The sequence below is a fragment of the Vulpes vulpes genome, chromosome 8 (genome assembly GCF_048418805.1).
Source record: "Vulpes vulpes isolate BD-2025 chromosome 8, VulVul3, whole genome shotgun sequence".
In the NCBI taxonomy this organism is placed as follows: Eukaryota; Metazoa; Chordata; class Mammalia; order Carnivora; family Canidae; genus Vulpes; species Vulpes vulpes.
In genome coordinates, this window is record NC_132787.1 from 34,801,756 (window position 1) to 34,922,879 (window position 121,124).

General features: G+C 36.0%; 3 protein-coding genes across 4 annotated transcripts; all 3 read left to right on the forward strand.

The window, feature by feature from the left end:
* The first annotated feature begins 7,755 nt into the window (after window positions 1–7,755).
* LOC112917497 (NKG2-F type II integral membrane protein-like) lies at window positions 7,756–25,795 on the forward strand. Its single transcript, XM_072765098.1, has 6 exons — window positions 7,756–7,984; window positions 8,384–8,461; window positions 8,937–8,999; window positions 9,356–9,507; window positions 20,711–20,811; window positions 21,041–25,795. Exons 1-6 carry the CDS (start codon window positions 7,798–7,800, stop codon window positions 21,171–21,173), a joined length of 714 nt encoding a protein of 237 aa, XP_072621199.1. The 5' UTR covers window positions 7,756–7,797; the 3' UTR covers window positions 21,174–25,795.
* A 29,735-nt stretch (window positions 25,796–55,530) lies between these two features.
* Window positions 55,531–80,357, forward strand: LOC140599829 (NKG2-F type II integral membrane protein-like). Of its 2 annotated transcripts, none has more exons than XM_072765100.1 (6): window positions 55,531–55,672; window positions 57,989–58,066; window positions 58,531–58,593; window positions 58,945–59,096; window positions 76,273–76,373; window positions 76,603–80,357. In XM_072765100.1, the coding sequence occupies exons 1-6, from the start codon at window positions 55,651–55,653 to the stop codon at window positions 76,733–76,735; spliced, it is 549 nt and encodes a 182-aa protein (XP_072621201.1). In that variant the 5' UTR covers window positions 55,531–55,650; the 3' UTR covers window positions 76,736–80,357. The 2 variants fall into 2 exon arrangements, with proteins under 2 accessions (XP_072621201.1, XP_072621200.1); XM_072765099.1 differs by lacking the exon at window positions 55,531–55,672 and adding an exon at window positions 57,138–57,372.
* A 22,776-nt stretch (window positions 80,358–103,133) lies between these two features.
* On the forward strand, window positions 103,134–106,306 carry LOC140593730 (NKG2-A/NKG2-B type II integral membrane protein-like). Its single transcript, XM_072718796.1, is given in 5 exon segments — window positions 103,134–103,320; window positions 103,706–103,801; window positions 105,118–105,269; window positions 105,613–105,700; window positions 106,233–106,306. Coding segments are annotated over 5 exon segments (597 nt in total).
* Window positions 106,307–121,124: the final 14,818 nt, after the last annotated feature.

Genomic DNA, 121,124 nt, shown 5'->3' on the forward strand with positions numbered 1-121,124 from the left:
AACCTGAGTTGAAATCGAGAGTTGAACACCTAACCTACTGTGCTACCTAGGTGCCCCATAACCGGCTTTTCTAACACACACAAAAAAAATGCAGAGGCTTTGACAAAATGCCAAGATAAAGTGAAAGAAGAAGATAAGATCACAGCCAGAGATCTAAGCAAAACAGATATAAGCAGCTTGCCTGATGGAGAGCTTAAAGAAACAATCATAAGGATACTCACTGGGCTTGAGAAAGAAATGGAAGACATCAGTGAGACTCTTACCACAGAGATAAAAGAGTTAAAAAGGAGTCAATCAGAGATGAAGAATACAATAGATGAGTTTGGAAACAAACTTGATGCAATGAAGAGCAGGCTGGAAGAAGTAGAGGAATGAATTAGTGGTCCAGAAGACAAAATAATGGAAAATAACAAAGTTAGAGAAAAGACAGAATATGCAGCATGAGAATAGAGTTAGTGAACTCAGTGACTCCATCAATATTTGCATTATAGGAGTTCCCGAAGAAGAGAGAAAGCAGAATAGAAAATTTATTTGTGGAGGGATGCCTGGGTGGATCAGCATTTGAGCATCTGTCTTTGATCAGAGTGTGATCCTGGAGTTCCAGGATCATGTCCCACATTGGACTTCCTGCAAGGAGCCTGCTTTTCCCTCTGTCTATGTTTCTGACACTCTGTGTGTGTGTGTGTGTGTCTTTCATTAATAAATAAATAAAATATTTTAAAAAAGAAAATTTATTTGTGGAAATAATAGCTAAAAGCTTCCATAGTCTAGGGGAGAAAACTGACAGCCAGATTCAGGAGGTACAAAGAAATCTAATCAAAATTAACAAAAGAAGGCCAATAACAAGACATAATGTAGTGAAATATAATGGTAAAGAAAAAGAATCTTGAAAGAAGCAAGACAAAATAAGTCCTTTACTTAAAAGGGAAGACCTATAAGGCTAGCTGGAGATTTCACAACAGAAAGTTGGCAAGTCAGAAGAGGGTGTCATGATATATTCAAAGTGCTGAATGGGAAAAATCTGCAGCCAAGAATACTCTATCTAGCAAGGCTATCATTCAGAATAGAGGACACATAAAGATTTTCTCAGACAAACAAAGGCTAAAGGAGTTCATGACCCCTAAAGTAGCCCTGCAAGAAATATTAAAGTGGACTCTTTGAGTAGAAAGGAAAGACCAAAAGCAACAAAGACAAGAAAGGATCAAAGAAAGTAGCAGAAAACAATGATTAAACAAGTAAGAAAATGACAATACATATGTATCTATTGATGATTATGTTGAACGTAAATGGACAAAATGCTCCAATAAAAAGACATAGGGTGTCAGAATGGATAAAAAAATTACAAGACTCATTTATACACTGCCTACAAGAGCTCATTTTAGACCTAAAGACACCTGCAGATTGAAGGTGAAGGGATAGATAAGCACTTACCATGCCCATGGATGTCAAAAGAAAGCCAGAGTAGTTATACTTTTATTGGATAAACTAGACTTTAAGACTGTAACAAGTTATAAAGAAGGGCATTATATAATCATAAAGGGGATAATCCAACAAGAAGATATAACAATTGTAAATAGCTATACACCCAACATGGGGGCACTCAAATATATATGTAAAACTATTAATAAAGGAACTAATTGATAATAACACAATAATAGTAGGGGACTTTAATACTCCACTTACATCAATGAACAGATCATCTGAACAGAGGAAAAAGTAAGGAAATAATGACATTGAATGGCACAGTGGAACAGATGGACTTAGCAAATATATTCAGAACGTTTCATTTTAAGACAGAAGAATACACATTCCTTCAAATGAATGTGGAACATTCTCTAGAATAGGTCACATAGTAGGTCACAAACAGTCCTCAACAAATACAAAAAGTTTAAATCCTACCCTGTACCTTTTCTGATCACAATTCTATGAAACAAGAAGTCAACTGGAGGAAAAAAATTGAAAAGGTCACAATTAAATGGAGATTAAACAACATGCTACTAAAGAATAAATGGGTTACCCAGGAAATCAAAGAAGAAATTTTAAAAAATTCACGGAAAGAAATAAAAATGAAAACACGTAGTCCTAAACCTTTGGAATGCAGCAAAAACCAGTCATAAAAGGGAAATATATAGTAAGACAGGCCTACCTCAAGAAGCAAGAATAATCTCAAATAGACAAATTCTACCAAAATATTAAAATTAATTAATACCTATTCTCAAACTGTAAGGCATTTCCTCCTTTTCTTTCTTTCTTTCTTTCTTTCTTTCTTTCTTTCTTTCTTTCTTTCTTTCTTTCTCTCTCTCTCTCTTTCTTTCTTTTTCTTTCTTTCTTTCTTTCTTTCTTTCTTTCTTTCTTTCTTTCTTTCTTTCTTCTTTTTTCTTTTTTTCTTTCTTCTTTCTTCTTTCTCTTTCTCTCTCTGTAAACTGTTCCTCCAATGTGCAGTTTGAACTTGCAGTCCCAAGATCAAGAGTCACATGCTCTACCCAGCCAGGCATCAAAGGAGCTAGAAAGAACAACAAACAGAGCCTGAAGCCAGCATAAAGAAGGAGATAATAAAGATCACAGCAGAAATAAATGATATAACAACTAAAAAACAATAGAATAGATTAATGAACTCAGGAGCTGGTTCTATAAAAAATTAATAAACTTAATAAATCTCTAGCCAAACTCACCAGAAAGAAAAAAGGATCCAAATAAATAAAATCACAAATGAGAGAGGAGAGATCACAATCAACATCACAGAAATACAATTATGAGAATATTATGAAAAAATATAAGACAACAAACTGAACAATGTGGAAGAAATAGATAAATTCCTAGAAACATATTAACTACTAAAACTGAAACAGGAATAAATAGAAAACATGAATAGACAAATATCCAGTAGTGAAATTATATCTGTAATCAAAACAAACAAGTTTATAGGCAAATTCTACCAAAATATGAAAAATAATTAATACCTATTCTTCTCAAACTGTAAGGCATTTCCTCTTTCTTTCTTTCTTTCTTTCTTTCTTTCTTTCTTTCTTTCTTTCTTTCTTCTTTCTTTCTCTCTCTCTCTCTCTCTCAACTGGTCCTCCAATGTGGAGTTTGAACTCACAATCCCAAGATCAAGAGTCACATGCTCTACAGATTGACCCAGCCAGGCATCATAAAATAGAAAAGAATAGAAAATGTCCAAATTCATTCTATGAGACCAGTATTACCCTGATATCCAAAACCAGCTAAAGACTCCACTAAAAAAAGAGGACTATATTCCAGTATTCCTGATGAACATGGATACAGATTTTCTCAATAAAATGTTAACAAACCATATACATCAATACATTAAAGGAATCATTCACCATGATAAATTATTCCTGGGTTGGAAGGGTGGTTCCATATTTGCCAAGCAATCAAGGTGACATCACATAATAAAAGAAAGGATAAGAATCATACAATCATTTCAATACATGCAGAAAAAGCATTTGACAAACTACAGCATCCATTCATAAAAATCCTCAGTAACATAAGGATAGAGGAAACATATCTCAACATCATAAAGGCCATATGTGAAAACCCACAGCTAATATCATCATCAATGGGGAAAAACTAAGAGCTTTTCCTCTATCATCAGGAACAAGACAGGGATGTTTACTCTTACCACAGTTATTTAATGTATTACTGGAATCTTATAGCAATTAGACAACAAAATTAGACAACATAAGGAAATAAAAGGCATTCAAATCAGCAAAAAAGAAAGAAAACTTTCACTATTTTCAGATGACATGATACTCCCTATAGAAAACCAAAAAGACTATGCCAAAAAATGGCTAGAAGCTCATTAACAAATTCAGTAGTCTCAGGATACAAAGTCAATATACAGAAGTCTGTTGTATTTATATACACCAATTATGAAGCAGCAGATAAAGAAATTAAGGAATCAATCCTATTTATAATTATACCAAAAATGATAAAATACCTGAGAACAAAACTAGCCAAAAAGGAGAAAGATGTATACTCTGACAATTATAAAATACTGATGAAAGAAATAGAATGACACAAAGAAATGGAAAGATATTACATACTCATGGATTCGAGGTACAAATATTGTCAAAATATCTATATTACCTGAATCAATCTACAGATTTAATGCAACCCCAATCAAAATACAAAATACCAATAGCACTCTCACAGAGCCAGAACAAATAATCCTAAATTTGTATGAAACTACAAAAAACTCTGAATAGCCAAAATAATCTTGAAAAAGGAAAGTGAAGCTGGAGGCATCATAATTCTGGACTTCAAGTTATATTACAAAGCTAACAGACACGTGAAAAGAGGCTCAGCCTCACTCATTATCAGGGAAATACAAATTAAAACTACAATGAGATATCACCTCAATCCATCAGAATGGCTAAAATGAACAACACAGGTAACAGCAGATGCTCACATGGGTGTAGACTAAGGGGAACCTTCTTCCATTGTTGGTGGGAATGATAATTGGTACAGCCACTCTGGAAAACAGTATGGAGGTTCCTCAAAAAATTAAAAATAGAACTTCCCTATGACCCCGTAATTGCACTACTAGGTATTTACCCAAAGGAAACCAAAACACTGATTAAAAGGGATACATGTCCCGATGTTTATAGCAACATTTTCTACGATAGCCAAAAAATGGAGCAGCCTATGTTCACTGATTGATTGACTGATGAATGGGTAAAAAATGTATGAGATTTTATATATATATGTAACATATATTCATAAATTATATATTCATAGTATATATATTCATATATATGAATATTACTCAGCCAATAAAGAAAATCTTGCCACTTGCAATACTATGGATGGAGCTAAAGAGTATTATGATTCTAAGCAAACTAAGTCAGCTAAAGAAGACAAATACTGTATGATTTCACTCTTATGTGGAATTTAAGAAACAAAATAAAGGAACAAAGGATAAAAAAGATGGAGGGAAAGCAAGAAACAGAGTCTTAACTGTGGAGAACAAACTGATGGTGTGGGGCTGGGTTAAATACATGATGGAATTAGGAGTGGACTTCTTGCAGTAGTGTTGTATGGTAGTGTTGAATCACTATACTTTACACCTGAAATTAATATTATATTGTATGTTTACTAACCAGAATTTAAATGAACACTTAAAAATAAATAAGGGATATTAATCATAGCATCGGAAACATAGGCAACAATATTGTTATAACTTTGCATGGTGACAAACGGTAATAAACTATACAGTGGTGAATATTTTATAATGTATATAAAGTTTGACTCACTATGTTGGACACTGGAGCTAATATAATATTGTATGTGAATTATGCATCATTAAAAAATAAAATTGTCACCCAGTGTTGCAAAGAGAAACATACAGATCAATAGAAACATAGATGCAAAAAATAAATAAATAATTGCATTTTGAAAGTACTTTTTCTGCCTCCTCAATTTTTCTAAAAGTCTAAAAATACCTTCACCTTTATAACTGAACTCTACTTCTGAAACTAATGATACACTAAATGTTAATTAACTGAATTTAAATAAAATAACATTTTAAAAAATTGCCTTCATCTTCCCTTATGTCCTTAGGTTTTTGTCATTTAGAAGAAACATTTCTATTACTATACAACTAGTTATCATGGGAGGATGAATCAATGAATATTTGAGTAATTACTTAATATTTAAATCTCTGCCATGGTGTTATTGTTCAATATTTTTTTATATCCTTCCCAGAAATGTATTCTATTCAGCAGAAATCTAAATAATGTATTTACAGATAATATAATTGAATGCAGGTGTATTAAAAACTAAGGCAGAAAAATAGAGAAGTTTGGAAATTGATGTCATTGTGACTGTGACAATAAAGTTGAAAATGTAAGTCTTCGGAATTAGTGTCAAATATCAGTAAATACCTGTTACTGGGATGATGATTTTAGAGTATTTTCAGTATAATAGAAGTGACACAGCAAGGGCACAAGAAAGAAGTATGTGATGGTAATTTAGCAAACTTACCTCAAATTAAAACTTAAACATCAAAAGACATTTCTCACAAGGTCTAGATTCTTAGTGTTTGTGATACAGATGAAAGTAAGTGAACAGCCTGGGTGGTCAAGTCTCTGACCCCAATATCAACTGGAATATAAAAATTTCTCAGAGACACATGCCAATTAAATGACACAACACAAGCTGAAAACTGTTACATTCTGGAGGTGTGTGATGAGATAAAGTGTCTTCAAAGTAGCCCAAGTGTAAGAATTTCCTGTTCAAATTTTAAGTGACACATTGATAAGAAATCAACTTTTTCCACTATTACCTCACTCTGAGCTCTCACAGGGTCGGCAGTCTGTGAAGACCACAGATATTACCTGTTTACAAGAATAACAAGGTCTCCTACTGGAAGATGCATGACTTCCTGGCCAACAGAAGGTATGTAGCTCTACTGGCCTGTCTCTCTAATAGCCAACTTTTAGTGAGAGATTCCAAATGCTAGATGAGATGTATCCGAGGTATAATTAATATACAATCAAATCACAAAGAACGTTGGTATTTTTATTCCAACAATTCAGGGTGAAAAATAAGAATAAATATGAAATATCTTAGAAAATTTCTTAAAGTATTTAAAATATTACCTATGGTGAAGTAATCAAGTGTATACAAACACACATAGCTGGGTCTATAAATCAATATAATGTCAAGTGAAATCGCATAAACATCATGATAAGAAACAGTTAATTTTGGATTTGTCATCAGTCTAGATATAATTACATGTAAGATCTGATATTTAGCTCAGGCTTTAAAAATGAACTCTTAAAATGAATTCATCAAAGAGTGAGGTAAAACATTATTCCTCATGCACTTACTTAGGTAAATGAAACCAGTTTGGTTTTTTATAAAAAGCAGGAAGAAGTTCCTTCTGTAAAATGCTACTTTAGATTTAACTATGAATAGTCAAAAGACTTTTTAAATAAATTGAGTAAAACTTGGCAAAAAATTCCATACTGAAAGGTACTACTGTCTAATGAGTTATGTTGCATCATCTAACGAATATGAATTAGTAATTATAATGTGGCTATTGTGTTAAACATTAAAATAACTAATATATTGTTGAGTTTATGAAAGCCAAATTGAATATTAAGTGATTTGTATGCATTATAAATTATACCTTTTTACTCCAATTTTAGATTAGTAAACTAAATTGCTAGAAATAAAGCAACTTTTTAAAGATCACATTTTGTAAATTTGAGAGCCAGAAGTAATTCTAGATCTCACTGACTTCAAAACTCATTGGTGGAATTATTAATTTACATTTAGATGATTTGTTAAAATTGCTTACACAACCAAAGCTATCCTCACAACCTAGGACAGTCATAGGATCTTTCTGAAAGTTTGTAACAACAGTGTTCTTCCATAAATGATCTACATTTTTATTTATCATTTTATGGTTTCATATTTTGCCATTTCTCAGAACTCTACAATTATTCAAAATAAAAGATCATTGATAAGAACACATCACCTTCCAATAAATAAATGTCATCAAATAAAAGTAATTTATTATAGGAAGTTCTTTTATGTACTAATACTATTTCCCAATCAGTCTCCTCAATGTTTAAGCATGACTGGATTTAAAGCTCTAAGGGAACTAGTACCAGATTTTACATTATCAACTGCAAATGAGTACTATCACCCACCTCATGCTCCACCCAGTGTGACTGTCCTGGCAGTTTTGTCATTACATACAGTCTTCGTCAAGTCCTTCAGTTCAGTTCCACTTGGCACTGTGCTTGCCACTACACAGCTACAGAGATGAATAACCAAGGATGTACCTATGCAGAACTTAATTGGGTGAATAACTCAAAAAGACAGCAAATGAAAACTAAGGAAACTAAAAATTCCATTTCAGTAACTGAGCAAGAAATAACCTATACAGAATTAAATCTTCAAAATGCTTCTAAGGATCATCCAGGGGAGCGAAAGAACCACCACTACAAAGGTAAAACATTTAAATCACACACAGTGTAACTGTTCTAGAATGTGCTCTGGGGCACATTGGTGGAGAGAATGAGCAGGGAATGATGTCCTATATTTTTCGTTTGTAAGGATTAGAGCTTGGAGTTGGTAAATAGTATTGTAGACTAATAGACTAAGTTTACTCAAGCGTTGTTGTAAATCATAGTCTTTGATAACTCATGTAATATTACCTTTCTGAACATGAGATAGTATATTCTGAGAGAAGATTTCAATGGTAGATACAGTTTGGGGTCCAAGTTTCTATATGTGGACTCCGTGTGCATCGTTGGTTCTCTTGTATGTAAATTTCCTAAATGATTATTTTCATCCATCCTTTGTCAGTGTTTTCATTTCTGTTCCTAATATTTACTACTATTTCCAGGGAAGATCCTTGCTAGGATGCTGGGAATCATCTGCTTTGTCTTGATGTCCACTGTGATAACAATAGTTCTTATTCCCTGTAAGTAAGTGTTTGAATGACTACCTGGGAAATTTCATTTTAATGATTGTCACTGCCTCAAAGTATCTCATACTGTTATGGAATAGATCTTTCATTTTAACGCATGTTTGCTATAAAAGTGGAATGATTATTCTGAATTTGTCAAAAGTATAAATAACAGAATAGTTGTAGAGAGTATTTACATATATTCAGTTTCATTACTCAAACAGGTGTCCTAGGAGACACACTGAGAAATAAATACAAACTAATTCTTAAGACTGGTTAAACCCAATACTGTAAGAAATGGAGAGGTTTGGTTTTTAATAGGCTTTTGAAATATTTTCTCCCAAATCTTCATTTCTTTGTTAATATTGCTTGGTTAAATACATTTTATTACAGAATTTTGTAATTCTAAATAATACTCCAAGTTCTAAGTTAAGAAACTGAAATCATAATTTATTTATTTCAGTTTAAGTTTTTATGATGATTTCTTTAGTTTTTTCAGTTACTGAAATACTGGAGCAGAACAATTCATCCCTGAAAACAAATATTCAGAAAGGTATAAAATGATTTTCAAAATTCTGATATTATTGCTGTTTCTATTTGCCTCAAATTTCCTCCTGCTAAAACATGATAAGAAATCATTTTACTATTCTACAGAAGTCGTTTTATTCAGTGCTCTTAGGGCAATCTTAGATTGATATTTTTGTATGTTTACTTTATATAGGTACATAAATTAGGGAATTAAAAGGTAACTATTCTCTGTGAGCATGTGTGAGCGTATTTTATTTATATCATCCTGAGAGTGTTCATAGATATGTATACCTATGTATATACCTATGCAAGTATGTAAATCAGTTTGAATTTGTCAATATTCAAATATGTTTTGTATTATATCTCATAATCTCTCTTTAGCTTATCACTGTGGTCATTGTCCAAAAGAGTGGTTTACATATTCCAACCATTGCTATTACATTAGCACTGAAAGAAAACCATGGAATGAGAGTTTGGCATCCTGCGCTTCTAACAACTCTAACCTGCTCTACATAGATGATGAAGAAGAACTGGTAAGGTTTCAATGTTTCCAGATTTTATTAAAGCTTATCAATTAATGTCTTTCTAGAGCTCATCAATATTTTTATATGTATTTGTAGCTTATTTTAAAGTTTGCTAATATTCCATAGCTTGACTCTATATTTTATTTATATTTTTATTCCTTTGACATACATTTGATAATTTTCAGTATTGCTTTTCATAGAATACCATCCTTCTATAAATGCTCTTTTGCCTGAAATAAAGTTTACTAATTAATTTTACCATAAACAAGGAAACTAAATGTATGATTGTGCAAATTGATCACAAAATAGAACCATGTAATTACAAATTGAATCGTAAAATAAAAGTTTAGAGCCTCTATCAGCCCTGTCAACTTCAATAATATGAAATATCTTCACTTACTTTCAGACTTTATATGAATGGAATCATTCAGTACACATTTTTATGTGTGTCTCCTTTCACTTTCATAAGATATTTGTAATCCATCTATATTATGACATTTGTCTATAGTTTGTGAATTTTTACTGCTATCTGATACGATTATGATATTTTAAATCTATTCTCAGAAATGTAGTTCCTTTTTAGTATGTGGGTATTACGAATAATTATTTTATGAGAAGCCCTTTCCATGTCATTTTTCACATATTATATTTATAATGATATATTTATATAAATATTTATTTATATATGATGCATAACTACATAGTATATGTATATTTAGGCATATAAGTATTATATTTATCATAATAGAATAATGATCTAGAAATATAACATCATAATTGTAATTATTATAATTATAATACAATTTCTTCTAAGCATGAGAATGAAATTACATGGTCATAGATATGTGCATATATTACAATTTATTACATTATTCCAACATTTTTCTAGATTATTGTATAATTTTGCTGCATAGTCAATGGTTTTCAATGGAATAATGCACAGTGTCTAAAATATCTTTGTCTTCCTAGCATGGCTTTTTTTTTTTTTTGCCATTGTTTTGATTGGAGAGAAAAAAAATATTTTTGAGGCTTTTGTCTGTACCTGTTAGTGTCTGTCATTTGCTCCGTCTGGAATATGTGAGGTAAAGAGAAATTCCAATGCATTCGCTGCCATGTCATTCCCTGGATCTGGAGTGCCTGTTTCTGTCAAGTTTCTCATCATCTGTCTAAATCCTCTTATGTTGATTTCTATATATATATCTCTAGTTGTTTCGATTGGAGCATTTAGTTCATTTACATTCAGTGTAATTATTGATAGGTATGTATGTAGTGCCATTTCGTTGCTTGTTTCATTGTTGTTTCTGGGGATTTCTCTGTTCCTTTCTAGTTTCTGTCACTTTTGGTCTTTTTTTACTACTCAAAAAACCACTTTAATATTTCACGAAGGTCTGTTTAATGGTCATGAACTTCTTTAGTCTTCGTTTGCCTGGGAAACGCTTCATCTTTCCTATTTGGAATGATAGCTTTTCTGGATACAGTATTCTTGGCTGCAGATTTTTCCTATTCAGCAAGTTGAATATATCATGACAATTGGTTCTGGTTTACCAAGATTTTTGTGGAGAGAGCTGCTAACTTTATTTCTCTTCCATTGAAAATTCGGGTCTTCTTTTGTCTTTCTGCTTTTAGATTTTTTATCATTATATTTTGTAAATTTAACTACAGTAAGTCTTGGTTGCTTTTGTTGCTTTCATTGGGAGTTCTCCGTGCTTTTTGGCTTTGAATGTCTGTTTCCTTCCCTAGATTAGGAAAGTTTCCAGTTATTACTTCCTCAAACATGCCTTCTCCCAGTTTTTTCTCTTCTTGTGGGGCTCCTATGATATGAATGTTATTATATTTGATGGAGTCACAATTTCTCCAAGTTTACTCTCCTGATCCACTATTCTTTTTTCTCTCTTTTGTTCAGCTTCATTACTTTCCAGAATTCTATCTTCTATCTTCTATATCACTTATACATTTCTCTGCTTCTTCTATCCTTGAAGTTATTACATCTAGTTGATTTTCATATCTCAGTTATTATATTTTGAATTTCTGACCGATTTTTTTAGCTCTCATTTCTCTGTGGCAGGTGTCTCCCTGAGGTCTTCCATGCTTTTTTGAAGCCCAGTGAGTATCTATATGATTGTTGCTTTAAATTCTGTGTCAAGAAGGTTACTTGTATCTTTGTAGATTAGATATCTGGCTGTAATCATTTCTTATTCTTTCTTTTTGGTTGAATTTCTCTGTCTTGGCATTTTGCCTCGGTCTCTATCCTTCTCTGTCTTATAAAATCCTGTTGTTTCCTCCTCCTGAAAGTAATGGCTTTTGAAGAAGAAGCCACATAATGTCCAGAGCCTGGCACTTCAGGACGTGTCTGTGGTGTGTACTGCTTGTGCTCTGCTGCTGTGTTTTGGCTGCTCTATCCCTCAGGTAGACATCTACAGAGTTTCTTCTTGCCTGCAGTGGGCAGTGTTTGGGCTTCGGCCAGGGCGGCAAGTATTAACTAGGTGTGGTTTCATCTGCTTGTTAAATGAGACCTGATGCTATTTCCTCTAGAACTGAAGGATGGCAGAAGCCTATGATCAACAGACATGGTGCATGTGGGGATTTGTGTTGATCTTCTGGGGAAAGGGCCCACGGCTCCTGGTCCTTAGGCACACTTGCCCAAGAGGAGTACCAGCAAGGCACAGTGAGGTGGGACTTGGTGCATGCAGCTTAGGTTGTAGCTGTGCTATTTACTGAGGTTGGTTTATGCTGCGGGGGAGGGGAGGGAAATGGTGCCAGCTAGCTTCTTCATCTCCAGAGAGGAGAGTCTATGCCTGCTCTCATGGAAGCCCTTCCACAACAATGAACAATTCCCTCTTGCGCATCTCAGGCATTTTTCCAATTGCTGTTTTCACATTGTCTGTCTCCAGGTTGTTTGCCTGCCTGGAGTAGCACATGCACTTTGGACTTTATCTCAGCCAAGCCTGCTGACCTTTAAAACTCCAATTTTGGGCGGCCTGGTGTAGCAGGGACCTGGCTGGTCTTCTGGGGGATGTTCTTGGCATGCAGGAACTGATGCAGGTTTGACCCATCATGGCAGTCATGCCTGAGCACAGGGGCATGGGATTTGGAGCAAAGCAGGCTAAACAGTCAGTGTCCACGTTAGTTGCCCTCAGTTGGTGTCTCTGTGCCTATGCTGAGAGGCAGAGGAGGGAAATGGATCCTGCCATCGCTTTTGTCTCCAGATGTACCATGACACCTCTCACAGATATGCTAATAGAAGTGAGAACGGATTCTCCCTGTGCACCTTAGGAGATACTCAGATCATGCCATCTGTCCCAGGGTTGCTTGCCTGCCTTTTCTCCAAGAGTAGGGCACTACGCTTAGGTCTCTATTCAAGCCGAGCCTACTGACTGTTAAAATTTAACAGTCTTCGAGCTGCACTGATGGCAAAAACTCATGAAAAACAACCCCTCTTGTTTTCTCAGTCAATAGCTTTGGGAAGTATTCTCCTTGTTCACTCCCCTGTGCATTCCTCTCTCTATCACGTTTCTCTATGACCAGGACTCCCACCTCTCTGCAGCACCTATGACCTGTTGCTCCCCCAAACCACATCTCTACACTCTCCATGTGTTCTCTACACTACCTCTAGCTGTGCAGTTTGTTTGATCAGTCTTCAGGACAATTTCTTGGATATGCAGATCTTTTGCTAGTCATATAGCTGTCTTCAAGGGATGAGGCAAGCCTAGGGTCATTTTACTATACCATCACCTTAGTTCCTACCCCCCAAGAAGTCATATCATTTTATCTTCTTTACTCTGCTAATGTGATGGATTAATTTTATGGGATTTCAAATGTACATTTAGCATGGTATTGCTTCAGTAAATCTACGTATGTCGTGGTCTATTATTTTTTATATACTGTTAAAATCTATCTATAATTGCCACGGACATGTAATTTCCTTTTTTAAAAAAACCTTTCAAAACTACATATTTTTTCCTACCCCACAAAAACTTTCTTTTTAAAAAAATTGAAATTATATATTTCTTTTACAGAAACATCTAAATGCTCTATAACCTTGTGGAAAGTTTTTTGACTTGCATATATAATCTTGTTAGAAATTATAAAACATTTCTGGTATTTTTATTTCTTTTTGTTTGGGTTTTTACAAGTTGTAGTTTTTAGGATTTTTTTCTCTTTTATATCTATTTTTAAAGGTATTTGCATATTTTCAAAATATTATATTTTGGTAATTTTACTGAAGTATAATATGCATACAGATGAAAGCACATGCTAACATGCCAACAGGTGACTGAATGTTCAAGTATCACCATGGCACAGAATGAGGAAATGAATTGCAAAATGTCCCTTTCATGTTCTTTTCTGATAAAAAGCACTTCAATTACATGGAATATTATAGTATGTATACTTTATTTTTGGCTTTCTCAGGTAAAGCTAAACTTGTATTATTCATCCATATAGTTGCATGAAATTGTCCATAGCTCCTTGTTCCATTATCTGATTGTACTATAATGTAAAATCCATTCTGATGATGATATCACTGGATATTTGAGTATTGTCCCATTGGAGGCTACCATGAAAAATATTTTACTATACATATTTCAGCACCAGCTAAAATATGTGTTTATCATTTTTTCCTTCTATATCTTCAATTAATTTCTTCTTCTAGCTTCCTGAGAGGTGAGGTCCTCAGATCATTCATTTCATAACATTCTTCATGTTGAGTATAAGTGATAAAGCTATAAAATTATCTCTAAACACTATTTTAGTTCCAGCCTAAATTTTTTGATATATTCTCAGTTTAATATCTGATATAAATAATCATTAATAATCATTAATATCATTCTAGTACAAGGTAATTTATATCTTCCAGTACAAAGTATTTTCCAAAGTTGCATCTTTGAATTGTAAATTTTCAGAAGTATATCACTTTCCAAACTGAAAAATTTCCATATTTCTTTCTGTTGTTGATTTCTAATTTACTTTTTTTCTATAGAGTATGTTCTTTGGATTATTTCACTTATTTACTGTTTTTAAATATTTATTTATTTTAGAGGGAAGTGGGCAGAGGGGAGGAAGAGCAAGTCTTAAGTAGACTGCACTGAGCATAGGCCCAATGAGGGGCTGGATCTCAATCCCTGAGATCACAACCTTAGCAGAAACCCAAAGTCCAATGCTAACCAACTTCACCATCCAGGGACCCCTCACTTATTTAAATTTTTTATATTATTCATGAACTAGAAGGATACTTTCTACATATGTCAGTTATGTCAAGCTGGATCCTACTGTTTTTATAGTCTTCCATAGTCCTTCTTATTTTGTGGCTAGTGTTCTATCACTTATTGAGGGAAGAGCTTTTAAATCTCCAACTATACTCATTGAATTTTGTATTCATCCTCCTAAATCTGTCAGTTTCTACTTCATTCTTTTGGGGGTTCTGTTGTTAGGTAAATAATATATATTTTTTAAGAAAAAATTTCATTTATTTATTTATTAATAAGAGTCACAGAGAGAAAGGCAGAGACATAGGCAGAGGGAGAAGCAGGTTCCATGCAGTTAGCCCGATATGGGACTTGATCCCCGGACTCCAGGATCAAAGTGGGGCCAAAGGCAGACGCTCAACCACTGAGCCACCCAGGCATCCCAATATATTTTTATATTAATTTTTCTTCCCTTTATCCTGATATATTATTTCTACTCTAGTCTTAATTCTCATTTCTATTTATATTTCTATAATTTCTTCTGATTATAGTATTTATTTCATTCACATTAATGCAATTATTTGTATACTTGAATTTAAGTCTGTCATTTTGTTGTATGTTCTATGGATATGTCTTATTTTCTTCCATCTTAACTGATATCTTTTGTATTAAACACATATTATTTTAGTGTTCCATTTTCATCCCTTTGTTGATATCAAAGCTCTAATTTTAAATTATATTCTTGTCATTCCTGTAAGTAGAACAAATGTATCTTCTGTTTGTTTTTATTGAGATATAACTTACATATAGCTTTGCATATATTGCAATATGATTACCGTCATAATATTAGCTAACATCTTTGTCATGTCACATGTTTATCATTTCCTTTTGTGTTGGAGACAGTTAAGATTTAGTCTCTTTGCAACTTTGAAGTTTCTAATATGCTAACGCTGACTACAATCACTATGTTGTACATCAGGTCTACAGAACTTATTTATCTTCCAGTTGTAACTTTGTACACTTAAACAACATCTACCCAGTTTCCCCACCTCTTAGGCCCAGGTAAACAACATCTGACTGTATTTTTACAAGTTCAAGTTTTTTAGATTCTACATACAAGTAAGATCACACAGTATTTGCGTATCTCTGTCTAATGTATGTCACTTAGTACAATGCTTTCAAGGTCCATCCATTTGTCACAAATAGCAAGACTTCATTTTTGGGGATGGCTGAGTAACATTCATGTTTTTGTGAGATATATATACATATACATATATATATGTATATATATATATATATATATCATACCTTCTTAACCCTTTATCTGTTGGCAGACGTGTTTGCTTTCATTTCTTGGCTGTTGTAAGTAATGTAATGAGCATGGCTGTGCAGATATTTCTTTCAGATACTGATTTCAGTTCCTTTTAATATATACCAAAGAATGAGATTACTGAATTATAGGATAGTTCTGTTTTTAATTTTCTTTGGAAATTACCATATTATTTTCCATTGTGTCCACAACAATTTATTTTCCCACCAAAAGTCTTCCTTTTCTTCACATTCTACCAATATTTGTTATCTTTTCTCTTTTTGATAAAACCCATTCTACTAGATGTGAGGTGATCATATCATTGCTTTATACTCATTGTTTGCATTTCCCTGATGAATTGTGTGGTTGAACACCTTTTCATGTACCTATTGCCCATTTGTATGTCCCAAGAAAAATGTGTACTCAGGTCCTTTGCCCATTTTTAAAATTGGATTATTTGTTCTTTATTATAGTGTTGTATGAGTTCTTTATATATTTTGAAAATTAGTCCTTTATCAGATATATGGTTTGCAATTATATTCTCTCATTCTATGCTGTATTTTCAATTTTTTGACTTTTCTTTGTTGTGCAGAATCTCCTTATTTAATGTGGTTTCATATTTTTATTTTGCTTTTTTGATGTCTGTGCTTTTGGTGACTTATCCTAGACAGCATTGCCTAAACCATTGTCAGGGATCTTTTTTTCTTTTGCTTGTACCAGTGATTTTACACTTTTCATATATTTTTATTTTATTAATTTGTGTGGGTTTTATTGTTTTTTTTGGCTTAAAGAATTCCCTTTAGCATTTCTGGAGGGTACATCTAGTGCTTATAAATTCCTTATGCTGCACGGCTTTAACAGATACCAGCGGAGTCATGATGCTGCAATCCTGTGATTGCCATCCAAGGCCAGAGTTGAAACTTTGATTCACCATCCCCTGAGATGGTGTGAAAATCTTTATCTCTCCTTTATTTCTGAATGGTAGCTTTGCTGAGTAAGGCATTCTTGGATGACAGCTATTTTTTTCTCCTTTGATCTCTTTAAAATATGATCTCAACTTCTGGGGAAGTGCCAAGTAAGAAGCTTACCTCATCTCATGGATACAACCAGGTAACACCTACATCACTGTTAATAACCTAGAAAATGACCCAAAGACTTGTAGAAAAGACTATCTACTGCTGATTATAGGGAAAAGGCAACCTCCAAGAAGATAGGAATCCAGAGATTCAGTCAGGAGCTAAGCAGACCTGCAGAACTGTTCATGGGAAGAAGGGGTGCCATGGGGTGTATAGAAAGAAGAGGAAGAAATCCTCACACAAAGCACCACAGGCCTGGAGAGCTCATTCAGGGAAAAAGAATCCCATAATATTGGATGAAAACCAGAGTTTATTTTGTGAGTTCTTATAATCAATGGGATCTAAGACCTGGAACGTTAAAAAAGAAATGAATAGTCTCATCTCTAGGTGAGGCTGAGGGAGCTATAGAAAACTCAGTTCCCGCCCTTAAAGAGTCCGCACCACAAACAACAGGCTGAGACAGGCCTTCTTGGTGACCCTTCTGGCATGCTGACACTCAAAGCCCTCAAAGCAGCATTGGAGCTATAGTCCTAGGATCAAGTGCAAGTGAAACCACCACGATGCCAAGTCCAGTAGCACAGCTTCACTTGTCACTATTGCACTGATGTCTAGAGTGGAGGCATATGCCAATATCCCATGGACACTGTACTTGGGTCTCAGAGGATAATCCCTGTGACTCAGGCTAGTAAAGAAAATGATTCGGTGACACAGATTCTGGGATTATGAGGTTCAGTGTTGCTTGGGACCAGAGGCAGGGTCTAATAGTCTAGGATGGTGGAGTCAAAGGTTCAACTCTGGCCTAGGTGGCAGTCTGGGAATGCTCAAAAAATTCCCATATAAATTAATGGTATTAACTTATTCAATTTGTACCATATTAGCCTAAAAACTGTTTCATAGCAATATTTCAGATTCAGATAGCAAGGGAAACCTGCACTTCTAAAAATGTGCTAAAGCCAGTTAACACCGGTTTCTGAGCACCAATTATACAAATATTTTTCAACACTGTGTTCATGATTTCATGTTAGTGACTTGAAATAAACCATTCAAGGTGACTTTGCACCACAAAAATCAACAAATGCTAAAAAAAAAAAAAAAAGGCATAAATCCCTTTCCAATGTGTTCAATTACCAGCACAAGGTTCTATCCATATATGGTATAGACCAACCATACATAATCTTATCTTTTAAAGAAATAGAGGAGAAAACACACACAGATTCTTAAATTTACCCACATACTTACTATTTATATTGCCGCCTTCTTCTTCTTCTTCTTCTTCTTCTTCTTCTTCTTCTTCTTTTTCTTTCTTTCTGTCTTCTTCTTCCTATTGCCTTTTTGTGGATATATGTTACCACCTAGTGTCATGTACTTTTAGCTTGAAAAACATTTCTGGAGAACATGTGTGCTCAGAAGAAATTCATAGGTTTTTTGTGTGTTGTTAGGTCCTTATGTACATTCTTTTTTTTTGCAAGATCGTTTTGCTGAATTTAGAATTCTTGTTTGACAAGTTTCTTTGTTTTGCTTTCTTTTGTTTTTTTTTTAATTTTTATTTATTTATGATAGTCACAGAGAGAGAGAGAGAGGCAGAGACACAGGCAGAGGGAGAAGCAGGCTCCATGCACCAGGAGCCCGATGTGGGATTCGATCCCGGGTCTCCAGGATCGTGCCCTGGGCCAAAGGCAGGCGCCAAACCACTGCGCCACCCAGGGATCCCCTTTTGGGGGGTTTTGATTTGTGTTTTGCTTTTAATTTTTTCCAGTACTTTCAGCTCTTTGATTTTGACTTTTCTTTCTTTTATTCTTCATAGTTTCTGATGAGAACTCCTCTACTAATCATATTATTAGTTGTAATTAAACGTAATGAGTAGTTTCTCTCTGGTGCCTTCAAGATCACCTCTCTTTGTTTGTTTACTTTCTATTTTATTTTTTTAATCATACTAAAAATAATAGAACTTTATCATATTACCCATTTATTTAAGAAATAAACTTTATTTATGAGAGTAGGTTTAGGTTCACAGCACAACTGAGACAAAGCACAGAGGTTTCCTATATACCACTACTGTCTACATCTGCGTAGCCTCTCCCATTATCAATATCCCCCACCTGAGTGGTACATTTGCTACAACTGATGAATGTACATTCATACATCTTTATTACTGAAAGACCTTAGTTTAAATTAAGATGTACTCTTGATTTTGTACATTTTATGAGTTTGGAGAAATGTGTAAAGACATTTTATATAGAATAGTTTCACTGAAAAAAAAAAGAATAGTTTCACTGGCTCAAAATTTTTCCATGCTTCACTTATTAATTCTTCCCTTTCTGCTACACCCTGGCAACCATTGATATTTTTACTGTTTCTATAGTTTTATCTTTTCCTGGGATGTTGTATAGTTGGAATCACACCTCTCACATTTTATCCATTACATTTTAAAGTACATTTTAACATTTTATGTCATGTATCTTAACCTACTTTAATTAGATAGTTTGAATGCTAACTATATTCACATCGTTGTCCAACAGATTTCTAGAACTTTTACCATTTTATTTTTTATTGGAGTTCAATTTGCCAACATATAGCATAACACTATTAGTTAACCACTAATATTTTTAAAAGGATGTATTCAAATATTGCAAGTCAGTAGGGCTTCCACCCTTTGCCATGTGATGTGTGTGCATGTGTGTGTGTTTGCATGAGTGTGTGTGGGTGTGTGTGGGTGTCAGAGAGAGAGAGACTGGGAGTACCCATAAATTTCCTATCAGTGATCAACTCTCCTTCAGCTTTCACTTTTAATTGGGTTTATCTGGGTCTTCTCTACATGTAGGCACATTTTTTTTTTCCATCAGCCAGGAGTGTATAGAGATCTAATGTCATCACTTCTGTTGTACTTTCACTTTCAATATCTTCCCGTTATATTTATGGGAGATAAATCCACTTCAGAAAGTTTGTGTCTTCCTCAATCATTATCAAGTAAATTCTCCACTTTGAGCTGCAAAAGCATTGGGCCATTTAACCCTTTCCCCATTGTTAATAGTTCTGCTCCTGTGGCAACAGCTCCAGTGATTTTTGTAGCCTTTCCAAAATTATAAATACTACAATTCCTCTGCGTCACTGACCTAGGACAGACAGGTGGGGAGGCATGGGAGCAGTCCTAGGCAAAAAGATTACAAATGTACTTTTTACTTGAGTCTCTAGGAGTTTTTTCAATAATAAATATTTCATAAATTATTACTAACCTTTGATCAATGATTAGAACTCTGAAATTGTTATCTCTGGCAGATCGTCTTCTGCACTTAGTCTTACTAAGATATTTTCATAATGTGCCCAGTGTGTAACATTATATTATAATTTGGAAGATTTTATAGGGGCATCCGGGTGGCTCACTCAGATAAGCATACGACCCTTGATTTTGGTTCAGGTCATGATCTCAGGGTCTGAGATGGAACCCCCTACCCTCTTGTGGGGCTTTGCCCTGAATGTGGAGCATGTTTGAGATTTTCCACTCCCCCTCCTAAAATAATAATAATAATAATAATAATAATAATAATAATAATAATGTAAGAGGGAAGTAACTTTATTTGTTGTTACAAAATTTAAAGGAGCTTAAGAGGTTTATTTGACATCTAATAAAATCTATTTCCTCATAGTATATGTTGGACATCTTCATTTCTTCTTCATGGATTAGAGTCTCCCAGAGAAGCAATAATTTGTGGGTGTTGCCTAAAGGCTTAACTTTCTTTTCCAAACAGTAAGTTTCTCAAGAATTCCTATATTTTATACCATTAAAGAATTAGTCATGGAAAGAAAAAAGCATTATGTGAATAACTATATAAACACAGTGATTGAAGTGTTTCCATAAAAAAAGATAGAAAATATTCAGATTTAGATATATAACTGCTAGTAAATGAATTGTTTCTCATGAAAATATTAAATTATATATTGCTAAGATTAATTAGATATTATTTTCTATATTTCAGGTTGTCAGTAACTTCAGGGAGAGACAATTGTACATTTCTATATCTTGAAATATACAAAAACAAAATTTCTTTTGCATCCTGCTTAGAAAGAAAAACATATGTTTGTAAGCACCAGATACTTAAGCTTACCTAAATTTGGTATAATGCTATCTCATTATCTATAAAGAACACATTTCTCTTCTCTTCAAGCCGTATGATTATTTACTCAGTTATTTTTTAAAGACATTTTTGAGAGCAATTTTAGGTTCACAACAGAATTAAGAGTAAGGTACTGAGATTTCCTATAATGCCCCTGTCTGCACCCCTGATAGCTTCCCCTGTTATCAATATCACTCACTAGAATGGTTCATTTGTTGCCAAGTATGAATCCATAGTGATGCATTATACTCACCGTAAGTCCAAAGTATACCTGAGATTTCTCTCTTGATGAGTAGAACTATTTTTCAACCTTTATTTAATGTAAAAATATATATACTCAGGAACATGTTATTATACATTTTAAGCTTTTGTATTTACTAAAATAAATTATATATAAATTACAAATCATAATATAAAGCACTGTTATTATAAAGTCCTCAATAAGGTGAACACTTCCACTCATATTTCCAAATTAATCGACTTGTCCTAGCCCCTAAAGGAGCTACAAATGAAGGTTGAGCAACTCCGGGTGGCAAGGTTATCAGTCAGTTTTGAGGAAGGAGACAGAAACCAGGAGAAGTTCGATATAAAGCGTTATTAACCATTTGTAAGGGAAAGCCTTCAGAAAGGAGATGACAGAAAGTTATAAGGATACCTTAGGATTAAAGGAAGGATTTCTGAGAAAGCCAGATCTACTCTCTGAAGATGGGATTCAGAAGTCACTGAAGACAATGTGGCTACACAGCTTCATGGCAGACATGCTCACGGGATTGGCCTGGGACGGAGCAGCTGCACAGACCACAGGCTGAAGGTGGTGAGGATGGATCTCAGGCTGTGACGGGCAAGCAGGGAGAACCCCTGCCTGAGTGTAAGTGTGTAGAGGCTGGAGGATGGGAAACTTTGACTGATATTGGCCACAAAATCTTACTGGAGGTTGAAAACACAGGACTTCCTGCCTGCATGCAGCTGGCAACCAAGCCACAGTAGCCAAACACCATGAAAACACCATGAAACCAGGAAGAAAAGACCTTTCTGCAGCAGTGTCTTGTTAATGGCCTTCACCAATACGACACAACCTCATGTGAGCTAACAAGGGAGAGAAGTTGATAGCACCTAGCTCCATTATCTGACAACAGTAAGGGATCGATGAGGGGCTGGGAGTACTCAGTTGTTAACAGTCACTCAGGGTGATCATGCAGCCAGCACCGGGTGGCTATATAAGAGCCTTTCACATCTGCCCCACTTCCTCAGAGGATGGAACCAGAGTGTTTTTAGAATCTGTTTTAGTGCAGTACTCGAAAGGTTAGGCTCATTATTGGTAGAGATTGTTTTCTCCTTGGATAATAACCAGTACTTTTTGGTCTTTTTTCTTGTTTGTTGCTTTCCTGGGTTTCAGATATTTTGGGAGAGATATTGTTTATTAAATTCTCTATGTCCTTGGATGCACTTGCGTGGCTCAGTGGTTGAGGCTCTGCCTTTGGCTCAGGTGTGGTCCCAGAGTCCTGGGGTCAAGTTCCACATCAAGCTCTACTCTAGGAGCCTGTTTCTCCCTCTGCCTATGTCTCTGCCTCTCTCTCTGTGTCTCTCATGAATAGATAAAATCTTAAAACAATTTTTCTATGTCCTCACTTCTGTCACTATTATTACCAAGCTTGGATGTGAAAAATAAAAGGTTAAATAGTGAAGAAAATAAGAATTTAAAATGTACAGATATTTTTGTGAGTCAAACAACTAGTTATTACCAGAATTACGAACATACATTAGTAATTTGATAATGATTAAGAGATTTTTCTACCCTAATTCAATGACCTTCAGAGAGGGAGAGAGAGATATTAAACTCAATTATTATTTGCATAATAAATTTATATTTCATATGCATTTATATCTTTGAATATACATATTCTTTTTTAATATTTTATTTATTTTTTTCATGATATACAGAGATAGAGAGAGAGAGAGAGAGAGAGAGAGAAGCAGAGACACAGACAGAGTGAGAAGCAGGCACCATTCAGGGAACCTGATGTGGAACTTGATCCCGGGTCTCCAGGATCACACCCTGGGCTGAAGGCGACGCTAAACCACTGAGCCACCCAGACTGCCCAGACATATTCTTTATATTTTTTATATTTATTTCCCCTGTTAACACGGAGTAGATGAGTATTCAAAATTAATATAATACATAAACAGTAGTTGTACCTAATTGCTAAAATTGTGTTGGTAACAACACCCCAAGATTACAATGGCATTTAACAATAAGCGTTTATTTCTTATTCACCCTTTTGCGGTTGGCTGTGTTTCAGTTGATGGAGGTTTGGGTTTGTATGAATTTGGCTGTAAACCACAGACGCAGCTCAGATCTCTTCTCTATATTTTATTATTAGGACAGTGGGCTATCTGGTATATGACCTATTTTAAAAGAGATCTGCAGCTCTCCGAGGGGCCAGCAGATATGTGGTTCTTAATTTTGCACTCTGAACTCAAAAGGTGCCACTTTCCCACCATATATTGTGAAAATAAGTCACATGGCCAAACCTATCAATAATTGTTTGCAAAGTATACTGTTTTCAAGTGGTCAGTTGGAGGAAATATGGGTTCACTGAAAAATAACCTAATCTACCACAATGGCCATAGGAATATTTTTCTCATTATATTTCATGAGATATCTTTGTTTGTAAAAAATAAACATTAAGAAATAAAAAAAATCACACTTTCTTAACCTCCTATCTAGAGTTTTGTTTCCTCTATGACAAAAATTCTTATAAACTAGCTTTGTATAGTGGTAAACATCATCATGCAGATGTTCACCTAGGTCCTTGATCAACTTACAACAGTGAGTATACAGTCTGGTATAAAGTTTAAGGACATCTATAGTGAAACCAGCTCACTTCTGAATGCACAGTATTAGGCTGGTGACTCAGCGACTCAGCTACATAATTTCTCTGGCTCAGTTTCCTCTCCTACAAAATATAATGCAACTTGTATCTTATTTGTAGAGTTACTTGAAGATTATTTGAAGAAACCTTTTGCTTCATAAGTATTCACAAAATCTCTACATTTTTACTTAAAAACATCATGCTTCAGTTCCATCACCTGTGACACAATAACCATATATGTAGCCGCTCATTGGGCTGATCTGGGTAATACTATAATGCCTAAAGATCCTTAAAATAAAGCCTAACCACATTAAGTTCTTGCTGTGGGATCTCTACATACTTTGAATTTCCAAACTTTCAGTGAAGGCTGATTTCCAAGAAAACACAAACTCTAAAACTGTCTTCTTCCTTTCACCCCTCCAAATCTCTGTTGTTACAATATATTTAGCTGGGCATCAGAAATTTAATCTCACTTAACCACCCCCATCATATACTCATTGCTGGGTTTGGGTAACTACCTGCCTTGTCTAGATGTACTTTGTAGCAAGAATGATAGGCTCTATTCCCTGTGAGCAAGTCTTTGAATGACTATGAGAAATCTATTCTTTTTAATGATCACCAATGCTTCTAAATATTTCAATATTATGAACTGGAACTTTTCTTGTAATGTATGCATTTAGAATGTAGAATGCCTATTCTGTGTTTCTCAAAGTATAAATAACATACTAATTGTAGAAAATAAACATATATTTTATTGAGAAATACACACTACTTCTTGAGATTGGCTAAATGAAATATGGTTAAGAGATGGTGAAGTTTGGTCCTTTAAGCTTTTGAATTGATTTCCCCTCAAATCCTCATGATATTATTAATTGATACTGGAAAATCAATTTGATCCCAGAGTATTCTAATCTTAAAAAAATACACCAAGTTTCAAAGAGAAAAAAATTATTACAAGGATTAATTCATTTTTTTAAGTACTAGAACACCACAGGAGAGCAATTGTTGCCCAATTACAAGAATCCAAAGAGATATATAATGATTTTCATAGTTCTAATATTAGTACAGTTTATATTTTGTTTCTTCCTACTATGTACAAACGTATAGTAGAGGGATATGAATTATAGAAATCAGATAATAGATGTTAATAAGTAATGATTATGAGAGTATTACTTGTTATGCAACAATATGAAGAAATCCTCATTTAAAAATCATCATATCCATTGTTACCAATTGCCACAAATTCCCTCCTGCTACAACATAATGAGATAAATCATTATACAATTCCCAAAATGTGGTTTTGTCAGTGACTCAAAGGACCTGTAGAGGTGGACATTCTTGTGTATTTACTTTATATGGGCAAATAATTTGGGGTATGAAAGCCTGCTCTTCCAGGAAAGTGTGTGTGTTTTGTTTTATTTTTGCTCACTTGTGAAGGTGTACGGATGTTGTATACACCTGTGTATAAATAAGCAAGTTGTAAATTTGCATGTTTTAATGTTCAAAGCTTTTTTGGGTAATATTTCATAATCTTTCTTTAATTTATCATGGTGACTGTTCTCCAAAGGAGTGGATGACGTAGTCCAATAATTGCTATTACATGAGCATAGAAAGAAAACCATGGAAACAGAGTTTGTTGTCCTGTGCTTCAAAGAACTCTAACCTACTCTACATAGATGATAAAGAGGACACAGTAAGATTTATAATGTTTCTAGATTTAATAAAAGCACATCAGTTAATGTTACATTTGTAGAGTTTTTCTATAGTTTTCTACATATTTCTAGTTTATTTTAAAGTCTGGCCTGCCTTTGGCCCAGGGCGCGATCCTGGAGATCCAGGATCGAATCCCACGTCTGGCTCCTGGTACATGGAGCCTTTTTCTCCCTCTGCCTGTGTCTCTGCCTCTCTCTTTCTCTGTGTGTGACTATCATAAATAAATAAAAAAAATAAAAAAAATTTAATGTCTGTTAATAGGGATCCCTGGGTGGTGCAGTGGTTTGGTGCCTGCCTTTGGCCCAGGGCATGATCCTGGAGACCCGGGATCGAATCCCACGTCTGGCTCCCGGTGCATGGAGCCTGCTTCTCCCTCTGCCTGTGTCTCTGCCTCTCTCTCTCTCTCTCTCTCTCTCTGTGACTATCATAAATAAATAAAAAAATATTTAAAGTCTGTTAATATTCAAAAATTTAGACTCGATGTTTTTTTTTTATATTTTATACCTTCAATATACATTTGATAATTTCTAGTTCTTGATTTTCATAGAAAACCATGGTTCAAAAAGAAAACCAGGGAGGAGGGGCAAGATGGCGGAAGAGTAGGGTCCCCAAATCACCTGTCCCCACCAAATTACCTAGATAACCTTCAAATCATCCTGAAAATCTACGAATTCGGTCTGAGATTTAAAGAGAGACCAGCTGGAATGCTACAGTGAGAAGAGTTCGCGCTTCTATCAAGGTAGGAAGACGGGGAAAAAGAAATAAAGACACAAAAGGCCTCCAAGGGGGAGGGGCCCGGCGAGGAGCCGGGCTGAGGCTGGGGCGAGTGTCCCCAGGACAGGAGAGCCCCGTCCCGGAGGAGCAGGAGCTGCACCAACCTTCCCGGGTGGAAAGGGGCTCGCAGGGAGTTAGAGCAGGACCCAGGAGGGCGGGGATGCCTTCGGGCTCCCTGGGACACTAAGAGACACCTGCGCCCCAGGAGATGCGCCGAGCTCCCTAAGGGCTGCAGCGCTCGACGGGACCCGGAGCAGCTCGGAGGGGCTCGGGCGGCAGCTCCGCGGAGGGGGCTGCGGGGTGGGAGCGCGAATCCAAGAGCGCAGGCCCCGGGGCACAGGGCACCAGGACACATCCCAGGATCCGGCCTCCCCCGAGGACAGGCAGAGGCCGGGAGGGCCCAAGACAGCGAGGACGCTCCTACCCTGAGCTGAGCAGATCAGCGGCCCGCCCCGGAGCTTCCAAGCCCTGCAGACGGAGAGCTGCGGAGTACTGCAGAAGCTGACTCCAGGGCTCCAGAGCTGGCTGCCACCACTGTGGCTGTTCCTCCTGGGGCCCACGGGGTAAACAACTACCACTGAGCCCTGCACCAGGCAGGGGGCAGAGCAGCTCCCCCAAGTGAGAACACCTGAAAATCAGCACAACAGGCCTGTCCACCACAAGACCAGCTAGACGGACAAGTTCCAGGGGAAGTCAAGGGACTTAAAGTATACAGAATCAGAAGAAACTCCCCCGTGGTTTTTTCTTTTTCTTTTCTTTTTCTTTTTGATTTCTGTTTGCTTCCCCCACCCTTTTTTTCTCTTTCTTTCTTTTTCTTTCTCTTTTTTTTCCTTTTTCCTTTTTTCTTTTTCTCTTTTCTTTCCTTCTTTCTCTCCTCTCTTTTTCTCCTTTTACCAACACAACTTGTTTTTGGCCACTCTGCACTGAGCAAAATGACTAGAAGGAAAACCTCACCTCAAAAGAAGGAATCAGAAACTGTCCTCTCTCCCACAGAGTTACAAAATCTGGATTACAATTCAATGCCAGAAAGCCAATTCAGAAGCACTATTATACAGCTACTGGTGGCTCTAGGAAAAAGCATAAAGGACTCAAGAGACTTAATGACTGCAGAATTTAGATCTAATCAGGCAGAAATTAAAACTCAATTGAATGAGATGCAATCCAAATAGAAGTCCTAACAACGAGGGTTAACGAGGTGGAATAACGAGTGAGTGACATAGAAGACAAGTTGATGGCAAAGAGGGAAACTGAGGAAAAAATTTACAAACAATTAAAAGACCATGAGGATAGATTAAGGGAAATAAACGACAGCCTGAGGAAGAAAAACCTACATTTAATTGGGGTTCCTGAGGGCGCCAAAAGGGCCAGAGGGCCAGAATATGTATTTGAACAAATCCTAGCTGAAAACTTTCCAAATCTGGGAAGGGAAACAGGCATTCAGATCCAGGAAATAGAGAGATTTCCCCCCTAAAATCAATAAAAACCGTTCAACACCTCGACATCTAATAGTTAAGCTTGCAAATTCCAAAGATAAAGAGAAGATCCTTAGAGCAGCAAGAGACAAGAAATCCCGGACTTTTATGGGGAGGAGTATGAGGGTAACAGCAGACCTCTCCACGGAGACTTGGCAGGCCAGGAGCAGCTGGCAGGATATATTCAGGGTCCTAAATGAGAAGAACATGCAACCAAGAATACTTTATCCAGCAAGGCTCTCATTCAAAATGGAAGGAGAGATAAAGTGCTTTCAAGACAGGGAGGAACCGAAAGAATATGTGACCTCCAAACCAGCTCTGCAAGAAATTTTAAGGGGGACTCTTAAAATTCCCCTTTAAGAAGAAGTTCAGTGGAACAATACACAAAAACAAGGACTGAATAGATATCATGATGACACTAAACTCATATCTTTCTATAGTAACTCTGAACGTGAACAGGATTAATGACCCCATCAAAAGGCACAGGGTTACAGACTGGTTAAAAAAGCAGGACCCATTTATTTGCTGTCTACAAGAGACTTACTTTAGACAGAAGAACACCTACAGCCTGAAAATAAAAGGTTGGAGAACTATTTTCCATTCAAATGGTCCTCAAAATAAAGCAGGGGTAGCCATCCTCATATCAGATAAACTAAAATTTACCCTGAAGACTGTAATGAGAGATGAAGAGGGATACTATCTCATACTTAAAGGATCTATCCAACAAGAGGACTTAACAATCCTCAATATATATGCCCCGAGTGTGGGAGCTCCCAAATATTTAAATCAATTAATAACCAAAGTGAAGAAATACACTTTTACTTGGTGACTTCAATCTAGCTCTTTCTATACTAGATAGGTCTTCTAAGCACAACATCTCCAAAGAAACGAGAGCTTTAAATGATACACTGGACCAGATGGATTTCACAGATATCTACAGAACTTTACATTCCAAACTCAACTGAATACACTTTATTCTCAAGTGCACATGGAACTTTCTCCAGAATAGACCACATACTGGGTCACAAATCAGGTCTGAACTGACACCAAAAGATTGGGATTGTCCCCTGCATATACTCAGACCATATGCCTTGAAATTAGAACTAAATCACGACAAGAAGTTTGGAAGGACCACAAACACGTGGAGGTTAAGGACCATCCTGCTAAAAGATGAAAGGGTCAACCAGGAAATTAAGGAAGAACTAAAAAGATTCATGGAAACTAATGAGAATGAAAATACAACCGTTCAAAATCTTTGGGATGCAGCAAAAGCAGTCCTGAGGGGGTAATACATCGCAACACAAGCATCCATTCAAAAACTGGAAAGAACTCAAATACAAAAGCTAACCTTGCACCTAAAGGATCTGGAGAAAAAAACAGTAAATGGATCCTACACCCAGCAGAAGAAGAGAATTAATGAAGATTTGAACAGAACTCAATGAAATAGACACCAGAAGAACTGTGGAACAGATTGACAAAACCAGGAGTTCGTTCTTTGAAAAAATTAATAAGATATGTAAACCATTAGCCAGCCTTATTACAAAGAAGAGAGAAAAGACTCAAATTAATAAAATCATGATGAGAAAGGAGAGATCACCACCAATACCAAGGAAATACAAACGATTTTAAAAACACAGTATGAGCAGCTATACACCAATATATTAGGCAATCTAGAAGAGATGGACGCATCTCGGGAAAACCACAAACTACCAAAACTGGAACAGGAAGATAGAAAACCTGAATAGGCTGATAACCAGGGAGGAAATTGAAGCAGTCATTAAAAACCTCCCAAGACACAAAAGTCCAGGGCCAGATGGCTTCCAGATGCTCAATCTGGAGTGTGTTCTCCCTCTCTCTCTAACCCTTCCGCTTGTGTTCTTTCTCGCTCTCTTTCTCTCTCTCTCTCTCTCTCTCAATAAAAATAAGAATAATAACTCTTAAAAAAAAAGATGAGAAACATAAATCACATTTCCAGACACAGTGTAGACCCTGGAGCTACAAAGCCTCGCCCATACCACATACACTACCCTGCCTGCCTCATCTTTCCTCAATCTCCCTTTTCTGCTCTCTCTCCCTCCTTTTTCTATCCTAGACACCATATGCTTAGTGAGGCCAGCAGGACCAAGAGCTAAAAATGTCCTGGGTGTGGTCTTTCATAAAGGCTTTCATCAAAGGCACTTACCTTGAAGTTGAAGCCATGATGAGCCAGGAACAGAGACTTGTCTATATGTGCAGTGTCAAAGAATCTGTAAGACAGCAGAGGTCGATTTTTAAAAATTGTATGCTATTTAGCAAGGCAATAGGACCTTCTCCACCATTTAAGTGAAAAAACATGTTTAGCTTAAAATTCACCAGTGGTAAGCAGAGGATGGATTGAATACACATGGCAGAGAGGGTCTAGTCAACTGGCCAATCAGAGGGAAAAATAACAAGCCCTCCACCTCCTACCAAAACGTATTATAGGGGAAAGGTTTTCACCGTCAACACTACTGGCATGTGGGCCAGATGAGCCTTTGTTGGGGGACTGTCCTGTGAATTATGGGATTTTAACAGCTTTCTAAAACTCTACCCACTAGATGCCAGTAAAACATGTATCCCCTACCGGTGAAATCAAGCATGTTTCCAGACATTGCCATACGTCCCATGGGGGACAAATTTGCACCTGGCTGACAACTATTATTCTATATCAAGACTACCAATAGATCCTACTGTAAAAGGGAAATACTGTCTACTAGTGTTGCCCAATATGGTATGTGGTTATTACATACCTGATATATATGGCTAGTGTGATTAAGAAAGTGAATTTTAATTTTATATAATTTTAATTAATTTTAATGTAAATTGTCACATGTGCCTGGCCAATGACCACCGTATTAGTGAAGTCCAAGATGTATAAGAACTAATTATGAAACAACATTCTCTTAACAACCAACAGGTCAAAGAAGAAAAAATTCTTTCATAGAATAGCTTAAGGGGGAAATTAAAAAGGATCTTGAGGCCATCTGGGTGGCTCAGTTGATTAAGCATTCGACTCCTGATTTGGCTCAGATCATGATCTCAGGATCTTGAGATCGAGCCCTGTGCCGGGATCTGCAGTGAGTGTGGAGCCTGCTTAAGATTCTCCCTCTCCTTTCCCCCTGCCTCAACCCACTCCTGGGTTTGCTTTCTTACATAAGTACATAGTATCTTGAAACAAATGAAACAAGGAAACACAATATACCAAAACATTTAGGCTGCAGCAAAAGATTTCTAGGAGAGCTTAGTGTTATAAACACATACAGAAAAAAAAACCCATATATAAATATCTCAAGGAACTCTAGAAAGAATAGATGAATGGATAAAGAAGAAATGGTACATATGCGATGGAGTATTATTCAGCCATACAAAAGAATGAAATCTCGACATTTGGAATGATGTACATGGAGCTAAAGAGTAATGCTAAGTGAAATAAGTGAGTCAGAGAAACACAAATACCATATGATTTCATTCCGAGTGTAATTTAAGAAACAAAAAAATGTGCAAACGGGGGCACCTAGGTGGTTCAGTTGGTGAAGCATCTGCCTTTGTGTGTTGTTTATCTTTTTCACTTCACAAGACTTAATACTGTTTCATGAAAAGAACTCTTACTAAACTAGGAGTAAAAATAAACCAACTAAACATAATAAAGACCAAATATGAAAAAAAATCCCAACTAATGTACAAAATAGCAGAAGACTCAAACTTTTCCTCTAAAAACAGGATCAAGATAAAGTTCTTTACTCTGGGATTTCTATCAAATATATAAATCTACATTTCTAGAAATCTTAGCCAGAGCAATTAGGCAAGTAAAAGAAACAAAAGACATCCATACTGGAAAGGAAGAAGAATAACTATATTTGCAGATAACATAATCTTATATGTAGAAATCGTAAGGATTAAAAAAAATTAGAAGCAGTAAACAAATTCAACAAGGTTGCAGAATGAAAAACAACACGCCAAAAATCAGTTGCATCTCTATATGTTAACAATGAACAATTTGAAGTGGAAATTAAGAACACAACTCCATTTACCACAACACTGAAAAAGGTAAGATATTCAGGAATAAGACTAACGAAAGAAGTGAAAGAATCATACACTGAAAATGAGAAAACATATGTCAGAGTAATGTTTTAAAAAACATAAAAAATAGATATCTTGCTTTCATAAATTGATAGGCTTAATATATTTTTTTAAAGATTTTATTTATTTATAGATGAGAGACACAGGCAGAGAGAGAAGCAGGCCCCATGCAGGGAGCCTGATGTGGGACTCAATCCGAGGACACCAGGATCATTCCCTGAACCAAAGGCAGACGCTTAAAACCTGAGCCACCCAGGCATCCTGATGATAGATTTAATATTGCTAAAATGTCAATGCTGCCCAAAGTACTTCACAGGTTCAAGACAATCTCTATCAAAATCCTGATACCATTTTTTTCCAGAAATCAAAAAATCCATCCTAAAATTATTTGGAATCAAGGGAAGCCAAATAGCCCAGATAACTTTGGAAAAAAAGAACAAAGTTGGAGAATTCACATGTCCTCATTTCAATACATTGCCCAGCTACAGAAGTCAAAATAGCAATGGCCCTGGTATAAAGATAGATCTACACAGACCAGTGAAGTGTAACAGAACCAGAAATAAACCCTCATGTATATGGTCAGGAAATCTTCAAAAAGGATGTAAAAACTACTCAATAGGAAAAGGATAGTCTCTTTAACAAATGCTGTTGAAAAAACAGAGTATCTACATGCAAAAAAAATAAAGTAGGCTCTTGCCTGACATCATCTACAAAGACTTAATTCAAAATGTGTCAAAGAACTAAACATAAAAGTTAAAATTATAAAACTCTTGAAAGAAAACACAGGGAAAAGATTCACAATATTAGATCTGCCAATGATTTATTTCTTTTTTAAAATAGGCTCCATACCCAGTGTGGAGCCTAATATGGGGCCTGACCTCACAACCCTGAGATCAAGACCTGAGCTGACACTGAGTCATATGCTTACTGACTGAACCACCCAGGCATCCATGGACCTGGCAGTGATTTCCTATGATACCAAAGCACCAGCAAACAAGTAAACATAGACAAATGGGGTATATAAAACTTCAAAGTGCATCAAAGGATACAATCCAGAGAGTGAAGAGACAACGAATAGAATGGGAAAAATTTGCAAATCATGTATTTGACAATAAGTTAATATACAAATAACTCCTATGAACTTTGTAGCAAGGCAACAAGTAACCCAATGAAAAAAAGGACGAAGAACTTGTATAAGACATTCCTTGAAAGAAGATGTATAAATGGCCAATAAGCCTATGAAATGATGCTCAACATCATTAACCATTAAAAAATGCAAATCACAACCATGATGAGGTTCACCTCACACCCATTGATGACCACTATAAAAAAAAAAATGTTAGCAAGGATATGGAGAAATTAGAACACTTGTGCATTGCTGATAGGAATGTAAAATGGTGCAACCACTATGTAATCAGTATGAGAGTTCCTAAAAAAAAATTAAAAATAATTGAATATAGCGCTTTCTACAATCGATAGGTCTTCTAAGCACAACCTCTCCAAAGAAACAAGAGCTTTAAATGATACACTGGACCAGATGGATTTCACAGATATGTACAGAGCTCTACATCCAAACGCAAATGAATACACATTCTTCTCAAGTGCACGTGGAGCTATCTCCAGAATAGACCACATACTGGGTCACAAATCAGGTCTTAACCAATACCAAAACATTGAGATCGTCCCCTGCATACTTTCAGACCAAAATGCTTTGAAATTAGAACTAAATCACAAGAAGAAGCTTAGAAGGATTTCAAACACATGGAGGTTAATGCTAAATTAACCTGGATGATCCTGCTAAAAGATGAAAGAGTCAACCAGGAAATTAGAGAAGAATTAAAAAGATTCATGGAAACTAATGAGAATGAAGAAATAACCGTCCAAAATCTTTGGGATACAGCAAAAGCAGTCCTGAGGGGGAAATACATCGCAATACAAGCATCCATCCATAACTGGAAAGAACTCAAATACAAAAGCTAAGCTTGCACTTAAAGGAGATGGACAGAAAACAGCAAATAGATGCTACACCCAATAGAAGAAGAGAATTAATAAAGAGCCGAGCAGAACTCAATGAAATGGAGACCAGAAAACTGTGGAACAGATCAACAAAACCAGGAGTTGGTTCTTTGAAAGAGTTAATAAGGTAGACAGGCCATTAGCCAGCCTTATTGAAAAGAAGACAGAAAAGACTCAAATTAATAAAATCCTGAATGAGAAAGGAGAGATCACCAATACCAAGGAAATAAAAACGATTTTAAAAACGTATTATGAGCAGCTATACACCAATAAATTAGGCAATCTAGAAGAAATGGATGCATTTCTGGAAAACCACAAACAACCAAACTGGAACAGGAAGAAATAGAAAACCTGAATAGGCTGATAACCAGGGAGGAAATTGAAGCAGTCATCAAACACCTCCCAAGACATAAAAGTCCAGGGCCAGATGGCTTCCCAGGGGAATTCTATCAAACGTTAAAGAAGAAACCATACCTATTCTACTAAAGCTGTTCCAAAAGATAGAAAGAGATGGAGTACTTCCAAACTCGTTCTATGAGGCCAGCACCACCTTAATTCCAAAACCAGACAAAGACCCCACCCAAAAGGAGAATTATATAATATCCCTGATGACATGGATACAAAAATTCTCAACAAGATACTAGCCAATAGGATCCAACAATATATTTAGAAGATTATTCATTATGACCACATGGGATTTATCCCTGGTATGCAAGGCTGGTTCAACAATCATAAAGCAATCGATGTGAATGATCATATCAGCAAGAGAAAAAACAAGAACCATAGGATCCTCTCAATAGACGCAGATAACGCATTTGACAAAATACAGCATCTGTTCCTGATCAAAACCCTTCAGAGTGTAGGGATAGGGGAACATTCCTCAGCATCTTAAAAGCCATCTACAGAAAGCCCACAGCAAATATCATTCTCAATGGGGGAAACACTGGGAGCCCTTCCCCTAAGATCAGGAACAAGACAGGGATGTCCACTCTCACCACTGCTATTCAACATAGTACTGGAAGTCCTAGCCTCAGCCATCAGGCAACAAAAAGAATTAAAAAGCATTCAAATCGGCAAAGAAGAAGTCACACTCTCCCTCTTCGCAGATGACATGATACTGTACCTAGAAAACCCAAAATACTCCACCCCAAGATTGCTAGAACTCATACAGCAATTTGGCAGTGTGGCAGGATACAAAATCAATGCCCAGAAATCAGTGGCATTTCTATACACTAACAATGAGACTAAAGAAAGAGAAATTACTGAGTTAATCCCATTTACTTGCACCCAAAAGCATAAGATACCTAGGAATAAACCTAACCAAAGAGGTAAAGGATCTATACCCTGAAAACTACAGAACACTTCTGAAAAGTGTTCTTTTCAGAGAAAATATTTTATGCTCATGGATTGGAAGAATCAACATTGTGAAAATGTCAATGTTACCCAGGGCAATTTACATATCGATGCAATCCCTATCAAAATACCATGGGCTTTCTTCAGAGAGTTGGAACAAATCATCTTCAGATTTGTGTCGAATCAGAAAAGACCCCAAATAGCCAGGGGAATATTAAAAAAGAAAATCGTAGTTGGGGATATCACAATGCCAGATTTCAGGTTGTACTACAAAGCTGTGGTCATCAAAACAGTGTGGTACTGGCACAAAAACAGACACATAGATCAATGGAACAGAATAGAGAATCCAGAAGTGGACCCTGAACTTTATGGTCAACTAATATTCGACAAAGGAGGAAAGACTATCCACTGGAAAAAAGACAGTCTCTTCAATGAATGGTGCTGGGAAAATTGGACACCCACATGCAGAAGAATGAAACTGGACCATTCTCTTATACCATACACAAAGGTAAACTGAAAATGGATGAAAGATCTAAATGTGAGACAAGATTCCATCAAAATCCTAGAGGAGAACACAGGCAACACCCTTTTTGAACTCGGCCACAGTAACTTCTTGCAAGATACATCCATGAAGGCAATGGAAACAAAAACAAAAATGAACTATTGGGACTTCATCAACATAAGAAGCTTTTGCACAACAAAGGATACAGTCAACAAAACTAAAAGACAACCTACAGAATGGGAGAAGATTTTTGCAAATGATGTATCAGATAAAGGGTAGTTCCCAAGATCTGTAAAGAACTTATTAAACTCAACAGCAAAGAAACAAACAATCCAATCATGAAATTGGCAAAGGACATGAACAGAAATCTCACAGAGGAAGACATAGACATGGCCAACATGCACATGAGAAAATGCTGTGCATCACTTGCCATCAGGGAAATACAAATCAAAACCACAATGAGGGACAGCCCTGGTGGCTCAGCGGTTTAGCGCTGCCTGCAGCCCAGGGCGTGATCCTGGAGACCCTGGATCTAGTCCCATGTCAGACTCTCTGCATGGAGCATGCTTCTCCCTCTGCCTGTGTCTCTGCCTCTCTTTCTCTCTGCATCTCTAGGAATAAATAAATAAATAAATCTTAAAAAAAAATCACAATGAGATACCACCTCACACCAGTGAGAATGGTGAAAATTAACAAGACAGGAAACAACTAATGTTGGAGAGGATGTGGAGAAAAGGGAACCCTCTTACACTGTTGGTGGGAATGTGAACTGGTGCAACCACTCTGGAAAACTGTGTGGAGGTTCCTTAAAGAATTAAAAATAGAGCTACCCTATGACCCAGCAATTGCACTGTTGGGGATTTACCCCAAAGATTCAGATGCAATGAAACGCCGGGATACCTGCACCCCGATGTTTCTAGCAGCAATGTCCACAATAGCCACTGTGGAAGGAGCCTCAGTGTCCATCGAAAGATGAATGGATAAAGAAGATGTGGTTTATGTATACAATGGAATATTACTCAGCCATTAGAAATGACAAATACCCACCATTTGCTTCGACGTGGATGGACCTGGCGTGGATTATGCTGAGTGAAATAAGTCAATCCGAAAAGGACAAACATTATATGGTCTCATTCATTTGGGGAATATAAAAATCAGTGAAAGGGAATAAAGGCAAAGGAGAGCAAATGAGTGAAAATATCAGTGATGGTGACAAAACATGAGAGACACCTAACTCTGGGAAATGAACAAAGGGTTGTGGTAGGGGAGGTGGGTGGGTGGTTGGGCTTTGAGGGGGGCACTTCGAGGGATGGGCACTGGGTGATATGCTCTATGTTGGCAAATTGAACTGCAATATAAAGATAATAATAATAAAAAATATTTTTTTATACATAAGATCATGTCACCCAGAAATGGGGATAGTTTTACACTTTGTTTTCCAGTCTGGATACCTTTATTTATTTCTCTTACCTAATTGCCATAAATAGAGCTTCTGGTATGATGCTTACTAGAAATAGTGCAAGCAGACATCCTTTTCTTATTCTAAATTTTGGAAGGACAACAACTAGTCATTAATCATCACATGTGATGTTAACTGTGAATCATTTGTAGATGCTCTTATGGTAGAGGACGGTTTTTTTTGAAAGGTGTTTCATTTTGTCAAATGCTCTCTCTGTGGTTATTGAAATGATCATACGATTTTTTCTATTCTATTGATATGATGTATTTCATTAACAAATTTTTGGATTTTGACAAACTTGACATTCCTCACATGTCTCACTTGATCATGATGTAGAATTATTTTTATATATTGCAGGGTTTGGCTTGTTTATATTTTGATGAAGACTTTTCATCTGTATTTATATTTTTGTGATTTTAACCAAAGGTTCGGGAGAAAGATAGATTTATAGAACAGTGGCATAATAATCAAAATTTAAAAAAGAATGTGAAAAAAGGCCACTGTGCCAGAGCACAAGCATTGTAAGCACTTCATCTGCTTCCTATAGTTATTGATATATTTTGGTTTTATCACCCAGAGAACTATTTCAATCACAAAGTGAGGAATAAATAATTGTTTTCCAGTTAGTTCTACTCTTAAAAATGTCATCTGAAAAAAAAAATGTCATCTGATATTCTTCAACAAGTTGTTTGATAAAGAAATAATCAAAAGGTAAAATTTCAGTGAAGGACTAACTTACATAATAGAGAAGGGATTTTAAATATGCAAGAGGTGTGGTCATTAATGCTAGTTATCTTTTTTTTTTTGCTAGTTATCTTTATTAGTATATCTTTTAAAGTATCTCCGAATTTTTTTCACATTTTAAAAACTAAGATAATTTTCATCTGAAATAATTCAGGATGAAAATAATTTATGTTTGATTTTGTCCCACAATGAAATTACCTGTCAAGCTTGCTTGGTATTTGCCTGACACTTCATTACAAAATAATTAGATATATTAAAATTTCTGTTTTATTTCTGATATAAAACTCCAAAAGGAATATTAAGTAATACTTACTATTATTAAATATATAACCAAATTTCAGAAGTATTGTTAAAGAGAAAAATTTTTTAAGAGAAAATTTTTTGAAATAGATATTAGCTTTGCTCAAGTTTTTAAATTCATTGGTATACTTTTTAAAAATTACCATTAAATGAGCTGAAATTTAAAAAAAAATGAATATAAGATCTTTTCCAATTCAGGAAAAGAAGTGATCAGTAGGAAATTTACATCATTAAATGTCCATATTAGCAATTAAGGGCTAATAAAAAAAAAAAGAATCAGGTAAAAATGCACAGGTAAGCCTAAAGAAAGAAAGCTAGTTATGATGACGGAGACAATAACTAAGTATATAGAAAGCAACTTACAATAAGGAAATCTCCAAAGGAATAAATTATTCCTTGGAATAAATTATTCCAAATTTAAAGGGTTAAATTTGAAACAAACAAAAATATCACACAATACCAGCAGAAACACATATGTTTTTCAGAGCACCATGATTTAGAAATGCCTTAGAATCTTAACCTCTTAGGATAGACTTAATATTGTGGAGTTTTTTCCAGGTATCATTGTTTTTAGGTTGAACTGAATTGATTTTTGTAAATTTTTTGGTCCTCAATTTTTTAAAACATAGTTACTTTTGACTAGGGGTACATTACAAAATAAATAGTTTCAAAAATTGCTTAAACATGCGCACACACACACACACACACACAAACATCAAAAACACAGCAGAATTAATTAAGAAAAAATGAAAGGAAACATGCTACTAATATCAAAAATAAAAATTGGAAATTCACTTTAAGTTCTGTAGACATTTCAAAACTCAGAGCATTTTAGAGCAACTTTTATAATAATAAACTTAGAATTAAATGATAGAAGTTTGAAAAACAATCTTAAGTAAAAATAGTAAAAAATATGAAAACTTTGCTGTGTATTTTTTTAAAATTGAATTTTAAACTAAAATTCTATTCACATATGGCTTGTCTTGTTAATTATTCATATTTAAAAAGAATATTTCACCAATTGTATGTAAGCTTTCCTGGAGAAGAAAAAGACAAAAAAATAAAAATAAAAATGAGGAAACCCTGTTACAGTGAGCCAACATAACTTTAATAAAATCTGACAAAACATTATATGGACATAAAATTACAGACTAATGTATTTTATGAGCAAAGAGGAAAATGTTAAAACATTAGCAAACCAAATCCAGCGATATATTTAAATAATGATATGACCACGGAGTGAAAGGAACAAAGAATTACTATTATAAAATCAATCGATTTAATTTATTATACAAACAGAAAAAAGAAAAAATATGAACATCTTAATAGATTCAGAAAAAGCAAATGATACAGTTGGGCTCCCACCTTAAAAATTTCCAAGCCAAATCAGGGCACCAGGATGGCTCAGTCAGTTAAGCATCTGCCTTCAGCTCAGGTCATGATCTCAGGGTCCTGGGAGGGACCCCTACATGGGGCACCCTGCTCAGTGGGGCATCTGCTTCTCCCTCTCCCTCTGCCTTTCCCCCAGCTTGTGCTGGCTCTTGCTCACTCGCTCTTTCCCTCTCTAATAAGTAAAATTTTTAAAAAAATCCCAAGCCAAATGATAATAGAAGGAAACTTTGAAAAATATAAAGATTTCTGTGACTGAGATACTCCCTAGTTATCAAATACCCATGTACTCTTGCATATTCCCCACCTTCCAGTAGTTAGGTTGACTGAGCCACTTGTTGATACCCAGTCAAAAATCTGTGAGCAAAAGCATGGACTACCTAGAACATCATCCTCGAGTTGTCTTGCTTTCAGAGAAGCCAATATTCCTGTAAAATGAGAAAAATCACAGATGGAGAAGAACCTTTCAGAGCCATAGTCACAGAACACAAAATTCACTCTGCTTGATTTCCAGAAATGTTTACTGTAGGATACCATAGACTAGAATGAGTTGTATTTCCAGCACCCTCTGACTGTAATAAGGGTTACATTTTATTTCAAGTAATGGGCTAAGTCAGTTAAGTGTATGATTCCTGGTTTTGGCTCAGGTCATGATCTCATGGGTCTTGAGATTGAGCTTGGGTTGGGCTCCCAGGTCAGCAGGGAATCTGCTTGAAGATTCTTTCCCTCTGTCCCACTCTCCTCACTCATATACGTATACTCTCTCTCTCTCAAATAAATAAATCTTTAAACAAATAAGTAAATTAAGATGTTACTTATTTCGGGATCCCTGGGTGGCGCAGCGGTTTGGCGCCTGCCTTTGGCCCAGGGCGCGATCCTGGAGACCCGGGATCGAATCCCACATCGGGCTCCCGGTGCATGGAGCCTGCTTCTCCCTCTGCCTGTGTCTCTGCCTCTCTCTCTCTCTCTGTGTGACTATCATAAATAGATAAATAAATAAAAAAGAAAAAAAAAAAGATGTTACTTATTTCTACAAAGTTCTAAGCATTACCTTTTTAGTCAGCATAAATGAAGTTTAATGGCATAAATAGCAAAAAACAGATGCTTGGAAAAAATACCACCTACCAGGTGTAGTCTTCAAAATGATATTCCTCTATACGACGTATAAAATCATTTGTCGAAACAGGCAAGATGGCGGCACAGTAGGGTCCCCAAGTCACCTGTCCTCAACAAATTACCTAGAAAACCATCCAATCATCCTGAAAATCTACGAATTCGGCCTGAGATTTAAAGAGAGACCAGCTGGAATGCTACAGTGAGAAGAGTTCGCGCTTCTATCAAGGTAGGAAGACGGGGAAAAAGAAATAAAGACACAAAAGGCCTCCAAGGGGGAGGGGCCCCGCGAGGAGCCGGGCTGAGGCCGGGGCGAGTGTCCCCAGGACAGGAGAACCCCGTCCCGGAGGAGCAGGAGCTGCACCAGCCTTCCCGGTGGAAAGGGGCTCCCGGGGAATTGGAGCAGGATCCCCAGAAAGGCGGGGATGCCCTCGGGCTCCCTGGGACAGTAACAGGCACCTGCGCCCCGGAGAGTGCGCTGAGCTCCCTAAGGGCTGCAGCGCTCGGCGGGACCCGGAGCAGCTCGGAGGGGCTCGGGCGGCGGCTCCGCGGAGGGGGCTGCGCGGCTCCGGGAACAGCTCAGTGGCGGCGGCTCGGGCGGAGGAAGAAGCTCCGCGCGGAGGGGGCGGCGCAGCTCCGGGAACAGCTCGGAGTGACTCGGCCTGCGGCTCCGCGGAGGGGGCTGCGGGGCTCCGGGAACAGCTCAGAGGCGGCGGCTCGGGCAGAGGAAGAAGCTCCGCGCGGAGGGGGCGGCGCGGCTCCAGGAACAGCTCGGAGGGGCTCGGGCGGCGGCTCCGCGGAGGGGGCTGCGGACGGGAGCGCGAATCCAACAGCGCAGGACCCGGAGCACAGGGCGCCGGGACACAGCCCAGGATCCGGCCTCCCCCGGGACAGACAGAGGCCGGGAGGGCCCAGGACAGCAAGGACGCTCCTGCCTGGAACTGACCAGATCAGCGGCCCCGCCCGGGAGCCCCCGGGCCCTGCAGACGGAGAGCCCCGGAGTTACTGCCGGAGCTGACTCCAGGGTCCCAGAGCTGCCCCCGCCACTGTGGCTTCCTCCCGGGGCCTCACGGGGTGAACAACCCCCACTGAGCCCTGCACGAGGCAGGGGCAGAGCAGCTCCCCCAAGTGCTAACACCTGAGAATCAGCACAGCAGGCCCCTCCCCCAGAAGACCAGCGACACGGACCAGTTCCAAGGGAAGTCAAGGGACTTAAAGTACACAGAATCAGAAGATACTCCCCCGTGTTTTTTTTTTTGTGTGTGTGTGCTTTTTTTTTTTCTTTCTTTCTTCTTGATTTCTGATTGCTTCCCCCACCCCACCCCACCCTTTTTTTTCTTTTTTCTCCTTTCTTTCTTTTTCTTCTCTTTCCCCCCCGTTTTTTTTCTTCTTTCTCTTTTTTCTTTTTCTCTTTTCTTTCCTTCTCTCTCTTTTTCTCCTTTTCCCAATACAACTTGTTTTTGGCCACTCTGCAGTGAGCAAAATGACTAGAAGGAAAACCTCACCTCAAAAAAAAGAATCAGAAACAGCCCACTCTCCCACAGAGTTACAAAATCTGGATTACAATTCAATGTCAGAAAGCCAATTCAGAAGCACTATTTTACAGCTACTGGTGGCTCTAGAAAAAACCATAAAGGACTCAAGAGACTTCATGACTGCAGAATTTAGATCCAATCAGGCAGAAATTAAAAATCAATTAAATGAGATGCAATCCAAGCTAGAAGTCCTAACGACGAGGGTTAACAAGGTGGAAGAACGAGTGAGTGACATAGAAGACAAGTTGATGGCAAAGAGGGAAACTGAGGAAAAAAGAGACAAGCAATTAAAAGATCATGAGGATAGATTAAGGGAAATAAATGACAGCCTGAGGAAGAAAAACCTACGTTTAATTGGGGTTCCTGAGGGCGCCGAAAGGGACAGAGGGCCAGAATATGTATTTGAACAAATCCTAGCTGAAAACTTTCCTAATCTGGGAAGGGAAACAGGCATTCAGATCCAGAAAATAGAGAGATCCCCCCCTAAAATCAAGAAAAACCATTCAACACCTCAACATCTAATAGTTAAGCTTGCGAATTCCAAAGAAAAAGAGATGATCCTTAAAGCAGCAAGAGAAAAAAAAGTCCCTGACTTTTATGGGGAGGAATATTAGGGTAACAGCAGACCTATCCACAGAGATCTGGCAGGCCAGAAAGGGCTGGCAGGATATATTCAGGGTCCTAAATGAAAAGAACATGCAACCAAGAATACTTTATCCAGCAAGGCTTTCATTCAAAATGGAAGGAGAGATAAAGAGCTTCCAAGACAGGCAGGAACTGAAAGAATATGTAACCTCCAAACCAGCTCTGCAAGAAATTTTAAGGGGGACTCTTAAAATTCCCCTTTAAGAAGAAGTTCAGTGGAACAATCCACAAAAACAAGGACTGAATAGATATGATGACACTAAACTCATATCTATCAATAGTAACTCTGAATGTGAACGGGCTTAATGACCCCATAAAAAGGCGCAGGGTTTCAGACTGGATAAAAAAGCAGGACCCATCTATTTGCTGTCTACAAGAGACTCATTTTAGACAGAAGGACACCTACAACCTGAAAATAAAAGGTTGGAGAACCATTTACCATTCAAATGGTCCCCAAAAGAAAGCAGGGGTTGCCATCCTTATATCAGATAAATTAAAATTTACCCCGAAGACTATAGTGAGAGATGAAGAGGGATACTATCTCATACTCAAAGGATCTATCCAACAAGAGGACTTAACAATCCTCAATATATACGCCCCGAATGTGGGAGCTGCCAAATATTTAAACCAATTAATAACCAAACTCAAGAAATACCTTGATAATAATACACTTATACTTGGTGACTTCAATCTAGCTCTTTCTACCCTGGATAGGTCTTCTAAGCACAACATCTCCAAAGAAACAAGAGCTTTAAATGATACACTGGACCAGATGGATTTCACAGATATCTACAGAACTTTACATCCAAACTCAACTGAATACACATTCTTCTCAAGTGCACATGGAACTTTCTCCAGAATAGACCACATACTGGGTCACAAATCGGGTCTGAACCGATACCAAAAGATCGGGATAGTCCCCTGCATATTCTCAGACCATAATGCCTTGAAATTAGAACTTAATCACAACAAGAAGTTTGGAAGGACCACAAACACGTGGAGGTTAAGGACCATCCTGCTAAAAGATGAAAAGGTCAACCAGGAAATTAAGGAAGAATTAAAAAGATTCATGGAAACTAATGAGAATGAAGATACAACCGTTCAAAATCTTTGGGATGCAGCAAAAGCAGTCCTGAGGGGGAAATACATCGCAATACAAGCATCCATTCAAAAACTGGAAAGATCTCAAATTCAAAAGCTCACCTTACACATAAAGGAACTAGAGAAAAAACAACAAATAGACCCCACCCCCAGCAGAAGAAGAGAGTTAATTAAAATTCGAGCAGAACTCAATGATATCGAGACCAAAAGAACTGTGGAACAGATCAACAGAACCAGGAGTTGGTTCTTTGAAAGAATTAATAAGATAGATAAACCATTAGCCAACCTTATTAAAAAGAAGAGAGAGAAGACTCAAATTAATAAAATCATGAATGAGAAAGGAGAGATCACTACCAACACCAAGGAAATACAAACGATTTTAAAAACATATTATGAACAGCTGTACACCAATAAATTAGGCAATCTAGAAGAAATGGACGCATTCCTGGAAAGCCACAAACTACCAAAACTGGAGCAGGAAGAAATAGAAAACCTGAACAGGCCAATAACCAGGGAGGAAATTGAAGCAGTCATCAAAAACCTCCCAAGAAACAAGAGTCCAGGGCCAGATGGCTTCCCAGGGGAATTCTATCAAACGTTTAAAGAAGAAATCATACCTATTCTACTAAAGCTGTTTGGAAAGATAAAAAGAGATGGAGTACTTCCAAATTCGTTCTATGAGGCCAGCATCACCTTAATTCCGAAACCAGACAAAGACCCCACCAAAAAGGAGAATTACAGACCAATATCCCTGATGAACATGGATGCAAAAATTCTCAACAAGATACTAGCCAATAGGATCCAACAACACATTAAGAAAATTATTCACCATGACCAAGTAGGATTTATCCCTGGGACACAAGGCTGGTTCAACACTCGTAAAACCATCAGTGTGATTCATCATATCAGCAAGAGAAAAACCAAGAACCATATGATCCTCTCATTAGATGCAGAGAAAGCATTTGACAAAATACAGCATCCATTCCTGATCAAAACCCTTCAGAGTGTTGGGATAGAGGGAACTTTCCTCGACATCTTAAAAGCCATTTACGAAAAGCCCACAGCAAATATCATTCTCAATGGGGAAGCACTGGGAGCCTTTCCCCTAAGATCAGGAACAAGACAGGGATGTCCACTCTCACCACTGCTGTTCAACATAGTTCTGGAAGTCCTCGCCTCAGCAATCACACAACAAAAAGACATTAAAGGCATTCAAATTGGCAAAGAAGAAGTCAAACTCTCCCTCTTCGCCGATGACATGATACTCTACGTAGAAAACCCAAAAGACTTCACCCCAAGATTGCTAGAACTCATACAGAAATTTGGTAGCGTGGCAGGATACAAAATCAATGCCCAGAAATCAATGGCATTTCTATACACTAACAATGAGACTGAAGAAAGAGAAATTAAGGAGTCAATCCCATTTACAATTGCACCCAAAAGCATAAGATACCTAGGAATAAACCTAACCAAAGAGGTAAAAGATCTATACCCTAAAAACTATAGAACATTTCTGAAAGAAATTGAGGAAGACACAAAGAGATGGAAAAATATTCCATGCTCATGGATTGGCAGAATTAATATTGTAAAAATGTCAATGTTACCCAGGGCAATTTATACGTTTAATGCAATCCCTATCAAAATACCATGGACTTTCTTCAGAGAGTTAGAACAAATTATTTTAAGATTTGTGTGGAATCAGAAAAGACCCCGAATAGCCAGGGGAATTTTCAAAAAGAAAACCATAGCTGGGGGCATCACAATGCCAGATTTCAGGTTGTACTACAAAGCTGTGGTCATCAAGACAGTGTGGTACTGGCACAAAAACAGACACATAGATCAATGGAACAGAATAGAGAACCCAGAAGTGGACCCTGAAATGTACGGTCATCTAATATTCGATAAAGGAGGAAAGACTATCCATTGGAAGAAAGACAGTCTCTTCAATAAATGGTGCTGGGAAAATTGGACATCCACATGCAGAAGAATGAAACTGGACCACTCTCTTTCACCATACACAAAGATAAACTCAAAATGGATGAGAGATCTAAATGTGAGACAAGATTCCATCAAAATCCTAGAGGAGAACACAGGCAACACCCTTTTTGAACTTGGCCACAGTAACTTCTTGCAAGATACATCCACAAAAGCAAAAGAAACAAAAGCAAAAATGAACTATTGGGACTTCATCAAGATAAGAAGCTTTTGCACAGCAAAGGATACAGTCAACAAAACTAAAAGATAACCTACAGAATGGGAGAAGATATTTGCAAATGACGTATCAGATAAAGGGCTAGTTTCCAAGATCTATAAAGAACTTATTAAACTCAACACCAAAGAAACAAACAATCCAATCATGAAATGGGCAAAAGACATGAAGAGAAATCTCACAGAAGAAGACATAGACATGACCAACATGCACATGAGAAAATGCTCTGCATCACTTGCCATCAGGGAAATACAAATCAAAGCCACAATGAGATACCACCACACACCAGTGAGAATGTGGACCATTAACAAGGCAGGAAACCACAAATGTTGGAGAGGATGCGGAGAAAAGGGAACCCTCTTACACTGTTGGTGGGAATGTGAACTGATGCAGCCACTCTGGAAACTGTGTGGAGGTTCCTCAAAGAGTTAAAAATAGACCTGCCCTACGACCCAGCAATTGCACTGCTGGGGATTTACCCCAAAGATTCAGATGCAATGAAACGCTGGGATACCTGCACCCCGATGTTTCTAGCAGCAATGTCCACAATAGCCAAACTGTGGAAGGATCCTCGGTGTCCATCGAAAGTTGAATGGATAAAGAAGATGTGGTTTATGTATACAATGGAATATTACTCAGCAATTAGAAACGACAAATACCCAACGCTTCAACGTGGATGGAACTGGAGGGTATTATGCTGAGTGAAGTAAGTCAGGAGAAGGACAAATATTATATGTTCTCATTCATTTGGGGAATATAAACAATAGTGAAAGGGAATATAAGGGAAGGGAGAAGAAATGTGTGGGAAATATCAGAAAGGGAGACAGAACATAAAGACTCCTAACTCTGGGAAATGAACTAGGGGTGGTAGAAGGGGAGGAGGGCGGGGGGTGGGAGTGTATGGGTGACGGGCACTGGGGGTTATTCTGTATGTTGGTAAATTGAACACCAATAAAAAATAAATTAAAAAATTAAAAAGATGGAAAAAAGGGAAAAGAAGAAAAAAAAAAAAAAAAAGAGAAGAGTCCATGAGAGACACAGAATTGAGCCTGTTCTAAGAATCAGACACCAGGGGGCACTTGGGTGGCTCAGCTGATGAAGGGATTGCCTTTTGCTCAAGTCATGATATTGGGGTCTTGGGATGGAGCCCCATATGTGGCTCCCTGGTCAGGGGGAAGTCAGCTTCTTTCTTTCCCTCTGCCCCTTCTTCTGCTAGTGCTCTTCCTCTCTCAAATAAATAAATAAATAAATAAATAAATAAATAAATAAATAAATAAATTGAAAAAAAAGAATCAGACAATTTACTTGAAAATGTAACCAAAGAGGAGAGAGAGAGAGAGAGAGAGACTAAAGCTGAGCTTCTGTCTTTTAACAACGATCCTTCCTGCCAGGAAAATCAAGATGTATGATTATTTCAAATCCAAGTAGGTAGTTCTTTGTCTTGGGGACTGGGAGAGATAGCTGGAAAATGGGAAGGGAGAAGACAGGCAAAAGAAATTTTCTGGAAATGAAAAAAAAATTTCTCCTTCTTCTGTATATTGAAAAACACCCTTCACCATTTTGTCACCCTACTCTCTGTGTACACACCAAACCTGGGTGGATATAACCAAGGACCTTTTTCAGTGTTCACCAAGCTGCTGAGCTAGTTGGACCAAGACCGCATTGACTCGTATGAATAAGCTCACTGCCTACCCCAAGCCGTTGAGGCTAGTGTGTTTTAGTACTGAGAAGAGGATGGATTTTTATTTTTATTTAGGATGGATTTTTAAAAACACATCGTGATATTTTACTATTAGTCTGTTTTTGCACAGCAAGACAAAGCATGGTCATGCCAAAGCAAAGAACAGCTTATAAACAATATTTATTTCTTATTCATTTTACATGAAAATTGTTGGTAGCTATGGGTTAACTGGGGTAATTCTGCATGTTTTTTCTTAATTCGAGGATATAGGCCAAAAGAATGGGTTCTATCTAACCCTTACTGTTCTCTTGCTTACAATGGAAGTGCAAGGGAAGGAGAAAATGATCCATGCAAATCTGTGTTCAGATTTGTAGTTTCTGGTTAGAGATGGGATTTATCTTACTTGCTCACATCTGAATGGCTGAGCAAGTAACACGGTCAGGCCCTACATCAAGGGAGCAGGGAAGTATACTATTTTAAGAGAGGGGAGATAGAAGAACTATTTGCAAATGAAATGCAACTTCTCACAATTTCTATATTATGAAATGTTTCCTTTAGTGGGGGATGCAGAACTTTGTAAACAAATTCATTAATACGTCTTATACAATAGGAACCTTCATCATAGGAAGCATAAGAAAGCATGTAAAGAAAGGTGACTTTAGGTCAGTTAAGGTCAGATTTTCTGCCAAAAGTGTGACAAATATTTGAGCTGAAATCATTATCTAAATTTTTGGTACACTAAGAATTTTGGATTTCAGAATTTCAGATGTGCAATTGTGGAATATTTTAATATGCTTAAGGCAAACAAAATTGTGGGACAACTTGGTCCATTCTTTTACATTCAGCCATTCCATAGCCTTGTATCTAAAGTGCTTTTCTTAGAAAAGGCTAATGACTGTCATTTAATATTCAATATGATTGTCTTTGTCTTGTAATTGAGGATTTTATGTGTATAATTCCTGATATGTTGGTTCAATGTATTATCTTACAATTTGCTTCCTCTAACAAGTCTCATTTGTTATTGTTATATTGTCTTTCTCTTTGCCCTTGTTTTTCAACAAATGTAACTTTTTGGGGAATGGGGTATTTATTTTACTTCTTATTTGCCTTCTTACTTTTTGAACTTGAGGAACACTGTATTTTGTAAGTCCTGGAAAATTCTCACTGTTAACTCTTTGAATATGGCTTCTGTCCCATTCTTTCTTTCTTTTTTTTTTTTTTTGAACCTTAGACCCTTTTACCATGCTTTATATAGTCTGTTTGTATATTCATGACATCTTCTTTCCTGGCAGAAGGGATTTCCTCCATTCTATGTTTCTGTAGTTCTATCTGGATATTATCTTCAGGCCTTTCTTCCCTGTGGCTAATTCTTCTCAGTAACATACAACAATAATCCTATTTCTTAGTGAATATTTTTCTCCAAGTGAAGTGAATGATTTAGCATACAAACGTGATTATATATAAATGTAATGTGTGTGATCACATTGGGGTTAATGGGTGATGGGCACTGAGGGGAGCACTTGGCGGGATGAGCACTGGGTGTTATGCTATATGTTGGTAAATTGAACTCCAATAAAAAATAATTAAAAAAAAAGAATCTACTCACAAAGAGAGATGAATATGTCTCAGATAAGAAGCTAATAAATAAAATAGAGAGAAATCACTAATCAATTTTGAAAGTATTTGGGATTCTTATAAATATATATTTTATATATGTGTGTAATTAATATAAATTATATTATCCTCCTATCCTCCTATCCTCCTATTATACTCCTATGTACCTACCCCTCAAAATGAATAAATGTCAGCATTTTTGGAATCTGAAAAAAAAAGAAGAAGAAGCAAGACAAAATAAGTCTTTCACTTAAAAGGGAAGACCTATAAGGCTAGCTGGATATTTCACAACAGAAACTTGGCAAGTCAGAAGAGAGTGTCATGATATATTCAAACTGCTGAATGGGAACAATCTGCAGCCAAGAATACTCTATCCAGCAAGGCTATCATTCGGAATAGAGGACACATAAAGAGTTTCTCAGACAAACAAGAGCTAAAGGAGTTCATGACCCCTAAAGTAGCCCTGCAAGACATATTAAAGTGGACTCTGAGTAGAATGGAAAGACCAAAAGTAACAAAGACAAGAAAGGATCAGAGAAAATAGCAGGAAACAATGATTTAACAAGTAAGAAAATGACAATAAATATGTATCTATTGATGATTATGTTGAACGTAAATGGACAAAATGCTCCAATAAAAAGACATAGGGTGTCAGAATGGATAAAAAAATTACAAGACTCATTTATACACTGCCTACAAGAGCTCATTTTAGACCTAAAGAAAACTGCAGATTGAAGGTGAGGGGATAGAGAAGCACTTATCATGCCCATGGATGTCAAAAGAAAGCCAGAGTAGTTATACTTTTATTGGATAAACTAGACTTTAAGACTGTAACAAGTTATAAAGAAGGGCATTATATAATCATAAAGGGGATAATCCAACAAGAAGATATAACAATTGTAAATAGCTATACACCCAACATGGGGGCACTCAAATATATATGTAAAACTATTCATAAAGGAACTAATTGATAATAACACAATAATAGTAGGGGACTTTAATACTCCACTTACATCAATGAACAGATCATCTGAACAGAGGAAAAAGTAAGGAAATTATGGCATTGAATGGCACAGTGGAACAGATGGACTTAGCAAATATATTCAGAAAGTTTCATTTTAAGACAGAAGAATACACACATTCCTTCAAGCGCACGTGGAACATTCTCTAGAACAGGTCAAATAGTAGGTCACAAAACAGGCTCAACGTATACAGAAAGATTAAATACTACCATGTACCTTTTCTGATCACAATTCTATGAAACTAGAAGTCAACTGGAGGAAAAAAATTGAAAAGACCACAAATATATGGAGATAAAACAACATGCTACTAAAGAATAAATGAGTTAACCAGGAAATCAAAGATGAAATATAAAAAAAAAACATGGAAAGAAGTAAAAATGAAAACACATGCTTCAAACTTTGGAATGCAGCAAAACCAGTCATAAGAGGGAAGTATATAGTAACACAGGCCTACCTCAAGAAGCAAAAATAATCTCAAATAGAGAACCTAATCTTACACTTAAAGGAGCTAGAAAAGAACAACAGAGGCTAAAACCAGCAGAAAGAAGGATATAATAAAAATCACAGCAGAAATAAATGATATAAAAACTAAAAAAACGATAGAACAGATTGATGAAATCAGGAGCTGGTTCTATGAAAGATTAATAAACTTGATAAATCTCTAGCCAAACTCACCAGAAAGGAAAGAGAAAGGACCTAAATAAATAAAATCACAAATGAGAGAGGAGAGATCACAATCAACATCACAGAAATACAAATAATTATGAGAATATTATGAAAAAATATAAGACAACAAACTGGTCAATATGGAAGAAATAGATAAATTCCTAGAAAGATATTAACTACTAAAACTGAAGCAGGAAGAAATAGAAAACTTGAATAGACAAATAATCAATAATGAAATTTCATCAGTAATCAAAACAAACAAGTTTATAGGCAAATTCTACAAAAACACTAAAGGATTCACAAACTGTAAGGCATCTCCTCCTCCTTTCTATTTCTTTCTTTCTTTCTTTCTTTCTTTCTTTTTTCTTTCTTTCTTTCTTTCTTCTTTCTTTCTTTCTTTCTTTCTTTCTTCTTTTTTCTTTCTTTCTTCTTCTTCTTTCTTTCTTTCTTCTGTTCTTCCAATGTGGAGTTTGAACTCACAATCCCAAGATCAAGGGTCACATGCTCTGCAGATTGACTCAGCCAGGCATCAAAAACTAGAAAAGAAAGAAAAATGACCAAATTCATTCTATGAGGCCAGTATTACCCTGATACTCCAAACCAGCCAAAGACTCCACTAAAAAAAGAGGACTATATTCCAGTATTCCTGATGAATATGGATACAGATTTTCTCAATACAATGCTAGCAAACCATACCCATCAATACATTAAAGGAATCATTCACCAGATAAATTATTCCTCAGTTGGAAAGGGTGGTTCAATATTTGCCAAGCAATCAAGGTGACATCACATAATAAAAGAAGGGATAAGAATCATACAACCATTTCAATAGATGCAGAAAAAGCATTTGACAAACTACAGCATCCATTCATAAAAATCCTCAGTAACATAAGGGTAGAAGAAACATATCTCAACATCATAAAGGCCATATGTGAAAAACCCACAGCTAATATCATCATCAATGGGGAAAAACTGAGAGCTTTTCCTCTATCATTAGGAACAAGACAGGGATGTTTACTCTTACCACTGTTAGAATCTTATAGCAATTAGACAACAAAATTAGACAACAAAAGGAAATAAAAGGCATTCAAATCAGCAAAAAAGAAATCAAACCTTCACTATTTTCAGATGACATACTCCCTATAGAAAACCAAAAAGACTATACCAAAAAATGGCTAGAAACTCATTAACAAATTCAGTAGTCTCAGTCTCAGTCTCAGGATACAAAGCCAATATACAGAATTCTGTTGTATTTCTATACACCAATTATGAATCAGCAGAAAAAGAAATTAAGGAATCAATCCTATTTATAATACCAAAAATGATAAAATACCTGAGAACAAACCTAGCCAAAAATGAGAAAGACTTATACTCTCGATTATAAAATACTGATGAAAGAAACAGAAGATGACACAAAGAAATGAAAGATATTACATACTCATGGATTGGAGGTACAAATATTGTCAAAATGTCTATATTACCTGAACCAGTCTACAGATTTAATGCAACTCTAATCAAAATACAAAATACAGGGCAGCTCTGGTGGCACACCGGTTTAATGCTGCCTGCAACCCAGGGTGTGATCCCGGAGACCCAGGATGGAGTACCACGTCAGGCTCCCTGCATGGAGCCTGATTCTCCCTCTGCCTGTGTCTCTGCCTCTCTCTCTCTCTCTCTCTCTCTGTCTCTCATGAATAAATAAAATCTTAAAAAATATACAAAATACCAATAGCACTTTTCACAGAGCCACAACAAATAATCCTAAATTTGTATGAAACCACAAAAGACTCTGAATAGCCAAAGTAATCTTGAAAAAGGAAAGTGAAGATGGAGAAATTACAATTCTGGACTTCAAGTTATTTATTTATTTTTTTGGACTTCAAGTTATATTACAAAGCTAACGGACATGTGAAAAGAGCTCTACCTCATTCATTATCAGGGGAATACAAATTAAACCTACAATGAGATATCACCTCACACCATCAGAATGGCTAAAATGAACAAGGCAGGTAACAGCAGATGCTCGCATGGGTGTAGACTAAGGGGAACCCTCTTGCATTGTTGGTGGGAATGATAATTGGTACAGCCACTCTGGAAAACAGTATGGAGGTTCCTCAAAAAATTAAAAATAGAACTTCCCTATGACCCCATAATTGCACTACTAGGTATTTATCCAAAGGAAACAAAAACACTGATTCAAAGGGATGCATGCCCCAAATGTTTATAGTAACATTTTCTTCAATAGCCAAACTATGGAGCAGCCCATGTCCATTGACTGATTGACAGATGAATGGATAAAAAAGATGTGAGATTATATATATGTAACATATATTCGTAGAATATATACTCATATAATATATATATGAATATTACTCAGCCAGTAAAGAATAAAATCTTGCCACTTGCAATACTAGGAATGAAGCTAAAAATTATTATGATTTTAAACAAAATAAGTCAGCTAGAGAAAGTCAAATACTATATGATTTCACTCATATGTGGAATTTAAGAAACAAAATAAAGGAGCAAAGGATAAAAAAGAGAGAGGGAGGCCAAACAAGAAACAGAGCCTTAACTGTAGAGAACAAACTGATGTTGTGGGGCTGGGTAAATACATGATGGAAATAAGGAGTGGACTTATTGCAGTAGTGTCGTATGCAAGTGTTGAATCACTATACTTCACACCTGAAATTAGTATTATATTGTATGTTTACTAACCAGAATTTAAATTTACACTTAAAAAAGGGATATTAATTATAGCATCGGGAACATAGTCAACAATATTGTTTTAACTTTGCATGGTGACAAATGGTAACAAGCTATACAATGGTGAATATTTCATAATGTATATAAAGTTTGACTCACTATGTTGGACACTGGAACTAATATAATATTGTATGTGAATTATGCATCATTAAAAAATAAAATTGTCACCCAGTGTTGCAAAGAAAAGGGAAACATACAGATCAATAGAAACATAGCTGCAAAAAAAATTAATTGCATTTTAAAAGTACTTTATCTGCCTCCTTAATATTTCTAAAAATCTAAAAATACCTTCATCTTTTTAACTGAACTCTATTTCTGAAACTAATGATACACTATATGTTAATTAACTGAATTTAAATAAAATAACATTTTAAAAAATTGCCTTCATCTTCCCTTATGTCATTAGGCTTTTGTCATTTAGAAGAAATATTTCTTTTTTTTTTTTTAATTTTTTATTTATTTATGATAGTCACAGAGAGAGAGAGAGAGGCAGAGACACAGGCGGAGGGAGAAGCAGGCTCCATGCACCGGGAGCCCGACGTGGGATTCGATCCCGGGTCTCCAGGATCGCGCCCTGGGCCAAAGGCAGGCGCCAAACCGCTGTGCCACCCAGGGATCCCAAGAAGAAATATTTCTATTAAAATACAGACAACTAGATATCATAGGAGGATGAATCAATGAATATTTGAGTAATTAATATTTAAATCTCTGCCATGGTGTTACTTGTTCAATATTTTTTAATATCCTTCCCAGAAATGTATTCTATTCAGCAGAAATCTAAATAATTTATTTACAGATAATATAATTGAATGCAGGTGTATTAAAAACTAAGGCAGAAAAATAGAGAAGTTTGGAAATTGATGTCATTGTGACAGTGACAATAAAGTTGAAAATGTAAGTCTTCGAAATTAGTGTCAAATATCAGTAAATACCTGTTACTGGGACGATGATTTTAGAATATTTTCAGTATAATAGAAGTGACATAGCAAGGGCACAAGAAAGAAGTATGTGATGATAATTTAACAATCTTACCTCAAATTAAAACTTAAACATCAAAGACATTTCTCACACGGTCTAGATTCTCAGTGTTTGTGATACAGATGAAAGTAAGTGAACAGCCTAGGTGGTCAAGCCTCTGACCCCAATGTCATCTGGAATATAAAAATTTCTCAGAGACACATGCCAATTAAATGACACAATACAAGCTGAAAACTGCTACATTCTGGAGATGTGTGATGAGATAAAGTGTCTTGTGTCTTCAAAATAGCCCAAGTGTAAGAATTTCCTGTTCAAATTTTAAGTGACACATTGATAAGAAATCAACTTTTTCCACTATTACCTCACTCTGAGCTCTCACAGGGTCAGCAGTCTGTGAAGACCACAGATATTACCTGTTTACAAGAGTAACAAGGTCTCCTACTGGAAGATGCATGACTTCCTGGCCAACAGAAGGTATGTAGCTCTACTGCCCTGTCTCTCTAATAGCCAACTTTTAGTGGGAGATTTCAAATGTTAGATGGGATGTACCCGAGGTATAATTAATATACAATCAAATCACAAAGAACGTTGGTGTTTTTATTCCAACATTCAAGGTGAAAAATAAGAATAAATATGAAATATCTTAGAAAATTTCTTAAAGTATTTAAAATATTACCTATGGTGAAGTAATCAAGTGTTTACAAACACACATAGTTGGGTCTATAAATCAATATAATGTCAAGTGAAATCACATAAGCATCATGATAAGAAACAGTTAATTTTGGATTTGTCCTCAGTCTAGATATAATTACATGTAAGATTTGATATTTAGCTCAGGCTTTAAAAATGAACTCTTAAAATGAATTCATCAAAGAGTGAGGTAAAACATTATTCCTCATGCACTTACTTAGGTAAATGAAACCAGTTTTGTTTATTATAAAAAGCAGGAAGAAGTTCCTTCTGTAAAATGCTACTTTAGATTTAACTATGAATAGTCAAAAGACTTTTTTTAAAAAATTGAGTAAAACTTGGCAAACTAAATTCCATACTGAAAGGTACCACTGTCTAATGAGTTATGTTGCATAATCTAACGAATATGAATCAGTAATTATAATGTGGCTATTGTGTTAAAAATTAAAATAACTAATATATTGTTGAGTTTATGAAAGCTGGATTGAATAGTAAGTGATTTATATGCATTAAAAAATTACACCTTTTTACTCCAATTTTAGATTAGTAAACTAAATTGCTAGACATGAAGTAACTTTTTAAAGATCACATAAATTTGAGAGCCAGAAGTAATTCTAGATCTCACAGACTTCAAAACTCATTGGTAGAATTATTAATTTACATTTATTTGATTTGTTAAAATAGCTCACACAACCAAAGCTACCCTCATAACTGGGACAGCTGTAGGATCTTTCTGGAAGTTTGTGACAGCAGCGTTCTTCCATTAAATGAACTACACTTTTATCTATCATTTTATGGTTTCATATTTTGCCATTAATGCCAATTTCTGGTGTTAAATTAGTGGTTTTCAAAACATAGCTTTTGTTATTTTGTTTCAACCTTGTTTAGGTTTAGGATAAGTTTAGTGTATTGCATGACATTTGAACATACATAATTTTTCTTTTAAAATTTAATTTCTCAGAACTCTACAATTATTCAAAATAAAAGATCATTTGATAAGAACACATCACCTTCCAATAAATATCATCAAATAAATTAATTTATTACAGGAAGTTCCTATATGTACTAAAACTTTCCCAATCAGACTCCTCAATGTTTAACCATTACTGGATTAAAAGTCAGTACTAAGGGAATTGGTACCAGATTTTACTTGTTCAACTGCAAATGAGTACTATCACTCACCCCACACTCCACCCCGTGTGACTGTCCTGGCAGTTTTGTCATTACATACAGTCTTCGTCAAGTCCTTCAGTTCTTTTCCACTCGGCACTGTGCCTGCCACTGCACAGCTACAGAGATGAATATCCAAAGAGGTACCTGTGCAGAACTTAATTGGGTGAATAACTCAAAGAGACAGCAAATGAAAGCTAAGGGCACTAAAAATTCCATTTCAGTAACTAAGCAAGAAATAATCTATACAGAATTCAATCTTCAAAATGCTTCTCAGGATCATTCAGGGGAATGCAAGAACTACCACTGCAAAGGTAAAACATTTAATACATAGTGTAACTGTTCTAGTATGTGATCTGGGGCACATTGGTGGAGAGAATGAGTAGGGAATGATGTCCTATATTTTTCATTTGTAAGGATCAGAGCTTGGAGTTGGTAAATAGTATTGTAGACTAATAGACTAATTTTACTCAAGCACTGTTGTAATTCATAGTCTTTGACTGATAGCTCATGGAGTATTACCTTTACAGAAAATGTGATGGTATATTCTGAGAGAAGATTTCAATGGTAGATAGTTTGGGGTCCAAGTTTCTATATGTGGACTCCGTGTGCATTGTTGGTTCTCTTGTATGTAAATTTCCTAAATGATAATTTCCATCCATCGCCAGTGTTTTCATTTCTTTTTTTTTAAATTTTTTAAATTTATTTATGATAGTCACACACACACACACAGAGAGAGAGAGAGAGAGAGAGGCAGAGACATAGACAGAGAGAGAAGCAGGCTCCATGCACCAGGAGCCCGATGTGGGATTCGATCCCGGGTCTCCAGGATCAGGCCCTGGGCCAAAGGCAGGCGCTAAACGGCTGCGCCACCCAGGGATCCCAGTGTTTTCATTTCTTTCTGTTCCTAACATTTACTACTATTTCCAGGGAAGATCTTTGCTAGGATGCTGGGAATCATCTGCTTTGTCTTGATGTCCATTGTGATAAGAATACTTCTTATTCCTGGTAAGTGTTTAAATGACTATCTGGGAAATTTCATTTTAATGATTGTCACTACCGCAAAATATCTCATACTGTATGGAATATATCTTTCATTTTAATGCATTTATGCTATAAAAGTGGAATGATTATTCTGAATTTGTCAAAAGTTAAGTAACAATAGTTGTAGAGAGTATTACACAAATATTCAGTTTCATTACTCAGAGAGGTGTTCTAGGAGACACATTGAGAAATAAATACAAACCAATTCTTAAGATTTATTAAGCCCCATACTGTAAGAAATGGAGAGGTTTGATTCTTAATAGGCTTTTTGAAATATTTTCTCCCAAATCTTCATTTCTTTGTTAATATTGCTTGGTGAAATAAATTTTATTACAGAATTTTGTAATTCTAAACAGTACCCCAATTTCTAAGTTAAGAAACTGAAATCATATTTATTTCAGTTTAAATTTTTATGATGATTTCTTTAGTTTTTTCAGTTACTGAAATACTGGAGCAGAACAATTCATCCCTGAAAACAAACATTCAGAAAGGTATAAAATGATTTTCAAAATTCTGATATTATTGTTGTTTCTATTTGCCTCAAATTTCCTCCTCCTAAAACATGATAAGAAATCATTTTACTATTCTACAGAAGTCGTTTTATTCAGTGTTCTTACACATGTAGATATTAATATTTTTGTATGTTTATTTTATATAGACACATAAATTAGGGAATGACTGGCTAACTGTTCTCTGTGAGCCCCTGTGAGCATATTTTATTTATAACATTGTGTGAGTGTTCATAGATTTGTATACCTATGTATATACATATGCAAGTATGTAAAATAATTTGAATTTGTTAATATTCAAATATTGTAAAATATCTCATAATATCTCTTTAGCTTATCACTGTGGTCATTGTCCAAAAGAGTGGTTTACATATTCCAACCATTGCTATTACATTAGTACTGAAAGAAAACCATGGAATGAGAGTTTGGCATCCTGTGCTTCTAACAACTCTAACCTTCTCTACATAGATGATGAAGAAGAACTGGTAAGGTTTCAAATGTTTCCAGATTTTATTAAAGCTTATCAATTAATATATTTCTAAATCTCATCTATATTTTATATGTATTTGTAGTTTATTTTAAAGTCAGTTAATATTCCATAACTTGCCTCTATGTTTTATTTATATTTTTATTCTTTTAATGTACATTTGATAGTTTTCTGTATTGCTTTTCATAGAATACCATCCTTCTATAAATGCTCTTTTGCCTGAAATAAAATTTACTAATTAATTTTGCCATACAACAAGGAAACTAAACGTATGATTGTGCAAATTGATTACAAAATAGTTAGAACCATGTAATTACAAATTGAATCGTGAAATAAAAGTTTAGAGCCTCTATCAGCTCTGTCAACTTCAATATTATGAAATATCTTCACTTAATTTCAGACTTTATATGAATGGAATCATTCAGTACACATTTTTATGTGTGTCTCCTTGCACTTTCATATGATATTTGTAATCCATCTATATTATGACATTTGTCTATAGTTTGTGAATTTTTACTGCTATCTGATATGATTATGATATTTTAAATCTATTCTCAGAAATGTAGTTCCTTTTTAGTATGTGGGTATTACGAATAATTATTTTATGAGAAGTCTTTTCCATTTCCTTTTTCACATATTATATTTATAATGATATATTTATATAAATATTTATTTATATATGATGCAAAACTACATAGTATATCTATATTTAGGCATATAAGTATTATATTTATCATAATAGAATAATGATCTAGAAATATAACATCATAATTGTAATTATATATAATTATAATACAATTTCTTCCAAGCATGAGAATGAAATTACAAGGTCATACATATGTGCGGATTTCAATTTATTACATTATTCCAACATTTTTCTAGATTATTGTATAATTTTGCTGCATAGTCAATGTTTTTCAATGGAATAATGGACAGTGTCTAAAATATCTTTGTCTTCATGGCATGGTTTTTTTTTCGCCATTATTTTGATTGGAGAGAAAAAAACATTTTTGACTTTTGTCTGTACCTGTTAGTGTCTGTCATTTGCTCAGTCTGGGATATGTGAGGTAAAGAGAAATTCTACTGCATTTGCTGCCATGTCATTCCCTGGAACTGGAGTGCCTGGTTCTGTCAAGTTTCTCATCATCTTTCTAAATCCTCTTATGTTGATATATTTATATCTCCAGTTGTTTCGGCTCTATTTGGTGGGAGGACTAGGGATAAGTATATCCTCTCTATCTTTCCAGAGGGGGAAGTCTGATTTGTAACGGTTTTAATTTGGATTTTCCCAAGAGTAATAGTGTTGAGCATCTTTTCCTGCACTTGTTTGGAATTTTATAGTTTAACTTAGGTTTATGATCAATTCAGAGCATTTTTGCATGTAATGTAGGGTACGTAATTATTAATATTATATGATAGCCAGTTATTACACAACATTTGTTAAGAGTCTATACTTTTTCCACTGAATGACTTTGCATCATTGTTGAAATTTATTCACTATATGCGTGTGAGTAAAAATTTTGCACCTTCTAATATGTTTCATTTGTCTAGTTACGTATTTTATTTCCTTTTCCTTTTTAAAAAAATATCCTTTTGTTACAATACATATATATATTTATTCTATTTCAGAGTCCTCTTGTCATCTTTCTAGATCTTTTCATGAACATCTGCTTATTTTTAATCTTTCTCAAAGCTTTTTTTCAAAGTAAGAATATGGTTTTATCAAATGCATTCTGCATCAGAGAAATCATATGCTTTAATTTTTCAAGCTTTTATTTAAAACCAGTTAGTTAACTTACCATGTAAGATGAGTTTTAGTGTAGAATTTAGTGATTCATCACTTACATACAACTCCCAGCTCGAGTGCCCTCCTTAATACTCATCACCAATTTAACACATCCCCCTGCCCTCCTCCCTTCCAGTCAGTCTAGTTTGTTCTCTATAGTTAAGAGTATGTTTTCTGGTTTGCCTCTCCTTTTTTTTCCCCCTATTGTCATCTGTTTTATATCTTAACTTCCACATAGGAGTGAATCATATGGTGTTTGTCTTTATCTGACTGACTTTTTTCACTTTGGATAATTCTCTCTAGCTCTGTGTCATTGCAAAAATACAAAATTTCAATTTTTTGGCTCATATTTCATTATATATATCTCCTATTCTTTATCCATTCATCAGTTGAGGCTCTTTCCATAATTTGGCTATTACTAATAAGGCTGCTATGAACATTGGGGAGCATGTATCCCTTTGAATCAGTATTTTTGTGTCTTTTGGGTAAATATCTAGTAGTGTAATTGCTGGATCATAAGGTAGCTCTATTTTTAACTTTCCAATGAGCCTCCAAACTGTTTTATACCGTGGCTGCACCAGTTGTCATTCCCACCAACAGTGAAGAGGATTCCTAGTTCTGTTTCTCCACATCTACATGAGAACCTGTTGCTTCCTGTTTTGTTCATTTTAGCCATATTCTCTGGTGTGAGGTGATATCTCATTATAGTTTTGATTTATATTTCCCTGATGAGTGATGTTGAGCATCTTTTCATGTGTCTGTTAGCCATTTGCAGGTCTTTGAAAATATATCTATTCACGTCTTACACTGGATTTTTAACTGGATTGATTTATAAGTTCTCTATAGATTTTGGATACTAAGCCTTTTTCAATTATGTCATTTGTGAATATTTCTCTCATTCAAAGGTTACATTTTAGTTTTGAATGTTTCTTTTGTTTTTTTTATCTTGATGAAGTTCCAATAGTTTATCTTTTCTTTTATTTTCCTTGCCTCAGGAGACATATCTAGTAAGAGTTGCAATGTTCAATGTCAAAGAGGTTACTGCGTGTCTTCTCTTTTCCTGCTTCATCAAATATTGGTTGACATACAGTTAAATGTGGGTCCATTTCTTGGTTTTCTATTCTGTTCCACTGATCTGTGTCTATTTTGTGCTGGTACCATTGTGTCTTAATCACAGGTTCTTTATAATATATCTTAAAGTTTGAAATTGTGATGCCTCCAGCTTTGCTTTTCTTTTTCAAGTTTACTTTGACTATTCAGGGTCGTTTGCAGTTCCATACAAATTTTAAGAATATTTGTTCTAGCTCAGTGAAAAATGCTATTAGCACCTTGATAGGGATTGCATTGAATGTATAGATTGCCTTGGGTAGTATGGACATTTTAAAAATATTTGTTCTTCCAACTCATGACCATGGAGTATTTTTTGTTGTTTCCTTTTTTTTAAAGATATTTATTTATTTATTTATTTATTTATATTTTTATAGAATTTGAGCGGTGGATGGGGGCCGGGGGAGGCAGGGACAGAGGGAGAGAGAGAATCCCAAGAACTCCATTCTGAGTGTGAAGCCTGATGTGGGGCTTGATCTTACAACCTGGGATTATGACCTGAGCCAGAATCAAGTCAAATGCTTAACCAATTTAGGAACCCTGGTGTTCTGGTTTTTCATTTCTTTCTTTCATCTTCAAATTCTTTTATCAGTATTACATAGTTTTCAGAGTACAGATCCTTTACCTCTTTGTTTAGGTTTATTCCTAGGTGTCTGGTTTTTGGTGCAATTGTAATTGGGATTGATTCCTTGATTTCTCTTTCTGCTGCTTTATTATTAGTGTGTAGAAATGTGACAGATTTCTGTACATTGGTTTTGTATCCTGTGACTTTACTGAATTTGTTTTTCAGTTTCAGCAGTTTTTTGGTGGAGTCTTTTGGGTTTTATCTATAGAGTATCATGTCATCTACAAATAATGAAAGTTTCACTTCTTCCTTGTCAATTTAGATGCCTTTTATCTCTTTTGGTTTTCTGATTAATGTAACTAGGCCTTTCAGGACTATGTTCAGGTGAAGTGGACGTCTCTATCTTGTTCCTGACCATAGAGGAAGAGCTCTCAGTTTTCCCCCCCATTGAGGATGATATTAGCTGTAGGGTTTTTACGTATGGCCTTTAAGAGTAGAGTATGTTCCTTATATCAGGACTTTTGATGATTTTTACCATGACTGGATGTTTTCCTTTGTCAAAGCCTTTCCTGCATCTGTTGAGATCATATGGTTCTCCTTTCTTTTTCTAATGTCATTTAACAAGTTGACTGATTTGCAAATATTGAACCACCCCTGTAGCCCAGGAATAAATTTCATTTGATCAAGGCGAATGATTCTTTTAATGTACTGTTGGATGAGATAGGTTCGAATTTTGTTGAGAATTTTTGTATTCGTGTTTATTAGAGATATTGGTTTGTAGTTCTCTTTTGCAGTGGAGTCTTTGTCTGGTTTTGGAATCAGGATAATGCTGGTTGCATACAATAAGCTCGAAAGTTTTCCTTCCATTTCTATTTTTGGGTGTATTTTAAAAAGAACAGATATCAATTCTTCCTTGTATGTGTGGTAGAATTCCCCTGGGAAGTCAACTCACCCAGGACTTTTGTTTGTTGGGAGATTTTTGATAATTGATACAATTTCTTTGCTGGTTACCCGTTCTGTTTGGATTTTCAATTTCTTCCTGCTTCAGTTTTAGTAGTGAGTATGCTTCTAGGGATTTAACGCTTTCTTCCTGATTGTCCAATTTGTCGGCATATACTTTTTTGTAATATTCTCTTATAACTGATTGTGAGTCTGTGATATTGCTTGTGATTTCCCCTCTCTCATTGTGATTTTATTTATTCGGGTCTTTTCTCTTTTTGATAAGTCTGACTAGTGATTTATCAATTTCATTACTTTTTTTAGTGAACTATCTCCTGTTTTCTTTGCCCTGTTTTATTGTTATTTTTTTCTCTATCATTTATGTCTGCTCTAATTTTCTTTTAATAAATTTATTTTTTATTGGTGTTCAATTTACCAACATAAAGAATAACACCCAGTGGTCATCCCATCAAGTGCCCCCCTCAGTGCCTGTAACCCATTCATCCAAACCCCCCGCCCTCCTCCCCTTCCACCACCCCTAGTTTGTTTCCCAGAGTTAGGAGTCTTTATGTTCTGTCTCCCTTTCTGATATTTCCCACACATTTCTTCTCCCTTCCCCTATATTCCCTTTCACTATTATTTATATTCCCCAAATGAATGAGACCATATAATGTTTGTCCTTCTCTGATTGACTTACTTCACTCAGCATAATACCCTCCAGTTCCACCCACATTGAAGCAAATGGTGGGTATTTGTCGTTTCTAATGGCTTAGTAATATTCCATTGTACACATAAACCACATCTTCTTTATCCACTCTTCTTTCGATGGACCCCGAGGCTCCTTCCACAGTTTGGCTATTGTGGACATTGCTGCTAGAAACATCCGGGTGCAGGAGTCCTGGCATGTCATTGCATCTGTACCTTTGGGATAAATCCCCAAGAGAGCAATTGCTGGGTCGTAGGGCAGGTCTATTTTTAACTCTTTGAGGAATCTCCACACAGTTTTCCAGACTGGCTGCACCAGTTCACATTCCCAACATTGTAAGAGGGCTCTCTTTTCTCCGTATCCTCTCCAACATTTGTGGTTTCCTGCCTTGTTAATTTTCCCCATTCTCACTGGTGTGAGGTGGTATCTCATTGTGCTTTTGATTTGTATTTCCCTGATGGCAAGTGATGCAGAGCATTTTCTCATGTGCATGTTGGCCATGTCTATGTCTTCCTCTGTGAGATTTCTCTTCATGTCTTTTGCCCATTTCATGATTGGATTGTTTGTTTCTTTGCTGTTGAGTTAATAAGTTCTTTATAGATCTTGGAAACTAGCCCTTTATCTGATATGTCATTTGCAAATATCTTCTCCCATTCTGTAGGTTGTCTTTGAGTTTTGTTGACTGTATCCTTTGCTGTGCAAAAGCTTCTTATCTTGATGAAGTCCCAATAGTTCATTTTTGCTTTTGTTTCTTTTGCCTTCCCTAATTTTTATTACTTCCCTTCTTCTGCTGACTTATGCTCAATTTGTTGTTCCTTTTCTAGCTCCTTTAGCTGTAAGATTATTTTTTTTTTTTTTACTGGAGATGATTTTTTGATTTTAGTTAGGCCTATTTTGCCATATACCTCCTTTTGGACCATCATGTTTTCTTTTATTTATTTCTATGTATTTTTTTTTAATTTTGATTTTCAATTCCTGCTTGACTAATTCATTATTTAGTAGCATTTCATTTAAACTTGGTGCATTTGTTTTCTTTCCAAGTTTTTTTCAAGTTTCATAGTGTTGTATTCAGAAAATATGCATTGAATGATCTCAATCTTCCTCTACTTGCTGAGGCTTATTTTGTGACCGTTTATGTGAAGTATTCTGGAGAATATCTCATGTGCAATAGAAAAGAAAGTGTACTCGGCTGCTTTGGGATGAAATGTTCTGAATATATCTGTTAAGTCCCTCTGGTCCAGTGTGTCATTCAAAGCCATTGTTTCCTAGTTCATTTTCTGCTTAGATGATCATTCATTAGTGTAAGTGAGATGCTAAAGACCCTTATTATTATTGCATTATTAATGAGATACTTTATGTTTGTTACTAATTGTTTTATATATCTCGTTGCTCTCAAGTTGGGGACATAAACATTTACAATTTTTAAATATTATTGTTGGATCGCACTCTTTGTTACTCTATACTACTCTTCATCTCTTGTTATAGTATTTACTTTAAAATCTAATTTGTCTGATACAGGTATAATTTGTGTGACTTTCTTTAGATGTTGATTTGTATGATAGCTATTTCTCTATCGCCTTACTTTAAATTTTCAGGGCTTTAAATGTAAAATGATTCCCTTGTAGGCAGTATATAGATGAATTTTTAAAAATTCTTTCTGACATCATATATATTTTGATTGGAGCCTGTAGTTCATTTACATTCAGCGTTAATTATTGATAGGTATGTATGTAGTGCCATTTTATTGCTTGTTTCGTTATTGTTTCTGGGGATTTCTCTGTTTCTCTCTAGTTTCTGCCACTTTTGGTCTATTTTTTACTACTCAAAAGAACCTCTTTAATAGTTCATGCCGGTCAGTTTAAAGGTCATGAACTTCATTCATCTTGATTTGCCTGGGAAATGTTTCATCTTTCCTATTTGGAATGATAGCTTTTCTGGGTACAGTATTTTTGGCTGCAGATTTCTCCTATTCAGCAAGTTCAATATATCATGACAATTGGTTCTGGTTTACCAAGATTTTTGTGGAGAGAGCTGCCAACTTTATTTCTCTTCCATTGTAAATTCGGGTCTTCTTTTATCTTGCTGCTTTTAGATATTTTATCATTATATTTTGTAAATTAAACGACAATACTTCTTGGTTGCTTTTGTTGCTTTCATTGGGAATTCTCTGTGCTTTTTGGCTTTGAATGTCTGTTTCCTTCCCTAGATTAGGAAAGTTTCCAGTTATTACTTCCTCAAACATGCCTTCTCCCAGTTTTTTCTCTTCTTGTGGGGCTCCTATGATATGAATGTTTTTATATTTGATGGAGTCACATTTTCTCCAAGTTTACTCTCATGATCCACTATTCTTTTTTCTCTCTTTTGTTCAGCTTCATTACTTTCCATAATTCTATCTTCTATATCACTTATACATTTCTCTGCTTCTTCCGTCCTTGAAGTTATTACATCTAGTTGATTTTCATATCTCAGTTATTGCATTTTTAATTTCTGACTGATTTTTTTTAGCTCTCATTTCTCTGTGGCAGGGTTCTCCCTGAGGTCTTCCATGCTTTTCTCAAGCCTGGTGAGTATCTATATGATTGTTGCTTTAAATTCTGTGTCAAGTAGGTTACTTGTATCTTTGTAGATTAGATATCTGGCTCTGATCATTTCTTATTCTTTCCTTTTGGTTGAATTTCTCTGTCTTGACATTTTGCCTCGGTCTCTCTTCTTCTCTATGTTATAAAATCCTGTTGTTTCTTCCCCGAAAGTAATGGCTTTTGAAGAAGAAGCCATATAATGTCCAGAGCCTGGCACTTCAGGACATGTCTGTGGTGTGTACTGCTTGTACTCTGCTGCTGTGTTTTGGCTGCTCTATCCCTCAGGTAGACATCTACAGAGTTTCTTCTTGCCTGCAGTGGGCAGTGTTTGGGCTTTGGCCAGGGCGGCAAGTATTAACTAGGTGTGGTTTCATCTGCTTGTTAAATGAGACCTGATGCTATTTCTTCTAGAACTGAAGGATGGCAGAAGCCTATGATCAATAGACATGGTGCATGTGGGGATTTGTGTTGATCTTCTGGGGAAAGGGCCCACGGCTCCTGGTCCTTAGGCACACTTGCCCAAGAGGAGTACCAGCAAGGCACAGTGAGGTGAGACTCGGTGCATGCAGCTTAGGTTGTAGCTGTGCTATTTACTGAGGTTGGTGTATGCTGTGGGGGAGGGGAGGGAAATGGTGCCAGCTAGCTTCTTCATCTCCAGAGAGGGGAGTCTATGCCTGCTCTCATGGAAGCCCTTCCACAACAATGAACAATTCCCTCTTGCGCATCTCAGGTATTTTTCCAATTGCTGTTTTCACATTGTCTGTCTCCAGGTTGTTTGCCTGCCTGGAGTAGCACATGCACTTTGGACTTTATCTCAGCCAAAGGTCTCAGCTGACCTTTAAAACTCCAATTTTGGGCGGCCTGGTGTAGCAGGGACCTGGCTGGTCTTCTGGGGGATGTTCTTGGCATGCAGGAACTGATGCAGGTTTGACCCATCATGGCAGTCATGCCTGAGCACAGGGGCATGGGATTTGGAGCAAAGCAGGCTAAACAGCCAGTGTCCACGTTAGTTGCCCTCAGTAGGTGTCTCTGTGCCTATGCTGAGGGGCAGAGGAGGGAAATGGATCCTTCCTTCTCTTTTGTCTCCAGATGTACCATGACACCTCTCACAGATATGCTAATAGAAGTGAAAACGGATTCTTCCTGTGCACCTTAGGAGATACTCAGATCATGCCATCTGTCCCAGGGTTGCTTGCCTGCCTTTTCTCCAAGAGTAGGGCACTACGCTTAGGTCTCTATTCAAGCCGAGCCTACTGACTGTTAAAATAACAGTCTTCGAGCTGCACTGATGGCAAAAACTCATGAATATCAACTTCTCTTGTTTACTCAGTCAATAGCTTTGAGAAGTATTCTCCTTGTTCACTCCCCTGTGCATTCTTCTCTCTATCATGTTTCTCCATGACCAGGACTCTCACCTCTCTGTAGCACCTATGACCTGTTTCTCCCCCAAACCACATCTCTACACTTGATATTTTTCTCAATGTGTTCTCTACACTCCCTCTAGTTGTGCAGTTTGTTCTATCAGTCTTCAGGACAATTTCTTGGAAATTCAGTCTTTTGCTAGTCATCTAGTTGTCTTCAAGTGATGATGCAACCCTAGGGTCATTTTACTATACCATCATCTTAGTTCCTGCCCCCCAAGAAGGCATATCAATTTATCTTCTTTACTCTGCTAATGTGATGGATTAATTTTATGGGATTTCAAATGTACATTTAGCATGGTATTGCTTCAGTACATCTGTGTATGTCATGGTCTATTATTTTTTATTTATTGTTAAAATCTATCTATAATTGCCTCGGACATGTAGTTTCCTTTTTAAAAAAATCCCTTCAAAACTACATATTTTTTTCCTACCCCACAAAAACTTTCTTTTTTAAAAAATTGAAATTATATATTTCTTTTACAGAAACATCTAAGTGCTCTATAACCTTGTGGAAAGTTTTTTGAGTTGCATATATAATCCTGTTAGAAATTTTAAGATATATCTGGTATTTTTATTTCTTTTGTTTTGGTGTTGATAAGTTGTATTTTTTAGGATTTTTTTCTCTTTTATGTCTATTTTTAAAGGTATTTGCATATTTTCAAAATATTATGTTATGGTAATTTTACTGAAGTGTAATATGCATACAGATGAAAGCACATGCTAACATGCCAACAGGTGACTGAATGTTCAAGTATCACCATGGCACAGAATGAGGAAATGAATTGCAAAATGTCCCTTTCATGTTCCTTTCTGATATAAAGCACTTCAATTACATGGAATATTATAGTATGTATACTTTATTTTTGGCTTTCTCAGGTAAAGCTAAACTTGTATTATTCATCCATATAGTTGCATGAAATTGTCCATAGCTCCTTGTTCCATTATCTGATTGTACTACAATGTAAAATCCATTCTGATGATTATCCTTTTGGATATTTGAGTATTGTCCCATTTGAGGCTACCATGAATTATATTTTACTATACATATTTCAGCACCAGCTTTCATCTAAATATATGTTTATCATTTTTTCCTTCTATAACTTCATTAAATTCTTCTTCTAGCTTCCTGAGAGGTGAGGTCCTCAGATCATTCATTTCATAACATTCTTCATGTTGAGTATAAGTGATAAAGCTATGAAATTATCTCTAAACACTATTTTAGTTCCAGCCTAAATTTTTTGATATATTCTAAGTTTAATATCTGATATACATAATCATTAATAATCATTAATATCATTCCAGTACAAGGTAATTTATATCATCCAGTGCAGGTTTTTTCAAAAGTTTCATCTTTGAATTGTAAATTTTCAGAAGTATATCACTTTCCAAACTGAAAAATTTCCATATTTCTTTCTGTTCTTGATTTCTAATTTACTTTTTTTCTTTAGAGAATGTTCTTTGAATTATTTCACTTATTTAATGTTTTTAAATATTTATTTATTTATTTTAGAGGGAAGTGGGGCAGAGGGAGAGGAAGAGCAAGTCTTATGCAGACTGCACTGAGCATAGGCCCAATGGGGGCTGGATCTCAAGCCCTGAGATCACAACCTTAGCAGAAACCCAAAGTCCAATGCTTAACCAACTTCACCACCCAGGGACCCCTCACTTATTTAAATTTTTTATATCATTCATGAACTAGAGGGATACTTACTACATTTGTCAGTTACATCAAGCTGGATTCTAGCGTTTTTACAGTCTTCCATAGTCCTTCTTATTTTGTGGCTAGTGTTCTATCACTTATTGAGGGAAGAGCTTTTAAATCTCCAACTATACTCATTGAATTGTTTATTTATCCTCCTAAATCTGTCAGTTTCTACTTCATGCTTTTGAGGGTTCTGTTGTTAGGTAAATAATATATCTTTTTAAAGAAAAGTTTTTACTTATTTATTCATGAGAGTCACAGAGAAAGGCAGAGACATAGGCAGAAGGAGAAGCAGGCTCCATGCAGTTAGCCCGATATGGACTACATCCCAGGACTCCAGGATCATGCCTTGGGCCAAAGGCAGACGCTCAACCACTGAACCACCCAGGCATCCCAATATATTTTTATAATAGTTTTTCTTCCCTTTATCCTGATAGCTTTACTATTTTGAATTTTTAAAATTCTGATAATATTTCTTGTTTTAATAGCTACTTTATCTGATATTAGAATAGCCATTTCTGCTCACTTATGATCACTGTTTTTAGGGTATCTTATTTTAATTTCACCTATCTGTGCCTTTAAATCTAAAGTGTGTCTATTGTAGATAGCATATAGATGGATCTTATATTTTTATTCAGAATGATAATTTCTATTTCTATTCTATTCATATTTCTATTCTATCTATTCTATTCTATTTCTACTCTATTCATAATTCTAATTTCTTTTCCTATTTCTATAATTTCTATAATTTCTTCTGATTATAGTATTTATTTCATTCACATTAATGCAATTATTTGTATATTTGAATTTAAGTCTGTCATTTTGCTGTATGTTCTATGGATATGTCTTATTTTCTTCTTCCATCCTAACTGATATCTTTGGTATTAAACACATATTATTTTAGTGTTCCATTTTAATCCCTTTGTTGATATCAAAGCTCTAATTTTAAATTATATTCTCGTCATTCCTGTAAGTAGAACAAATGTATCTTCTGTTTGTTTTTATTGAGATAGAACTTACATATAGCATTGCATATATTGCAATATGATTACCGTCATAATATTAGCTAACACCTTTGTCATGTCACATGTTTATCATTTCTTTTTTTGTGTGTGTGTTGGAGACAGTTAAGATTTAGTCTCTTTGCAACTTTGAAGTTTCTAATATGCTAATGCTGACTACAATCACTATGTTGTACATCAGGTCTACAGAACTTATTTATCTTCCAGTTGTAACTTTGTACACTTAAACAACATCTCCCCAGTTTCCCCACCTCTTAGGCCCAGGTAAACAACATCTGACTGTATTTTTACAAGTTCAAGTTTTTTAGATTCTACATACAAGTAAGATCACACAGTATTTGCGTATCTCTGTCTAATGTATGTCACTTAGTACAATGCTTTCAAGGTCCATCCATTTGTCACGAATAGCAAGATTTCATTTTTGGGGATGGCTGAGTAACATTATGTTTTTGTGATATATATATATATATATATATATATATATATATATATATATATATATATATATATCATACCTTCTTAACCCTTTATCTGTTGGCAGACATGTGTTTGCTTTCATTTCTTGGCTGTTGTAAGTAATGTAATGAGCATGGCCGTGCAGGTATTTCTTTCAGATACTGATTTCAGTTCCTTTTAATATATACTAAAGAATGAGATTACTGAATTATATGATAGTTCTGTTTTTAATTTTCTTTGGAAATTACCATATTATTTTCCATTGTGTCCACAACAATTTATTTTCCCACCAAAAGTCTTCCTTTTCTTCACATTCTACCAATATTTGTTATCTTTTCTCTTTTTGATAAAACTGATTCTACTAGATGTGAGGTAATTATATCATTGCTTTATACTCATTGATTTGCATTTCCCTGATGAATTGTGTGGTTGAACGCCTTTCCATATACCTATTGCCCATTTGTATGTCCCCAGAAAACTGACTATTAAGGTCCTTTGCCCATTTTTAAAATTGGATTATTTTCTTTTTTATTATAATGTTGTATGAGTTCTTCATATATTTTGGAAATTAGTCCTTTATCAGATATATGGTTTGCAATTATATTCTCTCATTCTATGCTGTATTTTCAATTTCTTGACTTTCCTTTGTTGTGCAGAATCTCCTTATTTAATGTAGTCTCATATTTTTATTTTGCTTTTTTGATGTCTGTGCTTTTGGTGACTTATCCTAGACAGCATTGCCTAAACCATTGTCAGGGATCTTTTTTTCTTTTGCTTGTACCAGTGATTTTACACTTTTCATATATTTTTATTTTATTAATTTGTGTGGGTTTTATTGTTTTTTTTGGCTTAAAGAATTCCTTTTAGCATTTCTGGAGGGTACATCTAGTGCTTATAAATTCCTTGTGGCACGGCTTTAACAGATACCAGTGGAGTCATGATGCTGCAATCCTGTGATTGCCATCCAAGGCCAGAGTTGAAACTTTGATTCACCATCCCCTGAGATGGTGTCAAAATCTTATCTCTCCTTTATTTCTGAATGGTAGCTTTGCTGAGTAAGGCATTCTTGGTTGACAGCTATTTTTTTTCTCCTTTGATCTCTTTAAAATTTTATCTCAACTTCTGGGGAAGTGCCAAGTAAGAAGCTTACCTCATCTCATGGATACAACCAGGTAACACCTACATCACTGTTAATAACCTAGAAAATGACCCAAAGACTTGTATAAAAGACTATCTACTGCTGATTATAGGGAAGAGGCTACCTCCAAGAAGATAGGAATCCAGAGATTCAGTCAGGAGCTAAGCAGACCTGCAGAACTGTTCATGGGAAGAAGGGCTGCCATGGGTGTATAGAAAGAAGAGAAAGAAATCCTCACACAAAGCACCACAGGCCTGGAGAGCTCATTCAGGGAAAAAGAATCTCACAATATTGGTTTGAAAACCAGAGTTTATTTTGTGAGTTCTTATAATCAATGGGATCTAAGACCTGGAACGTTAAAAAAGAAATGAATAGTCTCATCTCTAGGTGAGGCTGAGGGAGCTATAAAAAACTCAGTCCCCGCCCTTAAAGAGTCCACACCATAAACAACAGGCTGAGACAGGCCTTCTGGTGACCCTTCTGGCATGCTGACACTCAAAGCCCTCAAAGCAGCATTGGAGCTATAGTCCTAGGATCAAGTGCAAGTGAAACCACCACGATGCCATGTCCAGTGGCTCAGCTTCACTTGTCACTATTGCACTGATGTCTAGAGTGGAGGCATATGCCAATATCCCATGGACACTGTACTTGGGTCTCAGAGGATAATCCTTGTGACTCAGGCTAGTAAAGGAAATGCATCAGTGACACAGATTCTGGGATTATGAGGTTCAGTGTTGCTTGGGACCAGAGGCAGGGTCTAATAGTCTGGGATGTTGGAGTCAAAGGTTCAACCCTGGCCTAGGTGGCTGTCTGGGAATGCTCAAAAAATTTCCATATAAATTAATGGTATTAACTTATTCAATTTGTACCATATTAGCCTAAAAACTGTTTCATAGCAATATTTCAGATTCAGATAGTAAGGGAAACCTGCACTTCTAAAAATGTGCTAAAGCCAGTTAACACCGGTTTCTGAGCACCAGTTGTACAAATTTTTTTTTAACACTGTGTTTATGATTTCATGTTAGTGACTTGAAATAAACCATTCAAGGTGACTTTGCACCACAAAAATCAACAAATGCTAAAAAAAATAAGGCATAAATCCCCTTCCAATGTGCCCAATTACCAGCACAAGGTTGTATCCATATATGGTATAGACCAACCATATAGTGGTATGATGGTTTTAAATAATCTTCTTCTTCTTCTTCTTCTTCTTCTTCTTCTTCTTCTTCTTCTTCTTCTTCTTCTTCTTCTTCTTCTTCTTCTCCTTCTTCTTCTTCTTCTTCTTCTTCTTCTTCTTCTTCATCTTCTTCTTCTTCTTCTTCTTCTTCTTCTTCTTCTTCTTCTTCTTCTTCTTCTTCTTTTTCTTCTTCTTCTTTCTTCTTCTTCTTCTTTCTTCTTTCTATTGCCTTTTTGTGGATATATGTTACCACCTAGTGTCATGTACTTTTAGCTTGAAAAACATTTCTCCAGAACATGTGTGCCCAGAAGAAATTCATAGGTTTTTTGTGTGTTGTTAGGTCCTTATGTACATTCTTTTTTTTTGCAAGATTGTTTTGCTGAATTTAGAATTCTTGTTTGACAAGTTTCTTTCTTTTGTTTTGCTTTTTTTTTTTTTTTTTTTTTATTTATGATAGTCACAGAGAGAGAGAGAGAGAGAGAGAGAGAGAGGCAAAGACACAGGCAGAGGGAGAAGCAGACTCCATGCACTGGAAGCCCGATGTGGGATTCGATCCCGGGTCTCCAGGATCGCGCCCTGGGCCAAAGGCATGCACCAAACCACTGCGCCACCCAGGGATCCCCTTTTGGGGTTTTTGATTTGTGTTTTGTTTTTAATTTTTTTCCAGTACTTTCTGCTCTTTGATTTTGACTTCTCTGTCTTTTATTCTTCATAGTTTCTGATGAGAACTCCTCTACTAATCATATTATTAGTTGTAATTAAACGTAATGAGTAGTTTTTCTCTGGTGTCTTCAAGCTCACCCCTTTTGTTTACTTTCTATTTTATTTTTTTAATCATGCTAAAAATAATAGAAAATTTATCATATTACCCATTTATTTAAAGTAAACTTTATTTATGAGAGTAGGTTTAGGTTCACAGCACAACTGAGACAAGGCACAGAGGTTTCCTATATACCACTACTGTCTACATCTGCGTAGCCTCTCCCATTATCAATATCCCCCACCTGAGTGGTACATTTGCTACAACTGATGAATGTACATTCACACATCTTTATTACTGAAAGACCTTAGTTTAAATTAAGATGTACTCTTGATTTTGTACATTTTATGAGTTTGGAGAAATGTGTAAAGACATTTTATATAGATTTATTTCCCTGAAAAAAAAAAGAATATTTTCACTGGTCCAAAATTTTTCCATGCTTCACTTATTAATTCTTCCCTTTCTGCTACACCCTGGCAACCATTGATATTTTTACTGTTTCTATAGTTTTATTTTTTCCTGGGATGTTGTATAGTTGGAATCACACATCTCACATATTATCCATTACATTTTAAAGTACATTTTAACATTTTATGTCATGTATCTTAACCTACTTTAATTAGATAGTTTGAATGCTAACTATATTCACATCGTTGTCCAACAGATTTCTAGAACTTTTACCATTTTATTTTTTTATGGAGTTCAATTTGCCAACATATAGCATAACACTGTTAGTTAACCACTAATATTTTTAAAAGGATGTATTCAAATATTGCAAGTCAGTAGGGCTTCCACCCTTTGCCATGTGGTGTGTGTGCATGTGTATGTGTTTGCATGAGTGTGTGTGGGTGTGTGTGGGTGTCAGAGAGAGAGAGAGAGAGAGAGAGAGAGAGACTGGGAGTACCCATAAATTTCCTATCAGTTTTCAACTCTCCTTCAGCTTTCACTTTTAATTGGGTTTATCTGGGTCTTCTCTACATGTAGGCAAAATTTATTTATTTTTTTTCCATCAGCCAGGAGGGTGTAGAGAGCTAATGTCATCACTTCTGTTGTGCTTTCACTTTCAATATCTTCCTGTTATATTTATGGGAGATAAATCCACTTCAGAAAGTTTGAGTCTTCCTCAATCTTTATCAAGGAAATTCTCCACTTTGAGCTGCAAAAGCATTGGGACATTTATCCCTTTCCCCATTGTTAATAGTTCTGCTCCTTGGCAACAGCCCCAGTGATTTTTGTAGCCTTTCCAAAATTATAAATACTACAATTCCTCTGGGTCACTGATCTAGGACAGACAGGTGAGGAGGCATGGGAGCAGTCCCAGGCAAAAAGATTACAAATGTACTTTTTACTTGAATCTCTAGGAGTTTTTTCAATAATAAATATTTCATAAGTTATTACTAACCTTTGATCAATGATCAGAACTCTGAAATTGTTATCTCTGGCAGATCGTCCTCTGCACATAGTCTTACTAAGATATTTTCGTAATGTGCCCAGTGTGTAACATTATATTATAATTTGGAAGATTTTATAGGGGCATCCGGGTGGCTCACTCAGATAAGCATACGACCCTTGATTTTGGTTCAGGTCATGATCTCAGGGTCTGAGATGGAACCCCCTACCCTCTTGTGGGGCTTTGCCCTGAATGTGGAGCATGTTTGAGATTTTCCACTCCCCCTCCTAAAATAATAATAATAATAATAATAATAATAATAATAATAATAATGTAAGAAGGAAGTAACTTTTTTTGTTGCTACAAAATTTAAAGGAGTTTAAGAGCTTTATTTGACATCTAATAAAATCTATTTCCTCATAGTATATGTTGGACATCTTCATTTCTTCTTCATGGATTAGAGTCTCCCAGAGAAGCAATAATTTGTGGGTGTGGCCTAAAGGCTTAACTTTCTTTTCCGAACAGTAAGTTTCTCAATAATTCCTATATTTTATACCATAAAAGAATTAGTCATGAAAAGAAAAAAGCATTATGTGATAACTATATAAACACAGTGATTGAAGTGTTTCCATGAAAAAAGATAGAAAATATTCAGATTTAGATATATAACTGCTAGTAAATGAATTGTTTCTTCATGAAAATATTAAATTATATATTGCTAAGATTAATTAGATATTATTTTCTATATTTCAGGTTGTCAGTAACTTCAGGGAGAGACAATTGTACAGTTCTATATCTTCAAATAAACAAAAACAAAATTTCTTTTGCATCCTGCTTAGAAAGAAAAACATATGTTTGTAAGCACCAGATACTTAAGCTTACCTAAATTTGGTATAATGCTATCTCATTATCTATAAAGAACACATTTCTCTTTTCTTCAAGCCGTATGGTTATTTACTCAGTTATTTTTTAAAGACATTTTGAGAGCAATTTTAGGTTCACAACAGAATTAAGAGGAAGGTACTGAGATTTCCTATATTGCCCCTGTCTGCACCCCTGATAGCTTCCCCTGTTATCAATATCACTCACTAGAATGGTTCATTTGTTGCCAAGTATGAATCCATAGTGATGCATTATACTCACCGTAAGTCCAAAGTATACCTGAGATTTCTCTCTTGACGAGTAGAACTATTTTTCAACCTTTATTTAATGTAAAAATATATATACTCAGGAACATGTTACTATACATTTTAAGCTTTTGTATTTACTAAAATAAATTATATATAAATTACAAATCATAATATAAAGCACTGTTATTATAAAGTCCTCAATAAGGTGAACACTTCCACTCATATTTCCAAATTAATCGACTTGTCCTAGCCCTTAAAGGAGCTACAAATGAAGGTTGAGCAACTCAGGGTGGCAAGGTTATCAGTCAGTTTTGAGGAAGGAGACAGAAACCAGGAGAAGTTCGATATAAAGCGTTATTAACCATTTGTAAGGGAAAGCCTTCAGAAAGGAGATGACAGAAAGTTATAAGGATACCTTAGGATTAAAGGAAGGATTTCTGAGAAAGCCAGATCTACTCTCTGAAGATGGGATTCAGAAGCCACGGAAAACAATGTGGCTAAACAGCTTCATGACAGACATGCTCAAGGGATTGGCCTGGGATGGAGCAGCTGCACAGACCACCGGCTGAAGGTGGTGAGGATGGATCTCAGGCTGTGATGGGCAAGCAGGGAGAACCCCTGCCAGAGTGTAAGTGTGTAGAGGCTGGAGGATGGGAAACTTTGACTGATATTGGCCACAAAATCTTACTGGAGGTTGAAAACACAGGACTTCCTGCCTGCATGCAGCTGGCAACCAAGTCACAGTAGCCAAACACCATGAAAACACCATGAAACCAGGAAGAAAAGACCTTTCTGCAGCAGTGTCTTGTTAATGGCCTTCACCAATACGACACAACCTCATGTGAGCTAACAAGGGAGAGAAGTTGATAGCACCTAGCTCCATTATCTGACAACAGTAAGGGATCGATGAGGGGCTGGGAGTACTCAGTTGTTAACAGGCACTCTGGGTGATCATGCAGCCAGCACCGGGTGGCTATATAAGAGCCTTTCACATCTGCCCCACTTCCTCAGAGGATGGAACCAGAGTGTTTTTAAAATCTGTTTTAGTGCAGTACTGTGAAAGGTTAGGCTCCTTATTGGTAGAGATTATTTTCTCCTTGGATAATAACCAGTACTTTTTGGTCTTTTTTCTTGTTTGTTGCTTTCCTGGGTTTCAGATATTTTGGGAGGGATATTGTTTATTAAATTCTCTATGTCCTTGGATGCACTTGCGTGGCTCAGTGGTTGAGGCTCTGCCTTTGGCTCAGGTGTGGTCCCAGAGTCCTCGGGTCAAGTTGCACATCAAGCTCTACTCTAGGAGCCTGTTTCTCCCTCTGCCTATGTCTCTGCCTCTCTCTCTGTGTCTCTCATGAATAGATAAAATCTTAAAACAATTTTTCTATGTCCTCACTTCTGTCACTATTATTACCAAGTTTGGATGTGAAAAATAAAAGGTTAAATAGTGAAGAAAATAAGAATTTAAAATGTACAGATATTTTTGTGAGTCAAACAACTAGTTATTACCAGAATTAAGAACAAACATTAGTAATTTGAAAATGATTAAGAGATTTTTCTGCCCTAATTCAATGACCTTCAGAGAGAGAGAGAGATATTAAACTCAATTATTTGCATAATAAATTTATATTTCAAATGCATTTATCTCTTTGAATATACATATTTGTTTTTAATATTTTATTTATTTATTCATGATATACAGAGATAGAGAGAGAGAGAGAGAAGCAGAGACACAGACAGAGTGAGAAGCAGGCACCATTCAGGGAACCTGATGTGGGACTTGATCCCGGGTCTCCAGGATCACACCCTGGGCTGAAGGCGACGCTAAACCACTGAGCCACCCAGACTGCCCAGACATATTCTTTATATTTTTTATATTTACTTCCCCTGTTAACACAGAGTAGATGAGTATTCAAAATTAATATAATACATAAACGGTAGTTGTACCTAATTGCTAAAGTTGTGTTACCAACACCCCAAAATTACAATGGCATTTAACAATAAGCATTTATTTCTTATTCACCCTTTTGTGGTTTGGCTGTGTTTCAGTTGGTGGAGGTTTGGGTTTGTATGAATTTGTCTGTAAACCACAGACACAGCTCAGATCTCTTCTATATATTTTATTATTAGGACAGTGGGCTATCTGGTATATGACCTATTTTAAAAGAGATCAGCAGCTTTCCAAGGGGCCAGCAGATATGTGGTTCTTAATTATGCACTCTGAACTCAAAAGGTGCCACTTTCCCACCATATATTGTGAATATAAGTCACATGGCCAAACCTATCAATAATTGTTTGCAAAGTATACTGTTTTCAAGTGGTCAGTTGGAGGAAATATGGGTTCACTGAAAAATAACCTAATCTACCACAATGGCCATAGGAATATTTTTCTCATTATATTTCATGAGATATCTTTGTTTGTAAAAAATAAACATTAAGAAATAAAAAAAAATCACACTTTCTTAACCTCCTATCTAGAGTTTTGTTTCTTCTATGACAAAAATTCTTATAAACTAGCTTTGTATAGTGGTAAACATCATCATGCAGATGTTCACCTAGGTCCTTGATCAACTTACAACAGTGAGTATACAGTCTGGTATAAAGTTTAAGGACATCTATAGTGAAACCAGCTCACTTCTGAATGTACAGTATTAGGCTGGTGACTCAGCTATATAATTTCTCTGGCTCAGTTTCCTCTCCTACAAAATATAATGCAAATAGTATCTTATTTGTAGAGTTACTTGAAGATTATTTGAAAAAATCTCTTGCTTCATAGATATTCACGAAATCTCTACATTTTTACTTAAAAACATCATGCTTCAGTTCCATCACCTGTGACATGATAACCATGTATGTAGCCGCTCATTGGGCTGATCTGAGGGGTAATACTATAATGCCTAAAGGTCCTTAAAATAAAGCCTAACCACATTAAGTTCTTGCTGTGGGATCTCTACATATTTTGAATTTCCGAATTTTCAGTGAAGGCTGCTTTCCAAGAAAACACAAGCTCTAAAACTGTCTTCTTCCTTTCACCCCTCCAAATCTCTGTTGTTACAATATATTTAGCTGGGCATCAGAAATTTAATCTCACTTAACCACCCCCATCATATACTCATTGCTGGGTTTGGGTAACTATCTGCCTTGTCTAGATGTACTTTGTAGCAAGAATGATAGGCTCTATTCCCTGTGAGCAAGTCTTTGAATGACTATGAGAAATCTATTCTTTTAAATGATCACCAATGCTTCTAAATATTTCAATATTATGAGCTGGAGCTTTTCTTGTAATGTATGCATTTAGAATGTAGAATGCCTATTCTGTGTTTCTCAAAGTATAAATAACATACTAATTGTAGAAAATAAACATATATTTTATTGAGAAATACACACTACTTCTTGAGATTGGCTAAATGAAATATGGTTAAGAGATGGTGAAGTTTGGTCCTTTAAGCTTTTTAATTGATTTCCCCTCAAATCCTCATGATATTATTAATTGATACTGGAAAATCAATTTGATCCCAGAGTATTCTAATCTTAAAAAAATACACCAAGTTTCAAACAGAAAAAAAATTATTACAAGGATTAATTCATTTTGTTAGGTACTAGAACACCACAGGAGAGCAATTGTTGCCCAATTACAAGAATCCAAAGAGATACATAATGATTTTCATAGTTCTGATATTAGTACTGTTTATATTTTGTTTCTACCTACTATGTACAAACGTATAGTAGAGGGATATGAATTATAGAAATCAGATAATAGATGTTAATAAGTAATGATTATGAGAGTATTCCTTTTTATGCAACAATATGAAGAAATCCTCATTTAAAAATCATCATATCCATTGTTACCAATTGCCACAAATTCCCTCCTGCTACAACATAATAAGAGATAAATCATTATACAATTCCTGAAAAGTGGTTTTGTCAGTGACTCAAAGGATCGGTAGAGGTGGACATTCTTGTGTATTTACTTTATATGGGCAAATAAATTGGGGTATGAAAGCCTGGCTCTTCCAGGAAAGTGTGTGTGCTTTGTTTTATTTTTGCTCACTTGTGAAGGTGTACGGATGTTGTATACACCTGTGTATAAATAAGCAAGTTGTAAATTTGCATGTTTTAATGTTCAAAGCTTTTTTGGGTAATATTTCATAATCTTTCTTTAATTTATCATGGTGACTGTTGTCCAAAGGAGTGGATGACGTAGTCCAATAATTGCTATTACATGAGCATAGAAAGAAAACCATGGAAACAGAGTTTGTTGTCCTGTGCTTCAAAGAACTCTAACCTACTCTACATAGATGATAAAGAGGAAACAGTAAAATTTATAATGTTTCTAGATTTAATAAAAGCATATCAGTTAATGTTACATTTGTAGAGTTTTTCTATAGTTTTCTACATATTTCTAGTTTATTTTAAAGTCTGGCCTGCCTTTGGCCCAGGGCGGGATCCTGGAGACCCAGGATCAAATCCCACGTCTGGCTCCTGGTGCATGGAGCCTTCTTCTCCCTCTGCCTGTGTCTCTGCCTCTCTCTTTCTCTCTGTGTGACTATAAAAAATAAATAAAAAAATAAAAAAATTTAAAGTCTGTTAATATTCAAAAATTTAGACTCAACGATTTTTTATATATTTTATACCTTCAATATACATTTGATAATTTCTAGTTTTTGATTTTCATAGAAAACCATGGCTCAAAAAGAAAACCAGGGAGGGAGGGGCAAGATGGTGTAGGTAGTGTCCCCAAATCACCTGTCCCCAACAATTTACCTAGATAACATTCAAATCATCCTGAAAATTTACAAATTCGGCCTGACATTTAAAGACAGACCAGCTGGAATGCTACAGAGAGAAGAGTTCGCGCTTCTATCAAGGTAGGAAGATGGGGAAAAAGAAATAAAGACACAAAAGGCCTCCGAGGGGGAGGGGCCCCGCGAGGAGCCGTGCTGAGGCCGGGGCGAGTGTCCCCAGGACAGGAGAGCCCCGTCCTGGAGAAGCAGGAGCTGCACCAACCTTCCCGGAAAGGGGCCCGCAGGGAGTTGGAACAGGACCCAGGAGGGCGGGGATGCCCTCAGGCTCCCAGGGGCACTAACAGGCACCTGCGCCCAGGAGAGCGCGCCGAGCTCCCTAAGGGCTGCAGCGCTCGGCGGGACCCGGAGCAGCTCGGAGGGGCTCGGGCAGCGGCTCCGCGGAGGGGGCTGCGGGGCGGGAGCGCGAATCCAACAGCGCAGGCCCCGGAGCACAGGGCGCAGGGACACAGCCCAGGATCCGGCCTCCCCCCGGGACAGGCAGAGGCCGGGAGGGCCCAGGACAGCAAGGACGCTCCTGCCCCGAGCTGAGCAGATCAGCGGCCCCGCCCCGGAGCCTCCAGGCCCTGCGGACGGAGAGCCCCGGAGCTACTGCAGGAGTTGACTCCAGGGCTCCAGAGCTGGCCCCGCCACTGGGGTTGTTCCTCCTGGGGCCTCACGGGGTAAACACCCCCCACGGAGTCCTGCACCAGGCAGGGGGCAGAGCAGCTCCCCCAAGTGCTAACACCTGAAAATCAGCACAGCAGGCCCCTCCCCCAGAAGACCAGCTAGACGGACCAGTTCCAGGGGAAGTCAAGGGACTTAAAGTATACAGAAACAGAAGATACTGCCCCGTGTTTTTTTTTTTTTTCTTCTTTCTTTTCTTTTTTTCTTGTGATTTCTGATTGCTTCCCCCACACTTTTTTTCACCTTTCTTTCTTTTTCTTTCTCTTTTTTCCTTTTTTTCTTCCTTATTTCTTTTTTCTTTTTCTCTTTTCTTTCCTTCTTTCTCTTCTCTTTTTCTCCTTTTCCCAATACAACTTGTTTTTGGCCACTCTGCAGTGAGGAAAATGACTGGAAGGAAAACCTCACCTCAAAAGAAAGAATCAGAAACAGTCCTCTCTCCCACAGAGTTACAAAATCTGGATTACAATTCAATGTCAGAAAGCCAATTCAGAAGCACTATGATACAGCTACTGGTGGCTCTAGAAAAAAGCATAAAGGACTCAAGAGACTTCATGACTGCAGAATTTAGATCTAATCAGGCAGAAATTAAAAATCAATTGAATGAGATGCAATCCAAACTAGAAGTCCTAACGACGAGGGTTAACGAGGTGGAAGAACGAGTGAGTGACATAGAAGACAAGTTGATGGCAAAGAGGGAAACTGAGGAAAAAAGAGACAAACAATTAAAAGACCAGGAGGATAGATTAAGGGAAATAAACGACAGCCTGAGGAAGAAAAACCTACATTTAATTGGGGTTCCCGAGGGGCCGAAAGGGCCAGAGGGCCAGAATATGTATTTGAACAAATCATAGCTGAAAACTTTCCTAATGTGGGAAGGGAAACAGGCATTCAGATCCAGGAAATAGAGAGATGTCCCCCCTAAAATCAAGAAAAACCATTCAACACCTCAACATCTAATAGTTAAGCTTGCAAATTCCAAAGAAAAAGAGATGATCCTTAAAGCAGCAAGAGACAAGAAATCCCTGACTTTTATGGGGAGGAGTATGAGGGTAACAGCAGACCACTCCACAGAGACTTGGCAGGCCAGGAGCGGCTGGCAGGATATATTCAGGGTCCTAAATGAGAAGAACATGCAACCAAGAATACTTTATCCAGCAAGGCTCTCATTCAAAATGGAAGGAGAGATAAAGAGCTTCCAAGACAGGCAGGAACTGAAAGAATATGTAACCTCCAAACCAGCTCTGCAAGAAATTTTAAGGGGGACTCTTAAAATTCCCCTTTAAGAAGAAGTTCAGTGGAACAATACACAAAAACAAGGACTGAATAGATATCATGATGACACTAAATTCATATCTTTCAATAGTAACTCCGAAGGTGAACGGGCTAAATGACCCCATCAAACGGCGCAGGGTTTCAGACTGGATAAAAAAGCAGGACCCATCTATTTGCTGTCTACAAGAGACTCATTTTAGACAGAAGAACACCTACAGCCTGAAAATAAAAGGTTGGAGAATCATTTACCATTCAAATGGTTCTCAAAAGAAAGCAGGGGTAGCCATCCTTATATAAGATAAACTAAAATTTACCCCAAAGACTGTAGTGAGAGATGAAGAGGGACACTATATCATACTTAAAGGATCTATCCAACAAGAGGACTTAACAATCCTCAATATATATGCCCCGAATGTGGCAGCTGCCAAATAACTAAACCAATTAATAACCAAAGTGAAGAAATACTTAGATGATAATACACTTATACTTGGTGACTTCAAACTAGCTCTTTCTACACTCGATAGGTCTTCTAAGCACAACATCTCCAAAGAAACGAGAGCCTTAAATGATACACTGGACCAGATGGATTTCACATGTAAAGTTCTGTAGACCAATATCCCTGATGAACATGGATGCAAAAATTCTCAACAAGATACTAGCCAATCAGATCCAACAGCACATTAAGAAGATTATTCACTATGACCAAGAAGATTTATCCCTGGGACACAAGGCTGGTTCAACACTCGTAAAACAATCAATGTGATTCATCATATCAGCAAGAGAAAAACCAAGAACCATATGTTCCTCTCATTAGATGCAGAGAAAGCATTTGACAAAATGCAGCATCCATTCCTGATCAAAACTCTTCAGAGTGTTGGGATAGAGGGAACTTTCCTCAACATCTTAAAAGCCATCTACAAAAAGCCCACAGCAAATATCATTCTCAATGGGGAAGCACTGGGAGCCTTTCCCCTAAGATTAGGAACAAGACAGGGATGTCCACTCTCACCACTGCTATTCATCATAGTACTGGAATTCCTCGCCTCAGCAATCAGACAACAAAAAGACACTAAAGGCATTCAAATTGGCAAAGAAGAAGATCCTCTCATTGGATGCAGAGAAAGCATTTGACAAAATACAGCATCCATTCCTGATCAAAACACTTCAGAGTGTTGGGATAGAGGGAACTTTCCTCGACATCTTAAAAGCCATTTACGAAAAGCCCACAGCAAATATCATTCTCAATGGGGAAGCACTGGGAGCCTTTCCCCTAAGATCAGGAACAAGACAGGGATGTCCACTCTCACCACTGCTGTTCAACATAGTTCTGGAAGTCCTCGCCTCAGCAATCAGACAACAAAAAGACATTAAAGGCATTCAAATTGGCAAAGAAGAAGTCAAACTCTCCCTCTTCGCCGATGACATGATACTCTACATAGAAAACCCAAAAGCCTCCACCCCAAGATTGCTAGAACTCATACAGCAATTTGGTAGCGTGGCAGGATACAAAATCAATGCCCAGAAATCAATGGCATTTCTATACACTAACAATGAGACTGAAGAAAGAGAAATTAAGGAGTCAATCCCATTTACGATTGCACCCAAAAGCATAAGATACCTAGGAATAAACCTTACCAAGGAGGTGAAGGATCTATACCCTAAAAACTATAGAACACTTCTGAAAGAAATTGAGGAAGACACAAAGAGATGGAAAAATATTCCATGCTCATGGATTGGCAGAATTAATATTGTGAAAATGTCAATGTTACCCAGGGCAATTTACATGTTTAATGCAATCCCTATCAAAATACCATGGACTTTCTTCAGAGAGTTAGAACAAATTATTTTAAGATTTGTGTGGAATCAGAAAAGACCCCGAATAGCCAGGGGAATTTTAAAAAAGAAAACCATAGCTGGGGGCATCACAATGCCAGATTTCAGGTTGTACTACAAAGCTGTGGTCATCAAGACAGTGTGGTACTGGCACAAAAATAGACACATAGATCAATGGAACAGAATAGAGAACCCAGAAGTGGACCCTGAAATGTATGGTCATCTAATATTCGATAAAGGAGGAAAGACTATCCATTGGAAGAAAGACAGTCTCTTCAATAAATGGTGTTGGGAAAATTGGACATCCACATGCAGAAGAATGAAACTGGACCACTCTCTTTCACCATACACAAAGATAAACTCAAAATGGATGAGAGATCTAAATGTGAGACAAGAGTCCATCAAAATCCTAGAGGAGAACACAGGCAACACCCTTTTTGAACTCGGCCACAGTAACTTCTTGCAAGATACATCCACAAAGGCAAAAGAAACAAAAGCAAAAATGAACTATTGGGACTTCATCAAGATAAGAAGCTTTTGCACAGCAAAGGATACAGTCAAAAAAACTAAAAGACAACCTACAGAATGGGAGAGGATATTTGCAAATGACATAACAGATAAAGGGCTAGTTTCCAAAATCTATAAAGAACTTATTAAACTCAACACCAAAGAAACAAACAATCCAATCATGAAATGGGCAAAAGACATGAAGAGAAATCTCACAGAGGAAGACATGGACATGGCCAACATGCACATGAGAAAATGCTCTGCATCACTTGCCATCAGGGAAATACAAATCAAAACCACAATGAGATACCACCTCACACCAGTGAGAATGGGGAAAATTAACAAGGCAGGAAACCACAAATGTTGGAGAGGATGCGGAGAAAAGGGAACCCTCTTACACTGTTGGTGGGAATGTGAACTGGTGCAGCCACTCTGGAAAACTGTGTGGAGGTTCCTCAAAGAGTTAAAAATAGACCTGCCCTACGACCCAGCAATTGCACTGTTGGGGATTTACCCCAAAGATTCAGATGCAACGAAACGTCGGGACACCTGCACCCCGATGTTTCTATCAGCAATGTCCACAATAGCCAAACTGTGGAAGGAGCCTCGGTGTCCATCGAAAGATGAATGGATAAAGAAAATGTGGTTTATGTATACAATGGAATATTACTCAGCGATTAGAAACGACAAATACCCACCATTTGCTTCAACGTGGATGGAACTGGAGGGTATTATGCTGAGTGAAATAAGTCAATCGGAGAAGGACAAGCAGTGTATGTTCTCATTCATTTGGGGAATATAAATAATAGTGAAAGGGAATATAAAGGAAGGGAGAAGAAATGTTGGGAAATATCAGGAAGGGAGACAGAACATAAAGACTCCAAACTCGGGGAAACGAACTAGGGGTGGTGGAAGGGGGGAGGAGGGCGGGTATTGGAGGGGAATGGGTGACGGGCACTGAGGTGGACACTTGACGGGATGAGCACTGGGTGTTTTTCTGTATGTTGGTAAATTGAACACCAATAAAAATTAATAAAAAAAAAAAAAAAAAAAAAAGAAGAAGTCAAACTCTCCCTCTTTGCCGATGACACGATACTCTACATAGAAAACCCAAAAGCCTCCACCCCAAGATTGCTAGAACTCATACAGCAATTCGGTAGCGTGGCAGGATACAAAATCAATGCCCAGAAATCAGTGGCATTTCTTTTTTTTTTTTAGTCTTTTTATTTATTTATTTTTTATTTATGATAGTCACACACAGAGAGAGAGAGAGAGAGAGAGGCAGAGACACAGGCAGAGGGAGAAGCAGGCTCCATGCACTGGGTGCCCGACGTGGGATTCGATCCCGGGTCTCCAGGATTGCGCCCTGGGCCAAAGGCAGGTGCTAAACCACTGCACCACCCAGGGATCCCAATCAGTGGCATTTCTATACACTAACAATGAGACTGAAGAAAGAACATGAAGGGGTCAATCCCGTTAACAATTGCACCCAAAAGCATAAGATTCCTAGGAATAAACCTAACCAAAGAGGTAAAGGATCTATACCCTAAAAACTATAGAACGCTTCTGAAAGAAATTGAGGAAGACACAAAGAGATGGAAAAATATTCCATGCTCATAGATTGGCAGAATTAATATTGTGAAAATGTCAATGTTACCCAGGGCAATTTACACATTTAATGCAATCCCTATCAAAATACCATGGATTTTCTTCAGAGAGTTAGAACAAATTATTTTAAGATTTGTGTGGAATCTGAAAAGACCCCGAATAGCCAGGGGAATTTTAAAAAAGAAAACCATATCTGGGGGCATCACAATGCCAGATTTCAGGTTGTACTACAAAGCTGTGGTCATCAAGACAGTGTGGTACTGGCACAAAAACAGACAAGGGAACAGAATAGAGTACCCAGAAGTGGACCCTCAACTTTATGGTCAACTAATATTCGATAAAGGAGGAAAGACTATCCACTGTGAAAGACAGTCTCTTCAATAAATGGTGCTGGGAAAATTGGACATCCACATGCAGAAGAATGAAACTAGACCACTCTCTTGCACCATACACAAAGGTAAACTCAAAATGGATGAAAGATCTGAATGTGAGACAAGATTCCATCAAAATCCTAGAGGAGAACACAGGCAACACCCTTTTTGAACTCAGCCACAGTAACTTCTTGCAAGATACATCCATGAAGGCAAAAGAAACAAAAGCAAAAATGAACTATTGGGACTTCATCAAGATAAGAAGCTTTTGCACAGCAAAGGATACAGTCAAAGAAACTAAAAGACAACCTACAGAATGGGAGAAGATATTTGCAAATGACGTATCAGATAAAGGGCTAGTTTCCAAGATCTATAAAGAACTTATTAAACTCAACAGGAAAGAAACAAACAATCCAATCATGAAATGGGCAAAAGACATGAAGAGAAATCTCACAGAGGAAGACATAGACATGGCCAACATGCACATGAGAAAATGCTCTGCATCACTTGCCATCAGGGAAATACAAATCAAAACCACAATGCTATACCACCTCACACCAGTGAGAATGGGGAACATTAACAAGGCAGGAAACCACAAATGTTGGAGAGGATGTGGAGAAAAGGGAACCCTCTTACACTGTTGGTGGGAATGTGAACTGGTGCAGCCACTCTGGAAACTGTGTGGAGGTTCCTCAAAGAGTTAAAAATAGACCTGCCCTACGACCCAGCAATTGCACCCTTGGGGATTTACCCCAAAGATTCAGATGCAGTGAAACACCGGGACACCTGCACACCAATGTTTCTAGCAGCAATGTCCACAATAGCCAAACTGTGGAAGGAGCCTCGGTGTCCATCGAAAGTTGAATGGATAAAGAAGATGTGGTTTATGTGTACAATGGAATATTGCTCAGTCATTAGAAACGACAAATACCCACCATTTCCTTCAACATGGATGGAACTGGAGGGTATTATCCTGAGCGAAGTAAGTCAATCGGAGAGGGGCAAACACTGTATGTTCTCATTCATTTTGGGAATATAAATAATAGTGAAAGGGAATATAGGGGAAGGGAGAAGAAATGTGTGGGAAATATCAGAAAGGGAGACAGAACATAAAGACTCCTAACTCTGGGAAACGAACTATGAGTGATGGAAGGGGAGGAGGGCGGGGGGTGGCGGTGAATGGGTGACGGGCAGTGAGGGGGGCACTTGACGGGATGAGCACTGGGTGGTATTCTATATGTTGGCAAATTGAACACCAATAAAAAATAAATTTATTATTAAAAAAAAAGAAAACCAGGCTTCAATAGATGCTTTTGAATGAAATAGCTTTACTATATAATTTTACCACACAGCAAGAAAACTAATCGTGATTGTGCAACTTGATCACAAAGTAGTGAGAACCATGTAATTACAAATCAGAGCATGAAAGAGAAGTTTAGAGCCTCTATCAGCCCTGCTTATTTTAATAATGTGAAACATCTTTGCTTATTTTTGGACTTTATATCAATGGAATCATGCAATATGTATTTTTATATGTGTCTCCTTCACTCTCATGATATTTGTAATCTATCTATATTATTGTATTTGTCTATAGTTTGTGAATTTTCACTGCTGACTTATAAGAATATGGCATTTTTCAATCTATTTTCAGGAATTTAGTTCCTTACCAGTATGTGGGTATTATGAATAATTATTTTATGAAAAGCCTTTTGTATATCCTTTCCCCATATCATATTGATAATAATTTATTATCACAACTACATGGTATATGATATATTATATTTATGGAATGCATATATTTATTTTTCATCATAAAACAATAATGCATAAATATTTTAATTTTATTTACATATATTTATAACATTAAAATTATAACAATTTCCTCTAAGCATTAGTATGAAATTGCATGGCCATATTTTAAATATCCCCTACATTTCTCTAGTTTATTGTGTAAATATACATTGTACAAATAGTCCCTTGGTGCTAAATAATCTGAGAAAAATTAATACAATCAGTTCTGGTGGTTATATAACAGTACCATTTTTCTAGGTTGTGAATCATTAAAATATTCTCTTTTGTGAGAATAAGTTCTCGAGTGTGTCCCTTGTTCATTTCTCTTGAAATATGTTTTCTTTCACTTCTAAGAAGTTCTTGTCATATTTTAGATATGAGCACTTTTTTGAGTTTATGAGATGGAAATAGCTGTGATTTGCACTTTTACCTCTATTGGAGTCTATTGGAGTAGGTATTGAAATATTTTTCTTCTATTTTTACTTTCTGTTATTATATTTTGAGAATTCTTTATATATCTTGGCAAAGTTTTCTATTAGATGTATGATTTATAAATATTTCCTCTCATCTATGACATGTCTTTCTTTTCAAAGAGCTGACTTATCTTGATGAACTTCTACAGAGAACATCAAAAATTGTTCATTTTTTAACTTTTAACTTTCACACAAACAAAATTTCATTTGCATCCTGCTTAGATATAAGAACATAAGGCCGTAAGCACCAGGTATTTTATTTACCTAATTTTGGAATAAAGCTATCTCACCATCTATAAAGAACATGTTTCTCATTTCTTCAAAAGCCATGCAATATTTTCTCAGAATATTTTTCCAATATTAGTTTTAGGTCAATTTTAGGTTCGCAACAAAATTAAGAGGAAGGTACAGAGATTTCCTATATTGCTTCTGTCTGCATACATGCAGGGCCTCCCCTGTTATCAATATCACTTACTAGAATGGACTATTTATTACCAAGGATAAATACACAGTGATGCACCACAATCACCCAAAGTTCAAAGTGTACCTGAGGTTCCATCCTTGATGTTATAGAAAAATTTTCCATCTTCACTTATATCAATGTAAAATAATCATACTCAGGTACATAATATATATTTTTATGCTTTTGCTATCTACTAAAATAAATTATATAGAAATTAGAAATCATAAAATTAAGCCGTGATATTGTAAAGTTCTCAATAAGGTGAACAATTCCACTCAGATTTCCAAATTAATTGACTTGTTCTAGCCCTTAAAGGAGCAGCAAATAAGGATTAAACAACCCAGGGTGGCAAGATTATCAGTCATAATTGAATGAGGAGACAGAAACCAAGGGAAGTTTGTTGTAAATGATTATTACCTGTTTGTAATGGAAATCTTACTAAGAGGTAAGGCTACTAAAAGAAAGAACATCATAAAGAATTTCTTAGGGTTGAAGGACAGTATCCAAAGGAGTGATCACTAGGATGCAAGATCTACTCTCTGAAGATGAGATTTAGACTTCATTGAAGACTATGTGCCTAAATACAGCTGCATGGCAGACATGCTCAGAGCCTTGGCCTGGAGCAGACCAGCTCCACAGTCAACAGGCTGAAGTTGGTGAGGATAGATCTCAGGCTGTGACTGGCAAGCAGGAAGAACCCCTGCCAAACTGTTAAAGGACATAGAGCAGAGGGCGGGAAGGGATGACTGGTTTTGGCCACAAAAGCTTTCTAGAGGCTGAATACACAGGACTTCCTGCATGCATGCAGCTGGCAACCAAGCCATCATGGCTAAACACCATGAAAATACTATGAAACCAGGAAGAGGAGTCCTTTCTGGTGCAGTGTATCTCCTTGCCTTTTATCAACACAAATCAACCACCTGGGAGCTGACAAGGGAGAGAAGTTTTTCTCACCCAGCTCCATTATCTGAGAACAGGGCACAGAGGGATTGATGTGGAGCTGAAGAGTACTCAATTGTTAACAGGCACTCAGGGTGATCATGCAACCACCACGCGGTTTCTACGTAAGAGCCATTCACATCTGCCCCATATCTCAGAAAATTGAACCAAAGTAGACCTTCAGAATCTCTTTTAGGGCAGCACATCAAAATTAGGTTCAAATGATGGTAGAAGTTGGCTTTTCATTGGGTAATAACCAATGCCCTGTGATCTTTTTCTTATGTGTTTTTTCCTCACGTGGTTTTCAGATATTTTGGAAGAGATCTGGTTTTATTAAATTCTCCAGGTCCCCTCATCTGTCACTCTTTACTCATATGAAAAAGTATCTTAAAGCAAAGCATATAATGTTCAATTTTGAAGAAAACAAGAACAAAACTAAAAAGATGTTTATGTGAGTTACACAGCTATTAATTGCCAGAATTCATTATAAACTTTAGTAGTTTGATAATGATTCAGATATTTCCCCACCCTAGTTCAATTATAGGAAGGAAAGAGGTTAAACTCAATCATTAAGTGTTAAATAAATCATATTTCATATACATCTATCTGTTTGAACATAGGCAGTCTTTTTTATACTTATCTTTTATACACTCTATAATAATTCACTTTTATGCAATAGAGATATTATATGAATATTCAAAATAAATTTCATATAATATGTAAATGGTAGCTGTAACTAATTGCTACAGCAAAGTAGTGGTACAAACAACCCAAGATTGCATTTTGTATCCTTTGAGTAAGTACCTAGTAGTACAATTGCTAGATTGTAAGGTAGTTACAATTTTTAACTTTCTGAGGAATCACCCACTGTTTTCCAAAGTGTTTGCACCAGTTTGCATTCCCACCAAAAGTGCAAGAGGGTTCCTCTTGTTCCACATCTTCCTCAGCACCTTGTTTTTCCTGTATTGTTATTTTTACCCATTCTGACAGGTGTGAGGTGATAGCTCATTGTAGTTTTGATTTATATTTTCTTGATGGCCAGTGATGCTGAGCCATCTGTGTCTGTTGGCCATCTGCATGTTGTCTTTGGAAAAAAAAATGCCTGCTCATGGCTTCTGCTTATGTTTTAATTGGATTTTTCATTTTTGGAGTGTTGAGTTTGAAAGCTTATTTATATATTTTTGGTACTAATCCTTTATCAGACATGTCATTTGCAAATATCTTCTCACATTCCCAGGTTTGCCTTTTAGTTTTATTTTTTTCTCTCACTATGCAGAAGCATTTTATCTTGATAAAAGTCCAATAGCTTATTTTTGTTTTTGTATCCCTTGCCTCAGGAGATATGTCTAGATAGAAGTTGCTATGGCCAATATAATAGAAGTTACTGCTGGTGTGCTCCGTAGGATTTGCATGATTTCCTGTCTCACATTTAGGTTTTTCATCCATTTAGAATTTATTTTTGTGTATAGTGTAAGAAAGTGTTCCAGGTTCATTCTTTTGTGTGTTGTTGTCCAGTTTTCTCAACAGCATTTGTTGAAGAGACTGTCTTTTTCCCATTAGACATTCTTTCCTGCTTTGTTAAAGATTAATTGACCATATAGTTGTGAGGTCACATCTAGGTTTCTATTTTGTTCCATTGATCTATATGTCTATTTTTGTGCCGGTGCCATACTGTTTTAATGACTATAGCTTTGTAATATAGCTTGAAATTAATTGTGATGTCTACGTTTTTGTTTTTGTTTTTGTTTTTTGTTGTTTGTTTTGTTTTGCTTTGCTTCTTCAAGGTTGCTTTGGCTATTCTGAGTGTTTATGGATCCATATACAATTTAAGATTGTTTGTTCTAGCTCTGTGAAAATTGCTGATGGTATTTTAATAGATATTCATTAAATGTGTAGGTTGCTTTGGGTAATATAGACATTTTAACAATATTTGTTCTTCCAATCCATGAACATAAAAAGTCTTTTCATTTATTTGTATCATTTTCAATTTATTTCATCAGTGTTTTATATTTTTCAGAGTACAGTTTTTTCACTTCTTTGGTTAGGCTTATTCCTAATTGTCTTCTCATTTTTGGTGCAATTACACATGGGATTGATTCCTTAATTTCTCTTTCTGCTGCTTCATTATTTGTGTATACAAATGCAACTTTTGTATACAAAAATGCATATTTCTGTATGTTGATTTTGTATTCTGAAACTTTACAGAATTTACTGACGAGGTATAGCAGTTTCTTTTTTTAATTGGAGTTCAATTTGTCAACATATAGCATATCACCCAGTGCTCATCCCGTCAAGTGCCCCCTTCAGTGCCCATCACCCAGTCTCCCCAACCCCCAGCCCACCTCCCCTAACACTACCCCAAGTTTGTTTCCCAGAGTTAGGAGTCTCTCATGTTCTGTCACCCTCACTGATATTTTCACTCATTTTCTCTCTTTTCCCCTTTATTCCCTTTCACTATTTTTTATATTCCCCAAATGAATGAGACCATATAATGTTTGTCCTTCTCCAATTGACTTATTTCACTCAGCATAAAACCCTCCACTTCCATCCATGTCGAAGCAATGGTGGGTATTTGTCATTTCCAGTGGCTGAGTAATATTCCATTGTATACATATATGACCGCTTCTTTATAAATTCATCTTTTGATGGACACCAAGGCTCCTTCCACAGTTTGGCTATTGTGAACATTGCTGCTATAAACATTGGGGTGCAGGTGTCCAGCGTTTCATTGCATCTGTATCTTTGGGATAAATCCCCAACAGTGCAATTGCTGGGTCATAGGGCAGTTCTATTTTTAACTCTTTGAGGAACTTCCACACAGTTTTCCAGAGTGGCTGCACCAATTCACATTCCCACCAACAGTGTAAGAGTGTTCCCCTTTCTCCACATCCTCTCCAACATTTATTGTTTCCTGTCTTGTTAATTTTCACCATTCTCACTGGTGTGTGGTGGTATCTCATTGGGGTTTTGATTTGTATTTTCCTGATGGCCAGTGATGCGGAGCATTTTCTCATGTGCATGTTGGCCATGTCTATGTCTTCCTCGGTGAAATTTCTATTCATGTCTTTTGCCCATTTCATAATTGGATTATTTATTTCTTTGCTGTTGAGTTTAATAAGTTCTTTATAGATCTTGGATACTAGCCCTTTATCTGATAGGTCATTGGCAAATTACTGGACTTTCCTGCCCTGGAGGCTGTCTCCACCTGGCCTTAGCCCAGCTCCTCACCGGCCACTCCCCCACTGGATTCTTTTTTATTTATTTTTTTTCCATCTTCCTACCTTGGCAGAAGCATGAATTCTTCTCACTGTAGCATTCCAGCTCTTCTCTCGTTAAATCTCAGGCCGAATTCGTAAGTTTTCAGGATGATTTGAAAGTTATCTAGGTAAGTTGGTGGGGACAGGTGACTTGGGCATCCTACTCTTCTGCCATCTTGCCCTGCCCAAGAAGCTCTATAGCAGTTTTTTGATGGAGTCTTCTGGATTTTCTACAGGGCATGTCAAGTAATCTACAAATAGACACAGTGACTTCTTCCTTACTGATTTGGATACCTTTGATTTCTATTTGTTGTCTGATTGCTGAGAGTAGGACTTCTGGTATTGTGTTAAATAATGGGGGTAGGAGTACACATTCCTGTCTTCTCTTGACCGTAGAAGAAAAGTTCTCAGTTTTTCCCCATGGAGATTGATATTTGAGTTTTTCATATATGGCCTTTATAAAATTGAGGTATGTTCTTTATAAACCTACTCTGTTGAGAGTTTTTATCATGAGTGGATAGTATACTTTGTCAGATGCTTTGTCAGCATCTATTGAAAGGATCATATGGTTCTTATCCCTTCTTTTATTAATGTGGTGTATCATGTTGATTGATTTGCAAATATTGAACCACTCTTGCAGTCCATGAATAAATCCCACTAGATCATGATGAATGATTTTTTTAAGGTATTCTTAGATTTAGTTTGGCGTGTTTTATTGAGAATTTTTGTGTCCATATTCCATCAGAGATATGGCCTGTAGTTCTTCCTTCCATGGAGTCTTTACCTGATTTTGGTATCAGGGTAATGCTGTCCTCATAGAATGAATTTAGAGGTTTTCCTTTTGATCTTTTTGGAGTGATTTGAGAAGAATAGGTATTATCTCTTGTTCAAATGTTTGGTAGAATTCACCTATGAAGCCATTTGTCCTTGGAGTTTGTTTTTTGGCTGGTTTTTTTTTTTTTTTTTTTTTTATTACTGATTCAATTTCTTTGCTGGTTATCAGCTTGGTCAAATTTTCTGTTTCTTCCTCCTTCAGTTTTGATAGTTTATATGTGTCTCAGAATTTGTCCATATCTCCCAAGTTGTCCAATTTGTTGGCATATAGTTCTTCATGATATTCTCTTATAATTTTATTTCTGTAAGGCTGGTTGTTGTTTCTCTTCTCTCATTTGTGATTTTATTTGTGTCCTTTTACTTTTCTTTTTGATAAGTCTGGCTAAAAGATTACCAATTTTATCAGTTGTTTCAAAGAACCAGCTCTCGTTTCATTGATCTGCTCTATCATTTTTAGTTTCTATCTCATTTGTTTCTGTTCTATTGCTTATTATTTTCTACTTTCTGCTGGCTTTAGGCTTCCTTCGTTGATCTTTAGAGATAATATTAGATTGTTTACTTGAGATTTTTCTTGCTTCTTCAAGTAGTCCTGTATTGGTATATTTTTCCCTCTTAGAATCACTTTTGCAGAATTTCAAAGGTTTTCTACATGGTGTTCTCATTTTCATTTGTTTCCACGAATTTTTCATTTCTTCTTTGATTTCATGGTTGACCCATTCAGTATGTAATAGCATTTTATTTGGCCTCCACATATTTGCTTTTTCCATTTTTTGCTCCTGGCTGACTGCAAATTTAATAGCACTGTTGTTAAAAAAGGTGCATGGTATGAATTCAATCCTTTTGCATTTCTGGTCGCCTGTTTTGTGACTTGATATGTGATCTACTCTGGAGAATGTTCATGTGCACTTGGAAAGAATGTATATTCTGCTCTTTTAGGATGAAATGTTCTGATATATCTGTTCAGTCCATCTGATCCAGATTGTCATTTGAAGCCATTGTTTCCTTGTTTATTTTACATTTAAATGATCTGTCCATTGATGTCAGTGGACATTAAAAGTTCCCTACTATAATTGTGTTACTATCAATGAGGTTCTTCATATTTGTTTCAAATTGATTTTAATATTTAAATGCTGCCATGTTGGGTGCTATAAATTTACAATGGTTAGATCTTCTTGTTGGATTGTCTTTATAATTATATAATGCCCTGCTTTGTGTCTTTTTACAGTCCAGATCCACAAGGCACAGAGAATTCCTATCAAAATCAATAATACCAGCCAACACAAAGACATATTATTAATAGTTTTGCAAAATATGATGATAAAAAAATCTTAAAATCAAAAAATAGAAGAATTCTTTAACTTAAACAAGAAGACCTATAAGGCCAGCAGGAGACTTCTCAACACAAACTTGGCAAGGCATAAGGGAGTGGTATGATATATTCAAATTCGTGAATTTGAAAAATCTGCAATGAAGAATACTCTATCCACAGAGGCTACCACTCAAAATGGAAGATGTCATAAATAATTTTTCACATCCAAAAATTAAAGGTGTTTGTGACACCCAAAACAGCTTACAGGAAATATTAAAGGGCACAAGTGCAAAGCAGAGACCAAAAGTGACCAAGATAAGAATGGATGAGAGAAAATTTTCAGAAACACTGACAAAACAAATAATAAAATGGTAATAAATACATATCTATCAATAATAACTTTGAATATTGGTGGACTAAATGCTCCAGTCAAAAGACATAGAGTGTCAGAATGGCTAAAAAGGACAAGACCCATGTATGTGCTGTAAATAAGAAACTGCAGATTAAAATTGAGAGGGGGAGAAAAAATTACCATGCAGATGTACATCAAAAGAAAGCCAGAGTAAGAATACTTAGAAAAACTAGACTTTAAAACCAAAGCAGCCTTTAGAAAGAAGAATAAAACAGGAAATAACATGTTCTTAGATTTCAAACTATACTACATAGTTGTAGCAATCAAAGCAGCATGGCACCACAATAGACACATAGATCAAATGAATGGAATATAAACCCCAGAAACAAATTTCTGTTTATATGGTCAATTCATAGACAATGAAGAAGGCAAGAACAGACGATGGGGAAAAGAGAGTCTTCACTACATGTTAAAAAAAACCCTGAAAAATATGTGCTAAAAAATAAAACTAGACTACTTTTGCACACCATACACAAAAATACACCTAAAGTAAGTTAAAGAACCAGATGGAAGGCCAGAAATCATAAAATTTCCAAAGAATCTATTGGCATTAAGTTCTTGGAGAGAGGGCTTAACTTTATTCTTTGGATGTGTCTCCTTAGGGAAGGACAACGAAAGGAAAAAACTAAATGATACATCAAACTCAAAAAGTTTTGTGCAGCCAAAGAAAGCACCATAAAATATAAAGGCAGCCTACTGAATGGAAGATGGTATTTTCAAATTATATATCTGACAAGAAGTTAGTATTCAAAATATAAAAAGAACTCCAACAGCTCAACACCAAATTAATATGAAAAAATGATTAAAAAATGGGTTATGGACCTGAATAGATATTCTTTGAAAGGAGACACACAGATGGCCAACACATGAAAAGGTATTCAACATCACTAATCATCAGGAAAATGCAAATCAAAACCCCAATGAGATCTCACCTCACACCTGTCAGAATGGAAGGCAAAAAATAACAAAATTGGCACAGATGTGGATTAAAGGTAATCTTGTGCACTGCAGTGGGAATTTAAGTTGATGTTGTCATGATGGGTAATTGCATGGAGGGTCTTCAAAAAATTATAAATGGAAATAGTGGAACATTCAAAAATTCACCTCAGGGTATCTATTTGAAGAAAAGGAAAGCATTAACTTGAGGAGATGTATGCACCCTCTGTTTATTGCAGCATTGCTTACAATAGTCAGGATATGGAAGCAACCCATTTGTCAACACATCTATACATGAATGGATAAGTAGGATATATATATGTATATGTAATATATGTATGTACATATATGATGGGATATATATATGTGTGTATATATATACACATATTTTATATATATGATGGAATATTAATCAGAGATAAAGAATGAAATTTTTGTCATATTTGACACCATTGATGAACCTACAAGTTTTATGTAAATAAAATTAGTCCGACAGAGAAAAGCAAAATCCCTATGATTAAACTAGTGATGTAGAACTAAAAACAAACAAACAAAACAGAAGCAGACTTTATATATAAAGAGTGGTTGATTGCTGTAGGGTTGAGGGGATGAGGAAGGGCTGAAATATGTGAAAGGAAATCAGTGGTACAAGCTCTCAGTTATAAAACAAATAAGTCACACTGATGTACATTACAGCATAGGGAATATAGTCATTAACACTATTAATTCTGTATGGAGACAAATGATAATGAGCTTTATCATGATGATAATATCATAATGTGTATAAATACTGAATCACTATGTCAACACCTAAAACTACTATAGTATTGTATGTCAACTGTACATCATTAAAAATAAATACATAAAAATAAAAATAAAATTGTTACCTAACTTTGCAATGAATCCCAGAACTTTATAGACCAATAGAAATATACATGCAACTATCCTCCAAAATTATTCACAAGTTAAATCCAATACTGTAAAAAATGGAAGAGAATTGTATTGATGCAAACTATGTAATTTAGATTTAATGCTTTATTTCCGTGGATGTTCATGTATCACCTAATTGTGTTTTAAAAGTACCTTTGCTGCCCTCGCTCAATTTTTTCAGTTAAGTAAAATTTTCAAAAATTACATTAATTTTCTCAGTTTTTCATTAGACCTAGGCTTATCTCATTGAAAACAAGTATTACTGTTATAATAGAGCCAACTTGTTGTCATTGGAGGATGACTCCATAAGTAGTAGAAGTAATTATTCAGTATTCAAACCTCCTTCATGGTGCTATTGGTCTGTATTGTTCAGTGTTGTGTCCTTCCCACAGGCATTTTGTCCTTTTCAGCAGAAATATAAATAACTTTTTTACAAATAATAAAATTGATTACAGGTCTATTAAAAACTAAGGGAGGGCAGCCTGGGTGGCTCAGCGGTTTTGCGCCTCTTCAGCTTAGGGCCTGATCCTGGAGACCCATGATCCAGTCTCACGTCAGGCTCCCTATATGGAGCCTGCTTCTCCCTCTGCCTGTGTCTCCTCCCCCCTCTTTCTCTGTGTCTCTCATTAATAAATAAATAAAATCTGAAAAAAAAATGAGGCAAAAAAATGAGAAGATGAGTTTGGAAATGGATGTTTTTTGACAGTGAAAATAAAGTTGAAAATGTAGTGATAATAAATTTGAAAGTTGATACTTCAGAATGTGTGTAAGATATTATTAAATACCTGTTAAGGAGATGATGATTTTAGAGTATTGTCAGTACATAGAAATGACATAGCAAGTACATAAGAACAAGAAGCATGTAATGGAAAATTCAGCAACTTTGTCTAAAAGTAAAACTTAAACATGTAAGATATTTTTCAGAAGGCCTAAGTTCTCAGTGTTTGTGAATCAGATGGAAGTCACTTAGCCTGAGTGGCCAAGGCTCTGATCCCAATACCTTCTGGAACACAAAAACTTCTCAGAGATACTTGCCAATGGACAAAATAAATGACTGCAAACTGAAAGTGTGTACATTCTGGAGGTGTGTGATGAGATAAAGTGTCTTCAAAATAGCCCAAGTGTAAGAATTTCCTGTTCAAATTTTAAGTGACACAGTGATGAGAAATCTACTTTTTCCACTATTGGGTCACTCTGAGCTCTCACTGGGCCTGCAGGCTGTAAAGACCAAAGTTAGTGTCTATTTATAAGAATAACCTGGTCTCCTACTGGAAGATGCCTTACCCTCTGGCCAACAGAAGGTATGTGTCTGCACTGCCCTGTATCTCTTCCTAACAACCTCATTTAGTAGGAGATACAAATGCTGGATGGGATGCAACTGAGGTACAACTAATAAATAATCAAATGGCAGAGAACATTTGCATTTTTATTCCAAAACTTCAGAGTAACAGACAGGAATGAATAGGAAATACGTTGGAGAATTTCTTAAAATATTCAATTTTTTGCCCGTGGAGAAGTAATTAGGTGCATTTACACATGCATAATTATGTTTGCAAATCAGTAGAATTTCAAGTGCAATCCCATAAGCATCATGACAAGGAACAGTTAATTTTGGGTTTGTCATCAATATAGATAGAATTACATATATTATTTGATATTTAGCTCATATTTAAAATAGATTCTTAAAACAGATGAACATAGGTGAAGAGAAAAAAAAAAGAGAACTAAGCAAACCATGAGATGTTCTTCACTATAGAGAACAAACTGGAGGTTGAAGGAGGGGAGGTGGACAGGGGTGGGCTAAATGCACGATGAGTATTAAGAAAGACACTTGTATTGCTGAGCACTGAGCGTTATGTGTAAAGGATGAATCACTAAATTCTACTCCTGAAACCAATATTTTTTTTTCTTTTTTTTTTTTCTGAAACCAATATTATACTATATGTTAACCAACTAGAATTTAAACAAATACTTAAGAAAAATAGATTCTTAAGATGAATCCATCAGGTACACGGGGTGGCTCAATGGTTGAGTGTCTGTCTTCAGCTCAGGGTAAGATTCCAGAGTCCTGGGAATAAGTCCTACATCAGCCTCCCCACAGGGAGATGCCTCTGCCTATGTCTCTGGCTTTCTGTCTCTCTCTGTCTCTCATGAATAAATAAAATCTTGAAGAAAGTGAATCACCAAATTGTAAAAGTAAAACTTAATTCCACATACATTTGCTTTGATATATAAAAGAAGTTTGGGGATCCCTGCGTGGCTCACCGGTTTAGTGCCTGCCTTGGGCCCAGGGCGCGATCCTGGAGTCCCGGGATGGAGTCCCGCGTCGGGCTTCTGGCATGGAGCCTGCTTCACCCTCTGCCTTTCTCTGTCTCTCTATCATGAATAAATAAATAAATCTTAAAACAACAAACAAACATGAACCTTAAAAAAAAAAGAAGTTTGACTTTTCATGAACAGCAAGATGAAGGATCTTCTGAAAATGCTAACTTAAACTTAAGTATGAAACAATCAAAAGACTTTTTAAAAAATTGGTCAAAATTGGCAAAAAAAGATATTTAATACTGAAAGACATTCTTATCTAATGAATTATGTTACATGTCCAAAGGATATGAGTCAGTAACGGTAATGTGAATATTGTTAGTAATACTAATTAGTATTAGTATTAAAATAAATAATATAGCATTAAGAGCTTAGAAAATCCAGATGGAGTAGTGTTTTATATGCATTATATTTTGGATATTTTAATTCCCATTTTAGATTAGTATAAACTAGAGAGCTAAACAGGAAGGAACATTTTAAAAGTCATACTCTGTAAATTTGAGAGTCATGAGTAATTCCAAATTTCACTGACTGCAGAACGCATGGACTGAATTATGAAATGACATTAACTTCATTTATTAGAATTTCTTATACAACTAAACTACCCTATGTTTTTGACATTCAGAGATCATTCTGGAAGTTTGTACCAACAGTGTTCTATCCTAAATGATCTACAATTTTATTCATCATTTTATGGTTTCAGGTGTTTGCCATTAAATCAGCTGACAATTTCTGGTGCTAAATACTTTAAAAAATATTGTTTGGTTTTTGTTTTCAGTATTGTTCAGATTTGGGATAAATTTATTGTGTCATAATATTCTTCTACATATAAAATATTTCTTTTAAAACTTAACGATTTCTCAGAATGTCAGTTACTCAAAATAAATGGTCACATGAGGGTACAACGTTACCTTTTAGGAAAGAAATCTAAGTCCTCAACTAAAAGTCATTTCTTGTAGGAAATTCCTTATATGCCAAAACTAGTACTTCCTAATTTAGGGCACTCAATTTTTTAACCAATAATGTATTTAAAAATTGTCAGAAATACTGGTGCAGCATTTTCTTTCTAACATTAACCCAGTTATTCTAATAATGTTGACGTGTTTCTGTGGAATCTGACCTTGTCTTAAGAAGGACAGTATTATTCCTGAATCCCTTTCTTCACTAATTTTCACTTTACATTACTCCAACCAATACTATTGTGTCAAACATAGAATAACATTGTAGAAATCACTTATACTATCATGAAACACTTCTTTAAAGCTCTAAGGAAATTAGTACCAGATTTTGCATTGCTCAACTGCAAATGAAATCACTCACCCCACACTCCACCCAGTGTCACTGTCCTAGCAGTCTTGTCATTACATACACTCTTCATCAAGTCCTTCAGTACAGTTCCGCTCAGCACTGTGTCTGCCACTTTGCAGCTGCAGACATGCATAGCCAAGGAGGTACCTATGCAGAGCTCAATCAGGCTAAGGACTCAAAAAGACAGCAAATGAAAGCTAAGGGCACTAAGTGTTCCACTTCAGTAACTGAGCAGGAAATAACCTATGCAGAATTAAATCTTCAAAATGCTTCTCAGGATCTTCAAGGGGATGGCAAGAACTACCACTGCAAAGGTAAAACATTCACTACACACAGTGTAATTTTCTAGGATGTGTTCTTTGGGTGCTGGAGTGGAGGGTATGAGTAGGAAATGATCTCCCATATTTTTCTTTTGTGAGGATCAGAGCTTGGAGCAAGAATATAATATTGTAGTTGAAATTTGAGGATGAGCCTTGTTCAAGTGTTGTAATTCATGGTCTTTATCATGTCTCATGGGGTAATATATTTACTGCAAATGCAACGGTATATTCTGAGAGAAGATTACAAGAGTAGATGCAAGGTTTGGGGGCCATGCATTTATATGTGACTCCTTGTGCATCATTGGTTCTCTTGTACGTAAATTTCCTAAATGATTATTCCTATCCATCTTTTGTCAGTGTTTTCAATTCTCTTCCTACTATTTAGCATCATGTCCAGGGAAGCTCATTGCTGGAATCCTGGGAATCATCTGCCTTGTCTTGATGTCCACTGTGATTACAATAGCTGGTATTCTCTGTGAGTATTTGACCACAAGGGATTTTTTCTCTTTGATGATCATCAGTGTCTTAAAATATTACAGAACTTTATGGAATTGTATTAGCTCATTTTAATGCATATATGCCCTACGTGTGGAATGGTTATTCTGAATTCGAATTTGTCAAAAGTAGAAGTAAGGGAATCGCTGTAGAGAGTATCAGACATATATTCAGACTTCATAACTCAAATGCAAGTTATAGGAGAGAACTTATTGAGAAATATAAATAAATTGAGATTGGCTAAATGAAGTACTCTAAGAAATGGTGATGTTTGGTTCTTAAAGCTTTTGGATTATTTTCCCCCATGTGTTCATCATTTTCCCCCATGTGTTCATCATTTTATTAATCTTTTACTGGTAAATCAATTTTATTCCAGATTTTCTAATTTTAAACAATACACCAAATTTAAACTAAGAAACTCAAATCATTATGATTTATTTAGTTTAATATTAAGTTTGTATGAGCGTTGCTTTAATATTTCTAGCTGCTGAAGGACCAGTGCGGAATAACACTTCCCTGGAAATAACGACCCAGAAAGGTACACTATCACTTTCAAACTTCATATACTAGTAGAATTTGTATTTTATCTCCCTCTTAAGCTAGGCAAAGATTCTTTTGGGGTAAATTAAGTAGAAAATCACATAATAAATTTTCAGAAATCATGAGTATAGAACAATATTATTTCTTATGCTATAATAGGAGGAAATACTCATTTATAATGATTACACCTGGGGTTCCTGGATGGCTCTTTTAAGTGTCCAACTCTTGGTTTTGATTCAAGTCATAATCCCAGGGTCCTGAGTTTGAGCCCCATGTGGGCTCCAGGCTGAGAGCAGAGTCTGCTTGAGATTCTCTATATCTCTCCCTTTGTCCCTCTTGTTTATGCTCTCACTCTCTTTCATAAATAAATAAATAAATAAATAAATAAATAAATATTAAAATAAAATAATAAAATAATCACCATACCCACTGTTTCCAATGGCCTCAAATTTACTCCTGTTATAATACAGTAAAAGATGAGTCATTAAAGAATTCCAAAAAAGTGGTTATATTCAGTGACTCAAGGGACATGTAGAGATGGACATTTTTGTGAGTTTACTTTATATGGGCATATAAATTTGGAGATGAAGGCCCAACTCCTTTGAGAGTACATATGTGTGTGTTTCATTTTATTTTTATAAGCTTATAAGGGTGCATGGATGTGTTATACACATCTGTGTATACACATGCAGGTTGTACCTTTGCATGTTTTAATATTCTAAACTTTTTGGATAATATGTCATAATCTTTCTCCAGGACATTACTGTGGCCATTGTCCAAAAGGATGGTTTACATATTCCAACAATTGCTATTACATTAGCACTAAAAGAAAACCATGGAACGAGAGTTTGACATCCTGTACTTCTAAGAACTCTACCCTGCTGAACATAGATGATAAAAAGGAAATGGTAAGACTTCAATGTTTTTAGATTTAATAAAAGCTTATCAGTTGATATTATATTTGTAGAGTTCATCCATATTTTTGTACATATTTCTAGTTTATTTTAAAATCTGTTCCTATTCGACAGTTTGAGTCTACGATATTTTATTTACATTTTTATGCCTTTAATGTACACTTACTAATTTCCAATTTGTGATTTTCATAGAAAACCATGTTTTCCCAAAAGCTCTTTTGCCTGAAATTACTTTACTATTTAATTTTACAACACATCAAGAAATTTAAAATATGATTGTGCAACTTGTTCACAAAGTAGTGGGAATCACATAATTACAAATCAGAGAAAGAAAGAGAAGTTTAGAGCCTCCATTACCCCTGCCAATTTTAATAATGTGGAACACCTTTGTTTATTTTTGGAATTTATATCAATGGAATCATGCAGTATGTCTGTCTCCTTTCGCTCTCATATGATATTTGTAATCCATCTATATATAGCATCTGTCTATATTTTGTGAATTTTCAACTGTGTTTTTTGAATAGGACCTTTCAAAATCTATTCTCAGAAATTTAGTTCCTTTTTAGTATGTGGGAATTACAAATCATTACTTATGGAAAGCTTTTTCTACGTCCTTTTCCACAAATCATATTGATAATAATTTATTAAACATAGCTACATAGTATATGGTATATTTATGGAATGTAAATATGCATTTGTCATAATAAAACAATAATGTATTAATATAACATTGTAATTGTGTTTATAAATGATTACAATATATTTTCCTCTAACATTAGCATGAAATGGCACAACCTTGGATATGTGTATTTTTCAATATATTATATTGTCCCTATATTTATCTAGTTTTTGTGTAAACACACATTATACAAATAGTCCCTTGAGGATAAACTCAGCAGTCTGAGAAAAATTACTACAATAAGTTCTGATGGTTCTACAGTTGTACCGTTTTTCTAGGTTGTGAGCCATTGGGATATTCTCTTGTGAGAATAAGTGCTCGAGTGATTCTCTTGCTCATTTCTCCAAGATAGTGTCTTCTTTTCGCATCTTAGAAGTCCTTGCCTTATATTTTTTAAAGATTTTATTTATTTATTTGCCAGAAAAACACAGCATGAACACAAAAAGGGGGAGCAGCAACAGCAGGAGTGAGTAGTGCAGGCTCCTGGCTGAGCAGGGAGCCTGAGAGCTCCAGGCAGAGCTCCATCCCAGGACCCTGCCATCATGACCTGAGCCTAAGGCAGGCCATTTAACCAAGTGAGACATCCACGCATCACAAGCCTTTGTCATATTTTATTTATTTTATTTTATTTTATTTTATTTTATTTTATTTTATTTTATTTTATTTTATTTATTTTTTAATAAATTTATTTTTTATTGGTGTTCAATTTGCCAACATATAGCATAACACCCAGTGCTCATCCCATCAAGTGCCCACCTCAGTGCCCTTCACCCAGTCACCCCCACCCTCTGCCCACCTCTCCTTCCACCACTCCTAGTTCGTCTCCCAGAGTTAGGAGTCTCTCATGTTCTGTCTCCCTCTTTGATACTTCCCACTCATTTTTTCTCCTTTCCCCTTATTCCCTTTCACTATTTTTTATATTCCCCAAATGAATGACACCATATAATGTTTGTCCTTCTCCGATTGACTTATTTCACTCAGCATAATACCCTCCACTTCCATCCATGTCGAAGCAATGATGGGTATTTGTTGATTCTAATGGCTGATTAATATTCCATTGTATACATAAACCACATCTTCTTTATCCATTCATCTTTCGATGGACACCAAGGCTCCTTCCACAGTTTGGCTATTGTGGACATTGCTGCTAGAAACATCAGGGTGCAGGTGTCCCGGCGTCTCCCTGCATCTGTATCTTTGGGGTAAATCCCCAACAGTGCAATTGCTGGGTCGTAGGGCAGGTCTATTTTTAATTATTTGAGGAACCTCCACAGAGTTTTCCAGAGTGGCTGCACCAGTTCACATTCCCACCAACAGTGCAAGAGGGTTCCCTTTTCTCCACATCCTCTCCAACATTTGTGGCTTCCTGCTTTGTTAATGTTCCCCATTCTCACTGGTGTGAGGTGGTATATCATTGTGGTTTTGATTTGTATTTCCCTGATGGCCAGTTATGCGGAGCATTTTCTCATGTGCGTGTTGGCCATGTCCATGTCTTCCTCTGTGAGATTTCTGTTCATGTCTTTTGCCCATTTCATGATTGAATTATTTGTTTCTTTGCTGTTGAGTTTAATAAGTTCTTTATAGATCTTGGAAACTAGCCCTTTATCTGATATGTCATTTGCAAATATCTTCTCCCATTCTGTAGGTTGTTGAGTTTGTTGACTGCATCTTTTGCTGTGCAAAAGCTTCTTATCTTGATGAAGTCCCAATAGTTCATTTTTGCTTTTGTTACTCTTGCCTTCATGGATGAATCTTTCAAGAAGTTACTGTGGCCAAGTTCAAAAAGGGTGTTGCCTGTGTTCTCCTCTAGGATTTTGATGGAATCTTGTCTCACATTAAGATCTTTCATCCATTTTGAGTTTACCTTTGTGTGTGGTGCAAGAAAGTGATCTAGTTTCATTCTTGTCAGATTTTAGATATGAGTGCTTTTTAGTTTACGACTTGGAAATGGCTTGCATTTTATTCCCCTACTGGAGCCTTTTAATGATCAGAATTTGAATGTTGTCATGGTCCAATTAATCCCATTTGTGTGTTGGTTATTATTTTGGGCCCGTTTCAGAGGTTCACCAAAATCCATGAATATAATTTCCTATATTACCTTCCTGGAGTTATCTTTTCATTTCTCTCTTTATTTTTTAACTTTTAATTAGGTTTTATGATCAAACTGGAATTTATTTTTTGATACTGTGAGATAAGTATTTATTTATTTTTTGATACCGTGAGATAAGTATTTATTTATTTATTTATTGATACTGTGAGATAAGTATTTATGATGCTGTGAGATAAAAATGAAGGTCATAATATTCTACATCATGACCTAATTGATGGGTTATAATTTATAGCAAAATAGATCTTTTCTTCATAAAATCTTTATACATATAAAGTTATGTGTATGTTCATATATGTTCTGTTTTTCTTCACATAAATAATATAGATATCAGATATCTTTATATAGGTAAATATATATGCATATGTCACAGTCTACACAGTCTAACACAACCCATAGCACTTTCATTAAGATGTAGAGCCTTACCTTCATGTTCCTTTAATGTGTCCCTTTTATATGTCTTAAATATTTCTGTACATACATTGAGAATCATTGAATGTTATAATTTTGCTTCAACTGATAATTTTACACCAAATATCAAACATTTTAGAAAACACAAGCAGTGAAGGAATGTCCATTAGACCTAATTATAGCTTTGTTCTTTCTTTTGTTCCTTTTCTTGATGATCCAAGTTTCCTTCTTTTATCATTTAATTTCTGTTTAGATAATTCCCTTTAGCAATTCTTTGAGAGTGGGTCTGGTGGTGACACATTTCTTAGTTTTCTTTTATCAGAGAATGTCTTGATTTCCCCTTACATTCCTGAGTTTGATATTTTTGTTGGATAGTCAATGGTTTTTGATTGGAATAATGATACACTTAGTGTCTAAATTTTTCTGTTTTCCTAGCATGCCTTTTTCCTGTTATTTTGACTGGAGAGGAAAGAAAACATTTTGGGGGCTTTTGTCTGTACCGTTGGTGTCTGTGGGTTGCCAGCCTCTCTGGCACCATTCTGGGATATATGAGGTAGAGAGAAATTCCAGGGCACTCACAGGCATTTCATTTCTCATTTCTATAGTACCTGGTTCTGTCAGCTTTCTCATCATCTGCCTGAATCTTCCTGTATCATTTTACACATAATGCCCAGGGATTTTAGCTAATTTGGGGGAGATATAAGGAAAACCACATCCTATCGCTCTGGTACAGGAAGTCTGATTTGTAAGGGTTTAAGTAATATGTGCTGCTGAAGCAAGCACTGATTTGCAGGGATTTTAATTTGAATGGACACCGAGGCTCCTAATTCTAATAGTGTTGAGCATCTTTCCCTGTTCTCATTTGCCCTCCATATGTGATTTTGGTGCAGCATCTTGACATATTTTGTTTATATTTTTACTTTTTCTTATTTTGCTTTGAGAATTCTGCATGTATCCTGGCAGCAAGTCTTTTATGAGATGTATGATCCGTAAATATTTCCTCTCAAGTCTCTTATCTTCAAAGAGCAGAAATTATCTTGACGACCTACACTTCATCAAATTGTTCTTTCATGGATCATGTTTCTGTGGTTCTTTCTAAGAAATCTCTGCTCAATTATAGGATAGGTGTTTTTTTCTAATACATCTTTTTGTAAGTTTATCATTTACACTTTGGATGTTAAATTTTTAGCATTTTGTTTACAATGTAAAGTATATATATATATGTGTATATATATATATATATAATTAATATTACTTGTCACTGGATTGTTTCCACAGCATTTGTTGTAAGACTATATATTTTATCCATGGAATGACTGCATGTTTGTTGAAACCTGCATTCCGTATATGACTGGGTCTAAATTATGCTCTTTCTATTTAGTTTCATTAACCTTGCTACATATTTTTATGTCAATTTCATACTTTAGAAATAATCTTTTTATTACAATGGGTTTTATTCGACTCTTTGCCCTACAACAGTTTCTGTTTGGTTTTTATTTAGCATTAGACTTCTGTCATTCACAAATGTCTAAGTATTCTGTAACTGAGTATGCAAAACTTTCTGAATTACAACTAAATTATATTAGAAGTTGTATGTTATTGGATATTTTTATTTCTGTTTTAGTTTTCACAAGTTGTATTTGGTAAGACTTCTTCAATTTTCTGTCTAGTTTCTATATATTTGCATATTTTCATAATAATGCCTTACAGTAATTTTTTAGTGGAATAATGTGCAACAGATGGGTGCACGTGCAAAACATGCCAACAAATGACTGAATTTTCAACTGTCACATTACACAGAATGAAAATGATTCTACCAGCACTGTGAAATGCCCTCTCATGTTCTCATCTCCATTTACAAAACATTTACATAAATAGAAACATATAGTATGTATATTTTATTTTTGACATTTTCAGGGGAAGCTAAATGTGTGATTTATTCATGTATTTGCATGAAGTTTAAATTGCCCAAACTCCTTGCCGTTCCATTGTCTGATTCGACTACAGTCAGAATCCGTTCTATTGCTGATGCCCTTGAATATTTGAGCATTCATCCTTTGGGGCTACTGTGAGTTATTCTGCTATCCATACCTCACAGTCAGCTTTCAGCTGAGTATGTGTTTATCTTCTCTTCCCTAACTTCAATTGGCTCCTCTCTGTATAGCTACTTGAGAGGGAAGCTACTCAGATCATGCATTTATAATGTTCTTCCTTTTCTACGTGAGAAAGCTACAAATTGTCTCTAAACATTACTTTAGTTTTCCCATAAAAGTCTTGAAATATTCTGTTCAGAGTCGTCCAGCACAAGGTAATCTCTGTCATCCAGTACAAGGTATTTTCATAGATTTCATCCCTGAACTGTAAATTTTTCAGAAGTGTATCACTTTCCGCAGGTTTGGAAATCCCCCAAATTTCTTTCTGTTGTTGCATCTAATTTATTCCTTTGTCTTCAGAGAATATACTTTGATTATCTCCATCCTTGAAATGTTTGATCCTTATTTATGACCTAAACCCCTTCTATATGTCAGTTATGTCAGGCTGGTTTTGATAGTCTTCCATCGTCCTGATTTTGTGACTTGCTGTGTTATCACTTATTTACAGAAGATATTTTAAGTCTTCCACTGTACCATTGAATTGTTTCTTTATCCTTCCAAATCAGTCAGTTTCTATTTCTTGTATTTAAGGGTTCTGTTTTTAGGTGAATAATACATGTTTATCATTGTTTTATCTTCTCATATTGACAGCCTTAGTGTGTAGAAATTTTTTTTGTTTTGTTTTCTAATAATATTTCTTGTTTTAATAGCAACTTGTCTGATATTAGAATAGCTGTTTGTGCTCACTTCTGGGGTTATTGTTTGTAGATCTTTTGCTATCTTTTTGTGTTCACCTGTTCTATCTTTAGGTCTAAGGTGTGTCTGTTACAGAGAGGGTATGGATAGATCTTACATTTTTATTCAGAGTGACAATTTCTGTCTTTTTACTAGAATACTTATTTAATTCACATGAGTGTCATTATTGGGACAGTTGGATTTAGGTCTCTCATTTGCTGTCATTCTATGTTTAGGTTTTGTTTTCTTCTTCCACCTTCCACCTGTATTAAGCATCTTATTTTAGGGTTCCGTTTTAATTTCTCTATTGTTGTCTCAGCTATATTCTTATTTCCTTAGTAGGAGCTGTAGGTATCACAAATATACTTTTGGGTTTTTTTTTTTGTGTGTGTGTGTGTGTGTGTTGTTGAGATATAATTGACATAACATTGTTTAAATTAAAGTCATAAATGTATTCATATGATACATTTATATATTACAGCATGATTACTATGGTAATCTTAGATAACAATTCTCTCATGTCACATATTTATCATTTTTTGTGGGTGTCAAGAACAGCTAAGATTTAATCACAGGACCTTTGAGGATTATAATAGAGTAATGCTGACTATAATCACTATATTGTACACAAAACTTTCAGAACTTATTAACTACTGGTTATAATTTTGTATTCTTAAACATCTCCCCCTCCTCCCCATGCAGCTCTTGGTAAAGAATATTCTATTCTTTGATTTTACAAGATCAATGTTTCAGATTCTACATGTAAGTGACACCATACAGTATTTGTCGATCTTGTCTCACTTTTGTCACTTAAGAGAATGCCTCCAAACTCCATTCATTTTTCACAAATGGGAAGATTGCCTTCTTTCTCATGACTGAATACTATTTCAGTGTGTGTGTGTGTGTGTGTGTGTGTGTGTGTGTGTATCATACTTTCTTTAACCATTTATCTGTTGGCAGATATTTAGTTTCCTTCAATATCTTGGCTATTGCGAATAACATTGCAATAAGCATGGGTGTGCAGATATGCCGCTGAGATACTGACTTCAGTTCTTTTAAATATGTACGCAAGAGTGACATTGCTGATTCATATGATAGTTTTATTTGTAATTGCTTGAAAAGTTGCTATACTATTTTCCCTTGTACAGCCACCAATTTACATTTCCTGCAAAGGATTTCTTATTCTTCACATCCTCACCAATATTCTCTTATCTTTTTGGAAGAAACCATTTTAACAGGTTAGAGGTCATATCTATTGTGGTTTTGATTGGCATTTCCATGATGACTAGTGATTCTGTGCACTTATCATGTACTTATTGGTCAATTGTATGTCTTCATAAAAATGTCTACCTAGGTTCTTTGCCATTTTTTTGAAATTGTATTATTTTCTCTTTCATTGCATTGTAATGAGTTCTTTATATATTTTGGATTTTGCTCCCTTATTTGATAAATGGTTTACATTTTTTTCTTGTTCTGTGCATTGTTCTTCCAACGTCTTTTCAACTCTCTCATTCTTTCCTTTGCTGTGTACATTAGCTTAATGCAGTCCTATTTTTCTATGTGGTTTGCCTGTCTTTTCATGACATCCAGGAAATCATAGCTGACACCTATTTCAAAGATATGTTTTCTTTCTTTCTTAAAAAAGATTTTATTTATTTATTCATAAGAGACAGAGAGAGAGAGAGAGAGAGAGAGAGAGAGAGAGAGGGATAGGCAGAGGGAGAAGCAGATTCCATGCAAGGAACCCGATGTAGGACTTGATCCCAGGACTCCAGGATCATGCCCCAAGCTGAAGGCAATGCTCAACCACTGAGCCACCCAGGCGTCCTAAGGACAGTTTTTCTTTTGTCTCTACCAGTGATATTATATTTTTATATGTTTCTATGGTACTTATTTTTATCTCTTTTTTCACCTTTAAAATTCCGTTTACCTTTTCTTTAGGGTAGGACTAGGTTAAATTCTTTTCTGACACATGGTTTTAACAGGCCACCACTGGAGTGATGCTGCTGCTCACCTCTGACTAACATCTGGGGTGAGAGTTGAAACTTTGACAAGCCATCCCTGAAGATTGTTTGAAAGCCTTTATCTCCTCTTCATTTCTGAATGAGAAGTTGCTGAGTAATGTATTCTTGGTTGACAGTTGTTATTCCCTTTGACCACGTTAGAAATATCATCCACTTTTCCTGTCTTACCCATGGGAGGAACATATATTGCTGGGAGGCTCCTTTTTGGTGATGGTATGGCATGCCACCTTCAGAGCCCTCAAACAGTATTGGATCTCTTGCCCAAGACAGGCACAGATGGAACTACCATAGTGCCTGTGTGACTGTGATCAGGTTCACTTTCTGTGGCATTGTTACTGGTGTCTAGGATGGAGACAAGTATGCATATTTCCTGGACACTGTATATGTGTCCTAGCATCTCACCATTGTGACCCTGTCTGGCAGTGACACTGGTTCTGGGATGACAAGCTTCAATGGGTGCTCAGAGCCATAGGAAAGGGTATCATAGTAGCATAGTCTAGGGATGATTGTCAATGTTTCAACTTTATCCCAAGCGACAATCACAGGACAGCAGCAGGATCCAGTGGTGTTTTGATAAAGCCATGTCAGGTCCCAGCAACCTGGGAACAGAGCTCAGGCAGCCTATACCACAATGGCAATTCAAGCTGTCCTCTGAGAGCTGAAAGTGTGTCTTGGGTTGATACAGTATCACCAATGAGGCCTTCATAGAACACTCTACTTTAATATAGAACAGGGAACCTGTACTTCTAAGAATGTCATACTGAATTCGGCTAGCACTAGTTTCTGAACACTAATTATGCATGTCTTTTCCTAGACTGTATTCATGAGTTCACATTGGTGAGTTGAAATGGAGCATTCACGATGACAGTGCATCACAAAAATTAATAAATGCTAACTAAAATAAAGTGTTATTGATTTGACCATACAGTGCTATAATGATGGCTTTTTAAAAAGATTTTATTTATTCATTTGACAGAGAGATAATGAGCAGAAAGTAGAAGCAGAGGGAGAAAGAGAAGCAGACTCTCCACTGAACAGGAAGTCCAATAGTGGAGAGGAGGGTGTGGCTCCTTCCTAGGACCCAGGGATCATGACGTGAGCTCAAGGCAGATGTTAAATCATCTGAGCCACCCAGGTGCCCCATTATGATGGTTTCAAATAATCTTATCAGCTGTTTTGCTGAAATTGTAATTCTTGTTTGAAGAGTCTTTTTGTTATTTTCTTTTGTTTTGTTTTCTTTTTTTGTGGGGAGAAGTTGATTTGTTTCTCATTTTTTTGGTATGTTCAGCTCTGAATTTGACCTTCCTTTTTTTTTATTATTATTTCTGGTGAAAATTCATCTATTGTTTATCTTGTTACTTTCCTAATTGTAATGAGTGGTTTTTCTCTTGCTATTGTCTAGATCATCTCTTTTTGTTTGTTTGTTCTTTATTTTTTAAGCTGTGGCAAAAAAAAAATCACATAACACAAAAGAATTCAGAGAAAGCATATATTTTCTGTATTCTCCTTTTGTTTATTGTCTGCACATGTAGCGCATAGACTCTCATTTTCAATATCCCTCAGTGCAGTGATTCATTTGCTATAATTAATAAACCTATATTGACACATCTTTATCATCTAAAGACCATTGTTAAGGTTATCTCTTGATGTTGTGTGTTTTGTGAGTTTGGAGAAATATGTAATGATATGTATCAACCACTATGGAGTTATACAGAATGGTTTTACTGCGTAAAAATTCCTTTATGCTCTATCTATCCATCCTTCCTTCCCTGCCAAACCCTGTCAAATACTGATCTTTCACTGTCTCCAAAGTTTTGTTTCTTCCAGACTGTGATATATTGGAAATTGTACATTCTCACATCTTACATTATATTTAACTGCATCAGGTACATCTGGGTGGCTCTCAGCAGTTGAGTGTCAGCCTTCAGCTCAGGGCGTGATCCCAGGTTTGGGGATCCAGTCCCACATAGGGCTCCCTCTAGGAGCCTACTTTTCCCTCTGCCTATGTCTCTGCTTCTCTCTGTGTGTCTCTCATAAATAAATGAATCACAAAAAATCTAAATGTGTATTATATATATATATAATATATATATATATACATATATATATATATATATTTAACTGCATCATACATCTTTTTTCCCTAAATTTTTATTTAAACTCTAGTTAAGTTACATATAGTGTAATGTTGGCATCATGTGTAGAATTTAATGGTTAAACAGATACATATAGTACTCAGAGCTCAACACAACAAGTGCCTTCCTTAATACCCATCACCATTTTAGTCCATCCTCCACCTTCCTACTCACCATCAACCCTCAATTTGGTCTCTGTAATTAAGGGTCTCTTATGGTTTGCTTCCCTCTCTTTTTTCCCCTTCCCCTATATTCATTTGATTTGTTTCTTAAATTCCACATATGAGTGAAAAGATATAGTATTTGTCTTTCTCTGATGGACTTTTTTCACTTAACATAACACACTCTAGCTCCACCCAAGTTGTTGCAAATGGCAAGACTTCATTCTTACTGATGGGTGAGCAATATTCCATTGTGTATGCATACCACATCTTCATCTACTTATCATTCTTGGGCATTTTGGGTGTTTTTGATAATTTGATTATTATTAACTATATCATGCATTTTAACCAACTTTAAGCATACAATTATGGAATGCTAAATATATACACATTGTTGCCCAACAGATCTCTACAACTTTCACATTGTAAAACTCAAACCTCATCCTCATTGTGGAATAATTCCCTTTCTCCACTATCCTTCAGACTTTAGGAATCACCATTCTATTTTCTGTTTCTATCAGTTAGACTACAAAAGAGGTTTCATATAAGTGAGATCATATACTTTTTTTCCCCCATGTATGGGTGGACATCCTGATTTTAATGGGTATAATGTCCTCTGGTTCCATCTGCATTGTAGCATGTGATAGGAGTTCCTTCCTTTTTAAGGATGAATAGTAGTATTACATTGTCACGTATATACTATGCTTTCTTGATCTGTTCATCCATTAGTGGACAATTGAGTTGCTTCTACCACTTGGCTGTTGGAAATAATTCTGCAGTAAACACACAAATAATGATATCTTTTTGAGCTCTTGCTTTCAATTCTTTTAGATATTTTCCTACTTGTGAGATTTGAGCTCTTGCTTTCAATTCTTTTAGATATTTTCCTACTTGTGAGATTTGGTTCAAAAGGTATTTTATTTTTAATTTCTGGAAGAAGCTCCAGACTGTTTTTCATAATGGCTGACAAATTTACATTCCCAACACAATGTACAAGGGTCCTCTTTTACCACCTCCTTACTGACACTTTTTTTGATAGTATTCATCCTAATAGTAGAAGTGATATCTCATTGAGGTTTTGATTTGCATTGTTCTGATAATTACTGATATACAGCATCTTTTCATATGCTTTTTGACTATTTATATGTTTTCTTTGGAAAAATGGTGAGTCAATGGCTTTCCCCATTTTGTAATTGGGTTGATTGTTTTTTGGTGTTTTTATCGACTTAGATGATTCTTCATATATTCTGGATATGAATTCCTTTTTGAGATGTAATTTTGCAATTGTTTTTCCCACGCTTTCTGTCTTTTCATTCTGTTGATCATGCCCTTTCATGCACAGAAATGTTTAGCTCGGAGTAGCCCGTTTGCCTACAATGGATTTTTCCTTTGTGGTCTGTGCTTTTGCTGGCTTATCCAAGAAATCATTGCTACACGCAATGTTGGCTACATTTCCCCCAGGTTCCGTTTATGGAATTTTATAGTTTTACATGATATGTTTAAGTCTTTGGCCCATTTTGAGTTAATTTGAATATATGGTGTAAATATTAGTGTCCAGTCATTTTTTTTTTTTTTGCATGTGGATAGTAGTTTCCCAATCCTGTTTGTGAAAGATACAGTCCCTTTCCTGTTGAATGGTCTTGGCGTCCTCATCAAAAATGATTAGAGTGAATATACTTTATGTTCAGATACACTTTTCAGTTATTTTTTCCATTGGCGATTTAGGGCCTAGGCCATCCTATTCCTTCATCTTGCTCTTGCCCTCCAATGTGAACTAGTGTCTTGTGCAGATATGGATTCCGTGATAGGTATGTGGTCTAAGGCTGCTGGAGGTGGAAGTTCTATAACTCAATCCATGATTTTCACACTGACTTGAGTCACCTCATAATCTATCCTGTTCCCTCAGGAGTATTACTTTGTCTGTATTTGCATGTGTTCTAGAGTCATTTCATTGTTTTTGTGTATTTCCATGTGTTCTTTTTATTTTTACTTTCTTGAGCCTCTAAAGTTGAAAAATATTTTTAGCATACATTTAAGAATTTGTTCATTCACTGAAAGTTTCGATGGTGTTTCTGGTTGTGATTTATGTTTTTAACTCCTGCTTCTCTTCTCCTTCTCAGACTGTATTTAGACGTATGCTGGTTTTCCTATTTGGAGGATTTCCGAGCTCTGCTAATTTTGCTCTCCTTTTTCTCTCATTCTATGAGTGAATAATTTTTTTTACTACTTCCTCAGATTCATCAGTTTTTTTCTATTGCATCTCAAATTTTCCATAAAGTTTATTAATGAATTTCATTTAGGTATGCATTTATAAATGCAAAATTTCTCTGTGGTTTATTCATATATTTTATTTCTTGATATACTCTACTTGCTATGTTGCGGCCATCATATGTTCATTTAATTATCTGAACTAAGTTTTCTTTGTAATATACATATATTGTTAAATATGAGCTTAAAACATTTTTTCTAATAAATGTAACATAATAACCCAGTAGAGGTTTATGCTGACCTATGTTTTCCCCTAATTTAGAATACATCTTCTAGGTTCATTGCATGGTTTTAAAAAATTTTTAGATATTTTTGAAACTATAGCAATATTCTTATTTCATTTTTTAGATTTATTATTTTTGGAGGTTACATAAACTTTACAGCATAATTTTTTTCCTGAAGTGGGCTTGCTGATATATATTTTTAAATATTTTATTTGTTATTTGAGAGACAGAGAAAACAGGAAGCAGCATGGCAGAGTAGAAGGAGAATCAGACTCCCTGCCAAGCACAGAGTACAACATAGAGCTTCATCCCATGACCCTTTGATCATGACCTGAGCCTAAGGCAAAAGTTGAACCAACAGAGCCACCCAGGTGTCAGGCCAACTGATATTTTTCTTCAGTGTTTCCAAATTCTTTTCTTTTAAATTTTTTATCTCATTCCTAGGGATTGCCCTTGTGATTTTGTAGCTTCGACATCATCCACAGTTTTTTTTTTTTTAACTCTGTTCAAACAATGCAAGTCAGTTGGATTTCTACTTCTGCAATGCCATGTGATGTGATGTGGTGTGCGTGTGTGTGTGTGTGTGTGTGTGTGAATGTGGGAGAGGAGTGCTCACAGTTTTAAAATCAGGTCTTAAGGATGCTTTTGCTTTTACTATATACTGGCTTCCTCTTGATCTCCTCTCCCTGTGCCCATATTTTTTCCATCGACCAAAAGTGTATAGAGATCTCAAGACAACTCCTCCATTACACTCTTACATATCTTCCCATTATATTTATGGGGATTGCAGTGCTTAACCCAAGACCAAAGCCTCTGACTAGTAAATATACGAGTTTTCCTCATTCATTAACAAGCAAAATCAGCACTTTGAGCTGAAAAACCAATGGGCTATTTCTCTCCTATTCCCAGTGCTAATCAATTCTCTCCAATGGCACCAGCACTATTGCTTTTTGCAGTTGCTCCAAATTATACAACTACATGCATCTGGATCACTGAGCTAGGACGAGCAGGTAGGGAGACATGAGAGCAGTGCTAAGTAACAAGATTACAGATGTGCTTCTTCTTACTTGAGTCTCTAGGAGTTTTTCAAAGATAGATATTTCACAAATTATTATTGACTTTTGATCAATTATCAGAACCCTGAAACTGTTACTTTTCTTAGTCTTCTTCACTTAGTCCTAGTAAGATATTCTTATAATGTGTCCGGTGTATAACATTATATTATAATCTGAAAGATTCTATAAAGAATTAACTTTATATTTTGGTATAAAATTCAAATGAGTATAAGAGCTTTTATTTAACTTCTAAAAAAACTGTTTTCTCATAGTCTTTGTTCAGTCACCTCATTCGTTCTTCATGGATTATAGACTACCAAAGAATCAGTATTATTTCACCTGTGTGCACAAAGGTCTCCACTTTCTTTTCTAAAGCGTAAGGGTCTTGACAACTTTTGTATTTTATGCCTGATAAGGATTAATCTTACGAATAAGTACAAATGTGAGCAATTATATAAACACAATTGTTGAAGTGTTTCAACAATAAGTGTTTCAATAAGTGTTCCATATTACATGGGGAATATTCGGATTTAGGCATATGTTAGTCTAATTAAATTGTTTATTGTTCAAAATATTGTATTATTTATTTTTAGAGTAATGAGATATAATCTCTCTCTTTCAGATTGCCAATTTCTTCAGAGAGCAACAAGAATTGTCCATATTTCAACTTTGACTCAAACAAAGGTTGTTTTGAATCTTGCTTAGATCTAAAAACATATGTTTGTAAATATCAGATAATTTAGCTACCTATTTCTGTATACCACTCTCTCCCCATGTATAAAATCTGAGAACTTAGCTACCTATTTTAGTGTAATGCTATCTCCCCATCAGTATAGAGCATAATTCTCATTTCTTCAATAGCCATACAAACATTTTCTCCAAAATCATTTTTAGAACAAGATTCACAACAAAATTAAGATGAAAGTACACAGCTATCCTATATTGTCACTGTATACACACATACATGGCCTCTCTCATTATCAGCATCACTCACTAGAATGGTTCACTTGTTACCAATCACTGTGGATTCATCATAATCATCCAAAGTCCAAAGTATGCTTGAGGTTTCATTATGATGTTGTAGAATTATTTTTCAATGTTTATTTATATTATTGTAAACAAAATATACTCAAGGTACATATGCATTTCTTACCTTTAGCTATTTAAATTATATATATATATATATACATATATAACATATACATAAATTACAAATTGTTGTGACAAGGAGTATTATTGTAAAGTCTTCAATAAGATGATCAATCCACTTATATTTCCAAATTAATTGATTTGTCTTAGCCCTCACAGGGGCTGCAGATAAAGGTTGAACACATAGAGTGGTAATGTTATCAGTCAGAATAAAAACTAGTCAGGAGACAGAAACCAGGGGATGCTTGATAAACAATTATTATCCATTTATAAGGGAAAGCCTGCTGAGAGGAAAGGCAGCTAAAATAAAGAACATCATAAAGAATTTCTTAGGGTTGAGGAAGACGACCCAAAGAAGAGATCACTGGGAAGCCAGGTCTACTCTCTGAAGATGGGATTTAGATGTCATTGAAGACAATGTGCCTACACACAGGTGCAAGGCAGATACGCTCACAAGATTGGCTTGGGACAGAGCAGCTGCACAGTCCACAGGCTGAACTTGATGAGAATAAATCTCAGGCTGTGATTGGCAAGAAGGATGAATCTCTGCAAGAGTGTTAGAAGGCACAGAGCAGAAGGCAGGAAGATTTCACAGGACTCCCTGTATGCATGCAGCTGGCTACCAAGCCATACTGGCAAAAGGCCCTGAAAACACCAGGAAACCAGAAAGAAGAGCCCTTTCTGCTGCACTGTCTCTCAATTGCCTTTAGCAACATAACTCAATCTCATGTGAGTTGACAAAGGAGAGAAGTTTATAGCACCTAGCTCCATTATCTGAGAACAGTAAGGGCAATAAGGGATTGATGTG

Excerpts from the sequence above, each read along its gene's own strand:
- LOC112917497 (XM_072765098.1), top strand. The coding sequence starts at position 7,798 with ATGAATAACCAAGGATGTACCTATGCAGAACTTAATTGGGTGAATAAC. Across the intron at positions 8,462-8,936 it reads AACAATAGTTCTTATTCCCT|TTTTTTCAGTTACTGAAATA; the intron begins GTAAGTAAGTGT and ends TGATTTCTTTAG. Across the intron at positions 9,508-20,710 it reads TAGATGATGAAGAAGAACTG|TATATGTTGGACATCTTCAT; the intron begins GTAAGGTTTCAA and ends ATTTCCTCATAG.
- LOC140599829 (XM_072765099.1), top strand. The coding sequence starts at position 57,186 with ATGAATATCCAAAGAGGTACCTGTGCAGAACTTAATTGGGTGAATAAC. Across the intron at positions 57,373-57,988 it reads CAAGAACTACCACTGCAAAG|GGAAGATCTTTGCTAGGATG; the intron begins GTAAAACATTTA and ends TACTATTTCCAG. Across the intron at positions 76,374-76,602 it reads TTAACTTTCTTTTCCGAACA|GTTGTCAGTAACTTCAGGGA; the intron begins GTAAGTTTCTCA and ends TCTATATTTCAG.